Consider the following 143659-nt stretch of genomic DNA (forward strand, 5'->3'; position numbering starts at 1 on the left):
TACTTTTATCGAGAGGACAGGGGGAATGAGACCCTGCCATTCTTTTGTTTTGTTTTTTCTCAGCAGCTTTTGGTACCATTGGCCATGCTATTCTCCTGAATAGGCTCTGTGAGATGGGCACTGTTTTGCAGCGGTTCCACTTCTATCTCAAGAGGTTTTTTTTCAGAGAATAGCACTGGGTGATTATTTATTGACCCTCTGACAACTATGCTGTTGGGTGCCACAGGGCACCATCCTGTACCCAATGCTATTTAACACTTGTATAATGCTGCAGCTGAAAGACTTGCAATGGCTGCCAGTTAGCTATCAGGCCAGGTTCAGGAAATGGAGACTTGGGACTCAGCTATATAGCTGCAAATATGTTTTAAGTGTGTTTTAAGTGCATTATACAAATGTGACACTAGTTGGCGATGGTGAGCTTATGGCAAATTCAATATATTTTTCAAAACGCTTAAAAAAAAAAGCATTTCACAGTGTTTTTTTTATAAGTGTCTAGATTCCACCTTGGTCTGTATTAACAATTTTAAAAAATAAAATCTCAGCCCACAAAGACTTTAGCAAACTTTTATTTCTCTGCCAACGAACTCTTTTACATCCACTTAGTTTGGATCACACTCAGGATAAATGTACACAAGGCAAAGTCATGGAAGGTGAACAGTCAATGAAGGTTCGGTCCAGGAATTTGAGGTTACAAAGGAAAGTTCTACTCAACAAGTCCTTAAAAAGTTTCGAAGAAATAACCGTGCACCTCCCTTAGAATTAAAAATTTTCTACCTGAGTATCAAAGGGGAGGAAAAGCATAGAGAGGACAACGGACAGTGGAACAAAGAGGGCATGCGGCAAGGAAGAAGGATCCATTTCGACAAGTGGCAAAAATTTAGCCTTCCTGATGAGACCGTGATGAGAGCTGTGCAGTATGCCTCAGTGGCCATTCTTGAGGTTCTGCTTTAGGATCAGGTTCTGAACATGGCTGTGTGTGCGCGTGCACGCATCTGCCTCTTCTACAGCCTTCCCCAACCTGGTGCCCTCCAGCTGCTTCAGATGGTGAGCCCTGCAGGGCCCTGTGGAGTGATTTAAGAAGTGGGGTCCCCAGTGGGATCAACAGTATTCTTCCTCCTTCAAAATGATCAGAGGGCATTTCAAAATCCATTAAAATGAAGAAAACAAAAACAAAAAAGCAACTCCCACTGAAATTTTCAGCAGCAGCTGCTCTCAAAACCAAAAGCAGACATTGGTGGGCTCTCCAAACCCTGGGCTTTAAGAAAAAGGCAGCGAGAACTAAGCTAGACTGTACGAAAGAAGCAGATTCACTTCTCTTTTGCATAGTTTATTCTGTGGGACACAGGAAGGAAAACAGGGAACAAGTGGGTATGCATAGCACTGAACCTGCTCTGACCATGGGAGGCCTGCTGGAGATGATCCTCTCTGGCTTCTGAGATCCTCACAGACTCTGCTGACGTGTTTACAAGGTTACCTTATCAGCCATAGGAACTAGAAGGATGAAGAACACTCAGAAATCTAGAGCTCAAGCAGACAAATATTTCAGGTTCAATGGTGGGTCCCAATGGGTGTAAATAATTCTCTGTACAACCCACACATGCCCTTATTACAGACTAAGGCTGTGATCCTAAACAGAAATAGGCTGCAACCCTAATCCAATTTATGCGGGCATGAAGCCTCACTGAATTCAATAGCATTTATTTCTGAGTAGGCCTGGCTTTATTTGCGAGTAGGCCCCAATGAACTCAGTGGAGCTTGTTTCCATGTAAACCTGCATAGAACCACAATGCAGCACTTTATCTGAGCTACGTTAGGATTAGCCATTGAATTTTTTTTTTGGGTGGGGTGAGAAAGGAACTTCTCTTGCTCTGTACTGTGGGCCCGATCCACTGCACACATCATGTCCTCTTCAATGGTGCTTGCAACAGAGCAGACTGGGGCCAAGGGTTGCGTTTTCAAATTCTCTCTCTCCACCGTCCCCCAACCAAAGAATCAAAGTTAAATGCTCTCCCCCTTTGCAGAGTGCAGGTTACTCATGTGCAAGGTGTAAAAAGCCCATGGTTCCGGAATGTAGATGACGCCGGGGTATTTCTTCCTGAGGATCTTGTCGTTCCAGAGCCAGCCAACCCACAGGGCGATCAATACCAGTGTGATGATGAAGGAGTAGAAAAGGAAGCGTCCGTTGCTGTCCATGAGCAAGCCTTTCCGCTTCTGGTGCATCACCAGAGCCATCAGAGCAAAGAAGGTGAAGATGAAGAGGATGAAGATCTGCCCTTCCGTGACAAGGTACCTGCAAGCAGGGGGGAAAGGGACGCGGGTCAGAGACCTTCATACAGCAGGGAAGAGAAAGCAGGCAGATGGGGATGGCGACGACATTCAGCACTAGAAGAAGATGCCTCTCAGGTAAGAGGTCTCCCAGGTTGGCTTCCCAGCACACAGTTTATTTCTGACGTTTGTGCCCTGCCTTGCTGTACGAAATCTGAATCAAGGCAGGTTGCAAACAATTGTTGTGATAACTATTGAAATGATCTAGACCAGTGTTTCCCCAACATTTTCTGGCCACCGTCCCCTTGGTTCCCATAAACTCATCCCTAGAGGGGCCCCGACCCTATAAAAAGCATGATTCAGAATAGCAGTTTGCATGACCCTTCTAAGGAAGATAAGAACACAATAAAATTCAAAACGGTAATTAATTGCACCTTTATTTTTAAAAAAAACCAAATAAAGCTATCTAGCTTAATTAATTCAACAAAACTGATGAACCTGATTCAGGGATACCAGCTTTTCAAGGTCTGATAGTCATTTACACCTCCAGTGCCCCCTGTCTTTTAGCGTCGTCGTCCCCTGCAAAGGGCTGTACCATGCTCTTTGGGAACCACTGATCTAGGACAACTTTCTACCACAGTTAAAAGCAGCACCAGCAAAACCTTGAAGAAAAACAATATTCCAGAAAAACAATTAAAAACAGATGTGTGTTACTTAAGAGTAACAAATTCTACTCTTCCATGTTACAACTAGGGATCTTGGTTAAGATTCATGATGTTCGCATTATCCTTTGAACACTGGCTGCCTATCCCCTGATGATGCATCAGTGGCCTCATGTAGCTCTGTAGCATCTAACTGACTTCCTTCTCCTCCCCCTCTGCAAAGCCACACCTGGCTCACATACCAGTAATAGAGGCTGCTGGGCCCAATGAGGAGTAAAGCAGACACAGGTATCCTCTGCTGTTCTTCTTTAATGGGGATAAAGCAGCCAGAAAAATAGATGCACAGGATAAGGAAGAAAGGGATGTACCTGCAAGAGGGAACACAATTGCAGCGGAGCCATCAGTGGACACTGTCAACAGGCACCTCCCCAGATGTAACGCAGAAAAGAGGGGTTCTTTGCTTCAGCTGTAACAGCATGAAGACTGGGTGAAGTCTCTGAACAAGAGCATTGTGGTAGTAAAGGTGGGGGGCCTGTCTGTGCTCTGTCCCCTTTCCCAGAGATCTGACCAGGTCCTCTGCAGATGGTTTGGTTTCAAGCTGCTCCTTACAGCCCTGAGAGCTAGAAAGTTCATTCATTCATTCATTCATCCATCAAGCCAGCCAGCCTTGCCCAGTGTGATGCCCTTATAAGAAGTGTCTGGCTGGATCAGGCCAGTGGCTCATCTACTTCAGCATCCTCTTCTCACAGTAGCCATCCAGATGCCAGTAGGAAACCTACAAGAAGGACCACAGCACAAGAGTCCTCTCCCCTCCTGTGGTTTCCAGCAAGTGGCATTCAGAAGCATTGCTGCCTCCAAATGTGGAGGCGGAGCACAGCCATTGTGGCCAGTAGCCAATGATAGCCCTCTCCTCTGTGAATTTGTCCTCCAGATGTCTTGGACTACAATTCCCATCATCCCCAGTTGGTGGGGATGGCTGTCCTAACTAACCGCTAACTTTAACCATAGCTCTTAATCAAGTAAAAGCAGGGGCTTGCTTAGATGCTTGGTTTATTATCTAATGACAGCTGGCAACCACCCATGGCTACACAAACAAACGAAAGCACAATTGATTTGGGAGATAACACAGAGCTTCTGGGGAGGTCAGTGAGAGAAGTCTGGGTGGAGCTGGATACAAGGAATGGCTTAAGGAGAAAAGGGCAAGGGGGCCTCTCATGCAAGCTGCCGCCTTCCAGGTCTTATGCAGAAGTTAAGAGGCAGCAAGAACATTTCATTGCTCCTTCTGCAGCCCAGGGCAGTGGCTACCATCACAGGTCAATAACCAGAACCAAAGACGTCAAGTCTCTCTGAGCCAAATTCTGCCGCCTATTAGCCAGGGATAAATGTCACCAATTTTACCAGGGAACACACGCAACAGAAGAAAAGGTTATCCGTTCAAGCTGCCTATCGCTGTTAAATCCAGAATGCTCATTTCGTTTTGGGTCCTTACTGCTGCTCCCCCCTCCACTTCCCAGTGGAGGATCATTTATGTACATGCCTTCTAAAGTCACTCCTTCCTCCTGTCAGGACTGTTTGAGAACGAAATGCAGACACAACCAGAAATGGATTTCTTATGCTACTGTTAATGGAGGGTGAGAAAATCCCCCCCCAAAAAAATTGTGGGAGAGAGAGATCTGTAAAATGCACCTCCACAAGGGATGAAGCCAAAAGAGATGTGCAGAGTTTAATTAAAAACCTGTTTTGGAGGAGAGGGAACCAAGCCAAGATTTTAATTGTCATAAATGATTTTTGGAACCAATTGCAAGAGAGACACAAGGTTCAAGGTGTTGCTATTAGTATATAAAGCCCTTAACAACCTGGGAACAGTTCACCTGCAAGATCGCCTTACCCCTTAAGTGCTCACTCAACTGCTTCGATTGGTGGAACTGGCCCCGTTACAAATGCCACATCATATCTGTTCCACGTTTGTAGGAACTTGATCTTTTAGTACAGCAGTACCTGCACTTTGGAACTCCCTGCCTCTTGACATAAGGCAGGTGCCTTCCCTGTGCTCCCTTTGACACCTGCTAAAAACATTTTTGTTTAGACAAGCCTACCAAGAGGTGTAAATGTTGATGATTGATTTGATCTGTTTTTAGTTTATTACTGATTTTATCCTTTGAATGTTTTAAAGAGTTGTTTTTACTGAAGTTTTTATTGTTTTATTCTCTTTGTATGCTGGTGTGTGTGTGTGTGTGTTTACAATTAACTGGTGTATAGATTTTATGAAATAAAATAGAAATTATTATTGTTGTTGAGTGATGTTTTCTCCTCCAAGAAAAGTGGGGGGAGCGAGGAACGCCAACCCAATACCCCCAACCTGATGTGTGGGAAACGCCCTGCAGTTTACTTACCACATTGAATGGCCCAGATATTCATCATAATAATACAGCAGTTCAAATGAATCAATCTGGAAAGGAAGGGAATGAGAGTCAAGTCAGGGAAAGTGTCCCAGCCAGCAGCAGACACAAAGTAGGCAGGAAGCATCAAAGCCTCTCGTTACCAGAGTCTCCGGCTTGAGGTTTTTGATGATGGGGTTTTCCCGGACGGACAGGTGGAGCTGGTAGCCGCTGAAGATCAGCCGGTGGTTGACAGAGTCCCCCACCAGGTGGATGCTGGCTCCCATGACAAAGATGATGATGCAGATGTACACCATGGACCGTGGGAGAGTCTTGGGGGACCTTTCGATGAGCTGCAATGGGAAACTCCTCTCAAGAACATGGAGAGACAATCAGAGCCTGCCCTACCCACACCCACCCCCACACCCACCCACCTCTTCCTCTGGCAAGAGCTGAAAACATCCTGTAGATAGGACTCACAGTTCTTGGTTTCCAATGAATTTTTAAATATAATTAATTTCATTTGTTTTTCCTAAAGGAAAGGACCATTTTTAAAATAAAAATAACAAAACATAACTGCAGCGTCCACTGACCTGCAACTAACCCAACCACCCTTTGCACATAAAAGCAACTGATTGTTATTCATTAGGCAGGAAGTCTTATGTATGGTGAATTGCTTTGAATAGAACTGACTTTGATTTGTATTCTTTTTCTTTTTTCATAATACCATATATAACAATGTAATGTTGTCAAGCAAACTTAATAAAATAAAATAATTTTTTTAAAAAATATATTCAAAAGCACCACTCAGTAGAAGTGGCCAATTCGATTGTGTCCACTGCAGAGAGTGTTCCTGTGCCCCGCAACCAGTGGCTGATTGCACCCCCACCCCAATCTGCAAAGCTCTTGAAATGCAATTTCATTTCAAATTTAAAAGGCAATGCCGGCCATTAAGTCATATAAAGCAGAATGAAACAATGAGACTGGTCCCAAATTAACTTATGTTAAGAGTTGAAGCCAGGGAAAGAGAATAATTCCAGTTCCTATGGACAGTGTTCTCGAAGCTACCAATGTGAGTCTGACCAAACTGCGGGAGGCAGTGGAAGACAGGAGTGCCTGGCATGCTCTGGTCCATGGGATCATGAAGAGTTGGACACGACTGAACGACTAAACAACAATGGTTCAGAAACCTAAACATTCACACTGATCTACCTACTGCAGAAAACATCCTCGCTAGTTCCAAAGATCCGAATGTGTTTACACACACACACACACACACACACACACACTCATATCTATATAAACTTAACTTGTAATGGGCATCTATTCAGCTCACAAGCAATTGTCGCCCACCTGCTTGCATTTCAACAAGACCTTTTGTATGTGGTTATTCTGACACAATTGTTATCTGAATGTTTTATCTCTGAGAACGCTCAAAAGCAGGTTGCTCCGACAGCTTATTTTGCTGAATCATTTGGGCTGCATAGCAGAGCTGCTGTAGGGATTACAGCAAGATCACATATGTGATCACTAAATTAAAAAAAAATGCTAGAAAAATGCTAAGTATTATTAATTACTTAGCCCCTGTTTTCTGCCAGAGAAAAGCTGCTTTACTTTTAGCAAGCTTTTGCCATTATGCCGTCTAACATTTCATGACCAGTTTTCCCAAACCAGGTGCCTTCCAGATGCTCTGAACTCCCAAAACCCAGAAGATCCGGCCAACATGGCCAATGAGTCTAACAACATCAAAAGCTTGGGGAAGGTTGTCATTGGTGAATGCTACCATTGCTGAGTTTACTTTGCTGGGCTCCAAGATGCCAAGCCCAAGCTTGGCATTTTCCATTAGTAACATGCTTCTTGGAGAGCTATTGTCGTTTTTTAAACTGATGATGCAAAATGCAAGCAGCACTACCCAATGACACCCATCATAATCGTGAAGCTCTACCATGTTCACAGTGACATTTGACTGTATCAGTGTGTGTTCCGAGAAGCACTGTGCCAAAATCTGTCCTCCGATTTTGTAAAGGTTTTCTTCCTTAGCCACAAGAGTCTTCCATAGTTCTACCTCATTAACACGGCACTTTAGAATTTCAACAGGTATGGGGATTTGAGCTTGCTATGCCATTGAGAGGTGGCATTTGTGTTTCTCTCTCCAGTAAATGTTTCTGCAGCCTCCCGATCTGAAAAAGCTACACATGAGGAGTTACTTTATGATGTTTTCCCCTGAACTTTTAACCAGAGAGCGGTCGCCTAAGAAAGCTGTGAAGTAGACCACTGGCAAGATTTTTTGCAGAATGAAAGAACAGACTCTCATCAACAATCTCAAGAGTAAGGTGAGCACAACAGAAACCCTGCAAGCCACCCATGAGAATTTCACTGAAATTTTCTCTCCTCTGGTGCAAATTCTTTTCTCATTAACTGGTGGCACAAATAAGTGAACAGGATAAAATTTTAGCACAGCACTACTTCTGAGCACCATCGTTTCAGAGAATTCACTTTCTACTCTGATCATTATTCCCGCTATTCAGCCTTCCAAAACACGCAAACAGATCTCAGCAGAAATGAGAGAAGAACACAGCTCAGAAATTTACCTTCAGAAGAATGAAGGGTGTTATGACATTGTAAGCCATGTGAAAATAATCTCCAGCACTTGGCTTGTTCAGGGGAAACCATTCCAATGGAAGCACGATCTGAAAGAATGAAAAACAGGAGAAGGGATGAGTTTCATCACTGGCAGCCCATAATGAGCAGTGGACTTCTTTTTTAATTTTATATTATTATATGGTCTTTTTGTCAAGGCTGGCCACAAAAGCCATTTCCTTCCTGCTCTTGTGTAGCAAAACCCATGCCCAACAGAGATTGCAGTAAATGAAAAAGAAACCACCACATTCATTCTTTCATTGCATTTACATCCCACTTTCCCCCACCCCAAGGAGCTCAAGGTGGTATACTTGGTTCTCTTCCCATTTTATCTCCATAACATCCCTATGAGGTAGATTAGGCTGAGAGACACTGACTGGCCCAGTGAGCTTCATGTCCAAGTGGGAATTTGAACCCTGGTCTTCCACGTCCAAGTCTGAGAATATAACCACAATCAAGAAAACACCAGTTCCTAACCCCACGTTGCCCCATAAATGAAGGGCAGGGGCAGTGGGGGAGGATTTCCAGGCACAAGGAAGGATGAACACCCCCACCCCTTACAATTTCCCCCTGCATTCCTGCCAGCTAGCAGAACTTTTTCGGAAGTTTGTGCCCATATAATACACAGCTGCAACCCTCAGATCTCATATATTTGTTTAGAGAATCCTGGTTGGAGGCAGGAATGCTTCTGAATACCAGTTGCTGGAAACCACAGTGGGGTGGGGTGTGGGGGGAGTGCTTTGTGCTTGGGTCACTGTGAGAACAAGATGCTGGACCAGATGGGCCATTGGCCTGATCCAGTAGGGACATCTTATATTCATATTGGGAACAGGTAGAGACACTGCACTGAAGGCACCTTGAGTGGCTTCTCCCTCTCAAGGGATATTAAATCTGCTGCTTAACAGGAGAACACACTTCTTACCTTCATATATACGGTAGTCTACTTGTAAATAAAGCATGTATTTTGAAAACTCTATGCATCTCTAGCGTTCCCTCTTCCAAAGAAAAGGCTGCCTGGGTGATGCTGCCCCAGGATTTTAAGGATGTAAGAATTGCCCTGCAGCTGGGTCAAGTCAGTGGTCCATCTCATTCAGCATCCTGCTCTCACATATGCCTCAAAGGGAAGCCCTGAACCAGGTCCCTGGCTGCAACAGCACTCCCCCAACTTGTGATCCCCAGAAGCTGGCATTCAGAAGCATGCTGCCTTTGAAACTGAGCACAGCCATCATGGCTACTAGCCATGGGTAACCTTAGCTTCCATGAATTTGTCTAAATTCCTTTTAAAGCCAGCCAAACTGGGGTCCATCACTACATGACATGGAATTCCAGAGTTTAACTAAGGCACTGTGTACTTTCTGTTGTCAGTCCTAAATCTTCTAACATGTGGGGAACTGAGGAACTCACAATTCCCGGTTCTGGGGAATTCCTAATGCTGCGACCAAAATTTGTCGTCATCCCCCCACCCCCCGTCACATAGAGTGACCAACCTCTTTCTGCCCGGAACCCACATTTTTAACAGCCAACGGATGGCAATGAAAATGCAGCGGCACTCACCATGGCAATGGGGCGCCCAAAATCCAGCACCCAGTTCTGCAGAGTGAAATAAAACCACAAGTCGAAATGAAACCGGGGATTCCTGCAGGCGTCTTCCTCTTGAGACATTCCATGCCTGCCAAGGAGAACAGTTATTCAAAAGTAAGGAAAGAACTTTGAAAAGTGTTTGGAAGCTTCAGCCAGCCCAGAATGCTGACTCAGACCAGTGACAGGAAACAGGTTACTCCACTGCAAAAACAACTTCACTAGTTAGCCGCCTGTTTCTGGGCACAATTCAAAGCGCTGGTCAGAACCTATATGACTTGGGCCCAGGCTACCTGAAATCTCATACCTCCCTACATGAATCTGTCTGGGTGCTAAGATGAGCACCTTCTCTCAGTTCCATCACCATCAGAGGCAAGGTTGGTGGTCACATGAGAGGTTGCCTTTTTCTGTGGATGCACCCATATTGCAGAATTCCCTCCCAGGAGAGGTCAGACTGACTCCTCCTTTGTTATCCTTCTGCCGACCTTTGTTATCCTTCCACCTTCCTGTTCAGTTTGACTTTTGGAAACTGAGGAGCAGGCGATGCTGATTGCTGGGCAAACTGTACTTGAATTGCTGGTTTAATCTAAAACGTGTTATGATATATTTCAATGATTTTTTTTTAGATAGCTTTTATAATTTTGTATTTTACAATGTTTTTAAATAATGGAAATTGCCTTGGATCCCAGCTTGGGAGAAAGGTGGGTTATAAATACATTAAATACAGTGGACCCTCCGGATACAAACTTCATTCGTTCCGGGGGTCCTTACATACCCCGAAAAGTCCGCAACATGAGGTGCCGCTTCTGTGCATGTGCGAGACGCGCAGAGCTCTTCTGTGCATGCGGTGAAACCCAGAAGTATACACTTCCGGGTTTGCAGCGTTCACAACCCGAAAGTTACATTACCCGAAGGTAACGTAACCCAAGGGTCCACTGTAGTAATAATGTAACATGCAACTTACAAACACAACTGCAAACAAAAGGAAGCTGTGTTTTCACACCCACACAGGGTTAACCTGTGGTATTCAATGCAACAGAGCAACCTTCCCCAAGCTGGCACCCTCCAGATGTTTTGGACTACAACCTCCATCATCCCACTGGCCTTGATGTGGGCCTGATGGAAGCTACATTCAGAAACTTTTGGAGGGAGGCATGTTGGTGAAAGTTGCAGTAGGGTTATGTCAAAACACCGGAGTTGTGGGTGGGGAAAAGATTACACCTTGGCCAACCAAGAGTGGAATTAGTCACCTGCTGGACCATCTTTGGTTAACTCAAGTTCTCCCAGTTTTTGCCAGTTAACCCCAATGTCCAGGTTCACTGGGTAAAAACCAGCTCTTCTCTGAAAAAGAATCCAGAGCATTTAGTGGGCTCTAGTCAATAAAAGCCTTTGGCTACACTGAGAATGTCAGAAGGGCCTTGCAACAGGGGTCCCATCCAGCATCCTGTTCAGCGGCCAAAAAGATGCCTGTGGGAAGTTTGCAGCAGGACCTGAGCACAAGAGCACTTTCCCCTCCTGCAGTTTGCGGCAACTGGTATTCAGAAGCATCAATACCTCTGATGGTGGAGGAAGAAGACGGGCATCAGGGTAGGGTTAGCAGCCACTGAGAGACATCCGCCACAAAACTCATGTCCCTTGAGATGGCTGTACCTCCTCATCAGAGGTCTCTTGTCTCTTTCTCAAGAAGCTCATCATATAAGAGCCCTGCTGGATCAGGCCAGTGGCCCATTTACAGCGGTGCCTCGCAAGACGAAATTAATTCGTTCTGCGAGTGCTGTCGTCTAGCGAATATTTCGTCTTGCGAAGCACCAACAGGGGAAGAGCGGTTTGACGGGGGGGGGGGGGATCGCGAAAATTTTTCGTCTTGCAAAGCAAGCCCATAGGGAAATTCGTCTTGCGAGTCAGCCTTTCATTAGCAAATGCCTTTCGTCTAGCGAGTTTTTCGTCTAGCGAGGCATTCGTCTAGCGAGGTACCACTGTAGTCCAGTATCCTGTTCTCACAGTGCCTGTTGGAAGCCCACAAGCAGGACCCCAGCACAAAAGCCCTCTTCCCTCCCGTGGTTCCCAACAAATGGTTTTCTACTGTGGAAAGTCAGCTTTAATGCATGTTTTATGGGGAGACAAAAGAGAGGGGCTTTCTGTGCTTAGATGCAACCTTTCCCAAACTGCTACCCTCCAGATGTTTTGGACTACAATAAAGGTGTGCTGGCTGGGCCTGGTGGAAGCCCAAAAATGTTGGTGGGGGCCACTTAACTAGGTTGGGGAAGGCTGCTTTGAAGTATCCCCTTTGCCCATAAAAGCCTTCTTGTCATTTATTTATACACAGATGCACTCGGATAAGATTGTAATTAAGTAGTACACAAATTGTCTAGAATGAAGAATTAAATTAAAATATAACAAGTGAGAGAGACACCTAACAGATTCATTAACTAAGTATTTGGGATGGTTCTGGAATTCTAGAGCTGGATCTAGTTTAAATTTGAACTCCACAGAGAAGGTCCCAGATACTAGCCTCAGAGGACTGAAGTCTTTTACAGAACTTCAGCTGGTTTTTTTTTTTTTTGGTTTTTTTTAAAAACGTGATATGATGCAGTTTCTTCCCTCAGTCTGGAAATAAAGAATTTTTCAGGGTGCTGGTGTTGGTGGAAGGCTTTTAAAAATGCACACCAATTTATTAGTCAATTCAAGGAATTTATGTACCAGCTTTCATTCCAAATACAAATGACCGAGGTGGTTCACAAATTAAACAACCACAAATTTTCATAATAAAACAAAGTTAAAATATACATCAGCACCAAGACAAAAATGTTTCCGTTTGGAAACTCTGCCAGAGTGTGGCAAGTGGGTTGCATAAATTTATTCTAGGAAAAGCATGAGATTCTCTAGGACTGTCTCAGAACACGGATTAAATCCACACAGTATTAAAAAAAAATCAGCCAGGAAAAGTCGTTGATCCTCGGGGTTTATAAGAGAGGCCTTTCATTAATTCCTGCTACTGTCATGCCTTGCACGATATATTCCGCCCGAGGGGACGAGACCTGCCTGCTCAGGAAAATCCTTTTTTTCAAAGCACAGTACTGTAAGGATTTCACCACAGATAAGAACCAGCCTTGCAAAATGTGGGGTGGGCGGGGGAAATCCGCCCGCACCTAAAACGATTCCATGCAAAGAAGTCGGCGTTGTGAAGCACCGTCTAAAAAACAAGCAATGATAGGATATTGTGCAAATGTGGGGAGGGTCCCTGATCAAAGGCCCTGATTCTGGCCGCACTTTGGAGAAAGTGGCCTCCTGCCTGCGAGGCTCCAACTCTCTCTGTCCTGCCTGCCCCTGCGTGGGCGGCTTCCCCAGGCGCCCTCCTCAATCTCTGCCCGGCGCAACATAGAAGCGCTGCAGCGCCTTCGGGGCAGAGACCTACGTCTCCCCGAGCTTGCAAAGCCAGAGGGCTGCGCTGCAGCCCAAGCTGCCTCCTGAGCGGCTGGACCAACGGGCAAAACCTAGGGGCGGGGGGGCTTGCAGGGTGCTGGGTTGGGAGCATCTCCCCTTTTCCGAGGGGCAACTCACCTGCCCGACGGCGAGAGCCCCGCGGCCGCCTGCCTCCTCCGCACGCCCGACATGGGGAGGGCGCTGGGGCTGCCTGGCCTAGCGCGTCTCCTGCGGGCGCCCCTGAGCTAGGGAGCCTTCCTCTCCGCCGCGGCTCTCCATGCTCGCCCGGGAAAGGAGGAGGGCGGGGAGGGGGTGAGGCGGGGCCAAGCGGCCGGGGCAGGGCCGGGCCCGCCTCTTCCGAGGCTCAGCAGCACTCGGCCGTCGCCATCACCAGCAGCAGTGGCTGCGCGCCTTTGCGCACGGGAGAGGCGCGGTTACGCCAGGAGGCGGAAAGGAACTCTGCACATGCTCTAGGTCTGCTCGTTGCCCGCCAGGGGTGGCTGGACTCCAATTCCCATCATCCCTCAGCATTAGCTGTGCGAGGAGGCTGTTGGGAGTTGGAGTCCTTGGCAACCGCAGGATAGACCGGTTACAACCACGCCAGACGTTTAAAAGCACTCTTAAGCCACTTTAAGATTCGCTTTAAAAAGCGGGCCTTATCACAGCACAAGCTGTCCCTTTGGATCCTAGAATTTTTGTCATCCTGTTATTATTTTGTTATTCAGAAACTGCCCAGCCACTTTCCCACAAGGATCTCATTACTCACCTGACGGTTTCTGCACTGCTTACTATTGCAGTTATTGGAAGACTCTAAACGCAGACCTGTTTGAGATCGGGATCTCGTAAGTCTAGGATTTAAGGAACAAACGGACGGTTAATATCCAAAAGAGTCGAACAGACAAGAAAACCGCTGCTTTTCAATCTGCCTGGCATAGTTTTACTACATATGCAACATCGATAGAGCATGGTTATAGGCCCCCAAGGATACATGGCAACTTGCGGAATGATACCTTTCTTTAAAAACTGAAATGATTAAAAAAGTTAAATGTAATTAAATTGACATTTGGTGCTTCTGTGTAGGGTGGGATGGATGGTTGAATATTGATTGTTGCTTCTTGCATAAATAAGTGAAAACGATAAAAATATTTGGGGGATAAAAAGATTCATGGCTTTCCCCAAACAATCCTAGGAACTGTGGTTTGATAAGGTGCTGAGAGCTGCTAGCTGTCAGGGCTGATGGGAGTTGTAGTTCAGCAGTACCTGGAGGGCACCTGCTTGGCAAAGGTGGCTTTAGGAGTTAAGAGGATAAATTTGGGAGGGATTGCCTTGTTCCTATTGTCCTGTCCCACCCACAGGGGCTTGGAACCACCATTGCCAGATGTCCAGAGCAGAAGCCTTGTAAATACTTTCATGGTTACAGTGCTGATGTGCTTTTTTGTGCATGAAAGCCTTGGCAGACTTCAATCAATTCATTTATAGGAGGGAGCAGTCAATTCTGCTACAATATATTAACATGCAAACTTGGAAATATTTGAATATATTTGCCCTGCTTACGGGATTCCTGGGTGCATCTGGGCAACCACTGCTGGCAACGGGAGCTCCAAGTAGATGGACTTTCCGTCTGATCCAGGATGGCTCATGCTTTCTCGGATTCAATTTAAATTAGGGCTGCCATATATACGGAACCTCTTGGACATAGCCGGGATTCGGCTGTTGGAAACAATATCTGGGTGGAAATCGCTGAAATGTCCGGACGTAGGGCAACCCATGTCGGAAGTGTAGATTCTGGCGAACTTCTTTAATAATAGCTCAAAAACTTTCTTTTTTAAATTAGATTTTTGGCTCAACAACTTTGGCCAAACAAACGAACAAACTTGACAAATCTGCCAAAAAAGCGCTCAACAACATTAATGTCCGGATTTTCACTTTCTGACATATGGCAACCCTGTTTAAATGGCTCCCTTTCAGCAGTGAAGCATTTGCTGGTATGGAGAGCAGGTGTGAGAAAAGGTCTGGTTACTGTATATTTCTGTGCAACTATTACTGGCATGTGAGCTCTGCTAGGAAAATAAGGTTGGCAACATCTTAGCCCAGGCCCACTGAGACTCTTCCAACTGCCCTCTACAAAAAGTGTGGAGAATTAAAGGCAGGGTGGGGTAAATGTGGCCTTTGGGGCATCTTTATCTGGCCCTCAGGGCCACCCCCTTGCTAGCTGTTCCACCTATTCCTTTTGTCGGGCTGGTGTCCTTTAAAATGCCTTTTGCTTTTCTGAATGGAGGATGGAGAGAGATGGGGGGGTGTAGAAGCTTCTGACTTTTGCATAGCTGGCATGTAGCCACAGTTGCATCTGTTGCTCCAATTTCTAGCCTGCCCATCATGAAACCATGATCCCAAGGCAGGTTGCAACAATCAAATAAAATGCTGCCTAATGGTAGGGTCATCCCTCACAACACAATAAGGCCTTCCAGGGGCCTGCAGTGGATTGAAGAGGGTTCTTAATTCTAAGACCCTTGGGAATAATGTCCTGCAGGAACCTGGACATTATTCCCAAGGGTCTTAGAATTAAGAACCGCCTTCCAGGGGGTTGGACTAGATAACTCTCATGGCCCCTTCTAACTCTACGATTCTATTACTTAAAGGGATTTCATTCTAATTGGAGCAGTCAGTCCTATGACCGAAAGCAACATTTTTGGCAGAGAGAAGCTGTATTCACAGTACGTAGATCAAAAGCATGGAAATCTTTTGAGTCTGTGCCTTGCATCTGTGACACAAGGTCTCTGCATGCCGGGCTGAACATTTGAGTGATGGATTTGATGCCTCTCGGGATAATCACCATCAGATTATCCACCCTGGGAGATTAGGGGAAGATAAGGGAGCGGAGGGTTATGCACACGTTGCAGGCATATAATGCAGCGAGGTCATTCTTTTTTTGCAATTTAGATCAAAGATGCTTTGCGAGGAAACACATCCAAGTGCAGTATTTCATAAGAAGCAACAGGATAGATGCAGAATAGTATAGCTCATAACAGATATGGGGTGTGGTTAATGCCATGTGAACACCACTTCCCAAAGCAACACTGGGCATGGAGAACATAAGAGCCTGCTGGATCAGGCCAATGGCCCATCTAGTCCAGCATCCTGTTCTCACAGTCGCCAACCAGATGGCTGTGGGTAACCTGCAAGCGGGACTCGAGCACAACAGCACTCTTCCTACCTGCAGGTTCCTGCATCTGGTTTTCAAAAGCATTACTCTCTCTGAAGGGTGAGGCAAAGCGTAGCCATCGTGGTTGGTAGCCACTGATGACCTTATCCTCTATGAATTTGTCGGAACCTTTTTTAAAGCCATCCAAGTTCGTGGCCATGACTGCCTCCTGCAGGCGTGAGTTCCATAGTTTGCGCTATGAGTACTAAACAGGATTGTGTACACAGCCAGAGGCCAGAGGAACGGAGAATATGCACAAACGCTGTGTTTCAGGAGGGCGACTCGTGCTCACCATCCCTTCCTCCTGCTGCCGCCTCTTTGATGCGCACCCCATCCAAAGAACCACATGATGGCACAACCAGACCATGCCTCCCATGCATAATGCATGGCATTGCCCTTGCGCAGTTTCCACAGCTGGCAGCGGCTCCTGTTGCATGACTTCCAATTAACTATTAATTTTGTTGTTACTGAAACCATGGCAAAACAATTGCACCAAACAGGCCTTGGGTCCAATTAGCAAGATCGCATTACTGACCGTGTCAGCTGGCTCCAGCAAATGACTAGTTCGTGACAATAGGTGGGTCCCCCTGAAAGCCTCAGGAAACAGAGACCGTTGCTCAGTGGCAGAGCATCTGTTTTGCATGCAGAAGGTCCTGGGTTCAATCCCTGGCATTGCTAGATGGGGCTGGAGAGTCCTTGGCCAAAACCTGGAGTCACTGCCAGTCAGTGTAGACAGTACTGAGCTAGATGGATTCACTGTTTGACTCTGTATAAGGCAGCTTCCTATGTTCCTAGGAGAGGCAGTGCAGTCCACGGGCCAGATTAAGAAGGCGATTGGGCCGCATCTGGCCCCTGGGCCTTAGGTTGCCTACCCCTGGTTTTAAGTGTTTGAAAAGAGTAAGTGTGACTTGCCCTTGGAGGAGCCCTCTCCCCCTGCTGTGTTTTTGTGGGAGTCACTGCTCTGGGTGTGTCTGCTGACTGGATGGAAGCAAGCCCAAAGGAGGGGTTTACAGAGAAAAGGCAAGCTTTACACTAATGTTTACACCAATGGGCGGTTCTAGTTGAGGAAGCTGAATTTCTGAGTGTTCATTCCTTGGTTTACAGAACTGAGGAAGAGAGGAAGCTGCCTTATAGAGTCAAACCACTGATTCATCTGGCTCAATATTGTCCGTACACTACAACTCACATTGCTCTGCTGGCCCTGGCAGATGTTGGCAAAGGCAGTAGCTCTCCAGGCTTTCAGACGTAGGGGATTGCACCCGGGGCTACCTTTTGCATGCAATGAAAGCATGCATTCTCTCCATAAGTTACAAGGTGTAGTGCCTGACATTAGTGAAAAAAATTGCACAAAAACTTCAGAGTGCTGGGAGGGCAACAAAAATAAAGTTATTGGTGACTGGTTTCATTTTACTACATACTCAAATGAACATCATGTAACATCATGTAACCTATCCTCCACATTGTTAGCCTTTGGAATTCTTAGCACCCCGCCCCCAGTCAATCTTTGGTTAAGTTGTGTGTTGTTACAAGCCTTCCTTGTCCTTGGCTTTTGTATTCCATCATTGTGTGATTCCTGTCAAAACCTGCAGGCATCCCTGCAAATACAAAAAACACAGTTTAATTTCATGCTTATTGGACCTGCTGTAACCTAGGCTAACAGATTGCTCTCAGCAGAATGCTGGGTTTAGCTGGTTCATATTTGTTTTTTATGTCATTTTTGGAACGTATATCTCAATATGCTTGTATCTTGCTTTCCTGTTGTTTATGTTTCCAAAAATAAAAAAATGAATATACAAAAACCAGTCAGCCTGGGAGGGCACTTAGCCTGGATCTTTGCATAAAGAGCACATGAATAATACAGTACTGTAACAGGTTTAAATACTGTAACAGGTTTAAACAGTACTGTAACAGGTTTAAATAGTTTAAATAGTTCCAGCTGAACTATTTAAAATTTTAAAAGAGGATGCTGTTAAGGTGCTGCACTCAATATGCCAGCAAGTTTGGAAAACTCAGCAGTGGCCAGAGGATTGGAGAAGATCAGTCTACATCCCAATCCCAAAGAAGGGCAGTGCCAAAGAATGCTCCAACTACCGCACAATTGCACTCATTTCACACGCTAGCAAGGTTATGCTTAAAATTCTACAAGGCAGGCTTAAGCAGTATGTGGACCGAGAACTCCCAGAAGTGCAAGCTGGATTTCGAAGAGGCAGAGGAACCAGAGACCAAATTGCAAACATGCGCTGGATTATGGAGAAAGCCAGAGAGTTCCAGAAAAACATCTACTTCTGCTTCATTGATTATGCAAAAGCATTTGACTGTGTCGACCACAGCAAACTATGGCAAGTTCTTAAAGAAATGGGAGTGCCGGATCACCTCATTTGCCTCCTGAGAAATCTCTATGTGGGACAAGAAGCTACAGTTAGAACTGGATATGGAACAACTGATTGGTTCAAAATTGGGAAAGGAGTACGACAAGGCTGTATATTGTCTCCCTGCTTATTTAACTTATATGCAGAATACATCATGCGAAAGGCTGGACTGGATGAATCCCCAACTGGAATTAAGATTGCCGGAAAAAATATCAACAACCTCAGATATGCTGATGATACTACCTTGATGGCAGAAAGTGAGGAAGAATTGAAGAACCTTTTAATGAGGGTGAAAGAAGAGAGCGCAAAATATGGTCTGAAGCTCAACATCAAAAAAACTAAGATCATGGCCACTGGTCCCATCACCTCCTGGCAAATAGAAGGGGAAGAAATGGAGGCAGTGAGAGATTTCACTTTCTTGGGTTCCATGATCACTGCAGATGGTGACAGCAGTCACGAAATCAGAAGACGCCTGCTTCTTGGGAGAAAAGCAATGACAAACCTAGACAGCATCTTAAAAAGCAAAGACATCACCTTGCCGACAAAAGTCCGTATAGTTAAAGCTATGGTTTTCCCAGTAGTAATGTACGGAAGTGAGAGCTGGACCATAAAGAAGGCTGATCGCCGTAGAATTGATGCTTTTGAATTATGGTGCTGGAGGAGACTCTTGAGAGTCCCGTGGACTGCAAGAAGATCAAACCTATCCATTCTCAAAGAAATCAGCCCTGAGTACTCACTAGAAGGACAGATCCTGAAGTTGAGGCTCCAGTACTTTGGCCACCTCATGAGAAGAGAAGAATCCCTAGAAAAGACCCTGATGTTGGGAAAGATGGAGGGCACAAGGAGAAGGGGACGACAGAGGATGAGATGGTTGGACAGTGATCTTGAAGCTACTAACATGAGTTTGGCCAAACTGCGAGAGGCAGTGAAGGATAGGCGTGCCTGGCGTACTCTGGTCCATGGGGTCACGAAGAGTCGGACACGACTGAACGACTGAACAACAACAAGTAACAGGTTTATTGCAGCTTTCATGGACAACAGCTCACCTCATCAGATACATATAGTCTTTAGTCTATATAAAGTGCTACAAGATTCTTCGTTGGTTTTGCTGCCCAGGCTCATTTTCTTCTATCTGTCCTGAATCTTCCAACATTCAGCTTCATTGGATGTCCATGAATTCTTCTGTTGTCAGAGCAGGAGAAAAGCTCCTCTCTCTCCACTTTCTCTACGCCACGCATGATTTTGTAAACGTCGATTATGCCGCCTCTTGCTTGCCTTTTCTCTAAATTAAAAAGTCCGAAATGCTGCAACCTTTCTTCATAGAGAAGTCGCCCCACCCGCTTGGTCATTTTGTTTGCCCTTTCCCACCAAATCTTTTTCGAGGTGCGGCCATCTCAAATGAACACTCAGCAATTCGGCTTCCTCGACTAGAACCGTCCATTGGCGCAAACGCAGCGCGGCTCCAAACGGGGGTCTTTTGGGCACCTTGTTTGTTTTGCTCCCCCAAAACCATTTGACTGGGATTCTCCAGGCAGAAATATGGAAAAAGAGTCGAGCTCTGGCGGGCCCTTCTGGAAAAGTGGCTCGAAGAAGAGAGGAGAGAAGGACCAGAACCACCCACGTGGCTTTCTTTCCCCCTCCTCTCTTCCTTCTCCTCCGTCTCTTCCTCTCTCTTTCTTCCTCCCTCAAAGCCCAGCTAACTGTCGGCGAACCCTGCTTGGCCACGGAACGTTTCTCCTCCGGGCGGAGGTTTCCCAGTCCGGCTCCGATTCCAAGGGGACCGGCCTGGCCATTTCCGCTTCCGGGAGCCGAAGCGCAGGGAAGGAGGGAGGGAAGGAGGGAAGCGAAAGCCGGTCCGGCGGCCGTGAAGGGCACCTGCGGCGGCTCGTAGCCGCCTGCGCTCCCTCTCCCGCTGCCATCCTCCGTCGCCGCCAAGACGGGCGCTCGGCGAGCCTTCCGGGGAGCTGCGGCCGCACCGAGAGGCCTCCAGTCCAGCTTCCCAGGCACTTCGCAGAGGCCTTCCGGGGAGCCCGGCTGAGGGAATTGGCACCCCGAGGCCTTCGTCTGCCCCGCTCCCCGGGTTGGGGTTTGGGCTCCTGCGGGCGGCCGCCGCCTGAGGCAGGAGCTGCGGCTTCAGCCTCGCCTGGAACTGCTGTGCGTGCGAACCCAGGCAGAGTCCCTCAGCCAGGGTCCCTTTTGAGCAGGAGGGGGCACCGCGGGGGGTAGGCTGCCCCCCCAGTGAGCATGGGGCCTGGGGCTCCCAAAGGCAGGCGCTTGGGGGTGACACAGCTGGCCTGAACCGTGTGCGGTGGTGGCGGGGAACGGCAGGACGACGAGAAGCCCTGGTGCCCCCCTTGACCCCAAGGGGGTCGGCCCGCATGCACCTCCCCACTGCGGAGCCACGGAGGCGGAGGAGGCGGAGGAGGAAGATCCCGGCTCGGCCCTGGCGCCAGCTGGGGAGGTTGGCGGCTGGCGTTGGCGGTCCCGGGAGGAGCAGGCAGCCATGGAGAGCCTGGCGGGCTACGTCTACAAGGCGGCCAGCGAGGGGCGGGTGCTGACCTTGGCAGCCCTGCTCCTGAACCGCTCGGAGAGCGACATCCGCTACTTGCTGGGCTACGTCACCCACCAGGGTGGGCAGCGGTCGACACCTCTAATCATCGCTGCCCGCAATGGGCATGCCAAAGTTGTGCGCCTGCTCCTGGAGCACTACCGTGTGCAGACCCAGCAGACTGGCACGGTCCGTTTTGATGGGTACGTACGTACGTGTGGCACGTGGTCACAGAGGAGGCCTTTGGCTTCTTTCTAACAGGAGAAGATGGGATGGTCCTGTGGATTGATAAATTCAGCCTGCCTGTTGTGGTGCTTCCTTTCAATCAATGGAATATAGTAGGTTACATCATGCCTTCATTTGATTGGCATATGCTGTTTCTATAAATGACCTTCCAAGAATCATAAAAGCGGAAGGAGCCGAAAGCTGCCTGCTGTGAGGCAAGACCTTCCCCTGGATCAATTTACATAACCCTACCTGTGCTGGACCGTAAATAAAGAACAGGCACAATGCAGAAAGGTACCTGTATAGACCAACACTTTTGAGATGACTTACCAACTAATTCCAGGTGATGCTTCAGGAGAAGGTGCACACAGATATGTCCTCTCCTGCCAATCTCTAGCCAGTGCCTGGTCCTTTCTAATTTTTCCCATTGTATTGCAGTTGTGAGGACTAGGAACTCTTCCTTTCTCTCCTACATGTGGCAGTGGTTTGTAGAAAATAGTGTGGGGAACAGTGAAAAATGAATGGCATGAGTTATCTAGCCTACTGGATAAGATGCAACTCATGGAATTGTTCAAAGTCCTGGTTAAATCCAATTTCCTATACGTACAGGGACATTGATTGGATACATTGGCCCCCTTCATGTGTTACTTACACGAGGGAAGCTTCACCTGTTAAGAGGCAGAGGGATCCCACCACTGTCCTGTTATCAGAAGGTGACTTAACACACAGAGCCTCCATGTGAGTAATGCTTGGAAGGAGCTATTGACAAAGAGCCAAGGTACAATCGGGAATATATTTAAAAAGTGGTTCAAAGGCCTCACATGAAAGATTTCAGCTCCATTTCAGCTCCATATGTCTGTTCTTCCAAGGCGTGACAGTAATGCCAATTGGGGTCGTAAGAATTATATTAGAATTCTTACTTTTGGAAGTAGTTCTTATTCTTCCCTAAGGCAATTGAGCCAAAGCGCAAGCACAGCATTTAAACATGTAAGGATCAACATTTCCCATACGCATATCTACCTGGTAATGGGATGTTTTAGCTTTTGCCAAAGGCACTTGATAATTTCTTTCTGTGACATCGCTGAGGAGTAGGGTTGCTGGGAGCTGTGGGACATGCCATCAGAGAGGGGAGCAGAGGCTGTACCAAACTTGTCTCTGCAGCCATACCTCCTAGCTGTCCGTTGCTCCTGTTGAAATGGACTAGGTATTATTATTGTGTTTCAGTTTCTGGTGAAGTTGACAGGATAGTAATCCCAACATAGCTCTAAAACTATACAAAAATGTTTTCTTTTGGAGATAATTAAACAGCTGAGAATATTTCTTTTGAAGACAGAAAGCCAACTTGGGGTGGGGTTGTCATATGGGACTACTCATCATCAGATTTGGGATGGGGGAGAAGGACAGCTACTTTCTGCAGCCTACTTCTTCTGCTGCCATTCCAGTTATATGAATTAGACTTTTGTGGATAAGTCCCTCCTAATTGAGTTTTGCTGGAGTACCTCATTAGATTATCAGAGATTACACTACGGTGTAATTACGGTGTAAGCCTCCTGAGATTCTGTGTTAATCACTTGTTGATCTTAGATAGTTTGGAGAGGTTAGGCCACTGTTTGAGTCACTAGGGAGAACTCCAGAATCTCACAACTGACAGTGCTTGACACTGACATGCAACGTAGTAGATGGTAAACAAATGGGTGGTAAAAAATATCCCCGTCCCTGCCAGCATAGGAGTCAAAGCAACAGCAACAACAAACATCCAAGGAAGCCATAGCTGTTGTGAAAATCCTCTGTTTCCCAGCCTCAGAATTATTTTGCGTGTTCTGCAGTAAGACTTCCTTATTTCCTTTGAACTGCCCTTAAGATCAATTGCTGCTTTGTTGTACCAGCATGTTCTGACAAGAAGCTCCCTCTAAATATAAAAGCTGTAATTGATTTAAACACATTTGTCTGAAAAGTCTTTTGGCCTGGGGTTCTTTATTCAGGCGTGGTGAGATGCAACTGACAGGTTAAAACAGTTTGAAAAATTGCTTAATGCTTTCTCCTGGGGTAGGCAGTGCAGTCCCAAGGCTGAAAGATGTTATCACTGTCCCATTTCTGCAACTGAATGTTTGGTAACTCCTTTTGCCTTCTCTTTACTAATATATGGAGTCACATTTGTCCAAATGTCATGAGGGTTATCCCAAAGTATTTGGATACATGTGACAAACTTTTACTACTAGGTGTATCCAAGATGGCAAACACTCTGTGTTCTCTTTAGTATGGCTGCTGAATGCAAATACCACCTCATTAGGTGGTTTTGGTTTTTTTAAACTATATTCATTATTTTGGTCTGAGTCCTCCCTGTAGCTGTTAGAAAGCTCGAGGATTGGTTGCCATCAACTGCAGGGTTGAGATGAATCCTGCCTCAGTTACAGATTGGATTTTCTCCATGTTTTGGAAAATCATGCCCCATTTGCTAGAAGTTGTGCTGTCCTGCAAATTAGAAATTTCATTAAGTGTACTTGTCCAACTCTTCTGCCCACATCCAGCCACCCATTGTGAGCCTAGCCCTTGCATTCCCTATCCTTCTGAAATTCTTCTGCTCACTGACTCTAGGCTGCTTTATAGGATATTACTTTGAAGATTTTTTTAAAAAAAAATTGCACCAATTTTAACTTTCGGTCTCTTTCTTTCCATAGTTATGTCATCGATGGCGCCACGGCCCTCTGGTGTGCAGCTGGGGCTGGCCACTTTGAAGTCGTCAAGCTCTTGGTAAGCCACGGAGCCAACGTCAACCACACAACCGTGACCAACTCTACTCCGCTTCGCGCTGCATGCTTTGACGGCCGGCTTGACATTGTGAAGTACCTCGTGGAGAACAATGCCAACATCAGCATCGCCAACAAGTATGACAACACTTGCCTTATGATCGCTGCTTACAAGGGCCATGTGGATGTGGTGCGCTACCTTTTAGAGCAGCATGCGGACCCCAATGCCAAAGCACACTGTGGCGCAACAGCATTGCACTTTGCGGCGGAGGCTGGTCACCTGGAGATCGTCCGTGAGCTGGTGAAGTGGAAATCTGCCATGATGGTGAACGGCCATGGAATGACACCTCTGAAAGTGGCTGCCGAGAGCTGCAAGGCTGACGTTGTTGAGCTGCTGCTGGCGCACGCCGACTGCAACCGCAAGAGCCGGATAGAAGCTCTGGAGCTCCTTGGTGCCTCGTTTGCCAACGACCGAGAAAACTACGATATAATGAAGACCTATCACTATTTGTATTTAGCCATGCTGGAGCGGTACAGAGATAGCGAGAACATTATAGAGAAGGAGGTTCTGCCTCAGATAGAAGCCTACGGTAGCCGGACAGAGTGCCGGACTCCTCAAGAGCTGGAATCCATTCGGCAGGACCGGGATGCTCTCCACATGGAGGGCCTCATCGTCCGAGAACGAATTTTGGGCTCCGACAACATTGATGTCTCGCACCCCATCATTTACCGCGGTGCCGTTTACGCAGATAACATGCAGTTTGAGCAGTGCATCAAGCTCTGGCTTCACGCCTTGCGTTTGCGGCAGAAAGGCAATAGGAATACCCACAAGGACCTCCTCCGGTTTGCTCAAGTCTTCTCTCAGATGATACACTTGAATGAGCCGGTGAAAGCCAAGGACATTGAGAGCGTCTTGAGGTGCAGCGTCTTGGAGATAGAGCAAGGGATGGCCCGGGTCAAAAGCTCTCAGGATGCTGAGCTCCACACAGCCATGGACAACTACGAATGCAACATCTTCACCTTCCTGTATTTAGTGTGCATCTCCACCAAGACACAGTGCAGGGATGAGGAGCAGTCGCGGATCAACAAGCAGATTTACAACTTGATCCACTTGGATCCCAGGACGCGAGATGGCTCTGGCTTGCTGCACCACGCCGTCAACTCTGGCACGCCCGTGGACGACTTCCACACCAACGACGTCTGCAGCTTCCCCAACGCACTGGTCACCAAGCTCCTCTTGGACTGCGGCGCTGACGTCAATGCTGTGGACAACGAAGGGAACACGCCGCTGCACGTCATAGTCCAGTACAACAGGCCCATTAGTGACTTCTTGACCTTGCACTCCATCATCATCAGCTTGGTTGAGGCCGGCGCTCACACAGACATGACAAACAAGCAGAAGAAGACCCCTCTCGACAAAAGTACCACTGGCGTGTCGGAAATACTCCTGAAGACTCAGATGAAGCTGAGTCTGAAGTGCCTGGCCGCCCGAGCTGTGCGGGTTTATCACATCAGCTACCACAACCAGATCCCCAAGACACTAGAAGAATTTGTTGAATTCCACTAGCCACGCCAATGGGGTGGTGCTCCTTCCCTTCCCAGAAAGGTCAAACTCTTGTCAATAAAATACTGGGCAGAGCTTTAGAAATCCCTTCTCCTCTCCTTTCTTTTTGGTAGCAAACACACACCAACCAGCCCCCTCGTAAACTGGCTAACATGGCTTTGATTTGCAAAAACCTGTCTTCCGACGGCAGAGTGAACAAGTTTCTTTCCTTTCTCTTAATGAACTGGGGCAGGGTGGAGAGTCAAATGCTAAAATGAGAATGAGTGTAAAATATTTTGATACTACGATGCACACGGGTTTTACCATTGACAGCCAAGAATGCTTTAAGCAGCTACCTGCAAAGAGGTTTTGTGTTTAATTAATTGAGCCAGCATGTTACCTATGCAGCAGTTTGGAAAGTCTTTTTGCGGGAGGGAAGAGGAAGAAGGGAAGAGAAAATGGAGAAGGATCTTATTGCTGGGATTTTATTAAAACATGCAAAGCAATCCAGGGAAATTTACTCCTCACCAGCCTGTTTTTAATGCCTTTCAGTTCCTACCAGAGTTGTCACTAACATTTAGTTTTAATTTCTGCTTGCAATGAGATGAAAATAACCAATTGTTTGGCTACAGAAAAAGGGAAATGCAGGTTGAAATTCAGATGTGTGAATGTGCTTGCTTATCAGTACTTAAAATTACTACTATTTATTTGGTTGTTGAGGGGGGCAAAACAGGCATACCTCCTCAAATTCATTCTTTTGCTGCTTTAAGATAAGTAGCATGCAGAAATAGTTTGCATTATTTGAGTACAGTGGACGCTCGGGTTGCGAACGTGATCCATGCAGGAGGCGATTTAGTGTTTGTGCGCATGCGCGAGCGCCGAGACCCAGAAGTAACCTGTTCCGGTACTTGCGGGTTCGGTGCGGTGTGCAACCCAAAATTGCACAACCTGAAGTGGCCGTAACCCGAGGTATGACTGTATTGTTTTATGTGTGGTTCCCTGTCCCCCCTCCCCCCCCGGTAAGATAAAGCGTAAAGTGGTTAAGGCTGGATCTTAATCCCACACCTGGGTAACTGCTGCATTTCCTGAAATCTTCCAAGTAGCTGGCAAACAAGTTTTGTTTTCAAAAAATGATCTTTTTTAAAAATTAAAAAAACAAAAAATGTTAGAAACCTGGCAGGGAAGGATCAGGGAAGAATAATTGTGTCGGCAGGACCCTGCCCTGAGAATCAGTTTCTGTCTTTTCAGCCCTCTTCATTATGGAACTCTTCAGAAAAATAGATTCCACACCCACCCGCACATGTTCAAATCATCCTCTCTAAAGGCCATCTTTTAAATCACTCACAGTACCTTGATTGTATGAAGAATGTTTGACCTGTGAAAAGCATCTCTCCTTGGCAGAAAACTTCAGCAGCCCAATGCCATTTCTTTTGACAGGTTACTGAAAACACTTCCCATGATTTTAAATTCTACTTTCTAACTGTCAGCTGGGAAAAGAATGTTCTGCAGTCATTTCTTTTTTTAAAAAAGGAACAGAGAGTTCAAATAAAAAGGGGCATTCTGAGCACAGGTATGTGTGTTTGTATTACAAATAAAATCTTGAATGTGAAACTTAACCCTGATGTGTCACGCTGCAAAGTGATTGGTAGCTGCTCTTGCGGGATGTTGGTAAAGAGCAGACCTCTCGTTGTGAAAAGATTGCATTTAAATTTTATTGTAGTTTGATTAATGGACAAGTCGCTCATCTAAGCTCTTCCCTTCTGAGCCTTAAACGAACAAGCTGGCCAAGTATTGTGGTGTTTGTGTGGATAACTTCATTCTGAACAATCTGAAGTCCGAGGTCATTCTGCATTTCAGCGCGTTGTTCATGGGACTTTGAGCGATGGCCAAATTATATTAAATTATATTAACTCCTCCCTGATGAGGTGGGGGAGAGGATGATTTACCGGTAAAAGTTGCCAAAGCTTCCTCCTTTGTGAACACGAGCACTTGTTTCCAAAACTTAAAATTTTGCTTTTTTCTGAGAAGGTAAAAACGAATGGCAGTGTGAACTCTCAGGTTCATGTTTCATTTTAATTTTGGGGTGCATATAAGAAGCTTAGGGGTCATTCCAAGCTCTTCAGCCTCTCTTGATACAGATAATGTTAATGTGGTGAGATAAAAGGCCACCAGTGGTCCTGTGAACCTGGTTCTGTGAACTAATAAACGGTTCCTTTTCATAAGATTGATTGGCAGCCTGGGAGCTGGACATTGTCCTCTGCCAACAAAACAGTAGGCATGAGCTCTGTCAAACCTTCAATTTTGACCAAGTCCCTGGTCTTCCAATACTGCAGGTTTCAATATTTTACCATATATAGAGTATATATATGTAGTATGCATGCAACATAGAAACAGTAAATAATAACATTGCTACAAAAATGCAACATAAAACCGCAGGATCATAGAATCATAGAATTGTAGAGATGGAAGGGACCTTGAGGGTCAGCTAGTCCAACCGCCTGCAGCACAGAATAAAAACGAATTCATAAACAGATAGGCAGCATCCATCCTTATGGGTCAGGGAAACCTTGGTTAAAATGCTAGGTCTTTGCAAGACGTCTGAAGCAGCTGATTGCTGCTGTTTCATGCATGACAGAGAGAAAGACCTTCCATAATTACAGGGGCAATAGTGGAAAATGTCCTTTTTTGGGTCACTGCCCTATGATGTTCCACAGAGTGGAATTTCCCCATACGATCTAAGTGACATCACAGGTCTCTACAGGGGCAGGCGATCGATCTTTCAGGTTGGCTAGCCTTGAACTGTTCAAGGCTTTATATTTTAACAGGATTAAAAAAAAAATCTGCACATCCCCCTTCACAGAGCATAAACATGCCTGCAGAAGGAGGCAGCCTTACAGATGCTGATAGTGTAGATTATTGCAATGCTACATACTCTACCCACCCTTGTAAGTTCAATTGCAAAAAGGCCTGGGGGAGGGAAGAAGGGATATGGGAGCTTTGTATCCTAATCCGGGCAGCATCTGTCTCTTTGGAATACTCTGGAAAACAAACCATGAAGTCAAACGAGCTCGGTGGGGGAAGCAGAAAGCAAAATTGATGGTCTTTGCCAAGCTGGTCTCCTCCAGATGTTGTGGACTACAACTCTCATTAGTCACATGGTTCCCCCCCCCAACAAAAAAAGCTTCCAAGGATGACTGGGTGCTTTGATTTGGAATGTGTCGTAAGGGGTGCATTGGGTTTTAAAAGACAGCTGGTGGTTTCGAGGCAGTGAGCTTGTTGCTAAGAAGATTCAAGTGAGCGAGGGAGGGAAGGAAAGCTGGCATGTTGTCACTAGGAGAAAGAGCATGGAAAGGTCGAGAACCCTTTTAGAATTTTTGTACCTGAGCTCTGATCTAGCAGCTGTGGAGCAGTTACGTAACTGGGGTTGGCTTTCCTGAAGGAAACGTTTGCTGGTGAATTGAACCAGACAGACTTCTAGCGCTCTGGGAGATTCCCAGGGTCAAATGTGTCCTGTCTCTGCTTCCCTTTCTGTGAGAGCAATTTTGCACTGCCAACACTTCAGTTAAGTGTCCTTGCTATGACAACTAAAAATAACTGCAGCTATGTTAATGTCAGGCTGCTCCTAATGCAGCCTTCACCAACCTGGTGCCCTCCATCTGTTTTGGACTACAATTCCTATCAGCCCCAGGCAGCAAAGTCATGGTGACAGGCTGGTGGGAGCTATGATCCAAAACACCTAATGAATATCAGTGTGCATTTGGGTTTTCTCCAACCAAGAGGCAAAATTCCTAGTTCCTTTAAAAAAAAAAAGTCTTAGACAAATGACTGCATCTAAAACTTTCACTTTAAAAAGTTTTAATTTTCTTTTTACAAAATCCCACAAACCACAATCTACTGCTGCAGCATTTTACATAGGTTACTGCATTCAGTGGAACTGATTTCTCATTTTCAGTCATTAATATTCACAATAGCATAAATAATTTTATTATGCAAAAGAAACAAAAAGGGTCAAATTAAAACATTTCCATCGTACAAAAGTATATACACATATAGTACATATTTTCCATGTGTTGCTTTTGGAAATTGCACAACTTGAGGGGAAACACTTCAAACTGGTTTGTTTTAGTCGACTTTAAAAACAAGAAAGGTAAACATTTTCAGAAAAAGTATATACAGCTGAGGATTGAAGGCTTGCATTAAGGTGCTTACAATTGTCGGTATCTGTGTTCAGTGCATTAAGAAGGCAATAAAGATTTCTCTCTTCAACTGCTCCATTTAGAGAGTGGGAGAGGCACTGCAGAGTGGTGGACGGTCTGGTTCTGAGCATGTATCCTGCACCCACCCCTTTGGAATGAATGGGAGTTTCACATACAGAGTAAGTGCCCAGTGCGTTATATCCTACTTGGGCTCTTCATAAGCATTTGGTGTGGAGCATCAGATAAGAATCTAGTAACTTTTTTGATTCATAGATAAACACACAGTGCCCCTTACTTGCGTTAGAGAATAGCTGGAGAACACGTGTCCCCACCTGCAAGTTAACCTCTGTTTCATTCTAGTCACCCAGCCTCTTACATGTTTTGTGGATAACATGAATGGATCTTGCTTTTTAAAGCATTAACTCTCCACAGGGTCCTCTGTTCCAGAAAGAACCTCCCGTCCGCTAATGATTTCAAATGCTGCACTATTTTGTAAAGGCAACTTCATTTGTTTCGAAGGCATGCTGCGTTATCTCAATTTCTTGAAGACCGCTTTTGCAGAATATATTGGTCTGGTTCATTCTCCCATGGCATCTTGAATAAGCAGTTGCTGTAAAAAGAATATGTGAAGACCCATTACAAGTTTGCTGCTGCTGGTATCCATGCAGATCCAGGTTTTTCCCTTTTTTTGGTGGGGTGAAAAGCTTTCCCCAGTGAGATATGCTTGTGCCATGAACGGATAAAAAGGACTGGAGCTCGGAGACTTTTATGAATTACTGCAGAGCTATTCTGGCATGGTAGTTGTCTGCCTCGTGGAGCCAAGATTTGTCATTTTCAAGAAAGCGATGGCCACTAAAGGGTCCCTTGTCCCTGGAAATTTACTCTCCAGGCCATTGCTGCAGAGCTTCCAGTGTCTTAGGCTGAAGGAAGCAATTAAACCCAGTTTGAAGTCCCTTTTTAGCCAGCTGCATCTTGCCCCTTGCAGGTAACACTGAGCAGTTGGGGTTGCTTTCATGAGAAGACATGGAAGGGGTGGTGAGGGATCTCATCATTGCAAAGGAAATTTGGCTCTGAGGAGCCAAGGGAGTCACTTGGGGAGATGGAAGCCTCAGTCCAAGTCCTTGGTGTTCTGGTTCTCGGCTGCGTCTCTCTTGCGGTTAGCACTTTTAAAAAAGCCAAGCTGCAAGAAAAGGAAGATAAAGAAAAATTAATTTATATGCCTGGCATTAATAGCACTATTGATAGGACACATGTAGCTGAGGCTCCCTGCCTCTTCCAGCTGCATCTCAAACTCAGGACTCGCCTATATTTCTGCTTGACCTGTATTTTGACTGTGTCATGTCTCAATTCATTCCCCTGGGTCTGAGAGCTTTTCTTGTAGTTCCGTAGCTGTGCCTTGTGAAAATCCAATTGCACCTGCCAAATCAGGTCTTCTCGGATGTGTGGAAAATCCAAAAGGAGATTTTGCTTAAATGAGCTTCAGTCTAACAGGTAAGATCGCATTTTCACTAGGTACAGCTGTAGAAGGATGAGAAAAGCTCTCGGACCTGGGGGAATTGATGGGTACACAGTATGGTCAGAATATAGAACAGGCAACAGTGTGGACCAGCCCAAACTCTCCAATCATTACATGACATCATGGTATTAGTTTGTTTATTAAGACATATCCTATCTTAGTGACTTCAGACTGGTTTACAACTGAATAAAGAAATATGCAAATGTATAAAAGGGCAAACATTAAACTAGAAAATGTTGGGTTGGTGGAAGGCAAAAAACAAAACAACCCCCCCCCCCAATCAGCTGAGATTCTTCCTGTTACATGGCTCATATTGCAATCCTCGTCGTTAAACAAGGAAAAGGCCAAATGTTTAGCAGTGTGACCAATTTTCATGGAAATGAATTTATTGGTTTAATGGTAGGAATAGAGAGCAATGATTTTTTTGATGGATTATTTTAAAAACTCCTACTCTTGTCTTCCCACCGAAAGGGCAGCTGGCAGACAATGACTTTATATATAAAGCTGTCTTTGGTGAGGAACATATTTCATCCATGGGGGGATGTTTTTGGACTACAGCTCCCATCAGGCCAAGGGGTGGTTGGAGCAGTGGCGGACTTTGAGGGGGGCAGGGTCTCGGATTTCAGCAGCACCCTGTGTGACACTGTGTGACCATTACACCATAGTTGTGGCACCCCCATGGCTCCACTCCCAGTGCAACCAAACTGGTCGCGCTCCCCTAAATGCAGCTCTGGTGGGAGAGGGACTCACCTTCCACAGCGCCAGCACAAGGAGGGCCAGCAGGAGGAGACCACCTAAGGTGCTCCCAATGATGATCCAGATGGGGATTTGGGACTCCTCTATCTTGGAGATTTCAAACGTGACCTGCAAGAGGAATACACAACAAGAACATGTGCAACTTTGGGGGAAAACCTTCTGAGGGTAAGAGCTGCCTGACAGTGGAATGGATGACCTCAGAAGGTGGTGGACTCTCCTTCATTGGAGGTTTCTAAACAGAGGTTGGACAGCCACTTGTCATGGATTCTTTAGCTGTGATTCCTGTGATTGGACTAGAGTGCTCATGGGATTCTTTCCAATTCTATGATTCTACCAACTGGCTCTTTGAATGGACCCCCCCCTGACTTTTAACCCCTTTTGCATCCAAAAAGGAGCAGGGTGACGGATGTGATTTGTATGGAATTGAAAAAGAAGAAGCAAGTTTGGTTATGTATGTTTGGGTTCACTCTGCAGAAGTGTGCCCATGACAAGCACATACTGTCGTCTACTGCCAGCAGAGGGCACCAGCGCCCCACTTTTGAATGACATTTCAGAAACGAAGAGCATGCCATAATGTTCTTCCGCTCTGTCTCATATATGCATTTATTTAACCATCACTTCTTCCAGGGCTGCAAGCACAAGTCTATTCAAGAGCATGAGGGGCCCTCATTGGGGCCTAATTCCTAAGGAGAGATGCTGGATGCAAAAGCTGCAGTTTACCCCTGTTGGGTTAAACTGGATTTGCAACTGGTGCTTTCAGATAAGGGCAACATAGCAGGACCCAGTCATTGCTGTTCTGCTCTGAACGGCTAGTGGATCAGGAACTTTGCTTCCAGACTGCTGGAATCCAGATGACATTCTGCGGCCCAGTGGGCAGTTCCAAATATATGTGTGTGTGTGTGTGTGTGTGGGAATACAATTTTAATTGGGACTATGGCTTAGCAGGAAAGGATTAAATATTTCCTGCCCTCTTGACTCAGTTTAAAGAGTAGCAGGAGGGAACTGATAGAAAGGCAATGCTATTTGGAAAGGGAATGTTAAAGTGAGAGAGTTAATTGCTAGACAGGAGAGACAAACCCCAGAGAAGGAAATGGCTGGAGCACTCTATACAGGCCATAACCAGCCTGAAACCCACAGGAAAGCTGCATGATGGGTCATCTGGGGAAATTGCACAGCTGTTTTTCTTTTTTTTAAAGTCAGTTTTTCTGAGCTCTGGGTGGGGAAGCAGACGCTGAACAGGGAAAGCACGAGAAGAAGATGTTTTGTCCATGACTATTTGCCCTGTAAAAAGTGAGTGAACAAAGCATGGCTATTTCACACTATGTGTCTGGTGTAGATGCAATCTGAAATGTTACATTGGTAACTGAAAGCAAAAATGATTTGCCCTTCCCCAATTGCCATCTAAACCCAATGGCAAATTTTGTTGCCATCAAATTAGGAGTCAAAATGGTCTGAGAGAAGAGAAGAGGCAAGCCAGGTGATGCAGTTCACTTATGGATGGGAAACCGTATCTTTGACTGCAGGCTTCTGGGTTCCTTTGAACCCACTTAGCAGCAATTTCAGAAGCAGGTTTTCCTTCTTCCCAATAAATCCATCACCCCCACGACATACCACACTTCTCCAAACACAAATTCCAGGTCCGGTGCGTACCATTCCTTGCCCAAGTTGCTTGTGGCCTCCCAGATCACAAGGGTTCGGACATGTGCTGCAATTCCTGCATGGCAGGGGGATTGGACTAGATGTCCCTTTGGGTCCCTTCCAACTCTACAATTCTGTGAGATCTGATGAGCGCCTGAGGTCAAGCTACTCACCTGCCGACTGGGATCGTCCTCTCTGAAGACGAAGGCACTGCGGAACCCTCTCTGCAGGACGGCGTTAATCACAAATCTCAGCGACTTGAATTTCATCTTGAAAAGACAGGGCAAGATAAGAGTCACAAGAGGGGGCTCAGCAGTGGACAGTTCAGCTAGTCGCTTACTCAGCTTGTTTGGGGGGGGGGGCCTTTTCACTGATCTGAGCAAACCAGGGGTTGTGTCATTTGTAAGAGCAGCTCTCTTTCCTGCCTGGAATGTTTCAAGTGATAAACCAAGGAAAATAACTTTCTGTGCTGCAGCATCACTCCCTTGATGTCTGCCCTGAGACCAGCAAGTAAAGGGAGGTATACAAATTTAATAAATAAAATAATAATAATAATAATGTCTGTCCAAAAGCAGCTGGAGACCCAAGTTTGGGAAACGCTGTTTGAAACAGTTGTCCTAAACTGTTTTTAACTAAAAAATTTTTTTCCCTTCCAGTAGCACCTTAGAGACCAAGTAAGTTTGTTATTGGTATGAACTTTCGTGTGCATGCACACTTCTTCAGATACACAGATCAGTTCATAACTGATAATTTAGTTGTTTTAGTCTTTTTGTAAACCACTTTTAGGGTTTTTGTTTAAAAAAAATAGATAAAAACAATTTGATGAAGGGTGTGTATAAAGAATAGAAAATCAAGCTGGCTGGCTGTATGAGGCGTTAAAAAGAACACTTTGCTTTAAACCAGGGAGTGTCTCACCCCCTGCACTCATCTTAGTGAAAAAGAGGTCACAGATGTTCCTGGCTTGACCTAATTCTTTCATTATTTGGTGTAATTAAGCAAATGGTGTTGATGTGGCACTCAAGAGGATGACAAATCTTGTTTCCCAGCTACGTAGAGAGGGAGGATTCCATTGGGGACGGGCGGGGAATGACTAGCAGCTGAAAAAGTTGGCGATAAAAGAGGAAGTTTGAAAACCGCCTCGTGGCCCAGCTCCCTGGAGTCAGGGGCTAGCTCGGGATACAGCCCAGCGGCATAAGCACAATAATCTGCCAGCCTTCAGTGAGGATAGCGCTGGAAGCTACACCGTTTGCTGACTCGCCCTTACAGTTCTCAGTGACTTCATCCACAGATTTCCATGCAAGAGGAAGCTGACTTCTCCATTGGCAGCCAGATTTACACTGCAGTCTATGGATATCACATCAGAATTACTGTAGTTCTGGAAGGGGTTAAAAAGAAAAAGAAAAAGAAAAAGGGAGTTAGAAGTGGAGAGGACCATAACGAGGCTAATTCCTCCCACCTGGAAGTAGGACGACTAATGCAGTTGAGTGGGCAGGTGGGTGACCATCACTGGGCATTCACTCGAATTTGCTGCATCCACAATGAGGTGGTCGGACGCTGCTCATGCTGGATGAAAGGAAGCACTTTTTCCCCTTTTAGCAGGACGGATAAAAGGAAGCTCTTCATGCAGTACATAGTTAAACTATGGAACTCACTCCCACTGGAGGCAGTGACCAACTTGGTGTCAGGCTTGAGGAATCCTCTCCCTCCCCTGATGGCACCAAGAAGCAGGGAGGAAACAAGAAAGTTCTTACTTATGATTTGTTCAGTTATAATGGTGCTGCCCAGGACTGACCTGCTGGGGGCCTAAAGGGCCCAGCCCTGCTTCTCTCCACCTGGCTTGGGTGGGGGGCCTGACAGGCTCCATAAAGGAGTGCTGCAGCTGCGGGGCAGAGAGGGCTCTGTTTTTGTTTTCTGTTTTTGTTTTCAAATTGCTTTTATTTTTTATCTGTGTCATTTTAAATTGTGATTGATAATAATGCTGTATTCTTAGTTTTAGATTTTATGATTTATATGGAAATTGTTTTCCATTTGGCTGTGTATTTTTTGATGTGTTTTATTTATTTATTGTTTATGACTTCAGAAAGGCTGGTTGAGTGCATCAGCCCAAAGTCAATTTGCTATCTGACCTCGTTTTCCATGTTTGCTTGTTGTCGTTTAGTCTTCATGACCCCATGGACCAGAGCACGCCAGGCACTCCTGTCTTCCACTGCCTCCCGCAGTTTGGTCAGGCTCAAGAACACTGTCCAACCATCTTGTCCTCTGTTGTCCCCTTCTCCTTGTGCCCTCAATCTTTCCCAACATCAGCGTCTTTTCCAGGGAGTCCTCTCTTCTCATGAGGTGGCCAAAGTACTGGAGCCTCAACTTCAGGATCTGTCCTTCCAGTAAGCACTCAGGGCTGATTTCTTTAAGGATGGATAAGTTTGATCTTCTTGCAGTCCATGGGACTCTCAAGAGTCTCCTCCAGCACCATAATTCAAAAGTATCAATTCTTCGGCGACCAGCCTTCTTTATGGTCCAGCTCTCACTTCCATACATCACTACTGGGTAACAGTAAAGCCCCCCAGACATAAAAAGTATTCATTGCACAGGAAATGTCATGCAGGTTGTGAATACCTTGGCAATGACATTGCATCCCGGTACTTTTTTAAAAAGATGGACCAGAATTTGAGCCCTATGTTCAAGTCTTGCCTCAGCACACAGGATTTGATTTTGTGTTTTCAGAAGTCCAGCACAGAAAGATGGGCATTACATACCAGCTGGGGGTGGCGCCCCAAGTCCTCGTCAGAGGGTGTCCTTCGGTAGTCTGTGTTGTTCCCCCCAATGTGGCACGTTATGTGTTCCTATAATAGAAGAGGGAAGCTGGAATAGCTCACTGGGAACAGAAATCCAAAGATACATCCCGCAAAGAATGACGCAGAATGGACAGCCTGTTTGGGGGATTTGCTCCCCCTGTGCACATCCTTGCCCCTAAAATACAGCTTCCGCTTCTGCAGCCAGCCCAGCCCAGCCCTGATCCACCCCTCCCAAGGCAGCACACAAAATGTGCCCTGTGATTTAATGGGCACCTGGATTCCAGCAACAGTCCCTCTAGGAGGGAAATTGTTCCATGACCTTACAAGCTAGTCATTAAATGCCAGTGGGAGGTTTGGCTCTCTGCTGCTGCTGGCGCCTAAACTTTTCCACTTCCCCAGCCAGCCATGTGTGGAAGTGGATGGAGCCCTGGGTGCACAATTAATGCAGAAGGGCTGTAGCTCAGTGGCAGAGCACCTGCCATGGGTGCAGAAGGCTCAGGGTTCAATCCCCGATTGCATCTCCACGTGGGGCTGGGAACGCCTCTTGCCTGGAACCCCTGGAATGCTGCTGTGAGTCATTGTAGGAGATACTGAGTTAGAGGAAGCAATGGCCTGGCTTTAGTCTAAGACAGCTTCCTTTCGGAGCCAAAAACTGTAATAATTGGGTCAAGAGGGTGACTATTAGCAGAACAGATGGGAGGAAACCAAGAGATGACACAACATCTGGATGGGAGGACGGTACAGCCTGCCAAATTTGCCATTGGAGGCCCAGTTTTATAAAAAGCACTAAAGCTGGACACAGGAGACTGCCAAGCCAGACCACTGGGTTCCATCTAGCTCAATATCATCGACACGGACTGGCAGCAGCTCTCCAGGGTTTCAGAAAGGCACCCTTCCCAGCCCCACCCTGGGGCCTTCTGCGTGCGCAGCAGATGCTGTGCCCCTGAGCCATGGCTCTTCCTGGTAAGCACCACAAGTCTTTACGTAAGCCAAAGGGGTTTGATCCTAGAACTGGAAGTTGCTTGCAAGGGGTAGGGGAAAGTCTGAGCACCATGACAGCACATTAACTTGGGAGGTTGCTATGATCACACAATCAATTTTGGGGGGGAAACTCCCTATGTTGCGGCTTCCTGCTGGAGCATCCTGATTTGTAACCCATGCCTTAAAGGTCCTTTGAAGCTATTTTTACCCCCCCCCCCTAAGAATCACAAATAAAAGCTCTGGCTACCTCATCCACGTGGAAGCCTGCTAGCTGCAGAAGGCGATTGCCTCCCCGTGTGGCCACGGGGACTGTGATTTTGATAGCCATCCCATCAACAGGAAAGAGGCCCAGATTCTGCAGCTGTGAAAGTTGACAAACACATGCCGGATCAATACCCTTCTGCAAGGGGACATCCCTCGCCCCCTTCCCCCACCAGAGTTCCTCCACTACCTTAAAGGTACAGTTAAAAGGCGGACCGATGCTGTCATATCTCTCCAGAGAATTGTTTGACTTGACCTCGTAGTAATTCTGGCTGGGACTCCTGAATAACAGCAAAAAGGAGAAAACTCATCCATCCATAGTTCAACTAAGGGTGTGTTCACATTTCTGCCTTAGAGCACAGTAAAGTTTTCCCCTTCCCCCCTTCCCCACTGAGGGTGTTTCACAGCTGAGCTCTTTTGCCCCTTAGTTCACATCAGCAGGGCTTCATTAGTGTCAGATTCATTTCTGTTTGTATACATCCTTTGGAGGTCTTTATCCCATGCAAAGGTGGTCACACCTTGGCTAGAGGTGAATTAGGAACAGCTTAAGGGCTCCAATCAACACACCAAACAGTAGTACCTTATAAGAAGCAAGGTGTTTGAAATTGTTTTTAATATTGTTCTTAATATGCTCTAATCTGCACTGGGACCTTAGGGTGAAGAGCAGGTAATTCATAGTAGTAGTAGTGGCAGTAGTAAGTCCAGGATACACCTACATTTTTAATAATGCTGTGTGAACTCAGATTAAAACCCCCACACTGGAAACATAGTGAGTGCTCATTAAACAGGAGCATGAATGCACACAGCGGGTGGAAATTTCAGTGTTAACAATTGCAAGATACGGACCCCCATAGAACCCTACAGGTTGCAAGGTTTTTAACTGCAGTCCTCTCGCATAAGAGATGTTCTGGAATGCTGTTTGATTATTGAAGTGTTAACAAATCAAAGTGCTATAAAGACTCCACTCAAGGCCATCAGAAGTACCTGGTGAAAAGCAGGTCTGTTTCATACTTCAGCGGAAACTTTAGGAGGGCAGAATTGTCCTCTTTGGTGTTTTCCTGTTCCTCGCTGTCACTAGAATACAGACGAACCAGAAGCTCATTTAGGTGACACAGCAGGAATCAGAAGTCATCAGATTAACAGGGAATGGGCTAATGTTGATGAGAAGGCCAAGGCCCCTTCAAACTGGTGCTTTTTTGAAGGTGTCTTCTACAACATCATTCAGCCTGGACACTGAGGTCCAGTGCTGAGGGCCTTCTGGAGGTTCCCTCACAGCGAGAAGTGAGGTTGCAGGGAACCAGGCAGAGGGTCCTCTTGGTAGTGGCACCCACCCTGTGGAACGCCCTCCCGTCAGATGTCAAGGAAATAAACAACTATCTGACTTTGAGAAGGCATCTGAAAGCAGTCCTGTTTAGGAAAGTTTTTAATGTTTGATGTTTTATCGTGTTTTAAATATTGTGTTGGGAGCGCCCAGAGTGGCTGGGGGAACCCAGCTGGATGGGAGGGGTATGTTTGTATAATTTATTTATTTATTTATTTATTTATATTATTATTTTTCTATCCCACCTTCCCTCCAAAGAGCTCAAGGTGGTGTAAGTATTTCTTCTCCCCTCCTCTCCACTTTAGCCTCACAACGACCCTGTGAGGTAGGGTTAGACTGAGAGACTGTGACTGGCCCCAGGTCACCCAGGGATCTTCCTGGCCAAGTGAGACTAGAACCCTGGTCTCCCAGGGTACAGCTACAGGATTTCAGCAGGAAGCTGCGAAATGTGCACAGAGGGGAAATGGAGCAGTAGGTCTGCCCCAAAACTGTTCCAGGAGCAAAGAGCATTGAAAATGGGATGGAGGAGAAGTGTGCAGATGCCACCATGAGCACAATTATTTGTGAATGCGCATGGAGGGGCTGTAAGCAGCTGCCTGCTCAGATTCAGCTGCATGAGAAAAGTTGTGGACCTGGGCTGCTTACAAGAAGTTCCTACTGAATGAGATTAGGAGCTGTTGGCACTTATAAATACACACACACACACACACACACACACACACACACACACACAGCGCTCAGTTTTTCTTCTGTGGCATCAATGCCAGGGTTGGCGCTGGTCCCCTTTCCAAGAGTAGCAATTTCTCTTACTTATGCTCTTGGTGACTTTGGCAGCAGGCAGAACTTTCCCCTTGCCACTCGCCAATACTATGTTGGCCTAGCGGGATATAGAGACGTATAAAAGGGGATTTCTGGCTGACACAGCATGATTCACGAGCTGTGCAAAGTTAATCCACTCTGCAGTTGAAGTGAACAGAAATTTCTGTCATTTTCCAAGTGCTCATCTTACCAATTTTTGACACAGCTCTGGGTTCTCTAAGCACTCTCTCTCTCTCTCTCTCTCTCTCTCTCTCTCTCTCTCTCCCCAAGTTTAAGGAACTTCCACCCACATGTGAAACATCGCCTCCACTGCCATTTCTGTGATAGCAATTTAGCATCCGTACCTTAAACACACCTACGGGGAAGTAATTATTTGAATTCTCTCTCTCCCCCCCCCTTTTAGCAAAAATTCAAAACTGAGAGATGGTGACTGACCCACCATTGAACCCATAATAAGGTACTGTGTGGAAGTTCCCTTGGAATGGGGATATTTACATTTTTAAGGGATGGAATGTGAGGTCTTTCTCCTCCCCTGACCCGATTTCTCCAGCGGGTTTGGCACAATGCTGGAAAAGGTGCCTCTGCCATCATACGGGCAACGGGAGGGAGCTGTGATTCACAAGTGCAACTGTGGGTTTTCTAACCACCAAAGTTAGCTTTGTTTTCATAGCGCCTGGGGTCTCTTAGGAGCGAGGGAGACCTGGCAGGTTTCACAAAGGCTCAAATTTTATAAGCAACATTTATTGGGCTTGTGTGTGTGTGTGTGTGTGCGCGCGCGCAAACAATGACAGCCTCTGTATATTTTCACAGCACAGCTAGACAATGCCCCCCGCCAAAGATATTTACTAGCATATGTATACATAAATGTATGCAATTTTCACAGTTTGCAGGAACCGAGGATTTACCATATATACTTGAGTATAAGCCTAGTTTTTCAGCACACTTTTTGTGCTTTAAAAGCTGCCCTCGGCTTATACTCAAGTCAACCATTCCTTAAGAAGTGTACAAGAACGGCGGTTCTTTACTCTCCCCAGGCAGCTTGTTCCATTCCTGAACTGCTCACATAAATGCAAACTTTAGACCCCAGAAGGCAGAAAGCCTATCAGTTAAGGAAGTATTAAAACCCCACAGGTGCTCATTTTCCCTGGCTCCTGCTTAAACAGGACAGGATCCCAGCCTTCTCTGTATAACACAAGGGAACATTGCGCTGTGAGTTAAACCACAGAGCCCTAGGGCTTGCTGATCAGAAGAATGGCGGTTCGAAACCCTGCGATGTGGTGAGCTCCACAGCAGCAAAGGAGGAAGAGGAAGGAGCAGCCCAAAGGGCTGCTTTGGGCTGCTCGTTCCTCCTCTACCACAGTGGCAAAGGTGAACCGGCTTATACTTGAGTCAATAAGCTTTCCCACATTTTTGTAGGGAAATTAGGTGCCTCGGCTTATATTTGGGTCGACTTATACTCGAGTATATACGGTAACTTGTGCTGGACAAGAGTTCACTCATGTGAAGGATGAGGAACAGCATCAGGGCCGCACTGTCTAAATCAGGCATCCACAAACTGCGGCCCTCCAGATGGTTTGGCCTACAACTCCCATGATCCCTAGCTAACAGGACCAGTGGTCAGGGATGGTGGGAATTGTAATCCAAAACATCCGGAGGGCCGAAGTTTGGGGATGCCTGGTCTAAATGGTCACTTTGCTGTCTCTGGCATGGGGACATCGAAGCTTACTTCCGTCCCTTTGTCAGTGATGCAAGTTTGGGTGGGTTGGGACTCCTACAGGTATTGCTGGGCCTTGAAGCCATGCCCCTCATCCACTAGCCATGCCCATTCAGTTCCCTCTCACCTGTGACCCCCTCCCCCCTTTTAAAAAAGGAATAGAATTTGAAATAGAAGAAACAGGCCAGAATACGTGGGGGCTATTTAAGTGCCTAGGAGAAAAGGCAAGATAGAATTGTAACAAATAAGCTATCTTATTTGTTTGGTGAATTAGTTGTTTCATAAAATGTATGCAGAACTTGATTGTAAATGAAATGATATTAAAGCAGTTTACAAAAAAATGAACAAAAAGATTATCAGTTTTTTTAAAAAAAAGCAGTTAAAAACCATTATATAAAACTTAAAGACACATACATCACACTTCAAAAATAATTGAAATCATCAATAAGCCAAAAACCAGGTTTGTACGTATGTCAACATTCTGCATGTTTGGAACAGAAATGTTTTCAGAAGTCACCTGATGTCAATAGGCAGGGAGTTCCAAAGTATGCATGCATGTGGTGGAGAAAATTCACAGAGAAAAGCTTTCCTGCCTCTCTCATAATGCCCTAGAAACCCGTTCATCTTACTTGGATGGCAAATAATTTCTGTGCACCCAGAGCATTGTGGAGTTCACAGAGCTATTGAATCGTTGAGGTTTTAGCACCTGCAATTTCATTCTTTTAAATACACCATTCACCAACTGCTGAGCCTTTGGGAAGAGGTAGGCTAGACACTCAGATAAATAGGTATACATTTCGGAAGCCTCCCTGCTCTGACTCAGAATCATCAGAGAGGGAAACAGCCTGGGGAAGAACGGGATGCAGGCAGTGGTGGTGGGGAGGGGGCACTGACAACAGGGAGAGAGGAATGGGACTACCAAAACTAAACAGAAGTCAAGCAGGGTGCGGAGGGATAACAAGTGGATGTAAAAAATAAAAAAGGGAGAAAAATAATGTTATTGCTGACCTGTTGGCAGTCAAAGAGATCTCCAGATTTTGGAGGAAAATAGATTTGCTGAACTCGAAATCCAGGCGAAAAGCCACCTGCAGAGATTGAAAACAGACAGATGCATTAAGGAAAACAACTCCGGAACATTTCCCACAGCCATCTGGAGCAAACACTAGACTGTCGGGACAAGAGTCTTGTAGCCAACGTTTAGTCATAAAACTGAATTGAAATTAATGGACTCGACCAACTTAGGTTAGGCTAACATTTCCATCAACTCAGTTTGAAATCGGCAACCTATCAAAGGTCCATCAGTCACCCCTGGTGTATGACGTGAAAGTCGTAGAAACATTCAAAGTATCTTATTTCTGAGCCAGACCCATCGGGCTCCATCTAGCTCAGCACTGTCTACACTGATCGGCAGTAGCTCTTCAGGTTCATGCCTGGAGTTGCCAGGGATTGAACCTGGGATCTTCTGGGTGCAAGGAAAATGCTCTGCCACTGGGCTATGGACCTGCTCCCTTAGTTTTACTTTTCTGATTGCAACAGCAATTGGAGAGGTACCGGTACTTAGCAAGTCTGATTAGTTGCATTGCGTTGCCCAGTTCACTTACACTGGGGGTGTTGCCTTGCTGAAAGTGGGAGGTTGGCTGCCAAAAAAAGACGCTCTAACTACATTTTTTATAAAAAGCCCCAGGTTTGTGCACAGCTGATTATAATATTAAAATTCCCCTCCTTGGGCTCCGAGGGCTGGATTTTCCATTTTTAGCTTCTATTTGCTTTGGCAGAGCCGTACATATTTGAGGCCATACAGATGCATTATGATAGTATTTCATGGTCCAAAAGCACACAGGGCTGCTTTATTGCAAGGGCTAAATCTTAGCGCAGTGATTAGATCAAATCCATCACCGTCAATCCCTTGCCAAGCAGAGGTTTCAATCTTAACATTTTCTTTAGAATCTGGGAAGCCTCTCATTGCCTTCGACTTCTTCTCTGTCTGCTTGTAGATCTTCCAAGGCTTTCATTCCAGCCTATAGTGGATATGAGGGATAATTTATTTTCTAGGTAGATCATCTATGACAGCACAGTGAAACTTCTTCTGTTTAAGGAGTCAGGAGAGTTAGGATGGGAGAGTTCTGCTGCCCAACGTGGAGCCCTGAACATCCTCTCAGTGTGTCTGCTGAGGAATCCTGATGGAAGTTGTTATGAAAATGAAATAATGAAGATGTCTCCTCCTGGGCCAGGCCAGTGGTCCATCTTGGGTAGGATTGCCTTCTCTGACTGGCAGGAACTCTCCAAGGTATTCAGCAGAGAGAATACCTTGCTTTGCTTATTTGGAGATCCAAGGGACCCTTTGCTTATTTGGAGATCCAAGGGACTGACCTTCTGCGTGCAAGGCAGGTGACCTAGAAGCTTCTCTTAAACCGCCAGTGTGCTTTGCATACGGACTTGAGCTTGCATAGCTAAGAGCATGATGAGTGGGGAAGCTGCCAAAAGAGGGGAACAGGCTAGTGTTGGCACTATGAGATTTATAGGTTTTAAGTAATTCTGGTGCCCGCCAGACATTTTTGACTGCAGCTCCATCAGCCTCAGTTTCCTATAAGTTTGCTTTACGTTATGGAATGGAACAAAGACTCAGCCTACTAGAGAACGATAAGGGGAAAAAAAATAATACTCAGTGCATAGTTAAACTATGGAACTCCCGCCAACAAGAGGCAGTGAGATGGCCACTAACTTGGATGGCTGTAAAAGAGGATTAGACAAAATCATGGAGGAGGAGGCCATCAATGGATACTAACCATGATGGCTATGCCTTGCCTTCACAGTTGGGGGCAGACACAGGAGCCAACTCCTAGTTCCTGAGGGGCCTTCAGCCCCCCTCCCATTAAAATATTTGAGGGAACCAGCCCCCTCTCCTAGTCAATGGGCATTGCCATTCAAATGGTGTGCATCATGTGGTCGATTATGCAGGGTGAGGCTTACCTCCCCCCCCCTAATATTTTATTCAAGTTGACACCACTGGAGGCAGAAATGCATCTTAATACCAGTATCTGGAAACAACAGGAGGGGAGAGGGCTCTTGTGCTCAGGTCCTGCTTGTAGGCTTCCCATTGGGGAATCTGCTTGGCCACTGTGAGACCACGATGCTAGACAGGATGGGTCATTGGCCTGATCCAGCAGAGCTCCACGTACGTTCTTAATACAATCTACTTAGAGGTGAGAGGTGTTATGACAGCTGTCTTCCAATATCTAAGGGGTTGCCCCATGGAAGGTGGAGCAAGATTGTTTTCTGCTGCGCCAGAGGGGAGGACCCAAACCAATGGATTCAAATGACAAGAAAGGAGAATCTGATTAAACATTAGGAAGAATTTTCTGACAGTAACAACTATTCAACAGTGGAATGGGCCACCTTAAAAGGTGGCAGACTCTTCTTCTTTTTTTTAAAAAAGGTTTTATTTATAATTTTCATGTATATATATATATATATTACAACAATTATTCAATCATAATTTTAACATTTCAAACTCCGACCCCCTTCCCCCTCTTTCTGTGGTGGAAGGCGGTGGACTCTTCTATATTGTAGGTTTTTAAAGAGAGGTTGGATGGCCACCTGTCAGGGATTCTTTAGCTGTGATTCCTGAATTGCCAGGGGTTGGACTAGAGGACCCTTTGGGTCCCTTCCAACAACTCTACAATTCTATGATTCTATTCTCATTCCATACTGCAGTCACATCTGGATTTGGGCTTTTGGCCAGAAGCTTTAACTGAAATGAACTATTCCTTGGCATAAACAAGCCATAAAAGGTAAAGAGGAATCCATCGGTCATGGCTACCAAGAACTATAAAGCGTGGAATCTTTGAACACTTGTGTCTCCCCAAACATCCTTCCCCAAATACACAAGAAGATGGTCTTAAACTCCAACAGCTCCAAGAATCTAACGTGGGGCTAAAAGTGCCCTTGCTGAAAACAGGAGAAATATGAGTCTAATATAATCCCCAAACCCAGTGGTTGCAAAACAGGAAAAAAGGTGACTCATACAGCAGCAAAGGAATTTGGGGGCTAAATTACCCAAAAGCCACTGTCAAAGTGCTCCAGAGGATTAGAACAAATGTTTTTGGAATCAGCCTTCTGGTTTTGACTGCCCAAACAAAGGCCTCTGAGGATTCTGGGCCATATTTAGGCAGCTGAAATTTCTTTGCTCACTGGTTGCTTCCTAACTTGGCTTCTGCAGCCTTGAAAAAGCAAATATTCCAATTGTGTGTGTGTGTGTGTGTGTGTGTAGTCCTTAACATCTCAAACTGAGCTGGTAAAGCAATGGATTAGGGTGGATGATGAAAGGATGAATCTACTTAGAGCAACATAGCTCCATTAAATTCTGGAGAGGGCTAACCTCCTACCCTTAAAGGTTGCACTCTGGAAAGACCATCTCTCTTACACGTGTCCATGGCGTGGTGCTTGCCAGCACCCCAGCCCGAATGACTGCACCATTTTATAATATGGTCAGTGGCATACTGCTCCAGGGTTGTGGGGGGTTGAAGACCCGCTGCTATTTCTGCAGCAGGGTCCCTGTCTTCAGCATCCCAGAGGCACCCCAACAGCATAAAAGGGGAGCTTCTAAACAAAAGCATTTTATATTGGAAACTGCCTTGTGATCCTCAGATGAAGGGTGGTATAGAAATTTCATAAATGATGAAAAAATAATCATAGAATCGTAGAGTTAGAAGGGACCCTGAGTATCATCTAGTCTAACCCCCTGCAATGCAGGAATATGCAGCTCTCCAATACGGAGATTGAACCTGCAACTTTGGCGTTATCAGGACCAAACTCTAACACATCAGAGCTGTTTAGGAACACTGAAAACACAAGGCGTTTGGGTTTCAAGAGAATGGGGTGCAAGTTCTGTTACATGCAGTGGAACTTCAAAGAAAACACAACTTAAAGTCACTCTGAAAGGAACACTCCAATTCATGGGCAAAGAACATAGTTCTAGCTGAAGGGCAATTCATGGAGATCTGCACTGGTCATCACAATACATCCCTTATTATTATTATTATTGCATAATTATGAGATTATTGCATAATCTTAGAAGAAGAGGGACAGCTGTGACTATCATAAAGGGACCCTGCACAACAGAATGTGATATATCTGCAGATTAATATACAATGATTCCACAGAGACAGAGCTATCAGATTTCTGGCTTAGGGTTACCAGCAGAGAAAAGAACCAAGTTAGCAGTCAGAGGACAATGATGAAGAGACTTGTGGGACCAGCTGTGGAAGCTCTGTGAGCCTGATGTGTGTACAGGCGACCTGTGGAAACAGAGATATAGAACCTAACAAGGGCATCATCAGTGATGCCAGTGAGTCTTACAGTCTCAGAAACAGGTAGGGATAGTTGCCAAGTATTTCACCAGAGCCAGTTTGGTGTAGTGGTTAGGAGCGGCAGACTCGTAATCTGGGGAACCGGGTTCGTGTCTGCACTCCTCCACATGCAGCTGCTGGGTGACCTTGGGCTAGTCACACTTCTTTGAAGTCTCTCAGCCCCACTCACCTCACAGAGTGTTTGTTGTGGGGGAGGAAGGGAAAGGAGAATGTTAGCCGCTTTGAGACTCCTTCGGGTAGTAAAAAGCGGGATATCAAATCCAAACTCTTCTTCTTCTTCTTCTTCTACCATTCTCCAGTTTTGTAGAGTGCAGCTGGAGAGCTCCTTTGATGTTCAACGCAGGTGGAACACGGGAAATTGCCTAGTTCCGAGTCAGATCCATTGGTCCGTCTTGCTCAACATTGTCTACAGTGACTGGCAGCAGCTCTCTGGGATTTCTGGCAGGGTGTCTCTCCTAGCCCCACCTGGAGATGCTGTTGGAGTTTGAACCTGGGACCTTCTGCATGTCCCACTGAGCTATGGCCCTGGCGGTCAGTGGTGTTGCTCTGAAGCTTTTTGCTTAATTTTTAGGGTTACTTTCCCAGTATCAGGAATTGTTGCTGCCCCACGCCTTGGAAGGCAAGCTTGCCTTAGACTAGCTTGGAGCTCACAGCAGTTCTCTAACAAAGAAGAGGTGGTTGGGAGGCAGGTCAACAGCTCCTGTTTAGAGAAAGCTCCATGGTTTTTGCCTCACCTTGAGGATATCCCCGATAGCGGGCTGTGAGCTCAAGTTTGCCTCGGCTGCCTCCTTTTTCCTATTTTTGCTGGCGCTTGTTTTGTGCATAGGTGCCTCAGAGCCTCTTACCTTTGCTTTGGCTCGGAAGAATGGATAGCTGACATTGCAAACCCTCCGGTTCGGATGCTTCTCTTCAGACACGCACTCAATATTAATGTCCAGGTCATCCTGAAACGGAAGGGAAAGAATTGACACTAGCTTTGCATGGGAACTAGATTCAGAGCCCTCTTTACCATAGGGCTTAGTGGTGCGTCGTGCCAGGGTGCCGGCCTCTCAGGGGCACACCAACAAGTGGGGGAGCTGTGCGGCTTTGCCGGTGGCCTCCCCTTTTCCTGCATGCCCGCCAGCTGCGCCCCATCAACCATATGGCTGGTGGGCATGCAGCTTCCCTCCCAAGCCTCTGCGGGGATCGCTCTCCTCCTGAGGAGGCTAAGGAGGGGCGCAATTTCACTCCCAAGCCTCTGCGGGGATCGCTCTCCCGTAGCGGCATGGGGGAGAGTTGCGCGCCCCCCTGGATGGCCGGCAGTGCGCAGCTACGGCCACCCCAACACTATCCGTGGTAATTTGGGGGCGCTGGGTGGATATTTGTACCTCGGCGCCACATCTGCTAAAGACTAGATTGCAAGGAGGTCCCCCAAAGCATTTTGAAATGCAGTGCCATTGCCTGGTATACCACTCTACCTTGCATTTAATGAAACTACTTTGCTTCTTTCGGACATGATCTTAGCCTCACTCTGATATCTTGGAAGGACAGTTCTGGAAACTCACTGGGTGCTGTCTTGCCAGAAGGCATGTGTGCAGGTTGGCATGAGAAACAGTGCTTTGTAGGGAATGACCTTCACTAGCCAGTGTATTGGTCACACTGTCATGTTCCAAAAGAGGAGTCTAGTGATCGCAAGTGACTTTGATCACAAAGGCACTGTCCATTTAAAGCACACAGCACCCCCTATCTTCTGAAACAACAATGGGACACTAGCTCCACCCAAGGCATGCTGGAGAACAGCAACAACTGCCAAGAGATAGACACAATATGTTACAAGGACAGGTAGAAACACTACAGACAGAATAATTGCCACACACAGGAAGGAGAGAGTTTAAATGCTTCATCTGTAGGCGTAGAAATCATTCAACGTGTCAATACGACTGAAGGTCGTTAAAACTGCAGTTGCGATATAAGGGACTGGTATTTGGACTGGAGCGTAATTGGAATTTATAAGATTTTGGAACGCAGAAACAAAGTAAATCACTAAACCATCAATTCTAGCACACCGGGGTGGGGGGCACCTAAATTGTATAATTTGGCATCTCAATGATTGGTATTATTAACTGTATTATAATTTGGCATTGTTATAATGAGGCTATTCTTGGATTGTTGTAATTGAAAACTAATAAAAATTATTATCAAAATAAAGCACACAGCACCCCCTAAAGAATCCTGGGAACTGTAAATTTGTTAAGGGTGCTGAGAACTGTAGCTCTGTGAGGGCTTAACTACAGTTCCCAGGGAAGCCATGTGCTTTAAATGTTATTTAAATGTGTGGAGTGGATGTGACCACTGCTTTGTGAGGGAATCTGGAAATTCACACAGTTCCGTGGAGGTTTGTAATAAACCACTTGGGGCTGATGTATTTGTCCCTATGTGAAAGGTGATTTGCAAAAGCATTTTGACATGGAAGAAGAACACACACTCTGCTTCTGGATTCAAACTCAGAACCTCCCCCTCCTCACAGGAGATTCCTTTCATAATACAGTATGGAATAGCTGGGAGCCTCGAATCTGTTTTCATAAGTCAACAAAACATTTCCTTTACTTGCTGCCCCTGTGTTTGTTCTGGTTTCGCCTGTTCATGTTGTTCTTTGGTTAAGTTTGGAGTAATTCATCAGTAAAAAGAGAGAAGCTTTTTGCACTTTTCCTATTTTGTGGTTAATCGTCCCTGCAATTTTCCACTGGCAGAGCCTTTTAAACCAACACAAGGAAGACACTTGATGCTTGGCGGCTAGAGCAAGCTCAGCATATTTACTAATAAAGAGGGAGAGAGAACATGGCTTGTCCAAAGCTCGCGGCAAAGCGCTTACACACACTGTCAACACTTCACCATTCACTGCAAGTCTAGACAGCAACATGGGGAAGAAGACGTTTCAGAGGACCAGCTAGGAAGTCGTCACAGTTGGGAGGCATTCCTATGAAAAGAAATACAACCCGCTGTGGCTGGTGCTTGTTGGGACTGGTGGGGCAGAAGGCGGGGAGGTCAACAGTAGGTGGCGCCAGAGCCAATGACAGATGGGGCCACCCTGTGGCTGGTTGGTGGGACAGTGGCTAATTTGGCCCAATGGACGAAGCTCCTCTGAATATAATGTCCTGATGGATTATGATGATTATCAGTGCTTTTTTTCTTTTAAAAAAATGTTTAGGGGTACTCTCATTTTGCTACTCATATTGAAATACTGCCCCTCAAGGAGGCCAAACTTAGATTCACAAAGTGTTTAGGGGAATGCGTCCCCCCAGAAAAAAAGCACTGATGATGATAATGATGATGATTTATTTGCACCCCGCCCATCTGACTGGGTTGCCCCAGCCACTCTGGGTGACTTCCTGCATATATAAAAACATAGTAAAACATTAAACCTTAAAAAGTTTTCCTACGCAGGACTGCCTTCAGGTGTTTCCTAAGTGCTATATAATTACTCATATCCTTAACATCTGATGGGAGGGCATTCCACAGGGTGGGTGCCACTACAGAGAAGGCCCTCTTCCCTCTGCCAAGCACATCTGCCTAGCCCAGCAATGTATTTCTATCAGTAGCCAGTCAGATGTCTTTGAGAAGGCCTTGAAAAGGACATAAAGGTGATAGCCATCAGCCCTTGCCTCTCAGCAAACTGGAATTCAGAGGAATACTGCTTCCATATATGGAGGCTCCATTCTGGGCCATTGTGGCTAGTTATGAGGATCATCAAATACCACATTAATGAATCCACATTTAGGCTCAGCATAATGACTGCTATGCCTGCCTCAGTATCACAGCCGGTGGTGTTGCAGTGGCAGCATCACAAGCAAAAAATGGGGGGGGGGATTCCAGTGGAGGAGGAAGAGGAGTCAGCGACAGCTCATTCACGCTTCTCGAACCAATAAATGAACCAAAATGCAAAAAGAAGTAAAATTGAACATGAAGAAAGAAGAAACTGGACTGAGGGAATGTTGGGGGGGAGACCGGCGGCGGATGAGAAAGGTAAAGGGAAGGGTGATGATGGTCAGGAGTGGGGTGGGGTAAAGTATGAATTAAAGGGGATATTATAAAGGCTGACCACGGCACTCCGACACCAGAGGGGAAACGGACTATGAGATGGAAGAAATACTTAGGCATTGGTCAATATGTGTTGATTTTTTATATATTTGAAATTGGAATCAGAAGAAATATAGGCTACAGTATAACAAAGTTAAGAGAAGAGAGGATAAAAGAAGTGGAGATGTGGAATTTGATGTTTTATTTGATAATAATAAGATATAGGATTTAAGATATGTGGATTATAATTGTAAGATTAAGATTAGATGTAAGAAAGTAGATATTACAATGTTACAAAGTTACTAAAGAAGATTAGAAATGAACGCAAAAGAGAGGATGTGAGGAAGTCCCAAGTTTAGGATTAGAAAGAGGATAAGGATGAGTAATTAAGTGTTTTCTTTGTGTGTATTTTATGTGGTTTTTGTAGTGTATGTATTTGTGTTTTGTGTATTTTTGTTATTAAAATCCAATAAATTCTTTGGAAAAAAACAACAACGAAATGCAGCCATTCTTCAGAAGTTGTAGGTCTCCAAATGATGCAATGGAGCTCTCCAGCCAAGAGACATACACAAAAATGCACACCTTTGTGAAAACAGGACGCAGAGCTACAGAACATTTAGGGGAAATTGCTTCCCAAGGTGTGTATATTAGGCAAAACTTGGTGCAAATTTTAACAAATGGGTGAAGATGGAAAAATGAGAAAACAGAGAGAAAGCTGCTGGCCTCATGCATGGAGGCAGAGCAATGCTGTTCTATCCTAGTTGCAAAACAGGTAACAGAAAGAAGGTGTTGCAAAGGTGAGGCTGAGAGATGCAGTAGCAGGGTGCTTCATTGGGATTGCAGCTGACACCAAGGTGAATGGAGAACTGAACTGAATACTGGAAAAATACGAGAAACTGCGAGAAACCAAAATGGACAGATTCACTCCTCTCTACTTGAAATGAGATGAGCCACTGTCATGGCTCCGTGTTGCTTTTGCTGCTCTCAGCGGAGGCAATGTGTTGTGTATGGTTATAGCACCACTGTAAAAATGACAAACCCCAGAGAGCCAAGGAAGTGATAGAAAAGCTGCTTTATCCACAGCCCAGGCAAGCAACAACCAGGATGACAAAGGAGCTGACGTGGACACAGCCATATGAAAAATATAAATCAGGAACATTTTTTCAATAAAGCATTCCCAGACGCTGGCTGGCTTCGAGGGCTGGCTGTCAGCTGAGTCCTATATGATGTCCCCCAAGTGCTGAGCAGATGCTTGGCAAGCCCCCCACGCCTCCTTCCATCTTCCCTCCCGAGATCAGCCATTGCCGTGGCATCATCCATAGCCCAGTGCACAAAAACTATAGCTCATTCTCTGTTCTAAGCCCCCCCTTTCCAGAGAAGCAATAACTCAATGCAAAAAAAAAATCACCTCTGACTGAAACTTGGCCATCAAGGCAAGCGCAAAAGCAAAAGGAAGAGGGAGATGCTTTTGAAAACCACCAGGAAAATGGACAAAGTCGTTAATCATTGCCGTATATTGAAGTTAAAACACCCTCCTGGGGCAAGTAGCAATTGCTTCTGGGCAAGTAGATTACCAGCTTTTCCATGCGCAGCATCGTGTGGGAGCAAGAAAACCTGAGAGGGTGGAGGGGTGTGTGTGCATGTGTGCATGTATAAATATTATTTCTACCATGCAGAGCAGAGAAGGTCATCTCTGCTGGTTGGGTATGAGGATAGACACATAAACACACACACACACACACACACACACACCATCTGAGCTGTGCATTTAAATAGCACAAACAGCTGGAATTGGAGGGAACCACGCTACTCTCAAACATGAGAAGTGGACTAGGTGGTCAGAGGTCTGCTGTGCTTTTTATTTGTCCTGTTTTGCGCAATGAAAGCATCTGCAAGCAAATCTCATTGGCTCTGAGAACTCAGAAGGCACAGGAAATACTTTTGTAGCCTGTCTGTCTTCTTAAGCGGGGGGGGGGGGGATAATTATGGAGGGCAGAGAGAGAGATTTTTTTTTAAAGGATTGAACCTGGAAGCACTCTGATTAACTCTTCCATAAAAATTAAGAGTTTGGGTTTAAATCAATCAATCCTCAAGGGACCTCAGTGTCTCTATTGAAACAGTTTTCCTGATGAAAGACATCACTTTGTTGCTCAAAAGGATAAGGAGAAATGCATCACAGCCTGTAACAGATCAGATTGAGGGTCCACTAATATCAGCCAACTGCTAGATGCACAGGCCTGTTGGGCATATCCTCATTTGCTCCCAGCAGCCGCTACTCAGAGAAGGCTGTTCCTCCACCATGAGCTAAGTGAACTCCAGCTGCTTAGCCCCATCCCCTGGCCTCAGAGGATCTCAACAGGAACAGTTTCCTGGGAACTGCCATAAGAATGTAAGAAGAGCCTGCTGGACCAGACCAACGGCCCATCTAGTCCAGCATCCTGTTCTTACACATGTAAGAATCCTGTGGGAATCCATGCAAACAGGATTTGGGCACAATAGCGCTCTCCTCTCCTGTGGTTTCCAGCAAGTGGCACATCAAGAAGTGTCTCCAGCATGTGCTGCTAGAGCTGCAGCTGCTCTGCCCAACTCCCTCACATCGGGGGACTTCATTGTATGCTCAGTCAGGGTTTTAAAAACCCTAGCAGAGCTTTAGCCCCATCCCTGAACTGATTTGGTGGGGCAGGTGGTCACCTGGGTCAGGTTGGCTCAATTTGGGGGGCTGTGTGCAGCCTCCATAGCTGCTCAAGGCCACCTCAGCTGCCTGAACTGGTGGATAACAGGCCAAGGAAGCCATGGTCCTTCAGGAATAGGACAGGTCAAAGGGTTCTGCTAGGAGAACAGTGCCACATGGAGAGCGAAGGACAGCCTGGCTGATGCATTACAGATGCTTTAGATTCTGATGGTGGGACTGTGTTTTACAAGGAAATGCATTTAATGAAAACCTGATGGCCACTTCTTCTAGATGGAGCGACTCTGGAAGAGGAAGACTTGCACGGCAGAAGCAGCAGGGATGCTCCAAACTTTTGCCACCCACCATCTTTCCCCTGAAACTCCTCCACCTTTCTCCTGCCCTGGAATGCCAGAAGTGGGTACGCAGTAAAAACATGTGTCTCAAATGAGGACGGATGACTTTGGCAAGGTTGTTTTTTCATTATTATTTTTCTGAGGCTAAATTCAATTTCCGCTACTTCTGCATCAGTTTGCAATTTTTCTTTTACGAAAAGTTAGCATGCGGGTTGCGGGGGCATGGTAAATGCACAGTTGCAGTCAACATCATGTCCTGCTTGGTCCTTACTTCCTGTGATGCAAAAGCTCATAAGACCATTAAGAAGAGCCTACGGGATCAGACTAATGGCCGAACTGGTCCAACATCCCATTCTCATAGTGGCCAACCAGATGCCGATTATGGGACACCAGCAAGCAGGACCTGGGCATAAGAGCCCTCTCCCCTCCTGTGGTTTCCAGCAACTGGTATTCAAAAGCATTACTGCCCCCAGCTGTGAAGGCAGAGCGTAGCTATCCTGGCTAGAAGCCATCTATAGCTTGTATTCTCCATGAGTTTGTCTAATCCTCTTTTAAAGGCATCCAAGTTGGTGGCCAGCACCAACTTCCTGTGGAAGTGAGTTCCATAGTTTAAATATGCGCCGCTTGAAGAAAGCCTTTTTCAAAATTAAAAAGTCCTAAACACTGCAACCTTTCCTTGTGGGGGAATAACAGAATCATAGAAACATAAAGTTGGAAGGGTTGCAACCCCCTGCAATGCAGGAATTACAGCTAAAGAATCCATGACAAGTGGCCATCCAACCTCTGCATTAGCTACCCCTTCCACTTTGGTGTCTTCTGCAAATTGGAACGAACAGCCCCTCAATTCCTTCATCCAAGTTATTTATAAAGGTGTTGAACAGGCCCAGTACAGAACCGGATGAGGAGCCAATAGAGAGCAGAGAACCCACCATTTGCTTGTTCTTCCTCTTGCTTTGAACATAGCCAAAGGAACATTGTAATATTATTTTTAACCTCTTTTGCAAGTCTGACCCTGCAACTGTTGGCTACTTGTGTACACTCCTCCTTTGTGATTTCTCCTTCTTCCATTCAGAGACTCCTTACCTTCTGGATCAAGCTGGCAAACTTCAGGTTCCTCGAGAACGAAATGTTTAGAACGGTGTTATATGCATTTTCTCCTCTGTTCTCCAGCGTAGCTTCCACCGCCACCCTCCTCCTGGCACTTTCTATGACAAAAATGGAGGTGTCAAAAGACAGCGTGTAGGCGGAGCAATCCGAATGCGACTTTCTCAGGACGCGTCTGCAATACTCCCTATGAAAAGAGCAAACGTTAAAGCAGCAGCCCAAGGAGAAGCGTCCACCCTCCCTGCAACTGCGCACGAAGGAGACTCCCCACAGTCTCCCAGGGGGCAGCCTGTTAATGCCCAAAGTGCCTTGGTCACACTGCAGTGCCAACAAGAAACAGGCAAGGTCCCAGCGCTAAAGCAAGAGGCTGAACAGTGAAGCACATAAGACAATGGACCTGGAAGGAAGGCATTCATATTCTACATGGCATTCTTATCAGACGGGGTCCTGTGGGGTCTCTTAAACTAGAAAGGGTTTATTTATTTTCACGAGCTCAGTATAGAGACAAGGCCAAATTACACATGTTAATCACACATTTATTTATTTTTTAAAAAAAGCTTTCTTGCAATGCCAGCCCTGGGAAGTTGGTGGGATTCCACAAGATGGTCTTCACAGTGGTGGCACCCCGAGGCTGGAACTCCCTCCCTGGGGAAATACAGTTGTGTCTCTCATTGCTGTCCTTCAGCACCACTTAAAGATGGTTACAGTGGTAGCTTGGAAGTCGAATGGAATTTGTTCCAGAAGTCCATTCAACTTCCAAAACATTCGGAAACCAAGGTGTGGCCTCTGATTGGCTACAGGAAGCTCCTGCAGCCAATCGGAAGCCGCAGAAGTCCTGTTGGACGGACGGCTTCCAATGGGTGTTCACAAACCGGAACACTCACTTCTGGGGTTGCAGTGTTTGGGAGCCAAAATGGACAAGTACAAAGGTGTTCGGGATCCAAGGTACAACTGCATTTGTTTAGCCAGGTCTTTGGGAATTAAGCATCCCATTCTAGGCTGTAGTTTTAAAGAAAAATGGGGTTTGTGTGTGAAGTATTTTAGGATGGTGGTTAATTATACTGGACACTACCCATTGGTTTCAACTGGAGGAACAGAAATCAAACAAATAATAAAATTATAATGCTGTTGCCACTTGTAGTCTGAGAGAAAAGTAGCCAGGGTCCCCCAGATCTTATGCTGTGCTTCCGATCTGTGTTCCCAATCTGTTTCCCAACCCAAATCCCTCCCCTCCCCTGCTTTGTCCCCAAAGGTACTGCAAACAGGAGGAAAAGAAATGGCCAAATTCAGGATGACATCACAATAACCTATAAGATAAGTGTGAGCAATCTTTGGCCCTTCAGGTGTTGCTGAACTACAATTCCCATCCTCCCTGGCCATGGGCGATGCTGGCTGGGGCTGATGGCAGTTGTAGTTTGGTAACATTTGAAGCATCAAAGGTCCCCCACTCCTATTCTAAGAGTGGTAACCCTGCAATCTGATTTCCCAAATCCCTCTCACTCCAAATGAGCTACTCACATGGCAGTTGGGATATCAGTTTTAGCATCAAGGACCAAATTAGGGATGCAATGCTCATCCTCGTTGCATCCGTTCCAGAAAGGTACCTAAGAAGCAAGAAGGAAAAGTATTTATTTCCCAACCTTTGCCCTAAACTCCCAGGATAGTTTTTATATGGAAGGATAAAGAAGCTGTCTATAAACTAGGCACCCTGGACAGTTCTGGGTAACCCGAATTACAATACAATACTTTTTTAAAAAAACCATCGAAACAATATGTAGGATTTGATGTTGTGCCAGGCATGACGCTGTGCAGAAAGGTTGACCACACACATAATACATCTGCTGGCTTTCTGGTTGTCCCAACCAATATGTGAAGCCCAGAGAGGCAATTTAGTTAGCTCTTACGTCTCAGCGTCTGGATTGAAAAATGAGGACCAGGTGACTTCCATAAACAACAGGCTTGCCCTCCTTTCATATGTTTAGGCAGCCTTGCAAGTTATTACTGTTTGATTTATACAACTTTCAAACCACTTTTTTGCTGTAAATATGCATGGGATCCAGTGTGGTGTATTGGGAAGAATGTCAGACTAGGGTTCAAATTCCCACAAGACCAAGAAACTCACTGGGTGACCTTGGGTCAGTAACTACCTCTCATCCTAACCCACCTCACAGGGTCGTTGTGAGGATGAAATGGGGGAGGAAGAGAGCCATGTACACCCACCTTGAGGAGGAAATGCAGGATATAAGTGTAAAAAATAATAAGTAAAATAATAAAAAACAACAACACATCTTGGTTCCTGGTCTGCTCTTTCACATTCCTCTGCCCCCTACACTTCACTGACCTGCCATCCCCCCCAATCCTCTTACTCTCAGGCTCCTGGCCCCGGAAGGCCAGACCCTTGTCCTGAACATTTCTTGGACACGGCCTATGTGGGAAAGCTCCCAAACAGATCAATGGACAAAATTCACTGCAATGTTTTCAAGGCTGCCTCTCCACCCTCCCTCCAATGTAACAACAGTTACGCACAGCAACTTTCAGCGAGGTAGGCCAGCCGCCATCCATCACCGGTCCATTGTCAGGGCTACCCAGGGCATAATCGACAGAGAAAGTCACTGGCTTCACATAATCGGCTGTGTCCTAGGATAGGAGAAAGTAATTGCCATTATCCTCAGTTTTCACTTTTGCAACAACAGCCTAACAAGCATAAGATGAACGGGAAAAGTTTCTCCTTAACTATTCATCAGAGTTGTAAAAAGACATGCAATCCGGTTGCCTGTGGCAAGTAGACATTGTCTCAAAGTACCTATACAGGAAAACTCACCTAAACAGGTATGTGTGAGCACAGTGGCTCATAAGTATTTCTGTAGTTGCTGCATGATTATTACCGTATTTTTTGCTCCACAAGACGCACTTTTTTCCTCCTGAAAAGTAAGGGGAAATACCTGTGCGTCTTATGGAGCGAATGATGGTCCCTGGAGCTGACTTGCCCAGGGGCCAAAAGCAGATTGTGCTTTTTATTTTACAAAGAGAAAGGGGAGTGTTGAAAGGACCCCGCTCAGCAGCTGATCAGCAAGAGATCGGGAGAGAGATAAGAGTCCCGGCTCCCTTTCAGCCACGCCCTCCTTTGTTGAATGTGCTGCAGAGGGAGGTTGTTTGTTTCCCCAGGACATGTGACTGGCTGATTAGATTATCTGTCTGCAAACAGTAGAAATGGCTCCCTTTCCTTAAGATTTTTTTCAGAAATGTGAGTTAAACCCCATAAAAATGGGGCTTTTCCTCTTTGCTTTTCCCCCTTTGCAAAAGGAGCTTTGCTTTTCCCCCTTTGCAAAAAAAGCTGCAAAACCTTTAGCTGATCCTAAAAAAACCCAAAAAAACCCAGGGCTTTTCCCTTTGCAAAAAAGTTGCAAAACCTTTAGCTGATCCTCAAAAAACAAAAAATAAAATAAAACCCAGGGCTTTTCCCTTTGCAAAAAAGCTGCAAAACCTTTAGCTGATCCTTAAAAAAGGCCTTTTGCCTTTGCAAAAACAGCTGCAAAACTTTTAGCTGATCCTTAAAAAAAACCCCCCAAAAAAACAAAAAAACACCCAGGGCTTTTAGAGGAGGAAAACCAGAAAAATATTTTTTTCCTTGTTTCCTCCTCTAAAAATGAGGTGCGCCCTATGGTCCGGTGCGTCCAATGGAGCGAAAAATACGGTACTATTTTATTGTTTCCAAAGAGATGTTACACAAAGTTCAGCATATAAGGCAACCTTTCTTGGTCCACTAACAAACAATTGGTCTTTAGCTCAAGACTAAACAGCCTTTCCTGGCAAGGAAGTATGACTTTTAGAGATCTGAGCACATACCAAGACATGAAAATTCAGCTTATCGCACCATTCTTGCCCTGCAAACAATGTAACCGTCTTGTGGGTGAGCCTGTCTCCATTCTCATCCAGATGGGCTCGTGGGATGTACCGTCTCTCATCAATGGTGATGTTGTAATTCAGTGCTGAAATGATTGGTTCAAAATGATTTGCACATGCACAGTGAATTACAGAACCATAGTGAGACCAGATAGCTTAGTTGGTTAGAGCGTGGTGCTGATAATGCCAAGGTTGCAGGTTCGATCCCTGCAAGGGACAGCTGCATATTCTTGAAGTTTTAATGTTGTGCAACAGAAGGATCCAACACAACAGCTGTGCTAGCAGAAATGCACTGTGCAATCAAGGCTAGATCTACACAGCTATAAAAAAACGGTCTGCAAAAAAACTGCTCACAATTGAAAATATCACTGAGTTGTGATTTCAGCTCTACATCGCCATCTGGTGTCACACTGTTATAACACATTTATAATGCTGTATTTTGACTAATGTAGCTGAGTCCCAAGTTACCAGAAACTTGCTTATGCGTTCTCTTGAGCAAGATGGCTTCAATGGCACAAAACATTTTGCCAGCGGAAGAAGCAGACCTCTACGTTGGTTTAACATAGTGCTGCCTTAGATACACCCCAAAGTCTCCCTGAAGAGTAGGTTTGGAGAGGGTAGGACACAGTCACCTTGTGGTGAGAGCAAATCTAGACAGAGAGCTGGGATCTACACTTACTCACGCTTGCCGTCTGAAAATGAGCTGAGAGGAAAATGGCAGTGAAGCAAAGAAATGCAGACAGGCAAGTGGCGTCCTTCCCATTCCGAGTGCAGTCCTTGTTGAAGATGTTGATCTTGAATGGCTCAAACCTGAGGCTGGCATTGATCCGCACCACACTGCGGGACCTTGTGGAGAAGAGGAAAAGTTTGATGATATCCTGAGCCAACCCAGAAATTCGATTACCAATTCAGATGTGTGGGTCAGGGAGAAGAAGAAGAAGAAGAAGAAGAAGAAGAAGAAGAAGAAGAAGAAGAGTTTGGATTTGATATCCCACTTTATCACTACCCAAAGGAGTCTCAAAGCGGCTAACATTCTCCTTTCCCTTCCTCCCCCACAACAAACACTCTGTGAGGTGAGTGGGGCTGAGAGACTTCAAAGAAGTGTGACTGGCCCAAGGTCACCCAGCAGCTGCATGTGGAGGAGCGGAGACGCGAACCCGGTTCCTCAGATTATGAGTCTACCGCTCTTAACCACTACACCACACTGGCTCTCTTTAGAGTAACTTAAATTTGAGTAGATCAAGTAAAGTAATTTAACTTAATTTTTTTACCTAAGTTTGAATAGAACTTCTGGCTGCTGTGGTAAAACGGCAGTGGTACAGGCACTTTCCTATCTACCTTGTCCAGAATGCCTCCCTCTGAAGAAAGACCCCCTTGGGGCTTTCTCAACGTGAGGCAGGGTTGGTGACCATCACTGCCTCCAGTGGGAGAGAGTGCCATAGTTAACCATCCACTGTGTGAAGAAGGGCTTGCTTTTATCTACCCCAAATCTTCTAGCAGTCAGATTCTGCAAACAAGCCTTACTCCGAAAAATAGCCCCACCCGCCGTAAATCCACCATAACAAACCATAATAATACAGCATTTCCCAGCGAGCCAACGGCGAGGTCAACAAGCCTGTCTTCATTCAGGTCCAAGTTGCCATGGATGCTGCATCCAAAATACATTAAGCCTGGAGAAATTTCAGCTGCCGTAATTCTCTGAAAAACGACAAGAGGAGAATCCTGTGCAGTATCCTGGTGCAAACGGACACCGTACAAAAGTGATAGCATGTTTTCACATTTTCTCTCTCGCAAGGGTGGGTAACCAAAAGAATCCAGCAGGTACTTAGGAGTGTTGGTAGGAGTTGACAGGTTGCTGAGGTTGTGCCACTGCTGCTTAGCTGGGATGATGTGAAGGCAAGGTCAGGGCTGTGTGGACAGGAATGCAGGAGGGACCGATCCAACACTCACAGTGCTGATGCTCTGACTTTCGCTGCCTTCCTGCTTTGCCTCCACACCATCCAGGTAAGCAGCAGCGACTCTGCTGTCAGAAGGGCAGCTGCACTGCACTGCCTCGCCACACTGGCATAGCAACAACAACTACTACTTATTATTTATTATTTATACCCAGCTCATCTGGCTGGGTTTCCCCAGCCACTCTGGGCAGCTCCCAACAGAATATTAAAAACAGACTAAAACATCAAACATTAAAAACTTCCCTAAACAGGGCTGCCTTCAGATGTCTTCTAAAAGTCAGATAGTTGTTTATTTCCTTGACATCTGATGGGAGGGCGTTCCATAGGGTGGGTGCCACTATTGAGAAGGCCCTCTGCCTGGTTCCCTGTAACCTTACTTCTCACAGTGAGGGAACTGCCAGAAGGCCCTCGGAGCTGGACCTCAGTGTCTGGGCTGAACAATGGGGGTGGAGATGCTCCTTCAGGTATACTGGACCGAGGCCGTTTAGGGCTTTAAAGGTCAGCACCAACACTTTGAATTTTGCCCAGAAACATACTGGGAGCAAATGTAGGTCTCTTTCAGGACCAGGGTTATATGGCACTCCTGTCTGTTTGGGTACATGCAAGAGAGATGACCATTTGAGTCCCTCCTAACCCTACAATTCTACGATTCTATAACAGCAAGTATGTTGGCAGCCTGGCCACCATTTTGCATCCTCCACAGGGCCCCAGGCTTAGCTTCATTCTAGCACATTGGAATGAGGATGATTAAATTTATTCACCAGCAGGTCACAATTCACATTTTAAAATTCAGAATTAAAAACAGTTAAAACAGATTAAGGTGGAATCTAGACACACATTTAAAAAAATGCCGTGAAAAAGGTTTGGTTTTTTTAAAGCGTTTTGAAAAATATATTGAATTTGCCATAAGCTCACCATCGTCATCTAGTGTCACATTTGTATAATGCACTTAAAACACACTTAAAATGTTATGTTTGCAGCTGTGTAGCTGAGTCACCAGAATAGGGTGGACCCTGAAAACACCCATCTTAGGTAAATGCCAGGGTAAAAAGAGGGGCCTCTTCAGTGTTTGCCAAAAGATGTATAGTGAAGAAGCCAGATGCACCTATGTGGGGAGGGAATCCCAAAACTAAGAGGCTGCCACTAGGCCCATGCAGAGCTTGTCTGAGACCTGGGGCAGGAGCCTTGTTAAAATAAAGTTATAAACTGAAACAAAAAAGCAGCTGGTCCTTGGTGGGGACCCCCAACTAACTTAGCCCTCTGAGGCCCTGGGGAAGTGTACCCAGCTGCCCCCTTGCACTGCATGGGCCTGGCTTCCACAGAGGAATGGTGGCTGCCACAAAAAAAAAATATGGTGGATAATATTCAGAGAACATTCTGCACAGTGGCCTTCTCTTTCTGAGGTCAGAGGAAGAAACAAAATCTTAGAATTTTTCTCATAAAAATGTTTTGAGACATTTTTGGTCATTTTAAAGAAATGTCTTCTCCTCATGAGAACTCTACCTGCTTATATTTCCGTACGAGGTTTTCCTTGTAGCCATGGAAGATATATATTGCTCCCTGGTGCTCATCTTCAAGCGGGGCTCCCACAACGACATCATTGTACGAGTCCTGATTCAAATCGGAGACGGCAGCTATGCAGGAGCCAAACCTGGAGTTCTGGTAGCCTGGCAAATCTTCCAGAGTCCCATTGGAAACAAACCGATCCTTTGAAGAAAAGAGCTTATATATCACCCATGCCCACAGACATTGTTTTTTCCCCCTGCCAAATGCCCCCAAATAAGCAACTCTGCGGAGAGAGAGAAATCCTACGGGCAGAAAAATGATTCACCTTTATGCAATATGTGAAGATGGCCAGTAGAAAAAAAGAGCAAAACAACAATTGGCGTTGTTTGATAAGGGATGGAAAGAGGAAAGGAAACTAAATACTCTTTCTACCAATGTAAGCTTTACATTCAGGGGAAAACTGTTAGTTGTATGGATGAAGTAGCTACAACGGCTAGGCTTTCCCTCCCCTGTTGGAGGCAGTGAGTCCCTGAATGCCAGATGCTGGGAATCACAAGTGGTCAGAATTGCTGTTGCTCTCAGGTCCTGCTTGCAGGCTTCCCATTGGGGCATCTGGTTGGTCTCTGTGAGAAAAGGATGCCAGACAAGACAAGGCATTGGCCTGATCCAGAAGGCTCTTCTTTTCTTCCTATTTTATATAAATGTTTTTGATGAAGGGAAGCTTAAGCACCCTCAGGACTTGGAGTGAGAGGGTGTAGAGAGGGTGCTCAAGCTTTTCTGCCCCTGCTATCTTTAAAGACACTATTTGCCTTTGAAGGGAAGCCTTCCTTGGTGCCAGGGGAAGTTTCCCTTGACATGCAAACAGGACCTTTGGAGAGACATTTTTTTTGTCAGGAATGCAGCAGGGAGAGAAAGCGTTTGATTTCTCATCTCCCTCCGCTCAAGCTTCTCTTATTTGCTATTTACATCATTAAAATTAATTAGGGTTGCCACATTTCAAGAAGTGAAAAGCCGTACACAAACAAATCGTTGAGCTTTCTTAAGAGAAATGCCCCTAAGTTGTTGAGCTTGTTTTAGAAAAAGGCCAAACTGGTTGAGCCATTTTTGAGAAATAAGCTGCTCTTTGGAAATTCCTCCCAGACAATTCCACCATTGAAATCGGACATATGGCGACCCAAATTTAATTATGGAATTGTATAAATTACATTGTACATTAATTGTATAAGTGAAACTAAAGTCATGTCCAGTTTGACATTCACACGATACCAGGGATTGAACCTTGGACTTTTTTCATGTGAAGCAGATATTCTGCCACTGAGTTACAGCCTTTCCCCGATTTGGCAATTAATTTTGGAACCAACATAGGAAGCTGCCTTATACTGAGTCAGATCATTGGTCCATCTAGCTCAGTATTGTCCACACGGACTGGCAGCAGCTCTCCAGCAGGGCTCTCTCCCAGCAATACCTGCAGATACCAGGGATTAAACCGGGGGCCTTCTGCAGCCCTAGCAGGTGCTCTGCTGCTGAGCCTCTATGGCACTTCCATTATAAGAGGTAGGAAATGTAAACAATTTTAAAAATTGTTCTGTGCTTCTGGGGACAAGACCAAGTAAATTACCTCTTTTAGGGTGTAGACATACACCTTTCCCCTCTCTCTTCCTTCGCTGAAATACATTGGGGCTCCAACCAACAAAACATCTGTGACGCCATCACCATCAATATCTACAGAATTGATTTCACTTCCATAGTAGGCACCGATCTGGAAAAAAAAGAATACATTGACATATGTGTGCATGTATGGAATGAGTGCTAGAGTGTTGTGTGTCTTTATATTTTCATTTGCTTCCGAGAAATTAATGGCATCTTAAATGATCCCGTTGGAATGAGAGGTATTTCGAAACGGAAGCAATCTATCATCTCCTTGTCTAGACATCTCCCTCAGGAACAAAAAAAGGCAGACTCAAAACTTTGATCCTAGAAGATTAAGGATCATACTCGTGGCTTGTCTCTATGATGCTGCTTCCTGAGTTCATTCCTTTTTTGCCCAAAGACTATGATGAGAATGATTAATTTATTTATGATGGGATCCAAGCTGATTTGCAGCAAGTAAAATGCAGTCTTCAAGTCTAACAGCTTCTTGACTGACCTCCAGGATGGAGCATCTTTACAGACAATATTGTGTCTATGCTGAGGTATCTAGAAGATATGGCATTGCTGTCTAACCCCATTTGGCTGACCCGAGCGTCTGAAAATGCAAAAACTCAAGGTCTCCCACTGAAACCAAGAGACGATAGGCCTTATAATAGCAAATTAAAGTACCTATGGGTTTCATTTGTGTAGGAGAGGGGTGGGAAACCCCAGGCCTGGGGGTTAAATGTGGCCCCTCAGGACTCTCTATCTGGCCCCTTGAACTCTCCCCAGGCCATACCCTTCACCTGCTTCACCCCCAAGTGGTTTTGCTTGGCTAGAGTGTGCCCCTAATCTCTGGCAATGCCTCTCACAAGAGAGGGGAATGGCTGAGTGCTGAAACTAGCCTACTGTACAAGCACAAAATTTACATGTGTTGCTCCACCCACTTTTGCCTCTGGCCACACCCACCATTGGGACATGGCGTTCGGAAGGTTGCCCAGAATAGAATGTGGCCCTTAGGTTGAACATGATTCCCTGTTCCTGTTGTAGCATTGTTGCCACGGGCAACAATGGATTCCTTGGAGGAGAGGTCATAAGGATGGCATTCACTATGCGTGCTCCATCAACCTCTTGAAGGAATTAGTACAGAAGTACAACCATGCATTTCTCTGCTGTCACAGGGGAATGAGGGTGGTTTTTTTTTTTTTGCTTTAAAATGGTACTGGAGATTCTCCAGATGTTAGATTCTGTGTTCTGCTTATGGAAAATGGATAGCTCAGTTGGTTAGAGTATGGTACTGATAACACCAAGGTTGCAGGTTCAATCCCTGTGTGGGACAGCTGCATAGTCCTGCATTGCAGGGGGTTGGACTAGATGATTCTCAGGGTCCCTTCCAACTCTACAATTCTATGATTCTATGAATTGTCGCAGTGGACGCTCAGACTATTATTATTATTATTATTATTATGAAGAATTTATATACAGCCCTATACCTGGGGGGTCTCAGGGCGCTTCACAGAATAAAATCAAGATATAAAACAACAAAATACCTAATAAAAATAAAAACAGCAACCCAATACCCCCCCCAAAAAAAACACATTTTAAAAGGGCATAGGATGTAAATTGCCAAAGGCCTGGTTAAAAAGGAATGTTTTTGCCTGGCACCTAAAGGTGCATAATGAAGGCGCCAGGCGAACTTCCCCGGGGAGAGCATTCCACAGACGGGGAGCCACTGCAGAGAAGGCCCGTTCTCGTGTTGCCACCCTCTGAACCTCTTGAGGAGGGGGCACACGAAGGAGGGCCTCAGAAGATGATCTCAGGGTCCAGGTAGGTTCATATGAAAAGAAGCAGTCCTTGAGGACTAGGCATGGACCTTTGAATATACCCATAGCGAAATGATCAGTCTCATACTGGTCTAACTGACTTGTTTAGATCTTCTGCAACACAAAAGCAATGCCCCCCCCCTGCCCAATTTACCTGCTCTCCTTTTAGAGACTGGTGAATGGTCAGATTCCGGTTGGTGTGCATCGTGAAAATGATAACCTTCCCCGTGTGGTTGAAGCGGGGTGCTCCAGCGACGTAAATCCTGTCAAGTCTTGTCAGCACCACTGAGGTGACGGTGTAACCTGCAGCGCACACAGACAGGAAGGCAGGAAGGCAGACAGAAAACAAGGTAGCATGTTATACAGAGGGAATCACAAGAACAGCCCTGCTGGATCAGCTTGGATTTCTCAGTTGGTTAGAGCTTGATGCTGATAATGCCAAGGTTTCAGGTTCAATCCCCGCATGGGGACAGCTGCATATTCCTGCATTGCAAGGGGGGGGGGTGAACTAATTTTATGATGTCTATGATAACTGACTACCGTTTAATACATTTTTCATCTTATCTTTTTTTTGTAATATTTTTGATATGTTATTTCACTGTGTTGTTTGGCCAGTGGACACATTGAGAACAGAAAATCAGGATATGAATTCTTACAACAAATGGATAAACTGACAAAGAATCATGCAATTCACACAAGCTTCATCTACCTGGCACTGTTTCTCCAGATGCCAGCCACAGTCCAGAGACTGGTGCACATTACACCATGATCTGCTTACATTTTAGCCCCTCCCTAAGCAACTGCATAGTCTGAGGTCCAGAAGGGAGGAACTGCTTGTGTGAACCAGCTTGACCCACTTCCCTTGCCCAGCAATCGCTGGTGATTCCTCTTACCCAGATAAGCTCCGTGGTTTTTCAGCTCCTCTGGGAACTCTTGGAGGTAGGATTCTCGGTGGGGAACGACTTTGCCACTACTGGTCTCCTTGAGGACTGCTCCGTTCCAGTCATAGGCACCCACAGCTCCAAGCAAAATCCCATCCTGGTCATGGGGGGAGATAAAAGAGCTATTGGCAATTTCTAAGGGCTCAGCCACACTTTTGCTTGACCTGTATTTTGATCATATTGTGTACCGATTAATCCCCCGGGGTCCAAGAGCTTTCCTTGTTGTTCACTGGCTGTGACTTGCAAAAACCCCATTTTACCCGCTGAATTAAATCTCACTTATGCCAAATTTCCCTCTGCAGTGTCTGATAAGATCTTATTTAATGGATAAAAATGGATTTTTGCAAGTGACAGCCATGGAACAATGAGAAAAGCTCTCAAACCAGGGGAATTAATTGGTACACAGTATGACGCGGGTGGCGCTGTGGTCTAAACCACAGAGCCTAGGGTTTGCCGATCAGAAGGTCGCCGGTTTGAATCCCCGCGATGGGGTGAGCTCCCGTTGCTCGGTCCCTGCTCCTGCCAACCTAGCAGTTCGAAAGCACGTCAAAGTGCAAGGAGATAAATAGGTACCGCTCCGGTGGGAAGGTAAACGGCGTTTCTGTGTGCTGCTCTGGTTCACCAGAAGCAGCTTAGTCATGCTGGCCACATGACCCGGAAGCTGTATGCCAGCTCCCTCAGCCAATAAAGTGAGATGAGCGCCGCAACCCCAGAGTCGTCCGCGACTGGACCTAACAGTCAGGAGTCCCTTTACCTTTATGATCAAAAATGGGTCAAGTACAAGTATGAATGAGCCCTAAGATATTTGTACATGTATGCTTAAGGCATACACACACAGAGACAAATTTGACATTTCTACATGCTAAAGATCTCACCTCCGGCTGTGACACAAGAAAGCATCAGCATTTCAGTGAAATTTTCTCCTAAAACTCTATACACATCTGTTGCAAAGCAGTTCCTAATATAATGCATTTTTGTATGCTATTTCCACAAATATATGCATCTTTGAGCACACTTTACCCTAGTATATGCATTTTTGCATGCATTACTTGACTAAAGAACTGCTTTGCAAAATTAAGAGAAGTGTGTTTTGATACGTCTGAATTATGTAGGGTTGCTTTCAAATATGAACTGAATCAATTTGCACCCCTACCCCTATCCTCGCACTTTATTCATTTTCTACCTTTCTTCTATCTAGAGATTTAGAACTGCATACAGAATATGGTGGGGAATTATGGTATAAAGGGTGTGTGCCGAATATTCCTAACAGGCAATTCTGGGAGACTCTTTGTATGTCATCGAGCTCATCTTCCTGAGCATGTTGGTGTGTGTTAGGCCTTTGCTGCAATAAACAGATTATCCACACTGGTTTGAGCTTTAAAGCTTTGTGTCTGAATGCTCCCCCCCCCCGAACTTCCCCCATGAAAACCAGCTCTTTAACATTCAATTGGAGCAAACATCATTTTGTGTTTTCCACTAATTGCCTTTTGCTCCAATTCAGCTTTAAAGAGCGGGTATTTGCAGGGAAAGCTTCAGAACAATAAAAAATGGTGCTCCGACATGGAGCTTTAAACCGTGAACTTTGCCTGGAAAGAGCAGAGGAAAGATCAGTGTTGATAAGTCCTAAATTTGATGCTGAATCATTGATGGCCGGAATATTAGGCAATTGGTGTGTTATTTTGGGAGCAGTTTGGCAGTTTCCCAGACATCTTCTTGGCTCTCACGTGTCCTGGTCTCTGTCCCTCATAAGGAACCGCCACCCGCACGAGCTTCCCTTGGCATTCGACCACTGGCATAGCTTTTGGTATTGTTACTTAAAACCGTCCAGCACATTGGCTTATAATCTGCATTTTAGCTACAGCGAGAGAAGCTTCCAGTATTTAAAGGAGCTCTGGGAATGTGCAAGGAAGCCTCTGCCAAGTCAGCAAGTGAAATATTCCAATACTTGCCAGTTCCTCCAGACTTGTCAATTTTGGCAGCACAACTTTAGAAAAAAACACACACCAGGAAAAAAAATCCCCACCAGCATCAGTCCAGTCCTTGAGAAAAGAGCAAAGTAAATCAATTTATAATCAAAGCTCCCCTTCTGGCCAAAAACTACCATAGGCTGAGAGTAAGGCTGTCACTATTTCTTTCATTATGGCCAGAACTCCCGTGTCTTCAGCAGCAGTATGGCAGGCAGAGATTCAACAGGTGTGGCTTTGTCTAGCATGGAAATTGGGATGCACCTACTGGTGGTTCCTCCCCCCCCCCCCATGTCAAGCAGCTACATAGAAGGAACCAAGAGTTGTTCCCTGAGTCCTTGCAGAAGAGGAAGCGGCGCAACTCCCAGAAACTCTCAGTAACTTCCAGGCCTTCTTTGGAATGCACCTGTCAGGGTGCTGCCCTCACCTCACGGCAAAGGGTTGCCAGGGCTTTCTCACTATCGCAAGCCCCCTCCCCACTTGCTCAGCAATTCGTCTTCCTCCAGTGAGGGAGGCAGTGATCCCTCTGACAGGGAAGGAGAGCCCTCGCAGGGACTGGAGGTGAGGCGCCTCTTCCGTCTCCCCACTTGCGCAGGGGGGGGGAGGACGCAGAGGGGGGAGGTGGGGGTTCCCAATCCCGCGGCTTTTATGCTGGGCAAAGAACCGGAAAGAGTCATTCCCGGACTCTGCCGAAGGATGAGCTAGATGTACTTTTGTGGCTGCACTGTACATATCTGCACAATAAAGAAACCTACCGTATATCGGGGCGTATAAGACGACTTTTTAATCCCGAAAAATCTTCTCTAAAGTCGGGGGTCGTCTTGTACGCCGGCAACAGCATGCGACGTGACGCGGAGTTCCGCCCTGCCACTGGCTGCGTGTGTGCGTGCGCCGGCTCAGCCGCCATGAAGGCCGTTGTGCGCTTGGGCGGCAAGCGCAGAGGGCTTCTGTGCGGCGAGGGGGAGGCTCTCCCCGCCACTCCTCAGACGCCATGGAGGCCGTTCTGCACTTGGGAGCCCGGGCTGGGTGAGTATACCCCAAACTCTGTTTTTTAACATAAAAAGTTGGACGGTCGTCTTATACGCCCAGTCGCCTTATACGCCGCGATATACGGTAGTTTTAGAAACCTCAGCGTCAGGCTGGTTACTCATGAGCAATCACTGAAAACCCTTACAGCACCCATACCATACATTCAGAGCACATTTAGGCCTCCCCCAAAGAATCCTGGGAACTGTAGTTTGTTTGCTCTGTGGTGGGTAAACTGCATTTCCCAGGATTAAAGACATGTGCTTTAAAAGTATGATGTGGGTTTATGCATATGTGTGAAAATCCAAATGGCAGCTCCCTGCCCCTTGTAATTTGTTTTTCTATTAACTTCAACGTCCAACCATTTCTTGCCACTTCAAGTCTCTCATAACCTGCTACTTCATAAGAGAGTCCGTCTTAGGAAGTCTTGTCCATGCTTCCAAGAACAATCCAGCCCAGAGATGGCAAAATATATATACTAAAAATGTCTTCATCTAAATTTTCAGTCAACACATTCTCAGAAATAAATGAAGGAGCCATTCCTCGGGATCACTTTCCACGAGGAGCCAAACGAAAACATATCTGAACGTTCCTGGCCCCTTGCTCAATGCTTTTGTTTCAAATTGCATCAGGAAACCAGCTTTTTTGGCCCACGGAGGAGTAGAGAATTCTCAGCGGCTTCCAGCTTTCGGTGCATAAATAACCCAGGTATCATCTGCTACCATACATGGGCCTTCAGATGCCCCCATCCATCACAACCGAAAAGCTCTCCAGGCTCACTCACACCAGCCACATGCCAAAGACACATGAATCATGATGGGGAAATGACAAAAACAAGAGTGTTATTCACTCACTTCCACAATATGGGATGAAAATCCCGTCTGGGACATTTCGAGGCCAAAGGATATCTCATGCTTGTTGGTGCCTGCAGACAAAAGGGAAAGGCATTTCAGGAATTGTCAGACACCTTCCATAGCGGGGGGTGGGGTGGGGAACAATCAGGTGCCAAATGGGGACAATGGGAAAGGAAAAATAATAATAATGATGAACTACTGCTTCCCAGAATAATTTTACAGCATTAAGAGCTTGGTACAGAATTTCCACAATGTGGGGAATTAGGGGTCTGGAATTGACAGAACAGGGAGTAGAACATTGGTGAACTTGCATGAATCAAATTTTAACCTATGCTTTCTGAAATCTGGAACAAACTTCCACATAACTTCACAACTTGACATTTCAAGACTGAGGGGTGATAGGACAGCAACCTACAAATACTTGTCACGTCAGGTTACCAAGTGGAGCAAGCTTCTTTTATGCTGCTCCAGAGGGTAGGACTCAACCAACTGAGTCAAATGACAAGAAAGGAAATTCTGACTAAATATTAGGAAGAGACTAAATATTTCTGAGGGTAAGAGCTGTCTCAAATTTAGTCCTCCACATTTCCGCATACTTGATGCTACTGTCAAGTCATTGGGAATGCCACATAATACCCATTCTGCATTTATAAGAACTCAGACTTTTAGTGTGGCAGCACTTAGCCTACACGTTGGAACTCCCTGCCTATTGATCTCAGGCAGGTGCCTTCACTGTACTCTTTTCAGTGCCTGCTAGCAACATTTTTTAGTCAAGCCTACCCAGATGTTTAGAAAGCTGAAGTGAATTATAATCTCTTTTTAGTCTATGGTCATTGTAACATTTCCAAAGTTTTACATTATAGCTGTTAATTTTTCTTAGTTGTAATTTAATGGTTTTATCTTTCTTGTAAACCACTTTGAGTTTTTCTACAATCAAGCAGTGTACAAATTTTATGAAATGAATAAACTACAAGTAACCGAAAGATCTGTCAATAGATCCCCATCTATCTTCTCCCTGCCCCTGATGTAAAAAGGACTGATTAGCATGACCTGGCTTTCAAAAGTGAGACAGGTGAGCTGGAGAAACTTGAGGCAGTAGCAAACTCTGCAGCTTACCTTCCAAGCTGAAAATCCTTTCCCCCAGAGCATCCACGATATCTTTGAGAGCAGCTTCATCAGTGACATTAAAAAAATGTTTTTCATCTGGGTCACTCGCTATATATTTGATTTCTTTCAAGAAGGCTTCAGGATTGATCCCTCTTCTGTTATAATAGCCAAGAACCTGTATTAGGAAGCAAAAAGATGTGCCTCATATTTTTTCCCCACAGAATAAAAGGCATTTGTCAAGAACATTCCAGCGCGAGGTTAAGGGCTCATCCAGATTTCCGCTCGTCTCACTGCTTTCCCTCAGAGAAACCCACTCTTTACCAATGAATTAGAACAAATGTCAGTCAGCTTTCCCAGCACTAAAGAGCTAAATCTGCCCACCTCAGGTCTACTGGGAGTGGCTCCTATAGGAAAAAGGGCTTTCCAAACCTGCTATCTCTAATGCTTTAAAACTAGAAATGCTAGGAATTAAAACTGGGGCTTCTACAAGCAATGCCATGTGCCTGCCATACCTTTGGCACCAAAATGAACTTACTGTGTTTTTCCGTGTATAATATGCCCCCATGTATAAGACACCCCCTATTTTTGGGGACTCAAAATTAAGAAAATGGGGGGAGATTGCCAAGAGTTGATGAGCTTTTTTTAGGGAGGATTGCCGAAAATCGCTCACCTGCCTGATCTATGCTGCCTCTCACACTCGTCACAAAACCCACCTATTGTCTGTCCCCTCGCCAGCAGAAGTAGTCAATCAGCCACCCATTTGCCGCAGCGGCAGCCAATCAACAACAGCCCTTGCCGCAGCCACCAATAATACGCCCAATAACCGCTGACAATCTCCGGATCGCAGCACCAACCAGTCCCACGTCCCCACGATCCACTACCCTTGTATAAGACGACCACCAATTTTTGACATGCTTTTTGAAGAAAAAACCCTCGTCTTATACAAGGGAAAGTATGGGGTACTTCTATGTCTGGGGGAAAGATGCTAAGCCATGGTTTGTTTAGCCAAAGTGAGGTTTCTTTGAAAGTCTGAACCCAGCCTCAACCATGGTTTGTTTTCTGGCAAGACCATGATGTTGCTGGATTACAAAAGTGTGGCTTGTTTTAACAATGGTTTGGTATCACCTCTGAACCAAACACCCTTGCTTAGCTTGGGGTTTGTTTGGCCAGTTCGTCTTGGATGCTCACCAAGCTACGGAGGGTTTAGGCAAGGAGAGACTGTAAGCAAGCCAAACTTTGGAGGGGGGAAAGCATGGCTTGTTTGCTTTTCTGTGCAGTGACTCATGGTTCGTTGAGCAAACCATAGCTTAGCATTATGTGCAAAAGCAACCATTGCCTCCCTGCCCTTTATAATAATAACAAGCCCCCACTATGTGTAATTAATGAAAGGGAAAACTGAGATGGAACTGCTAGATATGCACTAAGCGTAACACATAGTCTGGCTCCACACTCCAGAAAGCTCTGCAAGATCCAGGGTTTCTCTGACAGTCAAATAAATTTTGAATGTGATCCTCAAAAGCAGAATGTCTGAAAACCAGCACTGATGGTTTCACCGGTAGAGAGCCCGATCCTGACTGTACATTCATTCTGGAGCAATTTTGGCCAAAGCTCCCAGTAGGTGGTGCCAAAAGGAGACTCACCGCAACAGCGTATCTGGTGACATTATCTTTCTCGCTGCCTTCAATCACCTTCTCGAGGTCGGGGCTGTCATGGGATTCTCCGTCTGTGATGACAATCATCACTTTCTTGGCACCCTTGCGCCCGCCTTTCTGAAACGCCTCTGTGCTGAAATTCAAGAGATTCAGGGGAGTTAACATTTCGTTCTGTGGAAGTTTCCTTTGCAGATGAGGTGTGAATATCACAATATGTTCACAATGGCTGGTCTTGTTTCTATGGAGATTTTTTTTAAAAGCTGAAGAAGCAGGCGGGTCTTCATCTTGGGGAGAAACATGGCAACTGAGAGACAAAAGTGAGAAAGAGATTGTCTAAGACAGGGCTCAGCAAACTTTTTAAGCAGGGGGCTGGTCCACTGTTCCTCAGACCTTGTTGGGGGGCGATAAAAATGAATGAATTTCTATGCCCCACAAATAACCCAGATATGCATTTTAAATAAAAGGACACATTCTACTCATGTAAAAACATGCTGATTCCTGAACTGTCTGCGGGCCGCATTTAGAAGGCGATTGGGTCAGATCCAGCCCCTGGGCCTTAGTTTGCCTACCCATGGTTTAAGATCTATAAGGAACCATTTCTATTAGGTTGAAATGGATGTTTTAGAACCGAAGCATGCCAAAGTTGCCTTACATCTAGGGATCGGGGGGGGGGGTTCTGATTTGTTATATTTATTTATTTCATTGCATTTGTATCCCCATCTTTCCCTGCAAGGAGCTCAAGATGGCATATGTGGTTCTACTCGTTTAACCCCCACAACAACCCTGTGAGCTAGGTTTGACTGAGATGCCATCACCGGCCCCCAAGGTCACACCCAATGAGTTTCATGGTAGAGTGGGGATTTGAACCCTGGCATCCCAGGTCTTAGTCCAGCACTCTAACTGTTATACCACACTGCAGTTCTCCAGTCAGGGGCATATACTCGGGTAAAGTGAGCACATCAAGTGAAGGCAACATAACGTAAGGGAAAATTGTGCTGCAAATAATGTGTATATTGGGAGAAATGTGCACTAAAACGTCTTTCATTCAGGCAAGGGATTTCCTGAGATCAGAGTGTCCCATTCACTTTGTTTACCTGATGCTGCTGAAAGATAATTGTGTTTGATAGGACAAAGGAGATGCAATTGGTTATTTCCAGGGTCTTGTTACCTTATAAACAACATTCAGAGTCTAAATAAGTTGCACACAAAGGATACCACCTATCCACAAGAATGTCCTTTGGGAGATCTTGAAGGGGAAAATAGGTATATAGAAAGGAGACTTCCTGGATGCCAAGATCCAAGTTTGGGGCAAGTATGGTACTCTTCGGTGAGAGAACCCCAGCAGAGATTTAAAATCACAAAATATGCAGAAAAGCAAAGAGTGTAAATATAGATTGTTAGATCTTTAAAATATGCCCTTGAGAGTTCCAGAACTTTGCTCTTCCCCTGGCATAAAGAAATACCACATATTTGGCAAGTTAAACATGGTTTACTTACAAATCCTCTAAAGGTCAGATTCATGTACTTTCAGAAAAAGTTGCGCAGGCAGTAAAACCTAGCTTAGTTACAGTGGTGAAAGTTCACAGTGGTGAAAGTCCAAGAACTCAAGAGAGGCTGAGTTCATCAGGGTAAAAATAAGCTTGATTACCTTGCTCCCACAGTGATGGGGAATGACTTGGCTACGCCTGGCAAGACAGCTTACTCTATTGTCTTAACCCCTTCATGCATTAATTAGACTTAAGCATGTTGATTATATGAAGCCAGTTGTCCCACATTGCTCACCGAGCGAATTCTATCCCGAAGGCCGTCCGGGTCTCTGTGCCCCCTCTCTGCTCAATGTGCCTGGCGGCTTCCACCACATCCTTCACAGACCTGTAGTCATTCAGATGAAACTCGTGCACGGCATCTTCTCCATACTGGACAACTCCAACCTGGAATGGGGGAAAAGGAGGAGGAGCACATGGTTTGTGGATCCTAGTTTAAGGCAAAGGTAGCCAATATGGGGCCCTCTGGATGTTGCTGGACTACAATACCCATCACCTTTGACCAATAGTCATGCTGGCTCAGGCTGATGGGCATTAAAGCCCAATAATATCTGGTTACACCGGCTTTAATATATTTTGATATGACATTAACACAACACATATTTTGTAAAATGAAGTGCATCATAATAGCACAGATTGGTATGTGAATAATGCACAACACGTTAACAACAAGCTCCAATTTTTGAACAAACCTGTCATGATTTATTTTAACAGGCAGTCTTATACACACGATTCCTGCATTTAGCTTTGATTTTTGCATTGCAGGGAGCTGGACCAGTTGATCCTTCCAACTCTACAGTCCTACGATTCTACAGTGGTGCCCCACTAGACGAATGCCTCGCTAGACGAAAAACTCGCTAGACGAAGGCATTCGTCTAGCGGAAGGCTGCCCCGCTAGACGAAAAAGTCTATGGGGCTGCCTCGCAAGATGAAAAATTTTCGTCTTTTTTTTTCTTTTCGTTTTGCGGAGCGCGGCTGTCATTGCCGCTCCGCAAGACGAAAAACCCGCTAGACGAAAATTTTCGCAGAACGAATTATTTTCGTCTAGCGGGGCACCACTGTATATCCGATATGTTGCACATATTACACCTGTGATAAAAACATAAGAAGAACCTGCTGGACCAGTTCAGTGGCCCATGAAGTTCAGCATCCTGTTCTCACAGAGGCCAACCAGATTCCTGTGGGAAACTGGCAAACAGGATTCAAACATAAGAGCACCCTCCTCTCCTGCCCTTTCCAGCAACTGGTATTCAGAAGCATAGCCATCCTGGCTTGCAGCCATCAATAGCTTTCTCCTCCATGAATTTGTCCAATCCTCTTTTGAAGCCACCCAAGTTGGTGGCCATCACTGCCTCCTGTGGGAGGGAGTTCCATAGTTTAACTATGTGCTGGAAGGAGCTGGACTAGATGACTGTTGGGGGGTCTCTTCCAACTCCACGATTCTATGATTCATCCCAAAGGTTTGACTTTTGCAAAGTCTTTTGCCAGAGGTCATACCCCTGCCTGCTCCCTGGCCCAAAGCAGCCCAAAGCATTCACTTTTTCCTGGGTAGCATCCCTTTTGAATGCAAACAATATTCGACTGATTCTTGAAGAAAAGCGCAGTGTGTTGGCAAGGGTGACGCTTCCTAGCACACCGGCTTGGAAAAGCTATAAAACAAAAGATGAGGATGTGCTGATACGAGAGAAATTCCTCACATGTGTTTTCTCACCTGTATTTGGCCTGGTCCAATGTAAAATTTCTCCAAGATGCTGATCAGGAAATTCTGTACTTCCACCCAGGGGTAGATGCTGTTGGAACCGTCCAGCACGATAATTATATCCATGTATGTCTGGCATCCTGCGATAGAACAGGCAGGAGATCATTAAGAGATCTTGGCTACTTTCAGGAAGCGGATAAAGGCTTGCCAATATATATTTTTTTCTTTGTCTCCTTTGGAGCAAAAAAGTCCTGAATCTTAGGCCAGTCTTTCTCCTTTCCTGTTCTGAAATCTTATCTCCTGGGTTCTGCTGCATTTCTTCTTTATTGGGGTTCCCTAAGGGTGTGTGTGTGTGTGTGTGTGTGTGTGTGTGTGTGTATACATTTAATTGGTTTTAAAGTCTTCAAGAAACTCTGGGAACTGCAGTTCTGAGTGGAGGCGAAGGATCAAAAAGCCTCAGCACCTCAGCAAAGTACAGTTCGCAGGATTATTTGGAGGGAGCTGCAGAAATTATAGTCATGCTTATTTATTTATTTCATAAAATTTATACACTGCTTGATTCTTTTTTTTAAAAAAAAAACAACTTTAAACCAGTATACAAAATAAAATAAAAAATCAACAAGAAAAAAGAACAATAAATTAAGACTTTTGAAAAGTTAAAATAACAACCACCTAACTACAGATTAAAACTCACATCAACTTTCTAAACATCTGGGCATGCTTGTCTAAACAAAAATGTTTTTAGCAGGTGCCGAAAAGAGTCAAGTGAAGGCACTTGCCTGAGATCAATAGGCAGGGAGTTCCAAAGTGTAGTTGTTGCCACAATGAAAGATCGAGTTCTTACAAATGTAGAACAGGTGCGATCTGGGACCTGTAATAGTGCCAGTTTTGCCAATCAAAGCAGTTGAGTGGGCATATATGGGGCAAGGTGTTTTCACAGGTTTCTCAGGTTGTTAACGGCTTTATGTACTCGTAGAAACACCTATTGTTACAGTAAGGCTGTGTGCCCCTCTGGCATGGCATAAGAACGCCTGGATTCCACCAGTTTCTGGAAGGGGCAACATCACATACAACTCATCAGGGCATTGGGTTGGGCCTCTGCAATATACTGGGTACCTGATCCCATAATGGGGCCGTAGGGGGAAGCATTGCTTGAGAAGCAGTAGGAAGAAGGTTGAAGCTAGAGCAACTTTCTCCTAACTTATAGCACACTGAGAAGAGGATCCAACACCAATAGACTTTTGTAGGAACTTTTCTTTTTATCAAAAAACAACATTGTTTGCATTCTGCACACTTTAACATAAAGTCATTGTAACGTCCTCGGTTAGTTGCTCATGAGTAAGCAGGCAAAACTCCAAGTTTCCTTTAAGAGTTTTATTGTGCTAACTATGTACAGTGCAGAGCTAATAAGTTCATGTCTGTATCAAGCATCGTCAGAATCCGGGAATGGCCCCTTCTGGTTCTGACCCCAACAAAAGAGTTTCGGTATATGGAAACCCTGCCTCCCATCCTTTCGTTTCACCCCTCAATGCCTTTGGGGCGCCGGAAGCTGCATGTCTCCTTCATCGCCCCTTGAGCTAGGGGAGTGCAGGGTCTCTCCAGCATCCTCAGAGCCTCTTCCCTCCATACCCTGAAATGCCTGCCCCTCCCCGCTGGAAGCCTCGCTGCTTCCTCTGCTGCCAGAGGAGGTGCTGCTGGTCAAGTGGGGCCGGGGCTCTCTGTAGCATCCCGAGAGCCCTTCCACCACTTTGTGCTGTGCCAGGGACAGTTCCCTGACAATCATAGATATCCAAAACATGTCCTTTTCTCTTTCTTTTGGGTCTGGAAGGAAGAGGTGTCTTTGCTTCGCCACTGCAATTTTTACTGTTGCCGGCCCACATAATTCCCTTTGCTGTCCTGCTTCCATTCAAGCAGAGTTTCCTAATCCCCCTCCCTCAAAGTGGTGCTGAAGGCGTTAGAGACCAAAAACTCCTCGTCTGGCAGAGAGAGAGAGAGAGAGAGAGAGAGAGAGAGAGAGAGAGAGAGAGATGGAGGGGGAGAGGGAGAGGGGAAAGGGTCTATATAACAGGCGCATTCTCATACTCTGGAGCGCTGGAGCCACAGTCTTGGAGAATCTGAAGTTGGAGTTCACCCTGGAGCACATTCCTGTGGTGTAGTAAGAACTTCCGCACTCATGAGACCAGAGAGGGCTGCAAGCCTGTGTGAAGGAGGGAATGAAACAGGGAGGAAGGTTTTAGAACTGCTACTGTCGGTTGTTGCCGGGATAAATTCTTCAGGACATGGGACATGCCAGGAGTCTCTTTTAGATGTTTTATCCAGGCACAGAAGGCCAAAAAAGGGAGTCAAAGTGATACAGGCTAGAATTCTTGTGAGGTTTAAACCTCTCCTTCCAGCACAGCGCCTTGATTGGGATGGTCTTCTCAGTAGAGATGGATGGATCTGCCAATTTCAGTGTGTGTGTGTATTCCAATCTACATTCACATCAGTTGGGGGTTTTCTTTTGTTAAAATCCTCCTGAAACATCACCTGCATTTTAGTGCGATTTTCTCCTAATATACAAACATTTTGCAAAGCAATTTCCCCTAATATAATACATTTTCTGTATGTCTAACAGATGCATAGCTATCAACTTTTCCCTTTTCTTGCGAGGAATCCTATTCGGAATAAGGGAATTTCCCTTAAAAAAGGGAAATGTTGACAGTTATGAACAGATGAGTTGTTATGCAAACAGTACCCTTGGATATGCATTTGGGCACACTTTACCTGGCTGGAGAACTGCATTGCAAAATCAAAAGAAGCATGAATTTTTGAAGGGCTGCTAATGTTTCAGTTTACATATATTCCAGAAAGTGTGAATTAGGTAAATTTGTCTTTAAATGCCAACTGAATTGGATTTCTTCCTCATTCCTATTCCCCCAGTCATTGGGCTGATTCTGTGAAGAGTGGGAAGAGGAAGACTGGGGGTGGGTGGGCTCTGTGTGTTTGTACAAGAATGTGCGCTGCCTGAACCCATTGTAAGCAAATGGCCCCACCATAAGGTTCCCCAAGACTGAATGCAACCCTCAAACCCAAAATAAAACAAAACAAAATAAAATAAAATAAAGGGAGTAGTCACTTCTGCTGTAGATCATTGGCCTGAGCACAGCACCCCATGGTCGAATTTGACTGGACTTAACTGTCCAAGGGTGTGTCAGGTATCATATAAATATAGGGCACACACAAATTTAAAGGGGTGTGTGTGTCACATTGCCGTCACCATGTTAATTTCCACTCTGTGTTATTTTAAGAGAAGGTGGAAGGTGGGAAGAGGATGAGAAAGGTGGAACTATGTAGCTTTTTATTTTTATTTTAAACTTGGTCCTGTGTTGCAGGTTGGTGTTAAAAATGAGTCTTAGGCTTGTCACGACAGAAGACGACAGCAACTCAGAGAGTATCTGTAAGTCTACATGCAAATCATTCCTTACCAGAAAGCTGTTGTCTTTGGGGTTTGTGGTCAAGCTGAGACCCAGACGCATATTATCCTTGCGCTCCGACACATTGGAAAGAGTTACTCTTCCTTGGGAAAAGAATGCCAGAGTTAGGCATGTAGTGGAAAGGAGGAACAGCTGTAGAACAGGGAGCTTCAGAAAGCGTTTGTGCAAACTCTTTTCATTTCCTTCTACCAGTTTTAATGCTTGGTTTTTCAGGAAGAGGGGGAGCAATCAGACCACGTATAAAACTGAAAACAATGTACACTTACAGGAAGGGCCGTAGCTCAGTGGCAGAGCATCTGCTTTGCATGCAGAAGGTACCAGGTTCAAATCCTGAAATCTTCAGGTAGGGCTGTGAAAGGTTTCTTGCCTGAAACCTTGGATAATGGCTGCCAGTTAGTGTAGACAATACTGAGCTAAATTGATCAATAGTCTGACTCGGTCAAAGGCAGCTCACTACCTTCACTTACTCCCTTTGAATTTGAGAACTTGGTTAACTGGTAGCATCAGTCTAAAATAGCATCCGTCTGAAACTGAAAAGGAACATTCAGAGCTGGTTGCCACCATGCTGTTAGGTCACCTACATGCTTAACCAGCATGCTTAACTCTAATTAATGCATGAAGGGGTTAAGACAATAGAGTAAACTGTCCTGCCAGGCTTAGCTTAGTCACTTTCCCTCCTCTTAGGAGGAAGCGTTGCCAAGATCTCTGTTCTCTCATATTCCTCCATGTGAACTCTGCCAGTAAGGAGGTATAAGATGGATGCTCCAAGCTTAGACTGTGGGACTAAAGTAAGCCATCTTTGTGTTTCTATGCAAATTATTTAGAAACATTTACCATTTTTGGAACCTAAGTTATACTTTGTGCTTTGTTGCTGCTGTATGGAAAAGCACATGAATCTGACCTTTGAAGAGTTTATAAGTAAACAATTTTAAACTTACCAAACATGTGGTCTCTTTCTATGCTAAAGGAAGTGGGGAATTTTAGGAACAACTTAAAAGGGGGTATTTTAAAGGTCTAACAGCCTATATTTCCACACTTTGCAGCATGTTTTGTTATTTTAATTCTCTCCTAGGGCTCTCTCACCAAACAATGCTCGCCCCAAACCTGGATAGAGGCATCCAGGAAATTATCCTTTTTATTATTTTACCATATCTATTTTTCATTTCAATCATGTTAACCAACAAGATTGGCATTTCATGGAGGCCTGCTGGTTTCACTTCCCACTGAAAAATGTTCCAGGGCTATAAGGGTAGTTTAAAGACAAAATAGAGCTGACCTAGTGGCAATCTTTTTTTACCTATGCACAACTCAGAGAAGTCACTGGTAGCTATGGATGTGAAAACACATGTGCATTTGAGTGACCCTTAGCAATTTCAGTGCAGCACATGCAGCAAAGATGCTCATGGTGGTAGATTTTATCCCATGGGTTTACCTAGATTGAGCTTGGAACAGGTGCTGTTGGTTTCACCATTCACCGAACACTTGTAGACATCTCCAGTCTTCTGTTGCCCACTGGTCTCATAAGGGGCTCCGACCACCAGCCTGGAGGGAAACAAAAAATTGAGGGTGGTGGGGGAAGGAGGAGGTCTTTTATTGGCCATTTCTGAACACCACACATTGGATCACAAACACTGAAAAACCTTATCACTGAATTGTCTAACAAACAGACATACAATAATTTATAAAGATCAACTATTTTTAAAAAGTGAAGAACGATGGAGTATTTTTCTGACGTTTTGGAATGTCAAACACCAAGATAATATACAACCATATACCGGTAATTGTAATTGATAAAAAGATGCAGCATTGCATGATTGTATTGTCTTTGTTGGTCCTTCATGGTCAGTTGTAGCTTACATTATTAAAAAATATGTAACAACAACAACAACAACAAGCATAGAAACCCTCCAAATTGAGTGTATGCATAGGAATTGCTTACAATTACCACCATTTCCTTACAGTCTGCTCCAACCCCCAAAACATTACACCATTCATTCATTCAGCCTTCCCATTGGCATAATTTAGACAATAAAATCATAAAGGAAGGGGGAACCAGCCATAAAACATTGGTAATCCAGATACATTAAATACATGAAAGTATTGCACCAAATAGCAATGCATTGTAGCCAACTCAGGGAAAATCCATTGAAATCAACGGGCCTGATTTAGACAGCTGAGATTCCTGCATTGAAGGGATAACAATTATCTAGGGTCCCTTCTAACTCTACAATTCTATCATTGTAGTCATGCCCATTGATTCTAATGGGTATTCTCTGATTAGAACTAGCATTGGATATAACCAGGGGTGGCTAACTTGCAGGCCACGGGCCACATTAGTCCCCACCCTCAAAAAAAGGTTTTAATTTTAAAACAAGGTGAACTGCAAATACGTTGTCGGGGTTTGGTAGAGGACAGATAATAAATATCTCAAGTGTGCTGTGTATGCACCTCTGGATAAGGCCCATGCACTAAGCCAATGCTGGGAACCTGTGGCAATCCAGCTGTTGACAGACTACAATGCCCATCATCACTATTGGCCACGCTGGCTTGGGTTGATGAGAGTCAAGAGTCCAAGTTCATCTGAAGGACTACAGGTTCCCCATCCTTGCACTGAACCTTCATTCCAGTTAAGTGTGCAATTCCCCTTAAGAAACAAACAGCCTCCCCAAACCTTCCAATATTTGGACACACTGTCTATTGCCTTGCTAGACCACATCATGCCGTAGTGTAGAGGATGCTTGCAGTCACTTTTGGATGAGAGAAGAGATTAGATGCATTCCCTGCCCCCCAACCACATTTAATATTGCAGGACAGAGTTCATTCAACTCCAGCAGAACCCCACAGCAGCCGGGAATCATAAAGAAATCTAAACAATGACTAATTCCTGTTTGGAATGGAGATCTTTTTCAAATCACCCGGATCGAAATCTGGCAGGAGTCGAGAGTCTGGGGACTAAATATATCAGCTGATTAAAAAAGAGTCGCAGTGCAGAGCAGGAAGTGCAATTTCTTGGAAACAGAGTTGGTCTTTATATATTACATGGTGGATTGGATGGAAGGTCCCCCTTATCTTTGATGGGGGATCTGAACCAGGGGTTGGAATCCAGTCAAGCATTTCCTCCCCACCCAGAAGGACATGAGGTACCACCCATTGGTACCCTGTCGGGGTTGGGTAGACTTGTACAAGCTGGGCAGGCCTTGTTTGGCTGAATGCTTCCCATGGAGTGTGCTGCCTTCTGTTGCTCTTGACCTGCTTTTCATGCTGCTAGAGCGCATCATTGTATGCTACTGGAGAGTTCTGGCCCAAGGCTGGTCCCCTGGGAGAGACAGGAGAGGAGCAAGCAAGGCGCATTGCTTTTTCTCATATTTTTCTAATATGGGGGGCACACAGCTTTTTCTAATATGCTATATGTTTATATGATTTCTTATCTTTTCTATAATGTATTTATATATAAATGTTCTTCAGTGTGAGACCTGTTAGGTGAAAGGCGTCTAATAATTTCAATAAATAAATAAATAAGGCATTTTGCTGCCTGAGACAAAGGACAAGATATGGAACAAGCTTGTTTCCCGCTGCTCCAGAGGGCAGGACCCAAATCAGTGGATTCAAATGACAAGAAAAGATATTCTGACTTAACAACAACAACAAATTTATTTGTACCCCACCCATCTGGTTGGGTTTCCCAATCCATTCTGGGCGGCTCCCAACAGAATATTTAAAACACAATAAAACATCAAACATTAAAAGTTTCCCTAAACAGGGCTGTCTTCAGATGTCTATTTGTTGTTTATTTCCTTGACATCTGATGGGAGGGAGTTCCACAGGGCAGGTGCCACTACCGAGAAGGCCCTCTGCCTAGTTCCCTGTAACCTCACTTCTCGCAGTGAGGGAACCGCCAGAAGGCCCTCAGCGCTGGACCTCAATGTTTGGGCTGAACGATTGGGGTGGAGATGCTCCTTCAGGTATACTTAACATTAGGAAGAACTTTCTAAGGGTAAGAGCTGTTTCACAGTGGAACAGACGACCTAGGAAGGTGGGCCATTGCAGGTATTTAAGATGAGGTTGCATGATCATTTGTCAGGGATTCTTTAGCTGTGATTCCGGCATTGCAGGGGATTGACCACTGGAGCTCCTTGCAGCTCTACAATTGTTGTTGTTGTTGTTGTTGTTGTTGTTGTTGTTGTTGTTGTCAACTACAATTCTATGATTCTATTATGTCCTCCACCACACTCAGTGGAAGCAGGCTAGCTTAGGGCAAGGAGGGCACACACAGTTTGGCCCTACAACTCTCTTCCCTTCAGTATCTTCTGCCTTAGGCAGCTGACTCACTTTGTCTAATGGTAGGGCTGGCTCTAATACTGGAATACATCCATCATTCATGCAAAAGCCCTACCAAGGACTTGGTGTTGTTGCAGGGAATCAATTGGGGTTGCCAAATATCCCTCTGTGTGGAGTGATGTGACACATCTGGAATCTATGAGGGACTACCGCCAGCTGTTCCTCTGGATCTAGCCATGCTCAAGCTAGGTAGCTTTTCTGGAGCTCTTTCCTTTGGAAATGTCCAGGCTCTCTGCTTCCAGAAGAGTGTTGCAGGGAAGGGACTGATAGATTGACTGTTTCTCAGTTTCATCTCTGAGACTGAGCTTGCCCTATTATTATTATTATTATTATTATTATTATTATTATTATTATTATTATGCAGTCCTGACGTAGGACAAACCTCCGGGAAAGATTCCCCACAGGCCTTGGCATTATAGATTCCTTTGTACTCAGAAGCAAAAATCAAAATGCGCTTGCTTTCAACCCAATCCCAACATCAACACTGGGCTACAAAGGTAGCAACTGAACCGAGCATCTTATTTTCGAATTGCAAACAGGACGTCCAGCCAGCTAATGAAGGAGGAGAAGAGATAAAGTTTTCAACAAACCGTGTTGACACACCTCATGGAGAACTCCTCAAAAGCAGTTGTCAAGGCTCTGACATCTGCAGCAGCTAATCCCCATCTCCACCTTCAAAGTAACTGGGGAAATATTTCCATGGATGCCAAGTTTCCATGAGGCTCAATCTTCACCGCTCTTTAAAAACTTAAAGTTCAACCCCAATGGAAAGCAATGTGTCATTGTCCAAGAAAGAAAAAAATAATTATGTGGCTTCCTTTCATTTTAGGACTTTGCCTCCTTCATTCTCATGACTGTTATAGGTTTTGGTTTCCTCCATAGCTCTAAGCTCGAATGACTCACTTTTTAATGCTTTATATAGCTTTGGAATTGTGATGCCTCTGGAATTGGGTGGGAGAAGTTTAGGCTTGCTTAGGCAGCATTATTAAAATTCTAGAGGCAACCACAGAACGCTGTTGGATATCCAATCCATTCGCTCTTGAAATGAAGGGCCCTGCAGGAGAGGAGAAGACTCTGCATAGGTGGCTGTTGGATCATCACTGTTTTAAGAGACATGCTAAGTTTCCTTTCATTATCATGAGTAGGCCTCTCAATGCAACTTTCTTCTGGGCCAGAGTTCGCTCCCTGTTATGGGTTCCCTAATTCATGCTAGGTCAGAACATAAATAGAGCCTACTGGATCAGGCCAATGGCCCATCTAATAGAGCATCCTGTTCTCACAGTGGCCAACTAGATGCCTAAGGGAAACCTGTAATCAGGATCCGAGCACAAGAGCCCTCTCACCTCCCGTGGTTTCCAGCAACTAGTTACAGAAGCATTATTGCCTCCGACTGTGGAGGAAGAATATAGCAGTTCCCCACACTGACACAGCAAAGGGAAAAGTAATAATATTTAAACAATCAATGTTTATTTAATTACTTCATTAATGCAGTGGTTTGACTTCATCCCCAGAGGCGTACTTCGTTGTCTCTCGAGACAGGCAGATGCCAATGAACAACTTCATTAAATACCATACCATATCTTGCTGCTTCTGATACTGCCTAGAAACCATAATCATCAGCACAATATTTATAAGACGCTCTTTTGCCCCTAAGTGGCATATGAAAACCATAAAATGTCCCATAAAATGTCACAATCAATCAAATCCATGTAAGGCAGAAAAATCACAACACAACACAGATATTGTCTGTCTCCTGGTCAGAAGTGCTCTCACTAATCCTACTTCCCACACTCTTAGGGTCTAGAAACATGAACTGATGATGAAAAATACTTAAAAACAACAACCCAACTTACCAAAAGTAGAACAATTAACGATGCTATTAATTGTGAGCGTATGCATTAATTGTGAATGTATGTATTCACCACAAACAAACAAAAAAGCAGTCTATTTGAGGTATTTATTTACTTCTTTTCAGGCAAACCTTATCAAGTGGTCTTAATATGAAATGTTGTTGTTGTTGTTCAGTCGTTCAGTCGTGTCCGACTCTTCGTGACCCCATGGACCAGAGCACGCCAGGCACACCTGTCTTTTACTGCCTCCCGCAGTTTGGCCAGACTCATGTTGGTAGCCTCAAGAACACCGTCCAACCATCTCATCCTCTGTCGTCCCCTTCTCCTTGTGCCCTCCATCTTTCCCAGCATCAGGGTCTTTTCCAGGGAGTCTTCTCTTCTCATGAGGTGGCTAAAGTATTGGAGCCTTAGCTTCAGGATCAGTCCTTCCAGTGAGCTCACCTGGCTGATGTAATTGGCTACTTAGGAGCATCTGAGTGCCAGAGAATAGGCTGAATTCATTGAAGGAAACTTGTGGTATGCTTGAGATGTGAATTACTAGCTGGTTGCTAGACCCTCCAAGCAAATCTTGCTTGCAGCAAAGCTTTTCATTTGCAAAACCCCACTTGCTAATTAGACACCTCAGAGTGATGATATACAAAAGCAGATTCGTTTGTTGTCAAGGCATCAAAGCGTGGCTGTTTTAAAGCGCTTTTTTGCAGAATTAATGTAGTTTTCCCCCTGTTTTGTCTTAAATATCTAGCATAAAACCAAACCAGCTGTGCTGGGTCTGGTTATTTTTTTTCCAGCCATTGTGTGGCATGCAATGAACGGACAGAGAATGAAAACCACTTCTCTTATTTTGGCTCTTTGGACTTTGAAGCCGGAGGGACCCATTTTCAGCCTCTATGCTCAGGGAAGGTCTGTAGGGAACTCTAGGAAATGTAGCTCTGCAAGGTGAATAGGGACCTCCTAACAACTATTAGCACCCTTAACAAACTGCAGCTCCCAGGTATTTAAAGTGATACCAAAGCACTTTAAATGCATGGTGTCAATGTGTCAAAGGCTGAAGTTCTGTGTCTGGCTGAGGAGAAGGTATCTATGCCCTCCAGGGCAAATTTCATTGATGTCTGCTCCATCTTGCAACTGTCACTTATTCCTAAATATTCCTTTGTCTACAAAGGAAGATAGGCCTGGTTCCTGGAGCCACGGGCAGAAGTGAACAATAACAGCAGCCAAAATGCAAAGAGCTCCTGAATTTCATTGGCATTTCGATTCTACATCTAATCAGCTGCTCACTGAAATAATAAACCGATGGGGGAAAGAGCTATACAGTTACACATGTTTAAAATACACACATATATTCCATTTCCCCCCAAAATATGCATGATTAATGTGAAAGACACCAGGGAGAGAAAAAAGAAACGGGTATTTTTGGAAAAGCAGACATGAAACAACACAAGATCAGCTCGTTCTTTGCAATCAATGGAACAGTTAATCTCCAGCAGCAGCTCTGGAGCCGCTAATTTATTCAAGATGGGGCTGGGCAGCAAATGAGTGCTGAGAAAGGGAGTGGGTCGCAAGGAGGGTTTCAATGGGTTTGGTTGGAAAGGAGGGGGTTGCCAACACACATACACCCCTGGATTCAATCGAGTTTCCATTTAAAGGTGAACTTACCCAATTCACACTATCTGAAGCAATATGTCATCTTCACTCTGCTATTGATTTCACATGGTTCTTGGAAATTCGCAGCTTCTCTGAATTTTGCGACACAGTTCTCCCACCAAGCAATGTGTACAAAATTGCATATACTGGGGTATTGTGTGCTTAAACTGATGTATTTTAACTATTTTTTTAACTAGTTAGATTTTTTAAAATCTGTGTTTTGTAATGATTGTAAGTGTTGGAAGCTGTAGCTGAATCCCAACTTGGGAGAAAGGTGGGAGACAGACAGACAGACAGACAGACAGATAGATGAGAGAGAGAGAGAGAGAGAGAGAGAGAGAGAGATGCACACACACACACACACACACACACACACACACACAATAATATTGTAAGTATTAAGTGCACTGGTGTGTGGGTGAGGGATTCACTCCCCAGCCTTTCTGGTACAATACCTCTTTCTTCAGCGATATGGAACAACATGGCTGCTCTCTTGCAATGGCCCTCTAAAAATCCACAAGACTTGAGCAAAAATTGGAATTCTTCCAATGGGCGTTGCAAAGAGAATTCCAGGGAAGGGTGTTATATTCTGTTGCATTTATAGGCTGGATTTGAATACGGACATTAGGGGCTTATCACTTTCAGTCAATTCCACCCCCTGCTGCACCCCTCCCCTGCTCAGCCAGCTTTCCCCTAAAATAAAATAGACAGCATTGTGATTTGGGGTCTTGAACCTGCATTTCCACAAGTGCCTGCTGTGTTCAGATCAGTACAGGGATGCAGGTGCTGCTGTAAAACATTCATGCAAAGGTTTCCTTGCAGGATAATATATCAAATAAAACTGTTTCTTAAACATATGATCAATTTTAGAAATAGCCCTTACAGCTGTCTCTCCCACAATTGCAGTGGAGCATGTAGTCATCCTATTGCCTGTCTCAGGTGATTTTTTTTTTTAAGTGTACAGAAACTGAATCACAGAATTCAAGAGTTGGAAGGAACCCAAAGAGTCATCTAGTCCACCCTCAGCAATGCAGGAATCACAGCTAAAGATGCAAAATGTGACCCTTGGGTCCTTTCCAACTCTACAATTCTATGATTCTATGTATCACACAGGTCATAATTGTGGCTCTCCTTTGTAGCCATCTTTTGTTTTTAATTCCCACTTTCTCTTCCCTTACAAGCTCAAAGTAGTTCAATTTTCCATTGTTTAGGGGTTTTTCACTCCAGTTCCAAGCTCAGGCCCTCTCCGAGCATCGAGCCCAAGCTTATGCCTGCTTACTTGGAATCGAGCCCTACTGATTTCAATTGCTCCCAAGTCGGTAGATGCAGAAACATGGTCCTCCCTGCCACTTTTTACAGCCTTATTAGTGAAGGAACTGTTTGTGGTTTGGGAAAGAGGTTTTGGGGTTTTGCAAGATGAAAAGAGCCACAGGCCTTGTGAGAAAACAAGCTTGGAAGAGTTGCTATGCAGGCCACCCCATGACCACAGAGTCAGCAAACAACGTCTGAGCTGTGCTAACTAACACCTGTGAAACCAGACCGACGCCATGTGGAAAACAAATTAGCCTTTCCTTGTTCAGGCCCGGCAATGTCTAGGCTCATATTGATAGGGAAAAGAAGCCAGAATTGATGGATGAGGACCCAGTTGTTTCCATTTCAGAATGGGGGAAACCAGCATTTCATTTCTAATAAAGAATGAGCAGGTGCAGGCAAGCATTTTAGGGATGGGGAAGAAATCTGATTCAGTTCACGCGTAAATGCAAATCAACCTAATTCACACTTTCTGATACAGGACGCAAAATGAAACACAGCTGTCCTTTGAAATTTGCGCTTCTCTACATTTTGCAGTATAGTTCTCCAGGCAATTAATGTGTACCAAAATACATACAGAATGGTAAAATGTGCACAAAAGTGCATATATTGGTGAAAATGCCACACAAAAATGCATATTTTAGAGGGAATTGCATATATATTAGGAGAATTTTGCAGTACAGTGCTGATGAATTTTCAAGAGGGTTTTTTTAAAAACAGTAATTTGCAAACTGATGTGGAAATGTGAAAAACTAGACTTAAGACTGGAAAACAGAGAAACCGAGAGAAACCAGAATTGGTGGATTTGTCCACCCCATCTCTGGCATGAAGACTGCAATTTGGCTCCACCTTCCGCCCCATCCATGGTATCACCTGGTTACTACAACTCCATGCTCTAAGAATCTGTGGCCCTCCAGCTGGTAGACTGCAGCAGGGTTTGCTAACTTGTGGGTCTTTGTATGTTGCAGGCTGCAACTCCCATCAGCCCCAGCAGGCAGCACGGGCAGGGATGATGGGAGTTGTAGTTTAGCAACATCTGAAGGGTCAAAGGTCTCCTCACCCCTGCTTAAGCATCTCTTTTTTTAACTGAATTGTTTACATCAAGAATGAAACAGGTATTTCCGCAGAGGATGTGCAAAATACAATGACATTTCCTGGAAGACCTTTCTTCTCATTTTGTTGGCAACTCAGGAACACAGGAAGCTGTCTTATACCAAGTCAGACCATTGGTCCATCTAGTTCAGTATTGTCTACGCTGACTGGAAGCAGCTCTTCGGGGTTTCTGACAAGGGACATTTCTGGCCCCTACTTGGTGAAATTAGGAATTGAACCTGGGACTGTCTGATTGCAAAGCAGATGCTCTACCAAGTGGCTCTAGCTGGTTGCATTCTCGCAGCTCATACCTTTCCTTAGAAAATCCTGTAGGTTAAAAAAACCACACATGTTTCCCCAATGGGATAATCCCCACAAAAATATTCTCTTTAATCTTCAACAAGCAATGAGGTGACTTTGCTTTCTTTTCCCAAGTCATAATGAGTGTTTTCTTCCTGTTTTAAATCAAGCCCTCTCATCCAAATCTGACACAACTGTAATCTAAACAGATGTTCTCAGTGACTGTGGCTTTGGGCTTGGAAGGGATCGTTCTAATTACATAGCATCTTCTGAGGAGTGCATCTCTTAATTCACTGCTTGGCATATGGAAGCTTCTTTGAATCATCTCTCTATACTGCTTTGGGAGGGTGGGACCTGATCTATAAAATGGGTTCTTCAAGACAGGCTGGCAAGGGTTGATGGGATTTGTAGTCCAAAACATCTGGAGAGGAGAGAGTTGGGGGAATGCTCCTACAGTCACACAGCCCCATGTGCCAACTACATTGGGTTATGATACATTGATAAGGGCTGCTTTGCTAAACCCAACCAAAAACACCCATTGGAGGCAATCATGAGTTGCATTATGATGTCAGTGTTTCAGAACGAAAAATACTGCGTAGAATGGTTGATGAATCAGCAGTGTGGTGCAGCAGCAAAAAAAAGCTAATGCATTTGTAGGCTGCATCAACGGAAGTATAGCATCCAGTCATATTACCACTCTACTCTGCCTTGGTCATATTGAATCCCGATTCTGTCTTCTGTGGCATTAGTTACCCATCTCAATTTTGTGTGAACTGCAAATTTGATTAGCATTCCCTCAATTCCTTTGTCCAAATCATTTATGAAAGTGTTGAACAACATTAGGCCCAGGACAGAACCCTGCGGCACCCCACTTGTCATTTCCCCCCAGGATAATGAGGAACCATTTGTGAGCACACTTTGGGTTTGGTCAGTCAACAAGCTCCAAATCTACCTAACAGTTATCTTGTCTATCCCACTTTTTACCAGCTTCCCGCAAGAATATCATGGGGGACTTTGTCCAAAGCCTTACTGAAATCAAGATACTCTGCTACATTTACAGCATTCCCCTGATCCACCAAGCTTGTAACTCTATCAGATAAAGAAATGAGATTTGTCTGGCCCTGACTTGTTTTTGAGAAACCCATGCTGGGTTTTAATCATCACAGCCTCTTTTTCTAAGTGCTCATAGACCAACAGTTTAATTATCTGTTCTAGGACTTTTCCTGGTATCAATGTCAAGCTGACTGTTTGGTAGTGGAGTGAACTACAGTGGAATGGCCTACTTCAGAAGGTGGTGGACTCTCCTTCATTGGATGTTTTTAAACAGAGGCCTCCATTTTTTCTGAATATATAAATAGGGAGAGTCATATAAGTACTCCTCCTAACATTCACGCCTCATTGTGGCTGGGCTATAGAGACTCATCTTAAAAACTTAACTACATGTAACTGCATCTCTGTAATTAATTTTTTATACTGAATATGCTTCCTGTATAGTTGTTATTGTTTGTATGGTTATGTCTTAGTGCAGGGGTCAGCAGTCTGTAGCCCATGGGCCACAACCAGTCCATGGGTTGCCCCCTAACCAAGCCACCCACTCAGTGAGACCCCGCACACTGTGCTAAACTGGCGCAGTGCAGGGACTCGCTTCTGCAGCACCAGAAATCTTGTCTGCACACACGCAGACGTCGAAAATCGCATCTGCGCATGCCCAGACACCGGAAATCACATGTGTGTGTGTGTGCGATTTGGCCCACAGAGAGATCTCCGTGGGACTTGACCAGCCCAGGCAGGTAAAACCTTGCCAACCCCTGTCTTGGTGTGTCCATATGTTTATGATAAAATCAATACATTTATGATAAAATCATTTTTTTAAAAAGACAGCAGAGATTGGATGACCACCTGTCATGTGTGATTTAGCCGAGATTCCTGCTTTGCAGGGGTTGGACTAGATGACCCTTGGGGGTACCCCCCAATGCTACAATTCTATAATTCTATGATTAAGTCCATATGCGATGGGAAATATCAGTTGTGTTTACTACAGAAGGAAGGTCTATGGAAGCCAACGAATCCTCCTTTGCTTTCATGAGAGAATACAATGGGACCTGTAGTTTGCAGTGAGCACTGAAATGACAATAAACCACAAACCAAACAGGAGACAAAACCAATTTCTTTGGCGATCCAGAATTTCCAGAGTGGGGAAAACTATGCGCGAGAGCATTCTGTCGAAAATCTCTTTGGCTCCCACAATTTGAAACAAATTCAGGAACAACAGTTCAGTTCTGGCAATGCTTTGTTATTTCTAGAGTTCCTTCCTATGCAGAATATTAAGTCCTGAGCTGAACTGGGCTGGGAGGGCAGCAGGGTGATTCACAAAGATTTTATTATCCTTTTGAAAAGCAGGACCCGATTCTGCCCCTTTCATAGCCTCGGGAATGGCTGCTGTTAAAGCATGGAAACATCACTCTCTGAACTTTCCTGCATTTCATTTCTCTCTCAACTCACCTTTTTCTTTTTTTTTACAACTCCCCATCCCACCCATGTGGGACCCTGCAACTCTGGATTATGCTGAATGCATGATGAAGAGGCCGGTGTTTCATGAAAGCTAATGCTGCAATTCATTCATTCATTCATTCATTCATTCATTCATTCATTCTTCATTAATTAAATAATTGTTATAAATTACAGTATTATTATTATCAGCCTTCCACTCTAAGTTCCCTGGGTGGGTTACAGAATTAAAATCATTTTTAAAAATAAATAAAAGGAATTTACAACCATCCTTATTATTAATTTGCTAGTTGTTAAGGTGCCATAAGACTCTTTGCTGCTTTTGATGCAAAAGGCAAATACAGCCTGCTCCCCTTCTGTAAACCGTATCTGATGTGCAACATAGATTCTTCCACATGGAGGCATACCTGTACATATATATATATATATATATATATATATATATATATATATATATATATATATATATAAGCCCACATAGGCCCTTCCCCCACCTGTAGTTCAAGAAGCCCTTGACCATGCGATTCTGTGTTGAACAAGTAATGAGGCTAAAATCGCCACTTGTTTTTGCACTCCTGAACATCTACCAAGACTGGGGGGTGGGGGTGGGCGGCAGTGCAATTCATATAGCTAACCCTATCTTGTTTATTTGGTTTATAGGTTCATTTTTCTCATTCTCTTTGCACAGATATGTTTTCATGTGTGTAAAAGTTGCAACAACAAAAATTAAATAACAACATTAAGATAATAAAGGGGTGTATCCAATTAAGTCCTATGTAGAGAGTAGACCCACTGAAATTAGTTGCGTCCATTAACTTCAATGGGTCTACTCTGAGTAGGCCTAACATTGGATGCAACCTAATAATAATAATAATAATAGTCTATTCTACCTACCCCCCTCAAAAGAATGTACCTCCTTCCTCTTCTCCTGCTCCCCCTCTCAACCCCCAAACTGGTGCATCCACTTGCAAGCCAGACCACCAAAGACTGACAGCCAAGAAAGCTGGGGAAATGACTAACTCCTTTTCCAGATCAGCACAATTATTGCTATAAATCTTCAGAGCAGATTTGATGCGGCTTCCCCAGAGTCCCTTTCCCTTTTTTTCACATTACAGTAAGACAGAGGACGTCATGTCTGCTCCTGTGATTACCCAAAGTATAGGAGGGTTTGCCACCAGCTCCTCCGAGCTCATGAGGTAACCAACAACACAGGCCTGGGAGCCCTGCGGCTCTTGGGCAGGCTTGGGCCTCTTTGAGATTCCTGCTCAGCCATGAAGCCTCTCTGTGCCATTTTAAGGATTAGAGAGACAAGAGACCTAGAGATGTAATGCACACACTGAAGAGTGCTAGGCAGCGAGGGCTGGTCCTTTCAGGAGAGTGGGGGCACAGCCCCACCAGCCTCCCTCTGCCCCCAGTTGCCTGCCTCCTTACTTGCAACCAGTCCAAGGTGGGGGTGCCCATGCCTGTCAGCTTCCTGCTCCCTCAGTCTCTGTGTTGCCTTTGTAGAACATAAGAGCTTGTTGGATCAGCTCAATGGTCCATCTAATCATCCATCCTGTTATCACAGGGGCCAACTGAATGCCTGTGGGAAACCAGCGAGCAGGACATGAGCTCAAGAGCCCTCTCCCCTCCTGTAGTTTCCAGCAACTACAGAGACATGACTGCCTCAAACTGTGGGGGAAGAGCACAGCCATCCTAGCTAGCAACCATTGATAGCCTTCTCCTCCAGGAGCTTGTCTCATCGTATTTTAAGGCCATCCAAGTTGGTGGCCATTACTGCAGACCCTCCAAGTGTCCCTATTTTCCAGGGACACTCCCGGATTTACAGAAGCTGTTCTGGTTTCTGATTTGATCCCAGAATGTCCTGCCTTTCTTTAGGACGTCCCTGTTTTCATTGGAGAAATGTTGGAGGGTATGAAGTTATGTGACCCTCAAGCCAAGGAGATAAGTAACTATACAGTAATACCTCCGCGAACTTCCGCCCCGTCGAGCGTCTATTTCGGTGAACGTCCACGGCAAACCTGGAAGTACTGGAATGGGTTACTTCCGGGTTTGCAGCTCGCGCATGCACAGTAGGGCAAACCGCTCTGTGCGCATGCACAGAGTGGCACTTTGTCAAGCGTCCCTTTCATCGAGCGTCTGGGGCTCCAGAACGGATCCCATACTCAAAACAAGGTACCACTGTGTACTTATCTGAAGGCAGCCCTGTACAGTATATGAAAGTTGTTTTTTTACCGGTATGTGTTTATATCTATTGGAAGCCACCCACAGTGACCGGGGCAAACAAGTCAGATGGGCAGGTTATAAATAATAAAATTGTTGTTGTTTTTGTGGAATAGGGCATTCCTATTTTCATCGGAGAAATGTTGGAGGGTATGTTACTGTCTCCTGTGGGAACAAGTTCCACAATTCATCAGTGTGCTTTATAAAGATGCATAAATGTTTCCTCTTATTCACCTTTTCTCTTTAAAAAAAAAAGCCTCACATTTGGGGAAGGGGACAGGCCTCTCATGACTTGGACAGCTGTCACATACTTCAGCAACAGTAATCAAATCAGGGCCGGCCAGCCTTGCACATGAAAACTCATTTCACCCTCCAGGGTTCAGGCTGAGTTTCATATTCACCGCCTGCTTTGCTCTCATGAGGAGATGCCATTTCTTTTCAGGATGAAAAATGGGCTGTTGCAAAATATCTGAGGGTAAAGTATGCAATTAGGTTGTACTTTTTTATTTTTAAAAGATGATCTTTCAGAATTAGAAAATGGTCACGTCAGCGTTTGGAAACACACATGTGCAGCAGAGGCTCAAGGAGAGGAGAGGAAGCCAGGCAGACTCTTCCTTTTCCTGGAGCTGCAGGCGGGCAGGATCATCGGGGGAAGAGGAAATCCAAGTTAATGGCACTGTCAGAGAAAAGAAAGGTTGGGCTGGGAGAAAGGAAATGAGACGAGCCCTGTGAGAGCTGAAGGCCTGATCTATAAAACTCAGTCCAATGGTTTTGGGCCAGTGATCCACCAAGAGCCACCCTCGTAACCCAGATTGATGCTAGGTTAGGTGGGAGACCTGCTTCCATTTAGGTTGAGTGAGTTTCAGCTGCTCAGCCCCACTCCTTCCCCCAAAAGATATTCAGTAGATCTTCTGCCTGCAACCAGGGGCATAGCAAGGGGGGGGGGGTAGGGGGCGCACCGCCCCATGTTCCATAATGGAGGAGGTGACAAATGATCAAGGAACAATTACTGCCCTACTAGGGCGGTTCATAAAAAACTTTTTTAAAAAAAATGCCTACTCCAAAGGTCTTATTTTACTATACTAGGGATTATATAGCTATATATGAAATTTCATGCATATCGGTTAATATCTTGACCCTCCTCCACCAAAATAGCTGTTTACTTGGCTGTTTTCCTATGTCGTGAAGGCTGAAATTTCAGTTCAGTGGAGCACTTACTGTTCCCAACCCTAACCCTGTGGAAAGCCACAGGGTTAGGGTTTTGAGATGTTTTTAGGATGTAATTTGATTTTGAGATGTTTTTAGGATGTAATTTAATTATTGTTTGATTTTATACCAATGTTATCTATCTGATGTTAGCCACCCTGAGCCCGACTTCGGCCAGGGAGGGCAGGATATAAATAAAAGTTTATTATTATTATTATTATTATTACTTGTTATTATTCCTTTGTAAGAAAATATGAAATAACGTAAAACCATTTTTGCGGGGTGTGTGTGTCAATGGGGGGGGGGTGACAAGAAATTTTCCGCACCACGTACCACCTGACCTTCCTACGCCTCTACTTGCAACACTAGGAAACCCCAAGAATGAGGACAAAAAAGCTGTCTGAATAAATATGCCATCTTATTTCTGATTATATGGCATCACAGAATCATAGAACTGTAGAATTGGAAGGGTCCCTAAGAGTCATCTAATCCAACTCCCTGCAATGCAGGAATCACAGGTAAAGATTCCCTGACAGGTTACTATCAACCCTGTTTTAAAACCTCTAATCAAGGCGAGTCTGCCACCTTCCGAGAGAGTCCGTTCCACTGTTGAATGGCTCTTACTGCCAGAAAGTTCTTCCTGATGTTTAGTCGGAATATTTCTTGTAACTCAAATCCATTGGTTCGTGTCCTACCCTCCAAAGCAGCAGAAAACTAGCTTTCTCCATCTTTCATGGGACAGTGTTTCAGAGACCCTGAACATACCTCAGATTAATACTGAATTTGGATAAAACATTCTTCAGTGGGAATTATTAAATAGTGGGTGGACATATCAGACGACACAGTGATTCTCCAAGCAGCTCTGTTTATTCTCAGGCTGGAACAGAACAGAACTGAAGGGCTCAGCAGCCTGCTTATATAGAACTCAGCTACAAGCAACAGTAACAACTTTCTGTAGTTACCCAATCCCTGAACGTCACTTTCAATCCCTCATTTGCATGTGCGGACCTGAGTGAGAACTGCAGCAGAATGAACTATATACACACACACCTAGTGGCCTAGGGTGAGAACTTCAATACATAACAGGAATGGCCTCGGGTTTCGTTAATCTGGTCCCAAGTATATCAAGAAATATCTAAGTCACCTGTTCGGGCTTCCCCACAACTGACATTACTGAATATGTGGATGGGCAGCATGAAAGCTTGTCACTCTGCAGAACTTGGGACATGGATGTGAGTGAGATGCAACTAGGATTTCAATAGCCCAGGGATGGAAAACCTTGAAAAACCACATCTGTCTTTGTGGTATAAGAACTTATGGACTTTGGCTATTGCAGAGAGAGAAAATACACATGAACTATGTGTTTCCAGGGGAATGGTGGATCCAGGCTGCTTTTAGATGCTCAGCATTCACCATCCACACCAGCTGAGAAAATGGGGATGTCTTGATTTTATTGGTGTGTCACCATTTCTATTTCTTAATAGTAACTGTTTGTTGGTTTTGTATAAGGTATGATGTAATACCCTGTTACTGCACTTTGGGGTTGTTAACAATGTTAATCAAGGTTTTAAAAAAAGTTAACAACACTGAGCTAGATGGACCTCTGGGTCTGATGCAGTATAAGGCAGCTTCCTATGTTCGGGGGCAGGACACAACAGGCTGCTGCCTGCTCACAGCCATGCTAAAGTCCTGGATTTCTCCATTTTTTAAAAAATATGAGCAACTCTCTCTTCTGCCCAGGTGAAGAAGAAGAAGAAGAAGAGTTTGGATTTGATATCCCACTTTTCACTACCCGAAGGAGTCTCAAACCAGCTAACATTCTCCTTTCCCTTCCTCCCCCACAACAAACACTCTGTGAGGTGAGTGGGGCTGAGAGACTTCAGAGAAGTGTGACTACTAGACCAAGGTCACCCAGCAGCTGCATGTGGAGGAGTGGAGACACGAACCCGGTTCCCCAGATTACGAGTCTACCGCTCTTAACCACTACACCACACTGGGACATCATAAGGGGCCACAAAGTTCCTCCTCCATACAAGTGGATTGTCACTCTGGTTTCTTATCTCTGTGCTGTATGCCAGTGGCAACTCCAACCCATCCAGGCCTGTGTCAGAATCCCCTGCATTGACGCTTGCCCTTACGTTACCAGCACGTATGTGGAGTCTGCATTCTATACGCAAGTTTCAACAGACAGCACACCTGTCAAAAATGTCTCAGACCACTTCAGTAGCTACAACATGAAAACAACAGAAAAAGCAAGTGGCGTTGTCCAATGCAACCTGGTTAGATACCAATAGACTGTGGCTGGGCTCACTTTGAAAGGAAAAGGCGGCTTATTTTGAAGGGTGGGGGAGAGCCAAGGTCACTTAATGAGGAAGGAATGAACTCAAATTGCTGATCTGGAAAGACAATGAAGAGAGAAGATGATCTAATGTGCTGGCTGGATTTTGGAGCGGTGCAAATTATGTCTCCCACCCCCTCCCTTGGAATTTGGGAATCTGGATTCCTTCTTTTTAGACTTTCCACTACCTTGGTTATATTTGAACCCCCCTCCTCCAAATGTGTAACTCTTGGCTTTCTGCCCCCGAAAACCCTGCTCAGATCTTTTATACATGCACAGACACAAAGAAAAAGACCAGCCACCTCTCTTCCGCTCTCAAAATCCCTCTAAATCAGCATTCCTCAATCTGGTGCCCTCCAGGGGTTGCATAACTAATGTAGTTGTAGTCAGTGGCGTATGGAGCCGCTTTGCCGCCCGGAGTGGCAAACGCGGGGGCACCCCCCGGGGGCGAGGTGCAGCTCCGTAGTGTGTGTGCATTGTGACCTCACAACGCATGCGCAATATGGAGCGCAGTCCGTCCGGGCTGCCGGGCGCAAGCAGCCGCACGGACGGGCTGCCTCAGCCCATCCAAGCAGTGGTTGCTCACGCTCGGCATCTGGGACGGGCTGCGCAAGTGCGCACATGCGCAGTCTGTGCAGGATTCCGCACTTGCGCAGTCCGGCCGTGCAGCAACTCGTAAGGCTGCAGTGTGCGAGCAGAGAGTTGCCACACGAGAAGCCGCCGCATGGAAGTGGTGCCGGGCGGCGGCTTGGGAGTCGCGGGGGGTGGGTGGGTGGTGGCGCCGAGTGTCACCCCCCCTCCAGGCTGGAACCGGCTGGAACTGGGGGTGTGCCACCCTCAACGCCCCCACCTTCCTACGCCACTGGTTGTAGTAGTAGAAGTAGTATCACCTGCCCTTCACCAATAAGTCCCAGGGCGGATTGCAACAATTTGAAATCCAGAACTGAAAAGAATTAAAGCAGATTACAGTCACAGGAATATGGTGGGCTCTGAAAACACACGTCTCGGGCATCAAACACCAGAGGAGAGAGGTGTGTGTCTTCAGCCTTCACCAAAAGCTGAATTGTGAAGAAGCTAGATGTACCTCTGTGGGGAGAGAGTTCCACAACTAAGGGGCTGCCACAGAGAAGGTCCTCTCCTGGGCCATCACTATTCTGAATTTCTGAGGGAGGTGGAACAAGTAAGAGGGCCGCCACCCCACCCCGCCCCCGCCATCCAATGGAGTGCTAAATTAAAGTCACTAAGTGGTATACTTGTTCCCAGTGCTATTTTTCTAGAAAAAGAGGTGCCAGAACTCATCATGAACACCTCCCTTATTCTTTTATAATGGCCATGGTGCCCACCTGACAAGTGCTGGAACTGAGTTCCATTGGATTCTGTCTGAGGGGGGGGGGGAAGCCCTGTTTGTTCTGCTGACAGAATGTCGTTGCACAAGAGGCTGCTGGTTACTTTGTTGAGCGATAGATGGCTTAATCGGTCGCATTTTGAATTTCTACCAGCACAACTGCCGTACTGAGATGCTCTGTTGTGCGAAACTCACCCACCCACCAGTACAAGAGCCCTTGCAGATGTTCTGAAGGACAACTTTGGTGGGGATGAGGGCCATTCCCCTCCCCCTGCGCTGCCGTCTGCTCCTCTCTCCAGCCTCATTCAGCACTGGAACTACCCTGGACTGTCTCCAGTCACTTCAGGCCACGGCGGCAGCAGCAGAAGAGGAGGAGGAGGAAGAGGCAGTGATGGCTGGTGGCAAAGCATCCTGGGCTGCAGGGAGGAAAGGTGGTGGGAGGTCCCTGTAATATGGGCTCTGCCACTGCGCCAACCTCCCTGCCACCTTGCCCCTTCCCTACTTGGTTTATTCCGCATTGGGAAGCCAGGTGAGTAACACCGTTTGGCCGCTAAGGCTTACACCCAAAGGAGGCCCAAACTTCAGGCTCATGGCATTTACTGGGATTTCTCATGGATTCCACATCTTATACAACCAAGACGGCAGATTTTTATTTATATGACACACATAAGTTATCCGAGGGAATTTCTAAGAAAAAGTATCTTTGGGGGGAAAGACACCAAAGAAAGAATCCAAGATGCTCAGTGAGCTTAAATTCCTCTTTAAATACTTGGTCGGATGCCAGGATTTGTAAGAGCTGTTATTATAACCATCTTCCCTCCACAGCCCAGAATTTCTCCGTTTGCCATTCAGCCTTGCGATGTGCCTTTGCTTTCCCTCTCGCTGGAATTCTGGAATCTTTGCCTTTCAGGGATGGTCATCTGGTTTCCCTCTTAACATCACGCTGCGGCTTTGCTCTCTTTTCCACTGCGTCTGCCTCCTGCCAATTTCACATCTAGCAGAGCTGGCTGACAGTGGCACCGCAATCGCTGGGATACTGGATCCTTTGGTAGCGAAACATACGTCTGTTGGTTTTGTAGTATAGATGGCTTGTTTGTTTAGTGATTCATACTTTAGCCATTGTGAGTCATGGTGGGTTTACAATGGCTTCTTCCAATTTTATTTTATTTTTTTGCTTTTGGGGTAAAAAACAAGAATCCTTAGCTCCTTATTTTATTGCTTGGGGTTCATTTTAGGCATTTGAGGAGAAGGCAAGGAGCTTTCGGAATTTGCTCTTTCTCACACACACACCCATTACACAAAGATGGCAACGTCTCCACACATCTAACATCACAGATAAAACTTTCACACTACTTCAAAGAGAAGGTTTGGCACTGGGAATCCATTCACACGTTCAGCTGCCATGGAACACACACAAGGAGATGGGGGACCTGCCATTATATGCTCCTTCTTCCCAATATGCCTTGTTGCAACCAGTAACCTCCAAGGCCCCTGACAAACCCTTATTTCAACAGGGCCGGTCCTATCATTAGGCAAAGTGAGGCAGTGGCCTCAGACAGAAGATGCTGAAGGGTGGCAATGAGGTGTTGGTGGACAGTGTTACATGTCCTGCCCTCAGCCAGATTGTTGCCATAGCTGAGTAGAAGAACATGTGTCTTGAATGCAGAAGGTCCCAGCTTTAATCCCTGCATTTCCTGGGGAAGAAACCCTGGAGAGCTGCTGTAAGTCAGTGTAGGCAATGGACCAATGGGTCCCAGCTGGTACAAGGCAACTTCTGATGCTCCTGGTCTAGACTTTGGCCTCTCATTCTCCATCTTCAGACTCTGACCAGATGTAGACACAAAGGGCTATACCACCAGCCTATTGTTCCTCCACCCACTTTGTTTACCACTTAGACTGATGAATTGTTCTGTGGAACTCAAAAGCCAGCACACTATTTTGTGACATTTTGGTTTGCCTAAGAAATGGATTGCCCCAAGGTAGATATTCTTATAGGCCAGAACAGTCACCTTTGCATTTTTCTTTCTTAATCACACACAGACTGAATTTCTCACTGAGAACTGGTGAGGCATCTAATAAACATGACGAGAATGGAAGGAAAGAGTGGTGGGGAAAGAAGAAGAAGAAGAAGAAGAAGAAGAAGAAGAAGAAGAAGAAGAAGAGGAGGAGTTTGGATTTGATATCCCGCTTTATCACTACCCGAAGGAGTCTCAAAGCAGCTAACATTCTCCTTTCCCTTCCTCCCCCACAACAAACACTCTGTGAGGTGAGTGGGGCTGAGAGACTTCAAAGAAGTGTGACTAGCCCAAGGTCACCCAGCAGCTGCATGTGGAGGAGCGGAGACACGAACCCTGTTCCCCAGATTACGAGTCTACTGCTCTTAACCACTACACCACACTGGCAAGTATATGCTGAAGACATTTGGGGGGAGCTCCCGTTGTGTACGTCTGATCCTCACAAGCAAAACAGTGCCCTCACTGACCACAATGCTACCCCGATAGTCTGAAGGGCTGCCTGGAAAGATGCTCAGATCTGCATCACTGGTCAAAGTCGCATAACAAGCAGCTGCACAAAGACCTATCCAATACAATGATCTTTCCCCCCTTTGTTTCCCAATGTTCAGTCTGTGCTCTAAAGGCCTCAAACTAGGAACATGGGAACCTTCCTCCTGTGCTGTTCCACCTTTCCTTGAGAAGGAAGCCCAGGTTTTGTTGTTCATGAACTGAACTAGCTTCTTCTCTTTTCATCTTTAGTTAAAGCCATACATGATTCCATCTGGACAAACAACACTTAGCACTGATATTTCAGGTGTTCACTACACCTACCTCAAGGACTGCCTCTTCCTATATGAACCTACCCAGTCCCTGAGATCATCTTCTGAGGTCCTCCTTTGTGTGTCTCCTCCTCAAGAGGTCCAGAGGGTGGTAACATGATGTCAGGAAAAACCCCTCCCCGCGGCTGCCGGCGTCGCGGGAGCGTTTAGAATACAGGGATCCACGTCCGCTGTTCACGAGCTCCTCCTCCCCCTCCTCTGCCCGAGGCGAGCATTCCTCAAGCGGGGAAGGGGATGTGGAGCCAGGAAGGCAGTGCAGGGGCTTGGAAGGGGTCAGAGAGCCTCAGCACCGCAGGGAAAGTGGGGATCGGGGTCAAGTTCCCACACTCCGAGGTTGGATGCAGGAAGGACGTGGGAGAGGGAGGCGGGGGTTCAGAATCCCGCGGCTTTTTTGCTGGACAAAGAACCAGAAGACTTCATTCCGGGACTCTGTTGAGGATTGAGATGGACGTTTGAAGTTTTGCTGCACTGTATATAGCTTTCACAATAAAGAACTTAGTTTTTAGAAGTTCTGCGTTCTGGCGCGTTACTCATAAGCAACCACTGAACGTCCTAACACATGAGAACGGGCCTTTTCTGCAGTTCGTCTGGCACCTTCATTATACACCTTTAGGCGCCAGGCAAAAACATTCCTTTTTAACCAGGCCTTCCTTTTTAATCCAACACCCTTTTAGAATATGGCTTTTTTGGGGGGTGGGGAGAGGGGTTATTGGGTTACTGCTTTGGGTTTGATTTTATATATTGTGGTCTTGTAGTGAAACGCCCTGAGACCGCCGGGTATAGGGTGGTGTGTAAGTTTAATTAACAACAGCAGCAGCAGCAACAGCAGCAAAAGCAGCAACAACAAATACAATGCCTACATTCACCTTGGTTTCCTGCTATGTGAGCGAACTCTTCTGGGTTCAGGCAAAATGCCAAGCTCATGTGGTCTCTTCTCCCCTCCTGCATGGCCAGCAGGAAGATTTCTGCAAGGTTTTGTTTCTCTTTCAAAGAATTCTGGCTTTAACATTACAAATAAACCAGGAGTCGTGGCGTACAAGAAACTATGGTTAGTTGGGAAGCCAGCTTCATAACCTAGAGTTTGAAGTTCACTTGCTTAGCAACTAACCATCATTTATTGTACAACATATCACCTGAGTTGCACTAAGCCAAGATTCCTTGGAAGCAAAATTGGAAATCCTTCCCCCACCTGCAAGGGAGGAAAAGAGTGAGGAGGGTGCATGATCCTGACACTTTGCTGGGGCTCATGGAGGTTTTTCAAGGTAGGGTCTCACCATGGTTTCATGTGTGTGAGCAGGTAAAAAGGAAATTCAATTTACCAGCATTTGATTAAGGACAGTATAATACAAGACAAATGCCTTGCCAAAAGCATAGGAAGAAACATCACAGCATAAGCATCCAGTTTAGGCGCAATGTGGTATTCATTTACCATTTCTTCCCATTGATTTCATGCTGTTGAACCGTATAGCCAAAATATGCTTCTTTAGAGCCCGGAATAATTCGTGGCCTCTTCGTGTCAATGTTGAAGGCATCGCAGAATCCTGAGACAAACAAATATGAACAGAATTAAGTTGTGCAGCAAAGGGAACACAATGCCCGTTTTACATTCACAAAATAAATAAAAGGCTGCAAGTGTGAATTTAATAACCCCCCTCCCCGAATTGCAATTTTAAAATTCATTGTCTTTTAAAAACTGGAAGTTAAGTTTTTATGCTGAAAAATGTCAATGTAATAATTAAGGCTGAAATGTTTCATTGTTTCATCAGTTACATCAGTTAAGGGTGCAATGCAGTACAGTGGTACCTCGGGTTAAGAACTTAATTCGTTCTGGAGGTCCGTTCTTAACCTGAAACTGTTCTTAACCTGAGGTACCACTTTAGCTAATGGGGCCTCCCGCTGCTGCTATGCCGCCAGAGCACGATTTCTGTTCTTATCCTGAAGCAAAGTTCTTTTTTTATTGCAAAACTTTATTGATTAAAACACAATACATCCAATACATTCTCACATTAACATAGAATATCATTTTTATCGTACATTTCCCATTTTTCCATCCTCACACCCACCACCAAACACCCCTCTGACTTCCCTCTGTCTTAACCTGAAGCGCTATTTCTGGGTTAGCGGAGTCTGTAACCTGAAGCGTATGTAACCTGAGGTACCACTTTATAAACAGAGGAACTGGAGAGACCTTGCTTTTCTTTCTCAGTGCCTGGACTTGGAGCAGGAATCAAGTCTTTATCTGGGCCAAGCCACTTAGCATGAGGATTATGTAGGGGAAGAGACAAGGGCTACCTGGCTGTGTTTATCCTCGGATCAGAGTTTCTGCCATTTCTCCCCTTCTGCACATATCATATTTCTGGACAGTGGTGATAAATAAAAGAATAACTCTTGCAGTTTGGAACAGAAGGACCGTGATCATATTTTTGGGCTAAGTTTCTTGCTATAAATCCAGGGTGGAATTTTCATGTGACAGAAGATAAAGCTCTTTTTCATTTCATCAACAAAATTTATTAGTTTTTTCCTGCACAGAGCAGAGCCTGGATTGTCTTCTGAGAATCTCAAAAATCTGGTGTTTATCTCTTACCATTATTATGTTGATGAGACAATATTAACATTATTTAATGATAAGGGTGCTTGGTTTCTGAATGGGAAGAATGTTGAGCTGGCAAGAAGGGAGGCCTTTTGACCTGCGACTGGCACTCCTTGAGCCACGCAGCAACAGCTAGCATCTATTTCAACGTGTCAGAATAGAGAGCTCACATCATATTTATTTTATATACGTATATATTTAAAATACTTCTATCCTGATGTCACAAGTCCCTGCATCCCACACCCCTTGCAGCTTAAAGCAGCTGCTCTTTCCTTCCTTCAGGAAGAAGAGTTTGGATTTGATATCCCGCTTTATCACTACCCGAAGGAGTCTCAAAGCAGCTAACATTCTCCTTTCCCTTCCTCCCCCACAACAAACACTCTGTGAGGTGAGTGGGGCTGAGAGACTTCAAAGAAGTCTGACTAGCCCAAGGACACCCAGCAGCTGCATGTGGAGGAGCGGAGATGCGAACCCGGTTCACCAGATTATGAGTCTACTGCACTTAACCACTACACCACACTGGCTCTCCCTCGTCCCGCTTTTGCAGTCCCTCTATCTCCCCATCAAACTATCATGGGCAAAGAAAACAGATGAGCCTGCACACCACTCTCTGCCCCAGAGTTCTTTTCTCCTTCCTCAAGAGGCAGCCTCTGCCTTCTCCAGTTTTCTTTTTCTCCTTTCCATGATTCCCTTTTATAAGCAATTGGGGTGGGGGGTGGGGGCCCAGAGAGTCTGGAAGCTTTCAGCCTCTCATGAGACCCACTCAGGGCTTGTGTGAAGACTGGCGGGTTTCTTCTGCAAAAGGAGGTGCCAAGGAAGGCGACCAAGATGATCAAGGGTCTGGAAACCCAGCCTTATGAGGAATGGTTGAAGGAGTTTGGTATGTTTAGTCCGGAGAAGAAAAGACTGAGAGGGGATATGATAGCCATCTTCAGAAATCCAAAGGGCTGTCCCAATGTCCCATGGAAGATGGAGCCAGCTTGTTGTTGTTTTTTACTGCTTCAGAGAGTAGAACCCAAACCAATGCATTCAATTGACAAGAAATAAGATTCTGATTCAACATTAGGAAGAGCTTTCTGATTGTAAGAGTTGCTCAACAGTGGAATTGACAACCTCAGAAGCAGATGGACTTTCCTTCATAGGAGGGTTTGGTTTCCAGCAGAGGTTTGGTGGGCATCTATCAGGGATTTAGTTGTTATTCCTATATTTAATGGGGTTTGACTAGATGATACTTGGGCCCTTCCAACTCTACAGTTCTCTGATTCTATGTTACTGATACAGTGATTTTGCATTAGTGATGGATTTATACTGGACCACCCACACACCATTCTGCTTTATTAGTTGTCTAGTGACGCTTCCCCAATGTTACCACACTACCATCTGCGGGGGAGGGGGGGTTCTTGCACTACTGTGCAACAAAACAAAAATTGCAAACCCAAAATGGTTGTGCCATAAAAAAGTGACAGATGGAAATGTGCCAGCGTGTCCACTCCAAAACATTTACGGTATATGCAGTATTGAAAATGGGAGAGTGTATGACTCCCCTGATAACATCATGAGCACAAATCATCATGAATGCACAATCAAAAGAATTAAAACAGCCTCTAGCTGTGCTGGGTGGGACTGATAGGACTTGTAATCCAAAACATATCGAGGGCACCCAGTAGGTGAAGGCTGTTCCACAATATACCCTGTGTGGCAACTCTTTTTGTTAACAAAAATGCAGCCTCAGAGGGTACTAAAAGTGGAAAGCAGATGGAGTAAAAGGTCTTCTTAACCCTCATGTTGTTTTTCTACTGAAAATGCCCCCTAGTTGCCTTCACCTCCCCACGCCACACCCCATGGTGAAGACCAGTGTCATTGTGCCCTAAGGTTGCACAAGTTTCTTGCTCAAATTTATTTGAACAACCATAATAGTTATGTACCACTACTGAATAGTCAAAGTGCCTCAGACAAAGCTCAGTAATCGTTACAAGAATGCTTTAAGATAGTCAAGTATTCTCATCATCATCATCACACATGCTTCAAAACGTCTTGGAGCTGAAGCCCTGATGAGGTTTGACCTGCTTGACTCACACAGGAATACAGAAAGATGACTTATGCCAGGTCAGACAATTGGTCAAATACAAATACAGTACAAATGCCTTTATTGGCATTACGAGTTAAAACATTTCAAAACACTAAGATAAATTTAAAAGGGACAGGAGTGAGGCTGTCGAGGATCTCAAGGTACTCGATTGTCCTGCTCCACCCTCAGACAATTGGTCCATCAAGCTCAGTACTTTCTACACTGATTGGCAGCAGCTCCCCAGTGCTTCAGGCAAGGGACATTCCCAGGTCCCAGCTCCCCACAGAGATGCCATCAGGGACTTGAACTTGGGTGGGACCATCTGCATGCAAAGCAGATGTTCTATCACTGAGCTCTGCCCCTTCGACTCACACTGCTCCCCACTTCACCATTCCAGCTTTTGTATTGTTGGGGGCTTGGAGGGGGGGGGAGGTCAGTCGGAATGATGCCCTGCACCCCTTCCAATTGTTGAGATCAGGTACTCACCGTGGATTAGAATTTAATAGAGGATTCTATTGCTGAACTAGTAAGACAAGTTTGCCCTGAGCTGGCCACTTAAGTGTCCTCATTAGCACCCCAAAAGAATGAGCTAGGTTGCAAGAGCTACAACTAAGGGATGGTGCCCTCCAGGCTAAAGGGTGGGCATTTCTTCCACTCCCTCACCTAGTTGCTAGGTAGGAGAACAAGAGTCGGAGAGTTGTGTGTGAGCTGATCTGAAAGGAGGAGACAGAGAGGCATGGTTGCTTTGTGCTGGATCCAAAGCTGTGACCAACGGAGAAGCAAGATCTGCTGGTTGTTAATGCTGTGAGCCCCTCCATCCTATGCTCAGGTTGTATATACATGTAAATAAAATCATATATCCTAAAGACATCACAGTCTCCACTAACCTTCACATTCCAAGGAATCTGAACATGGGCAAGCGTCTGGAACCCCTGGATTATCTCGTCACTCAGAGATTGGGGTGACATATAACAGTATGATTTAGGAGAAACCAGAAATATTGCCCTTCCTTCTTCTCCACCGCCCCCTGGAATGATCTTTAAGCGGCCAGCAATGAATGAAGAGATTCCAAAGAATGTTTGTTGCCATATCTAATTGCTGTCTTATAATATAGTGGAAATATAAAAGAGACCAAGGCAACGTCTGGTCTTTGTCAAAACAGAAAGGACTTGGCCCAGAGAAGAGAAGGGATAAAACTTGAGTTGAATTCACAGCCATCATTTGGACACGAGGATTGGTGGGTGTTTTTCCTCACTCGGACTTTCGGAAAACCCTCATAGCATATTTTGGCTGGGGATACCTGGCAATAAGGCAAGGAAACCACCCTCTTTCTTGCAGGGCGACCCTCCTATCCTCTCCAGGTGGCCAGTTGCCTGCCCCCTCCAGAGGAAGGGCTATAGCTCAAAGGAAAGCACCTGATTTGCACGCAGAAGGTCACAGGTTCAATCTCCCGCAGTATCTTGCCCGAAACCCTGGTGAGCCACTGTCAATCTATGAGGACAATACTGAGCTAGATTGGACCAACAGTCCATGCAAAGCAGCTTCTGAGCACCTAGGATTAACCTTTCCTTCAAGTATTGATTTTGGAGTATTTATGGAGAGTCGCAAGGGGCAATAGGGAAGGGGAACCCCCAGGCCTGAACTTTATCACAGCACATAAGGATGCAAGCTGAGCCCTGCTGGATCAGGCCAAAGGGCGCCCGTCTAGTCCAGCATCCTGTTCTCACAGTGGCCAACCAGATGCCCCAATGGGAAGCCCACAAAACAGGGCACGGGTGCCCTTGCAAATTCCAGCAGCAAGTATTCCAGAGTTATACTGCCTGCAACTCTGAAGGCAGTACAAAACCACTGAGGTTAGTAGCCATGGATATATCTATCCCCCTCCATGATTTTTGCTTTTGCAAACCATCCAGTTCACGTTTTGTATAGCCATCCAACACTCATGTGGTTCTTCCTTGGGGAGGTTCTCAATTTCTGGTTCTCCATCCAGAGCAACTTTTGTTAAAACCATTAAATGTGTTGGTGTGCAAATTCTTCAAGCCAAAGAGACAAATGCTTTTGCTTTTAAAAGAGTGGTGTGTGTGTGTGTGTGTGTGAAGGAGGACAGCTTTGAATTGTCCAGATGACAATGGCTATGCTTTATCTTTGGCCATGAGAGAACTTATAACCCACACTAGGAATCAGGGCTGGTTCCAGGATTTGAGGGCGGGTGTGTGTGTGTGTGCTCCTGACACTTTCTGGGTGCACCCCCCTCCCTTCCAAAGTGATGGTGGGAAGGAGCAACACCTCCTCTGCCTGCTCACACCTTTACTCCCTTCCTCTGGATGACAGGAGGATGGCTCCAACAAACCAAGGCACCATCCTGCCTTCAAGGGAAAAGCCAAAGGTGCGAAGGGAGTCAGTGTGACCTAGTTAGAATGTCAGACTAGGAACTGGGAGACACCAGAGTTTGAATCCCACATGCAGCCGTGAAGAAACTCACTGCATGACATTGGGCCAGTCACTGGCTCTCAGCCCAACCTACCGCACAGGGTTTTTGTGTGTAGATCAATTCAGGAAAGGAAGAACCATGTATGCCACCTTGAGCTCCTTGGAGGAAATAGTGGGATATAATGTGTTGTAAGAAGGAGCAATTGCTGGTGGCCAGTTGATACGTCACAGAAGGGCTGGGTGCCTGGAGGTGAGGCAAAGCAAGCTCAGGGCAGGCAGCAAGGAGCAAATGGCAAGGAGCCATCCCTAAGACTGAGGTTTTATAGGGCCAGGTGGAATCCCATTGGCTCTTTGTGTCACCTGACTGCTGATAAGCTGGCTGCTGCAGTGCTGCCTTCCACCTGCAGCACTGATGGTGGCACTCAAATACAGCCAAGAATAGACCAGCGCCCTCTCCTGGCAAGCTGCCGCAATGCAGCCACCCTCCCAGCCAGAATCCCCACTTCTTTTGCCACTCAATGGGGTGCCTGGTCCTCCAGTAGTAGAAAGCATCACCCATGAATGCAGAAGGTCCCAGCTTCAATCCCCACGAGCATCTCCAGGTAGGGCTGGGAAACATTCCCTACCTGAAACCCCAGAACTGCTGCCGGTCAGTGTAGACAATACTGGGCTAGATGGACCAATGGGTCTGACTCAGCATAAGGCAGCTTCCTATGTTTCACTCGAATGAATCACACATTTACAGGAATCTTAAGGATGTCCATTCACCCAAAACATGCCATTCAGACTTGAAATTTATGGCTTGTGATCTGAGTAACTTTGGGTTGCTCTGCCCGCCTCTCTCTGTTCCCATTTTTTTTTAGAGCTCCCTTTTTCTTTTCTTTTTTTCCTTGTTAAATTCTGGACGGTTCTGTGGGTAGTGCCTAGAATTAACAGAGTGAGCAAGTATGCTTATGAAAAAGAGAACGTTTCCTTCCTAGCATCTACGTAATGGTTGGAACTTAAGTATTTATTAACAAGTCACTATAGCAACTCCTTTAAGAAGAGGAGATCTATCCCGCTACTGAGGAACCACATAAATTGTAGAAAGTGACATGCACAATTATGGACAATGAATTCGTACATCAGCAGTTTTAAAGTTCAAATTGGGCCGAGCAAGCCAGTGGAAATTCTGTAGGGATTAATTTATGTTGACATATTGGTCTGATTTGTTTATAATAAATGTCAATGCCTAGCCCTGAATTGGGGTTGTTTCTGAACAGTCTTGGAATAGTAAAGCTAATATGTGTGACTACTGGGGGTCTAAAGGTTGTTGTTGTTGTTGTTGTTGTTGTTGTTGTTGTTGTTAAGTTTTATTTTAACATACACAGTAAATATCATTAATCAGACATGAAGTACATTAAATATTATCACCAGAAGAAAACACCTTAGAAAACAGAGAGAAATATTAAATACTGGCATTAATTCAAATGGTTAAATTAGCCTGCCCAAATATAATAAAGGTCAATCTTACAAGCAATAAGGTTGCAATATCAGGGTCTCTGGTAGGGTATAACTGGGGCCACATACGATAATTTTACAGGTATCTTTCTCTGGGCAGAGAAGTAGGTGTGAAAAATGGAAAGCTGCCTTCTAGCAGGTCATTGGTCCGTATTGCTCAAGATTGTCTATGCTGATTGGCTGCGGCTCCAGCCTTACCTGGAGATGCTGGGATTTGAAGTTAGGACTAGCTGTATGCAAAAGAGATGCTCTTATACTGAGCTACCACATTTCCCTTAACACACATGAACACAGGGAGCTGCAGTCAGAATATTGGCCCATCCATTGTCTGCACTGGTTGGCCATTGCTCTCCAGGGTTTCAAAGGGAGCATCCTTCCCAGCCCTGCTTGGAGATCAAACATCTGCTGGAAAAGGCTGGGGCCCTTTTCATGAAGCAGAACCACTCAGCGATGGTTGCTCTAGTCTAGCTACTGGGACAGAGCTGCAGCACCTTCGTAAGGTTCAACCTGCCTGCTGCTGAAGCAACACCTGAGCCCTGCTCCCAGGCAATATTCATCTTGAGCCCTGCGCGGAGCTGTCCAGGGTACCTTTGCTCCGACCTGCCTCTACTGAGGTCAGTGCTCACATCAGAACAGCTGGTGCTCCAGCAGGCCATGACAGGAAGCCTCCAGCTGCCCACCATTTTTAATTAAAAACATTTCTGATGCCAGGGCAAGAGTGACAGCCAGCTCATGCTATCAGATCCTCAGGGTCCCTTCCAATTCTACTATTCTATGATTTATACTCCCTTCTGGTGCTTTCCAGTAACTGGTATTCTGAAGCATTACTGCCTCCAGCTACTAGTATCCACTGACAGCCTTATCTTCCTCTATGGATTTGTCCCATCCTCTTTCAAAGCCATCTAAGTTGGTGGCCATCACTTCTTTCCTGTGGAAGTGAGTTCTGTACTTTAACTATGCACTGGGTGAAGAAGGACTTCCTTTTATCTGCTTTGATGCGACAACAGTAGAATCCCCAAAAAACCCATCCATCCATTTTTCAGGGCAGTAAAATTGTATGCATGTGGGGTGGGTCCATTGAATTTGCTCTGGAGGGAGGCAAAACTATCAAATGGTTTTGGAATAGCAGAAAAATGATAAATTCTCAAGAAAAATATCTTCCAGTACTGAATGAAATTCTGTTGGTAGTTAATGCTCGCAGATGCAAGAAGTTGTGGGCTAAGAGACAAGGACTACAGGATCCATAGCTTCAGTCACAGGCAGAGAACTTGAGATGGGTGGTGGTGGCATTTTACAGAATATTCCCTGGGATTCCTGAAATTCTCCAACAGTTTGGAGAGATCCCCCCCCCCCCGAAATAAAATATTCAAGCATTGGTAAGAAAAAACACTTTCCTGAGATATTTCAGCCCAGGCTGGGATGAAGCCTCTTTGACTTCCTCCACATCCCTCCACAAAACCACCTTTTCCATTAAGCCTTTGGCACAACCCCAGAGGTCCCAGGCCTGGCTGCAACTAAGCTTATAACTAAATTAAAGATTGTGGAACTGAAACAGCCACATTGCATTTCTTTGTATAGCTGTGGCCTTCATTTCCTCCCCTTTCCTCAGTTCTTTCTCCCATGCCAAACTCTGGAGTGTAAGCTCCTGTGGGGCAGGGACCTGACCTCTTGCTCTCTGTAAATCACCGAGCACACTGTTGGCACTATGTAAATAATCAGCAGGAGCAGCCTAAGAAGAGCCTGCTGGATCAGGCCAATGGCCCATCTTGTCCAGCATCCTATTCTCATAGTGGCCAACCCGGGGGACCAATGGGAAATTCACAAGCAGGACCCGGCCACAAGAGCACTCTCCCTGTCTGCAGTTTCCAGCAACTGGTATTCAGAAGCATTGCTGTCTTTGAATGTGGAGGCAGAGCATAGCCATCATGGGTAATAGCTACCATCACTGGACTGTAGCCACTGAGCACCACTGTGACAAGAATAATATACATTGCTGGACTATAGCTGCCTTCATCCCTGCTCATTGGCCAAGCAGGATGGGGTTGGATGGATCTGGAGTTCATCAATGTCTGGAGGATCACAGGTTCCCCATACCTGTCCTAAATTAGCATGACATTCTGGAACTACGCCCCCAGGTGGCCAAAGACTGATCTAAGTCACTGCAAGAACGAAACAGCTCCAGCTAGGAACATTTGGACACAAATTATCCTGGGCAGCAGTGTTGAGTGAGAGCCAGGAATCAGAAGGCAGGACCAAAGACCAATTGGGATCAGAAGGCAGAACCAGAAGGTATCCCTGGAGTCAAGACCAAAGACCAAAACCAGACATACACCATAGGACAGGCTGACCAAGCTCTCAAGATGGGCACCACTGAGACAGGAAGTATACACTCCTTCCTGCCCTACAGGAACCAATAGCTAGCCTGATGGGCAGAGCCAGACCAAAACCAAGAAGGTTCTTCTCTGAAAAGGCTGCACTTGGGCACTTCACCACTTGGGGCAGTGGCAACAGCTCCTGACAGGTGGTTCCGATAACAACGGAAGTGCGGAATGGAAAGGGACCACTCCCAGCCTACTGGTAGGACAGTACCCCATGCAGCTCGAGCCGGTCCCAGGCAAATCTCCACCTATCCTTCAGATTCAACTTATTACTAGGCTTCTGTAAGAATAGAAGGAGAGCTTGCTGGGAAACCTGTAAGCAGGTCCCGAGCACAAGAGCCCTCCCTCCTCCTGTAGTTGCTGGCAACTGGTATTCAGAAGCATTGGTGCCTCTGAATGTGAAGGAAGAGCACGGCCATCATGGCTTGTAGCCACTGACAGCCCTTTCCTCTATGAATTTGTCCAATCCTCTTTTAAAGCCATCTAGGTTGGTGGGCATCACTAATTCCTGTGGGAACGAGTTCCATGGTACTGCAACATTAATAGCAAGGAGCCAACTTACAGCCTTACAGCTGTTTCAATTTAAATGGAAAACGCAAAATTTCAACTTTCCTGTCTAGTTAGTATTGTTGCCTGCCGCTGGGGTGTAATGCGCAGGGCAACCTCTCCAAAGAGCACAGCGAGAGTCATGACCGAATCAAGTGCCACCCCTGGAAGAAAAGGGCTAGCCCGTCGCTGCGTGCAGCTGGGTTGCGGCAGGCACAACACAGCAACATGTCCACGTGGAAAAGCGCAATACCAGCTCTCTCCATCAGCCACCCTTCATCTTGCTGTGGCTGCCTTCGGGTCTTGCCAGTTTTGTTCGATTTGGGAGTAAGGTACATATTTACATTTGAAACATTCCCAGAAATAGTAATGGACTGGAACCCCTCCTAAAGCCCCGGGCTTGTTCCAGAGTCATAGTTCCACTCACAAGCCGGAAAACTTTCTCTTTTGTTTGAAAATCTCACAGCAGAGCACCCTCCCTCCGTCCCCTCCCTTTGCTTCTGAGCTGGAACTGGGCACAGAACAATGTCAAACATAACAGAAGCAAACACGTCTCCCCTTCCATCAGCTCAGCCCCCTCCATACATAACAGAGTTTTTAAGTTTGCAGGAATGCAGCCAGCAAAAAGGCAAAATTTCACCCTCTCCCTCCTCTGCTGTAACTCAACACGCACGCCAGGAGCCACGCATCAAACCATATGTGGGGGCCAGGCTGCATCTTCTAAAATAAATAAAAGGACTGAGCACCTAAACATAATAACGGGTGCCATCAAGTCGTTAGCTGGACTGGAAAAGTTTTCAGCAAAGAAAGACTCTCTGAAAGTTGGAAAATGCAAAACAAAGTTACTTAATTTTGCTGCTTCTGGGGGGGGGGAGCTTAAAAAGGAAGCAGACTGAAACATTCGAAACTGGGTCCAGGTGCCAAAAGCTTAATGTACTTGAGATGCAAAGAACCTCGACTTCCTCCCTCCGAAACTTTGCAAGAATTTATACCCTTTGCATTTTAAAAGTGGAGGAGACACAGACCGCTCCATCATTACATGCACTGGAGGCAAATCTCTCAGTTGCGGCATAAATAATAATAATGAAAATTTGGCAACTGCATCTTCTTGCTGACCTAAGCACTTTCTTTCTCCTGAGTTGCGTTTCTCACCCGCCACGGTGCACTGCTATGCTCCTGTATGAGATTCAGCACCACACACAGCATTGCCTTACCTGATAGGAGGCCGATAGCCCAGGCTACCACCAGCTCTCTGTAGAAGTCCATGTGGGTGGTGGAAGTTTCTGGTGGTACCCGACCCAAACCATCCGCTTGAGACGCCAAGGCAGAGTGGCAGCTCCACTCTGAGGGAGGAACAGCTTTCTGCTTATCCCACAAGCCGTTCTTTGCTCCCTGACAGAAGCAGCTCTTGAGAAGGAAGTGGGAGGGAATAAATTGTAGGAGGTGCAGGGGGAGAGGAGAGGAGAGGAGTGGAGAAAGGACCAGGCGAGAAGCAGATTCCCAACACCCTGGAGGGCCCACCCTGGGAGCTGCTGGGATTCCCTTGGCTGCAGAGACTTGCAAGAACTTTAGGAGAGAGAAGGAAAGAATCCGAAGCAACTTCACTCAGTGGGGCTTTTGATTGCAACTACAAACAAAACAGCCTGATTCTGCAGTATCCACAATGTATGCATGCTGTTGAGTCTGAGGATGTTTCTAAGGGGGGTGGGAACAAGGTATACAATTCTGACTTTTGCAAATTCTTATTGATTTTCAAATGAGGTGGAAGGGGAATTTTATAAATGGCGGGGGGGGGGGGGTCCTTCAAATTTAAAAACATGAAAAGGGTCACATTTAAAATTCCAGATTTGTTCTTTTTTAAAAAAATAAAATGTGTTCAGAAATGTCAGCTCTGTTTGGGGGAATTCATTTTTTTTCCTTTACTGCATTTGCATCTCACCTTGTCTCTCTCCAAAGAGCTCAAATTCGTGTGCATGGCTCTCCACATCCTCATTTAATCCTCACAACAACCCTGTGAGGTAGGTTAGGCTGGGAGGCAGTGAGTGCCTTTCAGAAGGCACCAGCTTCAGCATCAAATTGTCGTGGAATGCATCATTCCAGAAAGGGCAAGAAAATGGATGCATCATTTCAAAATATGATGTCTACCCCAGGAAATTGGGGTGTGTGTGTGTGAAAAAATTGGGGTTGCGTCATAAGAAAATCCTGTTGGATGAGGCCAGTGGCCCATCTAGTCCAGCAGCCTGTTCTCATGGTAGCTGATCAGATGCCCCAAAGGGAAACCTACAAGCAAGATTCAAGCACAAGAGAACTCTCCTCTCCTATGGTTTCTAGCAGCAGGTATTCAGAAGCATTTACTGCCTGTGACCATAGAGGAAGAACATAGCCGTCATGGCTAGTAGCCACTGATAGCCCTTTGCTCCATGAATGTGTCCAGTTGTTCTTTTGAAGCCATCAAAGTTGTCGTCCAGTATTAGCCCCACTCAGAAAAGATCCACTAAAATTAATAGACCCTATTAGCCTTCATCCATAGGTGCCAACTCCCTGGGGCCCTGGGTGCCCGAGCACCCACAAAATTCCCCCTGAAGGGGCTGGGCACCCACAAATTTTGGTGCCAGGGCCATGCATGTTGCATGGCACCCATGGCCCCAGGCACCCATGGTTGCGGGGTCAAGTTGTCCCTCCTGTCTGAATCTATTCATTTTAATGGGCCTACTCTGAGTAGGATTCAGTTGGCCATTGTCTGAGACAGTTTTAATGCTCTCATGTTTCAGGTGCCCACTCTGTGCTAGACGTTTGGCTGGGGTTGGGGATGGAGGGGGCTTGAGCTAGGTGCACAGTACAGGGTCACCAGATCATATACTGCTAGCTCCGCTTCCAAACCCAACGTGCAAAGTCAGGTCAAGTCCCAGCGAGGCAAGGCCAACACAAAAGAGGGCAAGTCTGAACAAGGAAGACCAGGCAAGGCAGAGGTCATATTCCAAAAAAAGAAGCAAGCAAGGTGAGCAGTACTTTGGATAGCTCCAATTAACACCTAGATCAGCCATCAGCCAAGGCAGGTTTGAATGTTGTTCTAACAACCAGCAAACCCAGACTGAACACTAAAAAGACCTTTGAACAGCTAGCCCCTAATGGGTGGGGCATCCACTTTTTAAAGGGCCCAGCCTATTTTAGAAGCTCTGGACTCTGGAAATGGGGGGGGGGGAGTCTATTATGGCATCTGAGCTGGAGTCCATAACATCTTAAGACTGAAAAGATCCTGGCATTATGGACTCGTCTGGTGCTTTGACTTCTGAGGAGGTAGAAATTTCAAAGGCTGGTTCAGAAGAAATATTCTTCTCCAGGTATGAGATGCCCTCTGAATCCGTGGCATCTGGCTGTCCCCCATGAGAACAGGATGCTGGATTGTCATGGATGCTTTAGCTGAGATTCCTGCATTGTCGGGGGTTGGACTAGATGACCCCTGGGTCCCTTCCAACTCTACGATTCTATGATTCTGTGACTAGATGAGCCACCATCCTGATCCAGCAGGCTCTTCTTACGCTTCTTTGTTCTTAAAGCAGATGCTGTACCACTGAGCTTCAGCCCCATTCACAGGGGAAAATGGGAGCTTGTCTCCCATCACTGATCTTATCAAGGACCCCCTAATAAGTGCTCGAGGAGCTTTCCCCCAGAATAGTATAGAAAGCATTATTCTCAATGCCAGGCCCCTCCACCAGCCAATACTTTCCCCAGCTGAGATTCTTCCTGGTGAGGTACCAGCATGCCTTCCATTCGTAGTTACTTCCTGGCACGTTCTTCCATGGGACAAGGCCCAGGATGCAGATCAAGCAAGTGCATGGGTAGGCAACCTAAGGCCCATGGGCCTCAAGTGGCCCACGTGAGTCATTTAACTGGCCCACGAGCCACCACCAAACTAAGCCGCCCGCTCAGCGAGTCCCTGTGCGCTGTGCTAAACCGGTGCAGTGCAGCGCGGGGACTCACTTCCGCAGCGCCAGAAATCGTGTCTGTGCCGAAAATTGCATCTGCTCAGACGCTGGAAATCGTGGGCGTGCACGCTCACACACACACACGCAATCTGGCCCATGGAGGGATCTTTGCTGGAGTGAACCGGCCCAGGTGAGCTAAACCTTGCCGACCCCTGAGCAAGAGCCACCTTCTACTGAAGAATTGATCCTGTTTTTCTGTCTGACCTGCCAACTATCAATGCAATAATCAAAACCGATCCCTGGCAACAGATGTATTTCCAGGCTGGGCTGTTTTGCCAAACCTCCACAGCCCTGTCTAGATTTCCTCCGTGAAATGAATATCTTTCAAACTCTTCATGGCAAATGCTGGAAATACCTTTACCAGACCTGCTTTTGAGACAGGAGACCCGTTCCCAGTTTGGCTGAGCAACCTGCAAAGGATTCTGTTAAACATTTGTCCATGCACATTCATAATACCCTCCTTTTATTTTATTTCTTTGCAGAAGCCCTACAGCTGAAAAGCTGGCTCCCTTGGAAATGTCTCCACTGTGAACCTGTTCCAGTGGAAAGAAGAGAATAAGCTGTATAATATTGTTTCAGAGAATTAGCATTTGGACCCTGCCAAGATTCCTAAACAATCCACATCCATTTCTCTCTCTCTCTCTCTCTTTAGACCATCTCAAATGAGTTGGAGGATTCCTAAGAGATTGATAAATCCAGACAAATCACAGTGTAACCCTTGACAGTCTGACAGGGCCACTTAAGGGTCTGTGTGCCAGATCTCAAGGGAACAAATGGAATTCCATTTCCCCCCTCTTTTTGGGGGGGGGGCAAAGTTAGTCTGATGACAAATCGGTGCCAAGAGGGAGGGGTGGGGTGGAGAGTCTTTCCTTCCAAGTTGGAGGGGGATCTAGCAAGTGGCTGGGATGTTCACATGGTCCTCATTAGCGAGGCTGGCTGCAGAGGAAGAAAAAATTAACTGCATAACTCCATCGGGTGCAAATTGCATCTTGACTTCCCTGCCTTCCTCCAGCCCACAATAATGGCAAACCATCTTTCATTTTGGAAAGCTTTTCACCATCCTGAGGCACACTCTGCTCCCTCTGATGCTTTTAGCATGTGCCTGGAGACTGGGGTTTCATGATGGGATCCCATCAAGGAATCTTGGAGGAGCTAGAAAGGGGATGCAGGTGATGTAAGGCGCTGGCAGGCTGAGCCCTGCCTGGGGATTCCTCGACTCCTGAAATAATATATCTTCCAGGGTAATGCCTCACTCCGGGCTTCTCTGATCATGCCTCATAAACAGCTTTTGAATGGCACCAGTGACCGAGTCTCCTCTCTGGAGAAGAGACGGCTGAGAGGTGATAGGATAGCCATCTTCTAAGAGCCAGTGTGGTGTAGTGTTTAAGAGCGGTAAACTCGTAATCTGGGGAACCGGGTTCACTTCCCCGCTCCTCCACATGCAGCTGCTGGGTGACCTTGGGCTAGTCACACTTCTTTGAAGTCTCTCAGCCCCACTCACCTCGCAGAGTGTTTGTTGTGGTGGAGGAAGGGAAAGGAGATTGTTAGCCGCTTTGAGTCTCCTTAAGAAGAGTGAAAGGCAGGGTATCAAGTCCAAACTCCTCCTCCTCCTCCTCCTCCTCCTCCTCCTCCTCCTCCTCCTCCTCCTCTTCATATCTGAAGGGCTGTCACATGGAAGATGGAGCAAGCTTGTTTTCTGCTGCTCCAGAGGGCAGGTCCTGAACCAGTGGATTCAAGGGACAAGGAAGGAAATTCTGACAAAACATTAGGACCAAAAGAGATTAGGACCAAACATTTTTTGATGGTAAGAGCTGTTAGACCATGGAAAGGACTGCCTCAGAAGGTGGTGGGCTTTCCTTGGTTGGAGGTTTTTCAACAGAGTTTGGATGGCCATCTGTCAGGGATTTTTTTAGCTCTACTTCTGTTGGATACACACCCTACCTTTAAAGCACATTTGGAGCACACACACACCCCCAAAGAATTCTGGGGACTGTAGTTTGTTAAGGGTTGCTGGGGAATTGTATCTCTGTGAGGGGCAACCTCCAATACACAGAATCCTTTGAGGGAGGCAAATGTGCTTTATTTAAAAGGTACAGTTGTGAACACAGACTCAGAGAAATCCCAAAGTTTGCAAAAATTCAAAAAAATTTTTTTTAGGGAAATCACCCAAGAGGGACCCTCCACTCCAAAAAGGAATAACCCATTGTTGGATGGCCATCTGTCAGGGATTTTTTTAGCTCTACTTCTGTTGGATACACACCCTACCTTTAAAGCACATTTGGAGCACACACACACCCCCAAAGAATTCTGGGGACTGTAGTTTGTTAAGGGTTGCTGGGGAATTGTATCTCTGTGAGGGGCAACCTCCAATACACAGAATCCTTTGAGGGAGGCAAATGTGCTTTATTTAAAAGGTACAGTTGTGAACACAGACTCAGAGAAATCCCAAAGTTTGCAAAAATTCAAAAAAAATTTTTTTAGGGAAATCACCCAAGAGGGACCCTCCACTCCAAAAAGGAATAACCCATTGTTGGATGGCCATCTGTCAGGGATTTTTTTAGCTCTACTTCTGTTGGATACACACCCTACCTTTAAAGCACATTTGGAGCACACACACACCCCCAAAGAATTCTGGGGACTGTAGTTTGTTAAGGGTTGCTGGGGAATTGTATCTCTGTGAGGGGCAACCTCCAATACACAGAATCCTTTGAGGGAGGCAAATGTGCTTTATTTAAAAGGTACAGTTGTGAACACAGACTCAGAGAAATCCCAAAGTTTGCAAAAATTCAAAAAAATTTTTTTTAGGGAAATCACCCAAGAGGGACCCTCCACTCCAAAAAGGAATAACCCATTGTTGGATGGCCATCTGTCAGGGATTTTTTTAGCTCTACTTCTGTTGGATACACACCCTACCTTTAAAGCACATTTGGAGCACACACACACCCCCAAAGAATTCTGGGGACTGTAGTTTGTTAAGGGTTGCTGGGGAATTGTATCTCTGTGAGGGGCAACCTCCAATACACAGAATCCTTTGAGGGAGGCAAATGTGCTTTATTTAAAAGGTACAGTTGTGAACACAGACTCAGAGAAATCCCAAAGTTTGCAAAAATTCAAAAAAAAATTTTTTAGGGAAATCACCCAAGAGGGACCCTCCACTCCAAAAAGGAATAACCCATTGTTGGATGGCCATCTGTCAGGGATTTTTTTAGCTCTACTTCTGTTGGATACACACCCTACCTTTAAAGCACATTTGGAGCACACACACACCCCCAAAGAATTCTGGGGACTGTAGTTTGTTAAGGGTTGCTGGGGAATTGTATCTCTGTGAGGGGCAACCTCCAATACACAGAATCCTTTGAGGGAGGCAAATGTGCTTTATTTAAAAGGTACAGTTGTGAACACAGACTCAGAGAAATCCCAAAGTTTGCAAAAATTCAAAAAAATTTTTTTTAGGGAAATCACCCAAGAGGGACCCTCCACTCCAAAAAGGAATAACCCATTGTGCCCAATGTGCACAGACGTCTGGCTGATTATTGGGGAAAGTGGGAAATCGGTTGGGAGGGGGATTATAAACCACCTTGGAGGGCGGCATATCTGGCTGACTAGGAACACTCAGCACTACAGCATTTCGTTGCAGGTCCCACCTGTATAACATCAAGTGTGGATTATACCTTGCCAGGAAAATCCGAGCCTTATAATTTCCACTGCACACTAACACTCAAAGTCATTACAATCTGAAGTGTGGCATATACACTTTCAGTCTGGGGGGGGGGGAAAAGTGGGAATTAAATATTCCCTTAATAAAACAGGATATCTCTCCCCCCCCCCCCCCGGAAATGTTTTCCATAAAATCCTTTATGTGGATACAATGCTGTGCACTGTATGGTTGTAATTATGATGGTTTTTATCTTTTTTCTCCCTGGAAGCATTCGGCTGAGTGGTGTTTCTGCTACTGCCATTTGTCTGTCTGGAGGAATTTCCCCCTTTTGTAAAGGCTATCCGCCATCCAACAGAAATAGAGACTTACATTTTGCTATTTGCCTGTTTAATCCTTGCAAAGCTCCACACATGGTTAAGTCCCAAAGGCAGACGCAAAAGCCACTGAAATCCCAAAGCCCAGGCAAACCCTCTGAGCCAGCAGCTCATAAAGTCATGCAATGTAAGGAGGAAACCTTGTTGAATGCTCAGCTGACTGTACTTCAGAGGGAGGCAGAAAAGGCCATCTCTGCCCGAGACCCCTTGTAGAGGCTGCAAGCCACCTTCTCCTGTGACCTGGAAGCAGGGGAAACCAAAGAAAGGAGAATGGTGGCATTAGCACTTTCTCTCATCTTGGCCTCTTTTTCATATTGTTGCACATCAGCCCAATCTCTGAGAGGTAACAGATCCCAGGAGTTCCAGGTGCCTACTCAAGTTCAGTTTCCCTGCAACGAAGGTCAGAGGAGACTGTGGTGTCTTTAGGATAGATGGTTTTATTTACACATATATACGAACTAAGCATAAGATGGAGATGCTCACAGCATTAACCCCCCCCCCCACAACAAATCTTGCTTCTCCATTAGTTGCAGCTTTGGGTCCAGCACAGAGCAAACAGGTCTCTATGTCTCCAGCTTCCAGGCTGCTTTTAGCTCAGTTCACAAATATCACACTGGTTATTGTTCTTCTATCTACTAACCAGGAGAAAAAGTTCACCCATTAATCTGGAGGGCCCCATCACTTAGTTGTAGCTCTTGCAACCTGGCTCACTCTTACGGGATGCTGATGAGGGCACTTAAGTGGCCAGCTACAGTTGTCTCACAAGGAAACCTGTCTGACTTGTTGAGCAATAGAATCCTATACAGTATTACAGTCTAACCCTCCCTGAGTACAGGACCCCAAGAATTGGTAAGGACTCAGATCATCATCCACACCGACCTCCCAAATCTACAACAATAGAAACCACATTTCTGTGTCCCTTTTACAAGAGGCAGGACCAGAATCAAGTCGAGAGAAAGCTTTCGTTTCTAATCCGTTCAGAATTTGTTCCCCTAATGTTCAACTGGAAGCTTCCATTGCAAATTGCTAATAGAGAACCATTCACCCATTCTTCCATCTGATAGCCCAACCTTCCCCAACATCAGATGTTTTGGACTACAACTCCCATCAGCCCCAAGCCAGATAACACAGCCATTGGTGCAGGAGTTATAGTCCAATACATCCTGAGGGCACCAGGTTGGGGAAGGCTGTGATAGCACTTCAGATCTTTGAAAGGGGCTGCCAAGGCTCTCCCCCACCTGCTCTAGTCTTCTGTCTTCTCCAGGCTAAACATAGGTAAAGATAAAGGTACCCCTGACCGTAAGGTCCAGGCTCGAACGACTCTGGGGTTGCGCGCTCATCTTGCACTATAGGCCGAGGGAGCCGGCATTTGTCCGCAGACAGCTTCCTGGTCATGTGGCCAGCATGACTAAGCCACTTCTGGTGAACCAGAACAGCGCACGGAAACTCCATTTACCTTCCCACCGGAGCGGTACCTATATATCTACTTGCATTTTAATGTGCTATCGAACTGCTAGGTGGGCAGGAGCAGGGACCAAACAACGGGAGCTCACCCCGTTGCAGGGATTCGAACCACCAACCTTCCGATCGGCAAGCCCTAGCTCTGTGGTTTAGACCAGCTGCGTCTCCAGGCTAAACATAGCCATATCCTTTTTGTTCTCATCTGCCTTGAAAGGTGGACATTTCCGCCTGTTTGGCTGGATATATCACCCCATCCCACAATCCAAACCAAGGAAATGATAACATGGAAACAAAAATTGAGAAGGTGAACAAATGTTAACTTGCAACCATTAAATCAGCATTTGCACTCTTTGCACAGGAACAGTCCTGCACAGATAGCAAATGAGTGACAGGCAACTCGGGTAACAGCTCTGACTCCAAGTTATTAGCAAGATCGCAAGATTTAGTACCTCGGACTTGCGGCAGCACCCAGATGGATTTCCTTTCTTACTCAGTTCCAGAAAACTGCCAGACAGGCATCACACTCGGTTGGATTTTCTTAAAAGAAACCGTAGGCCAGCTGGGGTTTGGGGGCTTGCTGTTTTATCAATCTAGGACCCCCTTGTCCCCCCCCACCCACGCCTTTAACCAGCTTTGCAAAATGACTCACGTTTCTGCCTTCTATCCCTTTGGGTTCTCTGTGACCCTCTTGGCATCACATGTCAAGGAAACCATGGAAGGGGCCTCTAAGATGGGACCCCTTATTCACCCTTTGGCTAGGGGTGGAAGAACTACCTGCAAAAAGAATGGGAGATTCTGCTGAGTCCAACTCAAGGCTCCCCATTCGAGGTAGTTCAGTGTGATGTACTAGTTAGAGTGTCAGATTAGAACTTGAGAAAAGACCCAGGTTCATATCCCTGCTTAGGCACGAAGCTCACTGGGTGACTCTGGGCTAGTCAATGTCTCTCAGCCTAACCTACCTTGTTGTGGGGAATAAATGAGGAAGGGGGAAATATGTACACCACATTGAGCAAGGAGCAGGGAAGGAGCTACTTGGTTGTTGTTGTTGTTGTTGTTGTTGTTGTTGTTGTTGTTGTTGTTGTTATATTGATGATGTATTGCAGTGTTCTGTCTCTATTTTCAGTGCCAGCTCCAGGTTTTGGACAAAGTACCCTTTATGTGATTGTAAAAAGAGAAAACTACAGTGGGTCAAACTGACTGAAAAAGTTCAGCCAGGCAGATCCCCTTATCGGCTGGTGGCTCTTAATTTGCTGTCTTCAGTGGCATAGCACAGGATGGGAGGCACAGTGGCGGTTGCCCTGGGTGCATAATTTCAGCAGCTTGTGCTGCCTTAATACAGCTTCACACTTCCATCACCGGGCTCCGTTAAAAATGGCTTCTCCATGCGAACCAGAAAGTGACCTCTCCAGACAGCGGAATGACTCTTCTTTTTATATCTCTGCAGCTGCAAGCTCCTGGATGATGTGGGTCCTGTTAGGCAGTTGAATGTGCCTGTGTACTCCACCCATTTCTCTACCACCCATTCACCCCTCTGTGCAGCCCCAGGTGCTGGCAACCCACGCTACGCCACTGGCTGTCCTTATCAATGGTTAGTAAAGAAATGAATAGGGTGCACCTTTCCCTCCATGACCTGCACATATGGGAGCAACAAACTACAAAAACAAAACCAAAAAAAAAAAAAAAAAAAAAACCAGGCTGACAATTTTTGAAAGACCTGGAAGAAGGAGTCTGAGGACTGTGTTTGGACTCTGAATATACTAACAAAACCTTGTGGTTCCTTCTGTTTCCCCAGAACAGCATTCTATTGCCTTGGAATAACCAGCATTGTTGGAACTACAACTCCCATCATTCCCAGCCATCTTAGCCAATGGTCAGGGGTGATGGGAGTTGTAGTCCAAAAGCATCCAGGGGCCTTTTGAAGAACACTGCATAGAAAACCTGGTGAGGGTGCAGTAAACGTTGGGTGTCTATTGGAGTGGCTTAATGCCACACCTTCCCTTGTGTCCAACCTTTATATTTATAAATAAACCTAAATGTTACTGAATGCTAGGAAGCTTCCAGTAATCTCCTTCCAAGGGGAATAAAACTTGGGCAAGCACAGCATTGCTGATATTTCTCACCTCTTGTAGAATTGGGGATGCAGCCACTGGGGTCATCCAAAGAAGGCTTCTTGGTGGTTGCTGGGAAGACACCATTTAGCACAATGGTGCCTACATTATGGGACACAGTCCCTTTGCACATGCAACATGCATCTCTGATTTCTGACACATGTTCATCATTTCCTCACTTGTTTTTCAATGTGACCTGGTGTCTAATTTCTGCCAGTCGATACAGAGTTGAATTTTACCTGCATTGTTTGAAAATTTGGTATTTGAGGTTTGTAAATTTTTGCAAATTCAATCATGAATAAATACTAGAAAGGGTGTGAGTGATCACCCAAATCCTCTCCCACCTTTTCCTCTTCTATTACTCTCCAACTTCGGGAATTTATGTCTTCTTGTGAGTGAAAGCAGCGGAGCTCGACAAGATCTTACCTCCTGCCTTCTTGTTGCACCTGAAAGCCATTTAGCAGAGCTCTAAATAATGATAATAAAGATAATGGCACTACATGAACTCACCGGGGTCTGCTAGAGACATTAAACTGGAGCAAGTGATCGGTCTCCCTGCCATAAGCCTTTGGCAGCCTGTCTCAGCCTCACATTGTTTAATCTGCGCTCCCCCCGCGCCTGGCTTGCGAGAAAGAATCTATTATGCAGCACCAGACTCTCAGCGTCGTCTTTACTGGCAAGGAGCAGGCGGTGGGACGGCTCTTCCATTGCAAGACGTCAATTTCAAAGGCAGTGGAGCTTCATTCCACTCAAGAAGAATGGTGGAGATTATTTGTCTTGGCAGCGAGCCCCTGATGAGCTCAACCTAAAAAACCCACATCGAAAATGCTTCTGGATGTGGAGCAGAGATGCAGTCTCAGAATCCAGACACTTTGGGTCAGACCAGGCATGTCCAAAGTCCAGCCCGGGGGCCACTTTCGGCCCCCAGGCTGGTTTCAAACGTCCCCCAGGCAATTTTGAAAAAGCAATCTCTTGTGGCCCCCGAGTGCCAGCCCACCAAAGCCATTTCCTTTTTGCGGGCTCATCACGAGCTCTCCCCTGTGCATGGCTAGCCCCCACACCATTAGGAAGTCCCCGGCTGTGTCATTCCTTGGGGCGACCAATCTGGTCGGCCGGGAAGGTGTGCGTGGCTAAATAAATAAATATTACAGTACAGTGGTACCTCGGGTTAAGTACGCTTCAAGTTAAGAACTCCGCTTAAGAACAGAAATTGTGCTCTGGCAGTGCAACGGCAGCAGGAGGTCCCATTAGCTAAAGTGGTGTTTCAGGTTAAGTACGCTTCAGGTTAAGAATGGACCTCCGGAACGAATTAAGTACATAACCCGAGGTACCACTGTACGTGTTTGGGATGTTGATGCTGCAGTGATGGCGGTGGCTGAGGTGCGGCTGCCACCTTGACCCAATGCCGGATTTATGTATAGGCTAAGTAGGCTGAACCCTAGGGCCTCTAAATCTAGGGGGCCTCACCAGCCTGCCCTCTCCCCAGTGCCATTTGAAATAAACTTTGCAGGCCTGGGCAGGCTGGGTCGTCCTGTTATATACGGTACCTGCTGGTTTTGACAAGGCATCTGACCCTCACCTGAATCTCGTAGCTCTCCTGACGAGTGCTTTGGTCTGCCCACCAGATACCAGGCACTCTACTATTCAAATTAGGCCCCAGTGTTTTTGTTACAATCCCCTTCTCAATTAAGTAACCAACTTTAATCTAGAATTTAAAATCTCAAAACTTTCTTATTTGTTAATTTGAGCAAGTAAACTACTGCTCTCACTTCATTACAAACAGTATTTCTACCTGCAACACACTTGAGCAAAGCTGCTCCTCTTCCTTTCACAGATATTTTGTTGCCATTTGCAACTGTAGCTGTCTCTGATGAGTTATCATTCAACTCTTGGGGGAAACATATCTCCCTTCAGCATCCTCAAAACGACCTCTTGTGGAAGATGCTGGGATTTACCCTGTTTAGCGGTGCAGTCCGGTGTGTGTCGCCTGAAGTTCTGTCGCTCTCCTGCCATGAATGGAACAGTTCTGTTAAAAAATATTTAAAAGGCAAGGGGTGGCTCTGTCGCAGGAGGGATTCAAGCGCTTACAGGCATTTTCAGTTGACGCAGTTAAAGTGGGTTGGAGTGCCCTGTTGCCTTCTGAAACAAAGCCCTTTTTTAAATTAAAAAAACTGGACTTTTTGCAGCTTGGAAAGTGACGGAGAAAGCATTGAAAAGTGTGCAAGAGACGACATGTCAGTTAGGTTCTGCCTCCTCACAGAATTGTAGGTTTGGAATGAACCCAAAGGTCATCTAGTCCAACCTCCTGCAAAGCAAGAATCAAAGCTGTGATTCATAGATTGACTGCAGCTTGCAATTTATGGCTACAATCCAATGCACCCATCCCTGGATGTAACATTATCATCATCATCATCATCATTATTATTATTATTATTATTATTATTATTATTATTACCCCAAAGGGTAGCAGTGTACAGCAGAAAACAACAATGGTAGAGTCCCATGACACATTAAAGACGTCACGAATTTATTACAGCTACTGTGATATTTATTGCTAAAATTTCAAATCATGAAGGGAATCAATTTATGCATTTAAGCGTACTGTTTCATCCTTATTCAATGGGATTTACTTCAGAGTAAGAGCTGTTCTCTCTACTTCCACGGAATCCTAAAACTACTTACCTGGGACTAAATGTCATTGAACTCAATTGGATTTGCTTCAAAGGAGGCATAGTTCAGTTCACACTGTGAGCTTGAAGCCCGCCATACACAAACCCTCCTCCTCCTTCTCTTTTACCATTCCCTCAACATGGCAAATCAGTGGGGCTTACTTCTGAGTAGACCTATTTATTGAGGGGTTGCAAGGAGGGGGGCGTTGGTTCACAGCAGTTGTTGTGTGTATCACACAGAGAAGAGGGAGAAACAGCCAGGAGCAGTGGCGTAGCATGGGTTGTCAGTGCCTGGGAAGGGTGGGGAGGGAGGGGGGAAATGGGTGAAGTATGCACCTGCATCACCCAGGAGATTGCAGCTGCAGAGTTAAGAAAAGAAGAGTCGTTCTGTTGTCTGGAAAGGTCACTTCCTGGTTCACATGGAGAAGCACTTTTCAATGGAGCCCAGCGACAGAAGCACACAGCTGTATTGAGGCAGCACTGGGTGTTGAAATATTGTGCCTAACAATTTTGTGCGAGGGGCAATTGCCCCCATGGCCCCAGCATGTTACACCACTGGCCAAGAGAGGCAGCTAGCAGGTTTGAGCACCTTTTCTGTCTTCCGCCTTTCTCCAGGTTGTTGATTCCTCTTCTCTGAGTGGTGAAGAAATGTAGCAAACGGTCCATGAGATTGGGGAAATGTGGAGCAGGCCGAAACCAGGAACCAGAATCGACAGATCCACAGCTCCTGCTCCAGTCTTGGACTGCCTTCTTGCATTCATTAGTATTTCACTCTATTCTTGTTCTGCATCTTCATGATGCTTACAGTTTTCTATCTGCCCACTTCAGCCATGCAATGATGCCATTCACTTGCGGGCTGGTATTGCAGCAACACCTTGAAACCAGGTATTTTTTTGCCAAAGGGCTGTAGCTCCATAGCTGCCTGAAATTCTGGAGAACCACTGCCAGCATAGACAATGCTGAGCTAGATGGACCCAATGGCACTTTCCCATGTTTCTCCTTCCAGAACTTGCTCCTTGGCTTGCTAGCTCGAGTCCTTCGGAAGGGCTTGTTCTGCACAGTGGCATAGGAAGGGCGGGGCGCAGGGGGTGCTGTGCCCCAGGTTCCAGGGGAGGGGGTGACACTCCCTGGCCCCTCCCCCGCCGCCTGGCACCCCGTCCGAACAGGGCAGCCCCACGACCTGCCACTCGCTCGCCAGCTTGCAGCAGTGCTGGCCGGATCCACTATGCATGCCCGGAAATTCCAGGCGGCGGAAAGGCTTCCTACGCCGCTGGTTCTGCAGGCACTTTCTGGCAAGGCACTCATGCTTTCGCAGCAGCATACAGTGCTCTGGCTTCTTATTAATTGATCTTAGAGTGGGGGTGGCTTGGGGGGTCTTGAAGCGCAAACCCCTGATCCCAACATGGCTTCTAGAAGACTATTTGGGGAGTGTTTGTAGAGATGGATATGCAAATGAATTCCCTTCCAGCCGCCTTGTCTGTTTGCTTTTTTGGTTACATTTCCCCCTTCAATCTATCTATCTATCATTGTGAGCTGCAAAGAAGACTCTGCAACAGGCTCAGCCAAGACCTGGACATACGTCTCTCTGGTAAATCATCTCATTTGGTGCCCATCCCTCCGAGGCCAGAGTTAACACTTACGGTGCCAAAACACAGACAAGAGATGTCCATTCAGAAAGACATCTCCCTCCTCCTTTGCTATGACTAATCTATAACAAATAGGCAGGAAGCATTGTAATAGTAATAATAATAATAATAATAATAATAATAATAATAATAATATCCTGTGTCCAGGCAGAGAAGTTACTGCAGTGATGCTGTTCTGTCTCCTGCATGTGGTGTGAATGATGGGATTAGCAATTATGTTGTTGCTCCGTGTCTAGTTTCTTTTGAAGCCATGATTTTATTGCTAATCAGAATATGAGCATCACATGCATTTACGAGGCACTCCATTGTCTCTCTTGAGCCTAATTCTTTTTTAAAAAAGAAATTATTTAGAAAGCAAAACCAAAAAGGCAAAACAGTATATACGTAACACTTTTTTTTTTAAGCAAGGGGGCAACTGTTTTGAGAGAAATGACTTTCCTGAATAATGCCATTTCAGCTTTCTGTTTTCATGGGCAATGCCTACTGGGGCTGATGGGAGTTGTAGTCTGCAACATCTGGAGGGCAACAGGCTGATGAAATCTGATCCATTACGTTTCTATGAATCTATGTTGGAGGTACTGCTTTTATCCATGTATGCCTACGCAAGTTGACTGGCACATTTTAGGAGTGGCTTTTCTAGCTCCCAAATTAGATGCTTATGGTCACATTTTTAAAAAATGGTTTAAGCTATACAAACACACAGCTTCAGGAGAGGAAAAGCCAGGCTCACAAGGATGATGGCAGCTCTCCGGATTTTGACTCAGGAGGAAGGAATGATGGTCACCAACTCAGATGGCTCTGAAAGAGAATTAAACAAATTCATGAAGAAGAAGGCCATCAGTAGCTACTAGTCCTGATGTCTGAAGAGTTTGGATTTGATATTCCGTTTTATCACTACCCGATGGTGTCTCAAAGCGGCTAACATTCTCCTTTCCCTTCCTCCCCCACAACAAACATCCTGTGAGGTGAGTGGGGCTGAGAGACTTCAAAGAAGTGTGACTAGCCCAAGGTCACTCAGCAGCTGCATGTGGAGGAGCGGAGACGCGAACCCGGTTCCCCAGATTACGAGTCTACCGCTCTTAACCACTACACCACACTGGCTCTGAGTTCTACCTCAATTGTCAGAGGCAGTAATGATTCGGAATACCAATTGCTGGGGATCACAAGTGTACCGGTAACTTGAGAGCGCTGTTGTTCTCAGGATCTGCTTTCAGGATTCCCACTGGTTGGTCACTGTGAGAACAGGGTACTGGATTAGGTGAGCCATTGGCCTGATCCAGCCGGATCCTCTTATGTTCTTAAGACTTTTCCCTAGGGTTGATGCCTTCATGCACTGAGAGATTCCAAAACTCAATGCTGAACAGAGCACTTCCAATGCACAACTCATGCTCACACCAGACTCTTTTCTCCGCCAGCTCATATTGTATACAGCAGTTGCAACATCTGGCGATCTGGTTAGTTGGAGGGGGGGAGAGAGAATAACATTTTCCTAATTTATAAAATGTTGTGGTTGGAGCATTCCAAAAAGGCCATCTCCCCGCACCATGGGAAGGTGTCTCGACAGGCTGCTGCAAATGGGAAACAACTGTGTGTATTTAGCCTCCTAAAAATAGATAATCTGGAAAGGCCCCTCGCTGGCTCTCTCCCCCTATAAGAGCCAGTCTGGAGTCACATGAATAGAACACTTTTGGCAGGCCGCTGTCTTGCTATGGTGGGTCCTTCCTTTCCTGGCCAATGTGCTTGCCAGATGCTCAGGGCAAATTCAAAGGAAGATCGCCTCTCATCTAAGAGAAATGGGAGCACATCCAGGCAACTTCTGCCCTCCAGTTGCCCACCTGCTCCTACCAATCATTTCTCTCTATTTCCCACACCCCATCTTTCTAGAAATGCAAGCCATTTATTGATCTACTGGTTTTAAAAAGGAAACAGGACATTCTATCTTTGCTCTTCCTGCTTTCAAGCGACTTGCCATATTTTATCTTTATTAATCTTTCAGGCAGATGATAAATCATTAAAGTGTGTGTGTGTGTGTGTGTGTGTGTGTGTGTGTGTGTGTGTGTCCCATGAAAGGGTGGCGCAAACTTTCTGGCAGCAGCCTGTGAACACTTAGCTATCAAACATAGTCCCTGAGATGACACTACTGCTCTGCCCAGGGTAACAAAAGTGTGCTTCTTTCCCTTCCAAAGCTGGATTGGTTTTTCTTTTTCTGAGCAGCTGGCGATATTAAGAATTACTGCTTCGCAAGATATGGTGATGGCTTGCGGAGCAGGGGGCTTTTACCGTATATAAGGCTCAACCTAAAGCTGGTTGTTGCTGAAACAGCATCAGAGTGTTCTCTTACAGGATTCAGCCTGAGCCCTGCAGAAGTCCTGCCTTCTAATGAGGTCAGTACTTGCCTCAGAACAAACAGCTTGTGTGGGTGCCTTCAGGCCACAGAGTATGTGTAACACCCAGCACACATTAAAAAGCACCTGACTTGCCCTCCTTAATGAACTACAGTTCCCAGGGTTTCCTTGGGGGAAATCATGTGCTTGAAATGTGGATTGGGTGGACTTTGAATGCATGGCATGCACCTGCCCTTTCTGTATTAAACACAAGAAAGCCACTGTGGCGTAGTGGTTAGTGTGTTGGACTAGGACCTGGGAGACCAGGGTTTGAATCCTCACTCAGCCATGAAGCTCACTGAGTGACTTTGGGCCATTCCTTCACTGCCTCTCTCAGCCTAACCTACCTCGCAGGTTTGTTGTGGGGATTAATTGAAGATGGGAAGAACCATGTGCAACACCTCAAGCTCCTTGGAGAAAAAGGTAGGATAGAAATGAAATGAAATAAATATATGGTATATCCCAGGATACCCCCTCAAGTTCTCCTTCCTGCCTTGGCATAGAAAATGCTCTTTCTACCAGCTGAGACTGAATGGCTGGCAAAGAATCTACTTTTGCATTGTGTGCAGAATAGCTTCCTTTTGTGTAGTCTCATTCTTCTGCCAATCATTCAGGACAGACAAAAGACAGTCCTTCTTCACACACCACATGGTTAAACAATGGAATTCACTCCCCCCAGGAGGTAGTGACGGCCACCAACTTGGATGCTTTTAAAAGAGGATGGGGCAAATTTATGGATGGGGGAGCTATTGATAGCTACTAGCCACAATGGCTATGTTCTGCCTCCAAGACTGAAGGCAGCAATGATTCTGAGTTCCAGAACCACAGGAGAGGAAAGTGCTCTTGTGTTCGAATCCTGCTTGCTAGTTTCCCACAAGCATCTGGTTGGCCGCTGTGAAAACAGGATGCTGGACTCGGTCGGCTCCTTTGACCTAGTCCAGCTGCATGTCTGTGTCCTCTATCTTTAGTTTAACAGGACAAATGTCCCAGTTGCAGATTAAAATAATGACAGGGCCGGCTCAAGATCTTTCACTGCCTGAAACAAAGCCCAAATGCCTACCCAGCCCTCTATACTAGGGCCAACCCACTTTCTGCCCCAGTTCCAGCCCCCATCTATATCCCGATCTTGGTGCCACCTGAACCAAGTCTTTTCATTCTGCTGCTCAGCACCACGGATCCAGATCACAGAGAACCAAATCGCCATCCAACGTCGTGTGCATTGTTTACCACTAGAGGGCAGCCTTGCCCCCCTGACTAGTCCCAAGTTGTTTACTTAACATCGGGCTGGAGAGCGGAGGAGTTTTGTGCGATGTGTACCTGGCAGAGCTGGCAAAACCTTGCACAGCCCACACTCCATCTCAAAACCTAATGAATCTTATTGGCAGGAGCAGGTTCCGTACTGATTAAAGAATGCACTACTTCGGGCATTTAAAAACAAGGAGTTTTTGTATTTTCTTGTTACAAAATTGCACATAACATGACCAACAATATATGCAGGGGCGTAACCAGGATCAAAACTGGGGCGGGGGGGGGGCGGGGCAGCAAGCCATGGTCGTTCAGGTTGTGACATTTCAGCACGGAAAGGTGAATGAAACCAAAATTTTAGGAAAATTACCGGTATATATAATTATAGCAGTGCTTTATTACAGTAGTTATTACAATTATTTGCTTGAATTTTTTTTAATTTTTATTTTAGTTACATGTCTTATACCAGGGGTGGCCAACTCCCAAGAGACTGTGATCTACTTTCAGCAGTGATCTACCCCCGTTTTTTGGGGTTCAGCTCAAAGTTGTTGACCTTTTGTGGTGATGAGGAATGCCCCATTTTTTAGGGGTTTGGTTCGTTTTTAGATTACTGACCACATTATGTAAACAACAAACAAAAACAGCGTCAAAAAACAGAAAAACTCCCCCCCCCCAACAGAAGGCCCCAAATGGCTGAAAAACTCAGTTTCCCAGGATCCTCAGCCCTCGCAAAGGAACTACTCACCATGCAAGGGAACTCAGTTTCCAAAGCTCCCTTGCAACGATCAGCCAGCGCAACACACACACACACACACACACACACAGTGTCGGCCAAGAGCTCAATTGTTATTGAGATTTTGGGAGGGGGAGAAAGACCAGTAGTTGAGCTTTTTTAGGAGAGCTTTTTTTTCCTTTTAGGCTGCTGATAACCATTTAAATTTATTTTTTGCTTCTAGAGGGGGCAGCTGCCCCCCTTGCCCCCCTGGGTACACCCATGAATATATGGGTCACTAGAAGGGGTGAAATACTAAACATCTTATTTTGCAATACATAGCAATGGTAGGTGATTACAGCAAACCAGCAAAGTGAGTTCTTCAATAAATCAACTTGGGAAACACAGAGTAACAGAAGTGATCTAATGAGAGGTGCCTGTTTTTCTGGACTTGGATAAGCAAAGGGCTTTCTCAATAGTGGTGCCCATCCCATGGAAGGCCCTCCTGTAAGATGTCAAGGAAATAAACAACCATCTGGCTTTTTGTTGTTGTTCAGTCGTTCAGTCGTTTCCGACTCTTCGTGATGCAGTCTATCTCTGTTTGAAGCCAAGAGCAAAAGGGGGCTGCTGCTTTCATGCTGTCCTCATGAGCTCCCCGGTGGCATTTGCCTGATCTCCTTTGGAAACAGAAGGAGAAGGATGGACATCCAGTGGTTTGGATGGAGTGGGCCTCCAAGATCTGGGACAGTTCTGCTCATTTCATTTCTCTTCTTTCCCCCTTTCATGTGCAAAGAACATGCTCAGGAATCCAGATGTTGTGCCAGGCGCCAGATCCTGGGCAGCTTGCACAGGTCAGAGTAGAGAAAGCAGAACTATCTCTGCCCTTCCTCGAGAGATAAGAGTGTCAGAACTCGCTCCTGCTGATGGTCTCCAGGCTGGCAATGGAGAAGTGGCTCAGAAACACTCTTTTCTCCCTGCAACACACAATGCTGGAATGACATGGCTTTTGGTAGTGAGTTTCCTTGCCCAGGGCTAGCCAGAAGCAGAGAGCTCCATCCCTTCCCATCTCCTGATCTGCTGTAGCTTTAAACACAAACCCCACACGCTCACTCGCTCTTCCCCCAAAGTGCACAGGCGTCCACACACCCACACGCCCCTTTGGAGACCCATCTCGGCTGTGTTTGTTCACCACATTCATTTCATACTTGGCATGAGTAGAAACGACTCCAAAGCTTTCCTTTCAGCTCCCAAACCAAACAGGGATGAGATCTCGTTTAATCCAAAGCAGATGAGGGTGTTAATAGCCAGGGTTGTGGGAGCTGTTAAGATAAAGGCAATGGGTTCTTTCTAACAGGTTTTTTTTTTTTTTAAGTGGGGAAACATCCTGCCTTGAGCAAAATTAGAACAGCTCCATGGATGTGGGGTGTGTGGCAGGCAGGGGTGTGAGCGATGCATCTGCTTTGATTCAGGAGGCAGAGTGAACTAGACTGCCACAATATTCTCCTCTGGGGAAAATGGAGCCTGGAAGGGGGCTGGAAGTCAGCGAGAGACCCCAGGGTGAGGTCAAAGTCAGGATGGGAAAACCTGCCAATTTCAATTTCTCTCAGTTTCTCATTTTTCCAATCTTAAGTTCAGTTTTCCAGTTTTCTGGACCAGTTTGCGATTATTGTTTTTGTTTAAAAAGGCTTCATTAAAATTCATCAAATTTCTCCTGCAGCACACAATTTATATATGCAATTTTGCCTAATATGCACATTTTTGCAATGGATTTTCCCCTAATACTATGCATGTTCATATTTTGTTTTTGCTAATACAGTCATACCTTGGTTCCCGAACGGCTTAGTTACCGAACAAATCGGCTCCCGAATGTCGCAAACCCGGATGTAAATGTTCCGGTTTGTGGATGTTTTTCGGAAGCCGAATGTCTGATGCGGCTTCTGCTTGAGTGCAGGAGGGTGCTGTAGCCAATCGGAAGCTGCGGTTTGGTTTTCGAACGGTTTCGGGAGTTGAACAGACTCCCAGAACTGATTAAGTTTGAGAACCAGGGTACCACTGCAGGTGTGTTTATATGTGTGCTGCACCTCCCTTGGTTCTGTGTCCCATTGGGTAATTAGGCTTAACCCCCCCCCACTCCAAAAAGAAAAAAGAAAAAGCTCCCATAGCCATAGCCAAGTGGGCAGCATTTTGGGGGGTGGCAGCTAGAAATGGAAATTGGGCTTAGGAAAAGGTCCCATTCATGCAGGAACAGAGATAAAGACAGACAGACAGACAGACAGACAGAGAATATGAATACCCAAAACTCACTTTGGCCCTGTCCACATTTTTCTTAAAAACTCTCACCCCACCCATTCCTGGTATGTGTCTCCCAATGTATTTCCCTGAAGAAATAAGGTCAAAAAACATTCTCCATCCCTGGCCAATACACGCACTTTTTCTTTTCTTTCTAAAAGGAAGCCGGGATTCCTAGAAAGCTGGATTCTGTGCCCAACATCACAGTCTGCGCTACAAAACAGTGTGAAACTAGAATGATCTTGGGCGGAATCTAAACACATATAAAAAACATTGTGAAAACGCTTCTTAAAAAAAAGTTTTGAAAAATATATTGAATTTGCCGCAGCTCACCATCACCATCTAGTGTCACATTTGTATAATGCACTTTACAACACACTTAAAACGTTTTATTTGCAGCTGTATATTTGAGTCCTTAGATAAAGCTTCCCAGCCAAGAGAGCAATGGATGCTTGGAATGAGGTGTCCAGGGAAGAAAAGAAGACTGGGTGCTTGTTTGCAGAGGATGCTGTTGACCTATTTCAGAAGGTAGGACCAAACTGCATCCTTTCACCTTTGTCTTTCCAAGAGAACACCACCAAGACCCAGCAACCCAGGCTGATGCAAAGCATGTGCAAAGGACACCTCCGTTGGCAGCATTCTTCCTTGCAGAGAAGCCACAGCTCAGAGCTCTGCTTCCCTAGGAAAAGAGGCCCTGATGCTCCCAAGCCAAGCCAGACAGGCTGTCTCCAAGATCATTGATCATTACCTCCTAATTGCTAGCATCCTCCATCACTTCATCTTGTGCAGAAGCACTGCTGAGCAACAAGGATCTAGATGGTGAGCCGAAGTTCAAAAGTGCAGCCCTGTTGGACTTTTGATGGTGGCTGTTCGGAACAGGGAGAAAGACGAAGAAAAAGCCACTGATCTTCTTGCAAAGGTGGAGCAGATTTGAATCTCGCTCTCTTACTGCACACCTCTAAACCCTCTATGCTGCCAATTGTAACTCAGAAGAACGTAAGAACATAAGCAGAGCCTGGTCCATCTAGTCAAGCATCCTGTTCTCGCAGTGGCCAACCAGATACCCCAACGGGAAACCCAAAAGCAGGATTTGAGCACAAGAGACTCTCCCCTCCTGTGGTTTCCAGCAACAGTTATTCAGAAGCGTTGCTGCCTCTGATTGTGGAGGCATCGTGGCTAGGAGTCATCAACAGCCCTCTCCACTTTCCCGTTTGCAGTTCTGCTTTTAGCCACACTGCTTCTACACCCTTTGGAATCGTCACTGTCTATGCACCAACTTTTTTTACAGGGTACCTTGATCTGTCATTGTTGGCCTCTTGCAATTCTATGTCCTCTGGCTATTTCAGACTGGAGTAATGGTGATTTTTTAAGTTGTTGTTGTTGTTGTTGTTACATTCATATCCCACCTTTCCTCCAAGGAACTTGATAAGGTGTACATACTTCTCCCCCCTCATTTTATCCTCACAACCAGAGGCACCATCTAGGGGGCTGGGGGGCCAAGGGACCCCAATTTTCAAAGGGGGGCAGGCCCCCTCAATATTCCATGGCCTGCCAGGCTCTGCTGGGCCTACCTACAGTTAGCAGAAGGCTGCACCGGCCCATGAGGTGCTGGGAGACACCGTTGGGACTGGCATGCCTGGCACAAGGTCACACTGGCCTGCGCAACATCTCCCAGTGCAGGGACTAGTAAGGCATAGCGTAGAGCTTTCCAAACTGTGTGTCGCGACACGTTAGTGTGTCGGCTGCAGTGTGTAGGTGTGTCATGCGAAAACTCCCCACGCTCCTCGTGGGGCTAGAAAGGGGTTTGTTTAATCTCTGGCTTGATAGTGAAACTGAATCACTGTGTTGCAAAATGATGCACAACTGAATTACTGTGTCGTGAAATTAAGCACGTCTAAAAAGTGTGTCACCAGTGTAAAGTGTTTGGAAAGCTCTGGCCGAGCGGAAGGCTGCCACCGGCCTGCGCAGTGTTGGGAGATGCATGAGACATCACACGTCGCGTGTGTGATGTCACAAGTGCGCGCCAGGCCCCTTCAATCTTATGGGCAACCCAGTGCCTGTGCTCACGATAACAACCCTGTGAGGTTGGTGAAGCCGAGAGGCAGTGACTGGCCCAAGGTCACCCAGTGAGCTTCATGGCCCAGTTCAAGATTTGAGCCCTTGCCTCCCAAGTCCCTAGTCCATCATTCTAACCACTACGCCACTTTGGCTGTCTCTCAGTGCAAAGAGGGAGGTGAGGTGCTATTGAGGCTTTCAAGGGCTCTGTGCCTCAAGTAAAGTGCTTCTTGCTTGCAGTTTTATTGCTTCCTGATGAGCATGGGAGCAAGATGAACGAGCAACAGCAGCTCTTCATTGCCTCACAGCTCCATTTTTCTCCCCAGTATTTCATTTTTAAAAAGTTGAATCGTGAAGGGGGATGAGAGGAAATGAAAACCCACACACACAAACACCCAGCAGCAACAGGAACTGACACGGGGACAAAATCAGTGGGAAAATTAGTAGGCCCTGGACTGAATCTTTTACTTAACATTGGCAGGAGACTTGACAGAGCCACCACTCCTTCTCCCTGTCACTTCCGCCCCCAGGATGATGTCCCCCCGCATGATGTCCCGGGTCTAGAGGTAAGAATGTTGGCCGGTTTGTACTGGGAGTTGTAGGCCAAATCATCTGGAGACTGGGGGAGGCCGCCCTAAGTTATGCAAGCATTGAACTTAGCAAACTATAATATGAGATTGCCTCAACATTTATCACCTAGGATTTTAAAGCTGGCCTTCGAATCACATTTCCAAAGGCTCGTTGGAAAGGCTTCAGCATGGGAATGTCTTGCATTTTTTTGCGATTTTCTTCCTCCCTTTGGCTGTCAGTTTTGTTTCCACCCAGACAGGCATGATACAAGGAGGCAAAAAAAGCCGAGTTCCTTCCCTGCCAGAATCCTGGTATTCAGGGAATCCTGTCCAGCAGCCCCGAGCTCATTTGTCGATAACGCCAAGCTGGTTCAAAGGCTCCTGGCAAGCAAAGTGCATTAAGCCACAATGACAGGAAAGGGGCCCTCGGCATCCGCTAGGAAGTCTTGAGTTATTTTGGTGGGAGCGGCAGGCACAGCCCAGGGAGGGAAGGGTCTATTTCTCCTTGAGTGTGAGCAATGGAAGGCGTGTTCCCACTTACTTTCTGCAGGGTTCCCAGTCTGTAGGGCGAGTGGGCAACTGGTAGATTTATTCAGAGAGTTGAACACACACACCCCTCTTTGGCCTTTGGGTTGTTGTTGTTGTTGTTGTTGTTGTTGTTGTTACTGTTATTATTATTTTGTTCCCCAGCCACTCTGGGTGGCTTCCAACAAAGATTAAAAATACATAAAAATGTCACACATTAAAAACTTCCCTAAACAGGGCTGCCTTCAGATGTCTTCTAAATGTCAGGTAGTTGTTTATCTCTTTGGCATCTGATGGGATGGCATTCCACAGGGCGGGCAGTAAGGCAGTGCTGGTTTGCTTATTTATTTAATTTCTATCCCAACCTTTTTCTCTAAGGAGCTCAAGGTGGTGCATGTGGTTGTCCCCCTCCCCATTGTTGTCCCCCTCCCTTGTGGGAGAACAGATTCCCACATTGCAGGGATTCAATTTTATGATTCTATGGCCAAGTGGGGCATTTGAGCCCTGGTATCTCCCGGGTCCTACTCTAACCACTGCACCACAATGACTCTCTACCCATTAAAGCAAATGGAGCCTCACCCCACCAACCTCAGCCAAAACCCCACCTGCCTGCTTTCTTACTTATTGTTATAATTAAACTCTTTCAACATATAACATCATCATACAAGCTAGCGTTTAGACCAGGGGTCAGCAAACTTTTTCAGCAGGGGGCCGGTCCACTGTCCCTCAGACCTTGTGGGGGGCCGGAATATATTTTGAAGGGGAAAAAAATGAGCGAATTCCTATGCCCCACAAATAACCCAGAGATGAATTTTAAATAAAAGGACACATTCTACTCATGTAAAAACACGCTGATTCCCGGACCGTCTGCAGGCCGGATTAGAAGGCGATTGGGCTGGATCTGGCCCCTGGGCCTTACTTTGCCTACCCATGGTTTAGACAATACTTGTAACAAAACATCCGAATAACCTAATGTTCTTATCCCAGACTACTAAGGAAGGCGATAAATAGTTTATGTGAACCCAAAGGTTTTATAATGCGAGGGGAGTCCTGTGTTTTCATTTTTAGCCATGTACTAAATAAAACTGTTCCGATCGGCTACAAAAAGAGCATTTGTGCTTTAAACCTTGTGCCACTTTTATTTTATTATTCAGTTTTCCCACAAGTGCAATTTTGCCGTATTTTTGTTGCACCAATTTGTCAGAGAAGCTCCGTCTAATTTCTTCCAGGATCCTGTCATTATAAGCCTGCCTGCTAGCAGAGAGAATTTATTTGAGGTTTGAGTTGCAGGTTAATATTATTTCTGATGAAAGAGTTTAGGAGCAACAGCTCTGGACATTTAGAAACATTGTGTCAAGTAATTGCTTTTATGTGGACAAATACTTCCCCCCCAGAACAATCAGTCTGGGGGAGTGGCCCTGCCTGCCAGCTTCCTCCTCCTCCTCCTTAGTCTCAAATGTTGCCCTTGTAGAACTCAAGGATGGGGGCAAAACCAGAATTAGTTGGGTCGACCTGTCGTTGACACTGGCGCCACCTACTGTTGGGCTCCTTGCCTTCTGCCCTGTCAATGGACATCAGCTACCACTAATAGATCTTGTAGGTTTTTGTTGTTGTTGTTCAGTCGTTCAGTCGTGTCCGACTCTTCGTGACCCCATGGACCAGAGCACACCAGGCACCCCTATCTTCCACTGCCTCCCGCTGTTTGGCCAAACTCATGCTAGTTGCTTCGAGAACACTGTCCAACCATCTCATCCTCTGTCGTCCCCTTCTCCTTGTGCCCTCCATCTTTCCCAACATCAGGGTCTTTTCCAGGGAGTCTTCTCTTCTCATGAGGTGGCCAAAGTACTGGAGCCTCAATTTCAGGATCTGTCCTTCCAGTGAGCACTCAGGGCTGATTTCTTTAAGGATGGATATGTTTGATCTTTTTGCAGTCCATGGGACTCTCAAGAGTCTCCTCCAGCACCATAATCCAAAAGCATCAATTGTTTGGCGATCAGCCTTCTTTATGGTCCAGCTCTCACTTCCATACATTACTACTGGGGATTTTTTTTATCCTGCATCAAAAACCTGTTTCACTAGAGGCAGGAAAGGGGCAGGAAAAATGCATGTGCAGACAGCATAAGAAGGGAAGCTTCTCTCAAATCACTCCAGGTATTTGGCCCCCTTATCGGCAAGCAAAACATTAATGAGAACCGCTGCTTTTATGCTCTTTTATGCAGTAAAGAAGTTACCCGTTTTAACTTGTTTTATGTTAGATTTTTTTTTTGCATTTTGCTGTTTGTTCTTTTATTTATCTATACAATTTATATAATGCTTACATACAATAGTCTTTAAGCGGTTTACATGGTACAATCAAAAAAAATAAGTATGAATCAATTAAAGCTATAAAATCAAACATTATTTGGTAGGCGCCGGAAGCTCAGCAGGAAGGCGGCCTGTCTGATCTCAGCTGGAAGGGAGCTACATATAATTAATGGACCTATGAATGTGCATTACATAAGAACAGCCTTGGTCAACCTTGCACCCTCCAGGTGTTCTGAACTACAACTCCCATCAGCCCAGAGTTGTAGTCCAGAACATTGGGAGGCCACAAGTTTGGGGAAGGATGTGGAAGAACCTAAGAATTTGGCTGCTGGATCAGGCTAGTGGTGGCCCACATAGTTCAGCACCCTGTTCTCATAGCGGACAAGCAGATGCCGCAATGGGAAGCCTATCAGCAGAACCTGAGGGTGCAACAGCAGTGAGTATCTTATTTTTCTTCTTTTAATAATTTCAATGTGTGTGGGGTGTGTGTGACCAGAAACTTTTCGCACCGGGTACCACCTGACCTTGCTACGCCACTGGCAGTGCTTTCCCCACTTGATTGACTCCCTGCCCCCCAAGGGAGCTTAAGACAGTGATGCCACTTATCAAGTGCTAAGGTCATATGTTTACAGAGAAGTGAAGGCCTGGCCACTTTTCTCTTTGCCTGTTTCCATTTTACAGGTGGTAAAAGAAGGTCTGAGAATGGTGACCTAACCAAGCACACAGGCAGACTTCTTGGCAGAGCAGCACTTGAAGCTGGCCTCCCAGATTCAAACTGAACACGCTCTCAATTTCATTTTTGGTTTTACCCCAGAGGCATACACAGTGGGAACTGCTTTCCACAAGTCCCAAGGAGGAGGACTGTATCCGCAGAGGCTTTCCCTGAGGCACAATTTCAAGCTGAGAGCCGGAAATGGCTGGGGCAGCTAATTTTTCACCCTCTCCTTTTAATTGCTGCAAGACAAGTAGAA

The 143659-nt window shown here is 45.7% G+C and overlaps 3 protein-coding genes and 1 long non-coding RNA gene across 4 annotated transcripts; 1 reads left to right on the top strand and 3 right to left on the bottom strand.

Annotated features, from left to right (window-relative positions):
• Positions 1–550: 550 nt before the first annotated feature.
• CLN6 (CLN6 transmembrane ER protein) lies at positions 551–13247 on the bottom strand. The gene is made up of 8 exons (XM_033167021.1): positions 13085–13247; positions 9500–9614; positions 7897–7995; positions 5470–5658; positions 5321–5376; positions 3170–3295; positions 1999–2290; positions 551–1933 (listed from the first exon to the last, which is right to left on the bottom strand). Exons 1-7 carry the CDS (start codon positions 13135–13137, stop codon positions 1999–2001), a joined length of 930 nt encoding a protein of 309 aa, XP_033022912.1. The 5' UTR covers positions 13138–13247; the 3' UTR covers positions 551–1933.
• A 4282-nt stretch (positions 13248–17529) lies between these two features.
• On the bottom strand, positions 17530–20101 carry LOC117056393. The gene is made up of 2 exons (XR_004427727.1): positions 19564–20101; positions 17530–17743 (listed from the first exon to the last, which is right to left on the bottom strand). It is a non-coding gene; the product is annotated as an uncharacterized LOC117056393 (long non-coding RNA).
• A 633-nt stretch (positions 20102–20734) lies between these two features.
• FEM1B (fem-1 homolog B) lies at positions 20735–25793 on the top strand. Its single transcript, XM_033166692.1, has 2 exons — positions 20735–21268; positions 23969–25793. Exons 1-2 carry the CDS (start codon positions 21021–21023, stop codon positions 25602–25604), a joined length of 1884 nt encoding a protein of 627 aa, XP_033022583.1. The 5' UTR covers positions 20735–21020; the 3' UTR covers positions 25605–25793.
• Positions 25794–29418: 3625 nt separating this feature from the next.
• Positions 29419–116108, bottom strand: ITGA11 (integrin subunit alpha 11). The gene is made up of 30 exons (XM_033167500.1): positions 115918–116108; positions 104621–104732; positions 81636–81745; positions 80195–80286; positions 78813–78927; positions 76743–76870; positions 75270–75418; positions 73476–73620; positions 71845–72010; positions 70729–70799; positions 66837–66981; positions 66098–66246; positions 64110–64250; positions 62489–62692; positions 60598–60728; positions 59710–59876; positions 58974–59116; positions 57654–57764; positions 56646–56731; positions 55107–55314; positions 47789–47887; positions 42583–42659; positions 38705–38794; positions 37911–38001; positions 37707–37820; positions 36440–36526; positions 34951–35061; positions 33860–33955; positions 32043–32156; positions 29419–30956 (listed from the first exon to the last, which is right to left on the bottom strand). Exons 1-30 carry the CDS (start codon positions 115967–115969, stop codon positions 30885–30887), a joined length of 3576 nt encoding a protein of 1191 aa, XP_033023391.1. The 5' UTR covers positions 115970–116108; the 3' UTR covers positions 29419–30884.
• Between the last annotated feature and the right edge of the window lie 27551 nt (positions 116109–143659).

This window comes from Lacerta agilis, chromosome 13 (assembly GCF_009819535.1).
Source record: "Lacerta agilis isolate rLacAgi1 chromosome 13, rLacAgi1.pri, whole genome shotgun sequence".
NCBI lineage: Eukaryota > Metazoa > Chordata > Lepidosauria > Squamata > Lacertidae > Lacerta > Lacerta agilis.

Coding starts and splice junctions, on each gene's coding strand:
- CLN6 (XM_033167021.1), bottom strand. CDS start 13,137: ATGTCGGGCGTGCGGAGGAGGCAGGCGGCCGCGGGGCTCTCGCCGTCG. Junction 7,996..9,499: donor TTGGGCGCCCCATTGCCATG/GTGAGTGCCGCT, acceptor TCATTCTTTCAG/ATCGTGCTTCCATTGGAATG. Junction 2,291..3,169: donor CCCAGCAGCCTCTATTACTG/GTATGTGAGCCA, acceptor CCCTGCTTGCAG/GTACCTTGTCACGGAAGGGC.
- ITGA11 (XM_033167500.1), bottom strand. CDS start 115,969: ATGGACTTCTACAGAGAGCTGGTGGTAGCCTGGGCTATCGGCCTCCTA. Junction 75,419..76,742: donor TTGGACCAGGCCAAATACAG/GTGAGAAAACAC, acceptor CCCCCATTCCAG/GTTGGAGTTGTCCAGTATGG. Junction 70,800..71,844: donor AAGGATTTTCAGCTTGGAAG/GTAAGCTGCAGA, acceptor TTTTGTCTGCAG/GCACCAACAAGCATGAGATA.
- FEM1B (XM_033166692.1), top strand. CDS start 21,021: ATGGAGAGCCTGGCGGGCTACGTCTACAAGGCGGCCAGCGAGGGGCGG. Junction 21,269..23,968: donor GGCACGGTCCGTTTTGATGG/GTACGTACGTAC, acceptor TTCTTTCCATAG/TTATGTCATCGATGGCGCCA.